General features: G+C 34.5%; 11 protein-coding genes across 15 annotated transcripts in view; 3 read left to right on the top strand and 8 right to left on the bottom strand.

Moving 5' to 3' along the window:
- The window catches only part of LOC131945861 (toll-like receptor 4), a 3,894-nt gene extending 1,946 nt beyond the window's left edge, over positions 1 to 1,948 (top strand). The window contains exons 1-2 of the mRNA XM_059306472.1: positions 1 to 328; positions 1,526 to 1,948. The exon at positions 1 to 328 is cut by the window's left edge and continues 1,946 nt beyond it. Coding sequence (XP_059162455.1) covers positions 1 to 328; positions 1,526 to 1,915 — 718 coding nt within the window. The 3' untranslated portion in view covers positions 1,916 to 1,948. The remainder of the gene's footprint in view (positions 329 to 1,525) is intronic.
- A 6,178-nt stretch (positions 1,949 to 8,126) lies between these two features.
- Positions 8,127 to 12,432, top strand: LOC131945860 (toll-like receptor 4). Its single transcript, XM_059306471.1, has 4 exons — positions 8,127 to 8,748; positions 9,376 to 9,932; positions 10,191 to 10,400; positions 12,043 to 12,432. Exons 1-4 carry the CDS (start codon positions 8,127 to 8,129, stop codon positions 12,430 to 12,432), a joined length of 1,779 nt encoding a protein of 592 aa, XP_059162454.1.
- Positions 12,433 to 18,923: 6,491 nt separating this feature from the next.
- Positions 18,924 to 21,982, top strand: LOC131945859 (toll-like receptor 4). Its single transcript, XM_059306470.1, has 2 exons — positions 18,924 to 21,179; positions 21,593 to 21,982. The coding sequence occupies exons 1-2, from the start codon at positions 18,924 to 18,926 to the stop codon at positions 21,980 to 21,982; spliced, it is 2,646 nt and encodes an 881-aa protein (XP_059162453.1).
- A 793-nt stretch (positions 21,983 to 22,775) lies between these two features.
- On the bottom strand, positions 22,776 to 30,164 carry LOC131945880 (aromatic-L-amino-acid decarboxylase). Its single transcript, XM_059306494.1, has 13 exons — positions 29,953 to 30,164; positions 28,554 to 28,771; positions 27,991 to 28,104; positions 27,309 to 27,428; positions 26,955 to 27,089; positions 26,424 to 26,567; positions 25,894 to 25,960; positions 25,336 to 25,430; positions 24,996 to 25,063; positions 24,565 to 24,658; positions 23,968 to 24,066; positions 23,620 to 23,721; positions 22,776 to 23,024 (listed from the first exon to the last, which is right to left on the bottom strand). Exons 2-13 carry the CDS (start codon positions 28,752 to 28,754, stop codon positions 22,842 to 22,844), a joined length of 1,422 nt encoding a protein of 473 aa, XP_059162477.1. The 5' UTR covers positions 28,755 to 28,771; positions 29,953 to 30,164; the 3' UTR covers positions 22,776 to 22,841.
- A 3,542-nt stretch (positions 30,165 to 33,706) lies between these two features.
- LOC131945856 (leucine-rich repeat-containing protein 15-like) lies at positions 33,707 to 36,749 on the bottom strand. Its single transcript, XM_059306469.1, has 4 exons — positions 35,863 to 36,749; positions 35,051 to 35,511; positions 34,705 to 34,913; positions 33,707 to 34,114 (listed from the first exon to the last, which is right to left on the bottom strand). The coding sequence occupies exons 1-4, from the start codon at positions 36,747 to 36,749 to the stop codon at positions 33,707 to 33,709; spliced, it is 1,965 nt and encodes a 654-aa protein (XP_059162452.1).
- A 16,113-nt stretch (positions 36,750 to 52,862) lies between these two features.
- Positions 52,863 to 58,843, bottom strand: LOC131945855 (slit homolog 1 protein). Its single transcript, XM_059306468.1, has 3 exons — positions 58,729 to 58,843; positions 52,988 to 54,272; positions 52,863 to 52,868 (listed from the first exon to the last, which is right to left on the bottom strand). Coding segments are annotated over exons 1-3 (1,293 nt in total). The 5' UTR covers positions 58,731 to 58,843.
- Positions 58,844 to 64,698: 5,855 nt separating this feature from the next.
- Positions 64,699 to 66,787, bottom strand: LOC131945886 (uncharacterized). Its single transcript, XM_059306503.1, has 2 exons — positions 66,469 to 66,787; positions 64,699 to 65,117 (listed from the first exon to the last, which is right to left on the bottom strand). Exons 1-2 carry the CDS (start codon positions 66,589 to 66,591, stop codon positions 64,716 to 64,718), a joined length of 525 nt encoding a protein of 174 aa, XP_059162486.1. The 5' UTR covers positions 66,592 to 66,787; the 3' UTR covers positions 64,699 to 64,715.
- LOC131945854 (toll-like receptor 4) lies at positions 66,652 to 68,865 on the bottom strand. Its single transcript, XM_059306467.1, has one exon. The coding sequence runs from the start codon at positions 68,863 to 68,865 to the stop codon at positions 66,652 to 66,654; it is 2,214 nt and encodes a 737-aa protein (XP_059162450.1).
- A 2,316-nt stretch (positions 68,866 to 71,181) lies between these two features.
- On the bottom strand, positions 71,182 to 83,331 carry LOC131945889 (interferon-induced, double-stranded RNA-activated protein kinase). Of its 2 annotated transcripts, none has more exons than XM_059306511.1 (10): positions 83,075 to 83,331; positions 82,355 to 82,482; positions 81,603 to 81,658; positions 79,901 to 80,023; positions 79,255 to 79,537; positions 78,936 to 79,094; positions 77,290 to 77,460; positions 76,946 to 77,054; positions 75,815 to 75,949; positions 71,182 to 71,466 (listed from the first exon to the last, which is right to left on the bottom strand). In XM_059306511.1, exons 2-10 carry the CDS (start codon positions 82,436 to 82,438, stop codon positions 71,414 to 71,416), a joined length of 1,173 nt encoding a protein of 390 aa, XP_059162494.1. In that variant the 5' UTR covers positions 82,439 to 82,482; positions 83,075 to 83,331; the 3' UTR covers positions 71,182 to 71,413. The 2 variants fall into 2 exon arrangements, with proteins under 2 accessions (XP_059162494.1, XP_059162493.1); XM_059306510.1 differs by lacking the exon at positions 71,182 to 71,466 and adding an exon at positions 74,936 to 75,245 and having other exon boundaries at positions 83,075 to 83,329.
- Positions 83,332 to 86,114: 2,783 nt separating this feature from the next.
- On the bottom strand, positions 86,115 to 99,769 carry LOC131945887 (nuclear pore complex protein Nup93). 2 transcript variants are annotated; one of them, XM_059306505.1, is made up of 23 exons: positions 99,701 to 99,769; positions 97,730 to 97,969; positions 97,319 to 97,436; positions 97,107 to 97,169; positions 96,768 to 96,896; positions 95,720 to 95,794; positions 95,424 to 95,516; positions 95,146 to 95,291; positions 94,567 to 94,699; positions 94,319 to 94,416; positions 93,685 to 93,822; positions 93,076 to 93,254; positions 91,587 to 91,778; positions 90,990 to 91,116; positions 90,744 to 90,816; positions 90,496 to 90,540; positions 90,285 to 90,401; positions 90,037 to 90,155; positions 89,285 to 89,402; positions 88,828 to 88,911; positions 87,560 to 87,630; positions 86,972 to 87,035; positions 86,115 to 86,310 (listed from the first exon to the last, which is right to left on the bottom strand). In XM_059306505.1, the coding sequence occupies exons 2-23, from the start codon at positions 97,909 to 97,911 to the stop codon at positions 86,191 to 86,193; spliced, it is 2,484 nt and encodes an 827-aa protein (XP_059162488.1). In that variant the 5' UTR covers positions 97,912 to 97,969; positions 99,701 to 99,769; the 3' UTR covers positions 86,115 to 86,190. The 2 variants fall into 2 exon arrangements, with proteins under 2 accessions (XP_059162488.1, XP_059162487.1); XM_059306504.1 differs by having other exon boundaries at positions 99,646 to 99,764.
- A 1,663-nt stretch (positions 99,770 to 101,432) lies between these two features.
- Positions 101,433 to 140,392, bottom strand: LOC131945871 (transmembrane protein 64-like). Of its 3 annotated transcripts, none has more exons than XM_059306480.1 (6): positions 140,281 to 140,392; positions 110,842 to 111,111; positions 109,926 to 110,187; positions 108,596 to 108,830; positions 107,898 to 108,059; positions 101,433 to 106,807 (listed from the first exon to the last, which is right to left on the bottom strand). In XM_059306480.1, the coding sequence occupies exons 2-6, from the start codon at positions 111,074 to 111,076 to the stop codon at positions 106,664 to 106,666; spliced, it is 1,038 nt and encodes a 345-aa protein (XP_059162463.1). In that variant the 5' UTR covers positions 111,077 to 111,111; positions 140,281 to 140,392; the 3' UTR covers positions 101,433 to 106,663. The 3 variants fall into 3 exon arrangements, with proteins under 3 accessions (XP_059162463.1, XP_059162464.1, XP_059162465.1); XM_059306481.1 differs by having other exon boundaries at positions 109,926 to 110,151; XM_059306482.1 differs by lacking the exon at positions 101,433 to 106,807 and adding an exon at positions 107,252 to 107,330.
- Positions 140,393 to 144,179: the final 3,787 nt, after the last annotated feature.

Here is a 144,179-nt window from a genome sequence, read left to right as displayed (position 1 = left end):
GTTTGTCCATCTTCTAATCACCCAGCCAGACATATTCGATAGTGTAGGCTCCATCAACTGTACCACAGCTGACGTCTCCAACTTATCACATGACCAACTGGCCACATTCTACCCACAGTTAATGAAGAGCTGTGTCTCACAGGAAATTTTCATTGGAACTCTCGTTACATTTTTCATCGTTCTCGGCATCGTCTTATTGTCTGCCATGTTTTACTACAACAGATGGAAATTTGCTTATCTCTATTACATTGGATCAAAGAAACTTCACATCGGCAATATATCATTGGCATATAAACCAGTTGCTGGTGTTTTTATAACCTATGAACAGGTAAAGTTTTAAAAACTCTTACAATTTAAAAACACCAATTAAATAAGAGCCATAAAGATCATTGCGCACTAGTTTTAAAAGGCTAATTTAATTTTAATAAATGTTATACAACGTTCGCAGTTCAATGTTAAATGAAAGTGTTTTGCATGTACAAGATTATAAATAAAACTAAATTTAAGCATTATATATGTTCATTTTTACTTTCTCGTATATACGAAGTATAGAGAAAGTCTTGTAATCGTGCACAAAAATGACATTAAATTTTGACAGTTTTCACCGTTTTACCTCTCAGTCCTTCATCACATCCGGAATATAGAGAACTTATTTTAATCAGTCGAAAATTATAAATACAAATATATAAACATTTGGTGTTTTATGCGTTATCGAATCGGAAAAACTGGACTTTGCAATTCTGTCCGTATGTCTGTGTGTGTGTGTGTGTGTGTGTGTCTGTGTGTAAACACGATAACTTAAGTACCGTTACAGCTAGCTTGATGAAATTTCATAAATAAGTATTTTATCAAAATCGTAAATCCGTATCAACTTTTGAGCGATTTCCGATAACCGAAAGTGTTACTTTATCTACTTTGAATTTTTCAAAAGCCTATAACTTGAGTACTATTTCAGATAGATAAATGAAATTTCACACGTAAGTAAAAGATATAATTCTCTACCTACTGTCAAATTTTTATTAATTTCCGTTGACTGGAAGTACTAATTTACGCTATTTCCGATTTCTCGAAAAACGCATGTGAATTAATAAAGTACTAATAAAATTCCGCACTATTATACACATCTTTATTCGGCGTTCGCTTGGTGCGCAATTATTTTTTTTAAAGAGATTCTATTCTATTTTTAAAAGTTTAAGTATTTAAAATGGATTAAAAATCATAACTATATTCCGAGTTCCCCTGTTGTTTTATATAAGAATATTCGAAAAAGTTTAGGGGAGATCACTCCCGGTTTATTAATTACAGAGATTGTTTCACTATTAACTGGCATGTTTGTTTTTTTTTTACATTTTTTCTATTGGTCAGAATCAGCTCAATGAATAGATTGAATAAAGGATAAATATTTTTGATGCCTCTATACATTTATTGAAGTGTTTATTATTGAAGCTAGTATACATAAGTGGTTGTTTAAATAATGAAAAAAAAATATACAACAAGAACTAAAATATTGTCAAAAATATTCCAGGAGCCAGAATTCATTTTTCTGGCGCGAAATGTTTTCATCCCACGTCTGATACAGAACCACGTGACTTACGTTAACGGCGAGGACGACTTCCCAGCAGGCCCACAACAAAACAACATAGCTGGCGCCATTGTTGGTACAAGAAAGACTCTCATCCTACTCTCGCGAGATATTTTTGAAGACAGGAACCGGGAACTCGAGATGAACCTGGCCATCATGCACGAAATGAATTGTTCTGATAGGATCATCGTGCCTGTTTTTGTGGGTCACTTTCCCGTCATCACCTGGCCAGTGGAGATCGTGACCTACATCAGAAACCAGAATCACCGTTGTTTGTTGTATGAGGACACAGAGGAGTTTTGGGAAATGTTGATAAATCAAATACGTCAGTGATATGGGGATCACAGAAGTGCATTTAGCGAGATATGTTTGTACACTTAACCTATCATCAATGAACGATGTAAAATTGATAGCTTTTCTCAGTTGGTAATATTTAACTTTAAAACATGCTTCTTTTGATTATCCTTACATTTTTATTTACATGAAGGTGTGCCCTTACCTATCTCCGATGTAGGGAAGCTACACTTCTTTTAGAAATTATGCATTTTTATATCTATATAAACTCTCCACATAATTCTACATGTAACCCTTTCTCCTTCCCTTAATAATACCTCTCATGTACCTCTCAACTAAAAAAATCAGCTGCTAAAATGATGATGATGATTTAATGTACCTTAATGATTACAATGGTATGAAGATGTTACGTATTACATAAAAGAAAGATTTATAGGAATAACAAGTATCTGTACTCGTGAAATATTCATAGAAAGCTTTTTTTGTGGTAACTGGTTTGCTATATTTTATCACTTGGGAACTACAACATGTAGCCTACAATATATTATCAGCAGTATGTCTTAGGATTGTCACTGACGATTTGTTGCTACAGTATACAAAAACAGTGACTCTGGTAAAACATTTTCAATTAAGAGGCTCAGAGACGTAGCGACCCTTCCCGGCGCCCGGTGACAAACTTTCAATTAGGCGTCCCCCCCCCCCCCCCCGCCCTCAGGAACAGCCTTTCAATTTTCAATTTGCACCCACCCTTTAAACTTTCAATTTGTTTTTCCAAGCCATTTTGGCGCCCCCTAAGTTCGGCGCTTGGGGCATATGTACCCTCTCCCCCCCCCCCCCCCACAGTTACCTCGTAGAGCGTTGTCATACTAAAATTATATCAAAATGTTAATGAGGATATTCCTTGTAAATTTCTAAAACTGATATAAATAAAATATTTCATGAAAACGTTAAACTTCCAAATGATGTGATGTATTTTAGAATTCGTAGCTTTAATTAATAATATTTTTAAACAAAAAATGCTAAAAAATTAAAATAGCTTAATTATATGTATTTTAAAGAAGGTCCTCATCACCACATTAAGGCGACCCTGATGTTTTTAAGGCTACGTCGAATAAAGAATTAGACCTAAGTACGAGAAACTGCGACTGATAAGCCCAGGTTACACATTTGTTGGTGCTGTATAACGAATAAAAGTTATAAAAGTAAATATGAATAAAATACTGAAAAAAGTGCTTGTGAAATTTGAAAATCTATTCAACATTGTTACTTGAAAATATAAATATCTTATTTGATGAAGATACAAAAATGCATTTTAATCTTAAACCTAGAACATTATTTCTATTTTTACTATTTAAACTCAAAAGATTAATAATCGTTTTACTAACGCGTACTTGAGATTTGTATAGGTTTAGGCCAGCTAAACGTCAAAATACAGAAATTACATTCAAATAATCAAATAACATGGCTTTTAAAATAATAAGGATGTTCCCTACAAAAGTGTCATTGTTTTTTAGTATGAAGATGTTTTTTTTAAGGAAATCCCCATGCAACTTTTCAAATAAAACCTCCCTATTCATACGTCTGCAAGCAGTGCTTTATATGCGTGGATTTTAAAGACCGTGTTGTCAATAAAAAGCGGATGGGGAACGGATATGACTAGCTTAACATTGAAATAGAAACATTAAATTTATAGTACACTTGCGGGTGTGTGGAGTCAGGTCCGCCTGTAAAGTACATAGAGCGTGCCATTTAAAACGCACTGGTGTAATGAAGCGTATTATAGTAGGCTTGCGGTTTTTGAATAAACATTGAAGGAGTCTGATCGCAAATAAAATCTGCGTCTACAAACAAACTTTATTAAGAAATGCTATTTGATCAGTGTCATTTGGTCATGCATAGCAGAAGATCATTTTACAGTGATAAGATGTCTAGGGTATTGTGGACATATAAAGCATTACATTAGGCATAAGTTTAAATATCTGATGTTCATTACCGTTCTTCATCGTTCAGTACCCCATGTAGTTTTCAAAACAATAGGAATGGCATGTTTGTTAATTAATTCAGACATCAGAATTGACAGTCTTGTATATTCAAACAGTAGAAATTAGACCTTTGTGATTTCAGACGAAATTTGAATTGTTCCACATCCTTACAAAGATATTAGTAAGCGTCAGTCAATCACTCATCTACCCTAAAGGGAAGCATCGATAACTTCTTCTCAAATGTCTTTGTTTCGTTAGTCGCAGAGGGGGTCGGCGTGGTCGGGCAGAAAAGGCTCTTTAGCTGGGGACAGCTCCAAAATCAAACAACTGCTGCCTTGTAGTTTGTTCTTGGTTAGACAAAAGCTATGGAAGCAAATCCAAAAAGAAAAGCAGGCTGAAATCGGAGTCAATGGCCTAAATGGCGCATAACCAGTTGATACGTATCCTTAATTGTGATGGTAGCATGGTCAAGTCGGCAAAAGCTCATGGTTGATAAATTCGAAAAAGTCTCGAGTTCAAACCCTCTGGCTGATAAGCCTCGACCCCTTCTAACACTAAGAATTAAGAACGAAGAAGTGGCAGTGGGCTTATATTTAAATTTCTCCTTCATTTGATTGCTTTAACAAACGGCTACATGTTTCAATAATCTGTCCAATATGTTTGGAAATTTATGATTATATTTTTACGAAGTGTTGAGTAAAGAGGAAGTATTGTAATCGTGGAAAAAAATCAAAATCGAAATGTCCACAAATCTCGGCGATTTAGGCCTCACTGAGTGGGGCAATCTTAATTTTGAAAATATGTCTGTATGTCCTTCAGCGTGTGTGTGTGTGTGTGTGTGTGTGTGTCTGCGTGTCTGTGTCTGTTTGTCTGTGAACTCGATAACTTAAGTGTCCTTTTAGTTATATTGATGAAATTTAATGTATATGTATTCGTGTCACATTTGTAGTTTTGCATCAAATTTTAAACGATTTCCGGTACAGTGGTAATTGCTGAACTTCCTGTTTCTGAAAAAACTAATAACTTGAGTAACGTTTATGTTGTGAGATATAATTTTTTTCTTTATAATTCACACCTTTCCCGTTCAATTATACGTACTTTGCAGTGTTTTTTTTTAATTAGCGATTCTATTATGTGTAAAAATTGGTAATTTACAAGAAAGCTTAGTGGAGATAACTCCCTCTATTTTTATTTTTTATTATTTTTTGCGTTTCTTCGTTTTCTTTGACCACTTGGCTTCCTTTCTCGACATAGAATGTTTTCAATTCTAATTGAAGCCTTTTTATGACGATAAAGAAAAATGTTCAAACATGTACTGATTTTGTATACCCTACTTTTACTAGCTCTTACTTTGATTTTGCAGTTTTTTCGTGATATCCCCTTTACTTCATACGAAGCATGGAGAAAATAGTATGCCCTTTATTCGGGAAAACCCTTAAAAATACGTTAATCATAATACGTTAATATTTAAATAGTCGGCGAAATAAAATCTTTATAGTGAAATTGTAAAGTTGTCGGGAAAACCGTACAAGTAGGCAGCTTTTGTCTTTTTTTTTATTCATCTTACACAAAACAAAATAGACCAAAGCACAAGATGTTGCCGTGGATAAACCCCACGTCAACCTAATGTTAATGTTCAGTGACTTACATTTCGATTAAGTGGGGTAAGGAGTTGTGTTTGATTTTTATTTTATTTTACAGACAACAACAATAAAGATTATTTTTTATAGCAACACGTAAATTAAGATTATAATATATAAAAAAAAAATATATTTCAAAATGGCAAATTCTAAGACGATCTAAATCACACATAATCTCTATTCACAAAGTATCTGTGTGCTTTTGATTATTATTTATGTTGTTTTTAGAAAACATTTGAAAAAAGTGTCTAATTGTCAGGTAAAGATAAAATATATTTTGCTTTTACAACTCGACACCATTAGATTGTGGGAATATAAATATATGTGAGATGCATTATAGAGACGAGACTATTTCAGAGAGAAATTGTTCTTTAAAGACATATAAATAATAGACATGACATTTTACATGTCAATTAAAAATGTAAATGAATACGATTTTTATACCACATTATGAAATAAAGGTTCAGCATTGTGAAGAATGCATAAACAGCGGATGAAATACAATTTATTTTAAACTTTAACGGGCCTTATCAGGCATTTAACATAGATAAAAAAAACATTGCGAATATAAATACATTTTTATAAATTAATGAAATAAGAAGAAAAATGAAAAACAAAATGTGTTCGTGTTTTAAATCCTTTTAACCTTTGAAATTCTAGCTAAGAATAATTATTTTAATATAACACAAGCTTGTAAATATTTAATTCTCGTCGTTGAATTCTGAAGCAAAACATATTATTTGGACCAAAGTTTTCTTAAAGAATATGGCAGTCCTTTAGAATACAGATGGTGGGAAATTCGATCTTGTATTTTTAAGGAAAGTCAACGAACGGCGTCTTTAGAGTTTTACGTGGATGTAGTTTCTCCTAGCGGATAAAACGTGCTATTTTTTAAATAAAAGAAAAGAAAGAAGAAAAAAAAACCTACCGTTCACCTGACTGGAGGTACCGGACAAACGAGTTCAGAAGCTAATGTAAAAATACGATTACTAATATAACAGATCGGTTTACACAACTAACATTAAAAGGACGCTCTTTATTTGAAGCACGCAGCCGCGAAGACAGGTAAGGCATTTTTAACAATAAAAGAAAAACATTTTACTTTTTTATGCAATTCTACTAAAACAAAACATGAAATACGAGCTTATAAGACTTCAAATTTTTGTCTAATAAAAGCCTTAACCATATGGTCCAATACAGTTAAGACTTGTATTAAGAATTTATAAATTAATCTGTGTTAGTCTGACAGTCTATAAATTAGATAAAGGGTAACTAATCTTAAAATTCAAATGAGGTTTTTTTTTTCTTTTTGAAAAGTTGATTTGAATATTTACAAATTCTAGAAACAGGGAATTTAATAAAAAAAAAAAAACAAGAACATGCAAATGTTATTGTTGTATTACCGTTTAAGTTTTTTATGTGTAATTTTTAAATGTTTTATACGTTGAATTAAAAGCAAATGCTTCAATTTTTCAATAAGTAGCCCCATAAGTTGTATAAGTATCTGCGTGGAAATGCCGTTGTTAGTTTTTGTTACTAAATAATAAAAGGGGAAAAGTAAGAACGTGCATTTGCTTATTTTGAATTTACGTCGCACAATAAATTTTTAAATAACATCAATTCTTTTAAAAGTGTTAAAATATATAATAAAACTAAAGGATTACATTTTAATCAACTAAAACCTAAAATATCCAATTTTAATAATTGTATATGTTAATTGTTAATAACTCATTAAAGGAAAATCTTGTAACATTATCAAGGTGGGCACGCTGGGATAAGAACGATGGGAAAACTGTGTTAACTACAATGTATAAGTGGTCGTCCATAAATGTTATCACACTATTATTGGCGAGGGGGTCCGTAATTTTGCATTATAAAAAAAAGCAATGTTGGAAAACGAGTTTTAGCTGTTATTTCGCGTTTTAGAAAACTGTTTTAATTAATTGTAATAGGAATTGATTAAAATGCTCTACGTTGACAGAGTTCAGGCAAGATTTTGGAAAAAATATCGAAAAAATCAATTGCAAGGTTTAGGGGTATGATCTACGACTATATTGTGTATGAATGTGTAATAACTACGTGTAGATCAAGGCTACCAGATAAAGTATTGTGGCAATGTCTAGATTTAGCGTCTATACACAAGATAGAGTGCCGTCTTTGGGTTTTTTAATTTAAAAAATAGAACCAAGAATCGAATGCCGAAAACAATACCCAATAATAATGACGTGATTGATAATAGAGGCCAAAATAATTAACCGCCTTATTTAATTGTCAAAATTTTAGAAGTTAATGTACATATGCAAAAAAGCAGTATATAGAGTAGACGTTTGTATTAGGATTAAGATTAGGGTTATTAGGTGTTTTATTTCAAGTTCAATTTCCGGAGCCGATTATAAAGCCGATCCTTGATAAACATCTGTTTTCAATTAAATTTTTCGTTTCCGGTTCAATTTGAGGTTTCGGTGGGGTGTTTGCTTTTGGTTTCGGTTTTGATTTAGAAGAAAAAGCCCCCTTTGTGTTTCTCCCCCAACGGTTCATTTATCTAGTGTTAACAAAAATATTTTGAAAGTGGATATCAATAACAGTACGGTATATGCATTTAATCTTAGGTGGTATACAAGAACAGAGATGTCGTCTTTAAAAAGTCGTGTGATCTCGTCCATTGTGGTCTGGTTAATTTGTATCACACCAATACAAACTTTAACTTTAGAGACAACGGAAAATTACAATGAGGCTTTGAGACAAGACAGAAAACAAATAATGTGTCCCACAAAGTGCTATTGTACTGAAGAAAAAACCACGCAGCAGTTTAATGTAGACTGCTCCAACAGACAGCTACAGAATATTCCAGACTTACCTCCACAAACGACGAGGTTGGATTTAAGCCTGAACAACATCAACAATATCCAGTCATTTTTCTTCAGCAACTTTACGCAGCTAAGCTACTTGGACATATCGTTTAATAAACTCTATCACATTTTTAATAACACTTTTTATGGTCTGCATTCGTTAAAATGGCTCTCCTTAATGAGGAACAATTTAATTTATTTAAATTCAACATTTGAATTAGATGCATTTAACGGACTAGATCAACTTGAAGTCTTACATCTAGAATGCAACAGTCCAAGCAAAGATAATATAGTATACCCAGATCAAGCAATTTCTAAATTAAAAAATCTTAGAGAAATAAACATTGACGGTTACCCTGTTCCTTTAGGACCTGGATTTAGAAACTTAGAGAAATTAGAGGGTATATTTATAAGAACATTAATTTATTGTTCATATTGCAATATGGGATCGGCTATGCCTGACAATTTTTTCGAGAACATCGTTTCACTTCGACCTATGACGATAGCGCTATCAGTTTGCTATATGTCGTATTTGCCACCACGACTATTCAGCCCTATCAGAAATCTCCGTAATCTCGACATTTCGAAAAATCGTTTTACGTTGAAAGGTTTTAAAAATGGATCCAAATCACTGAGCGGTTCAAACATAGAGTTTTTAAATTTACATGGCATTGAAAAGGACAGATATGTTTATAACGAGATTACAAGACACATGTTTCATCATTTAAAAAATACTCCTCTCAAATATTTAGATTTGTCTGTGAACAGAATCTATAGTGTAGATGCTTTTGCTTTTAGGGACTTGCCGCAGACTCTCGAATATTTATCATTAAAGCATAATGTAATATCGAAGTTCGATTTTCTTTTGACTATTTTATTTATGCGGAATTTAAAAACTATCGATTTGAGCTTCCAAACTCAATACAGGAGATTTAGAAATGATACTTACTTCGAGAAAGATAAAAATCTTGAATTCGGTTCTACTAATATTGGTAACTATGGAAAAGATTTTTGTGAAAAATATTCAGCGGAGCTTATTACAAATAATAATGTCGTACGAAGCTATAAAAATATGCTTGTGAAAAATATAGGAACTATAATAAGACGCACTCTTTACTTGGCTCTTCCACCAAATCTAGAAGTTTTTATTAGCGGGTCGATGAAAGTCGAGTACTTCATACCTGCCATAACATTTTTAAACAATACAGTACTCAGATACATGGACTACTCAAACAACATGGCCAGGTGCTGGGGAGGGCCCATGAATGGACTACCAGCTCTACAATATCTCGACTTATCCGAGAATTATTGTACCAAAATGAGTTTGACGTTCTTCAAATACCTTACCAACTTAACGACACTTCTTCTACAAGACAACGTTCTTGGTATAAGTTTAGCCATTGACATTTCAGGAATAGCTTTCTCAACACTGACCAGATTGGAGACCTTAAACATCAGTGGCAACACTATAACATCTTTATCTAGAAATGTGTTTGAGAATAACATCAATTTAAAATATTTAAATCTCTCTAGAAACGAACTTACAGATTTCGACATAGATTTAAAAACATTTAACAAAATTGAGGTTATTGATTTAACCACTAATTTAATTTCGGGATTTTCTGATAAAATGTGTCAAGATTTAAAACAACAGAAATCCAAAAACACAAATTTTAAAATTAGAATCCAGTCCAATCGTCTAATGTGTACTTGTGAGTACATGTCGTTTGTCCATCTTCTGATCACCCACCCAGACATATTCGATAGTGTAGACTCCATCAACTGTACCACAGCTGACGGCTCCAACTTATCACATGACCAACTGGCAACATTCTACCCACAGTTAATGAAGAGCTGTGTCTCACAGGAAATTTTCATTGGAACTCTCGTTACATTTTTCATCGTTCTCGGCATCGTCTTATTGTCTGCCATGTTTTACTACAACAGATGGAAATTTGCTTATCTCTATTACATTGGATCAAAGAAACTTCACATCGGCAATATATCATTGGCATATAAACCAGTTGCTGGTGTTTTTATAACCTATGAACAGGTAAAGTTTTAAAAACGCTTACAATTTAAAAACACCAATTAAATAAGAGCCATAAAGATCATTGCGCACTAGTTTTAAAAGGCTAATTTAATTCTAATAAAAGTTATAAAACGTTCGCAGTTCAATGTTAAATGAAAGTGTTTTGCATGTACAAGAGTATAAATAAAACTAAATTTAAGCATTATATCTGTTCATTTTTACTTTCTCGTATATACGAAGTATAGAGAAAGTCTTGTAATCGTGCACAAAAATGACATGAAATTATGACAATTTTCACCGTTTTACACCTCAGTCTTTCATCACATCCGGAATATAGAGAACTTATTTTAATCAGTCGAAAATTATAAATACAAATATATAAACATTTGGTGTTTTATGCGTTATTGAATCGGAAAAACTGGACTTTGCAATTCTGTCGGTATGTCTGTGTGTGTGCGTGTCTGTCTGTGTGTAAACACGATAACTTGAGTACCGTTACAGCTAGCTTGATGAAATTTCATATATAAGTATTTTATCAAAATCGTAAATCCGTATCAACTTTTGAGCGATTTCCGTTAACCGAAAGTGTTACTTTTTCTACTTTGAATTTTTCAAAAGCCTATAACTTGAGTACTATTCCAGATAGATAAATGAAATTTCACACGTAAGTAAAAGATCTAATTCTCTACTTTCTGTCAAATTTTTATTAATTTCCGTTGAACGGAAGTACTAATTTACGCTATTTCCGATTTATCAAAAAACGCATGTGAATTAATAAAGTACTAATAATATTCCGCACTATTATACACATCTTTATTCGGCGTTCGCTTGGTGCGCAATTATTTTTTTAAAAGAGAATCTATTCTATTTTTAAAAGTTTAACTCTGGATTTTAAATGGATTAAAAATCATAACTATATTCCGAGTTCCCCTGTTGTTTTATATAAGAACGAGCCGACCCGCAGCGTATCATACGCCGCTATTTAGTTGTTTTATTTTCTACGTTTCAGTAATTCATAATTTGCGAATTCGACAGTACCAATGCTGCCACTGAAAATATTTGCTTTAAAACACTAACCCCCCCCCCCCTTTCCCCTAACCCCGACCCTACACCCCCCCCCCCCCCCCGTGAAAGCAGCCTCCTCTTAGTTATTTCTTAGTTACCTCCTGTAAGTTTAAAATCGAACTAAATTATCTGCCCCTAGTAGAAACCCGGCTCTACGGCTCTACGATTTGTAAACATTTAGCTTTGTATACATTTAGAGTGAACACTGCTCACCAGACAATTTGGGGGTGGGGTGGGGGTGGTAGTGATAGTGATAGAGAGAAAGAGAGGGGACTGCAAGGAGGCGCTTGCAGCTTGTTTTCTAACGGCTCCCAGAAGAGAATTATATATATAGATATTCGAAAAAGTTTAGGGGAGATCACTCCCGGTTTATTAATTAAAGAGATTGTTTCACTATTAACTGGCATGTTTGTTTTTTTACATTTTTTCTATTGGTCAGAATCAGCTCAATGAATAGATTGAATAAAGGATAAATATTTTTGATGCCTCTATACATTTATTAAAGTGTTTATTATTGAAGCTAGTATACAGAAGTGGTTGTTTAAATAATGTAACAAAATATACAACATGAACTAAAATATTGTCAAAAATATTCCAGGAGCCAGAATACATTTTTCTGGCGAGAAATGTTTTCATCCCACGTCTGATACAGAACCACGTGACTTACGTTAACGGCGAGGACGACTTCCCAGCAGGCCCACAACAAAACAACATCGCTGGCGCCATTGTTGGTACAAGAAAGACTCTCATCCTACTCTCGCGAGATATTTTTGAAGACAGGAACCGGGAACTAGAGATGAACCTGGCCATCATGCACGAAATGAATTGTTCGGATAGGATCATCGTGCCTGTTTTTGTGGGTCACTTTCAGGTCAACACCTGGCCCATAGAGATCGTGACCTACATCAGAAACCAGAATCACCGTTGTTTGTTGTATGAGGACACGGAAGAGTTTTGGGAAATGTTGATAAATCAAATACGTCAGTGAGATATGTTTGTACACTTAACCTATCATCAATGAACGAAGTAAAATTGATAGCTTTTCTCAGTTGGTAATATTTAACTTTAAAACATGCTTCTTTTGATTATCCCTACATTTTTATTTGCATTAAGGTGTGCCCTTACCTATCTCCGATGTAGGGATGCTACACTTCTTTTAGAAATTATACATTTTTATATCTATATAAACTCTCCACATAATTCTACATGCAACCCTTTCTCCTTCCCTTAATAACACCTCTCATGTACCTCTCAACTAAAAAAAAGCAGCTGCTAAAATGATAATGATGTTGATGATTAGATGTACCTTGGTGATTACAATGGGATGAAGATGTTACGTATTACATAAAAGAAAGATTTATAGGAATAACAAGTATCTGTACTAGTCAAATATTCATAGAAAGCTTTTTTTGTGGTTACTGGTTTGCTATATTTTATCACTTGGGAACTAGAACATGTAGCCTAAAATATATTATCAGCAGTATGTCTTATGATTGTCACCGACGATTTATTGCTACAATATATAAAAACAGTGACTCTGGTAAAACATTTTCAATTAAGAGGCTCAGAGACGTACCGACCCTTTCCTGCGCCCGGGGACAAACTTTCAATTTAGCGCCCCCCTAGGGAACAGCCTTTCAATTTTCAATGTGCACCCCCCCCCCATTTCAATTTGTTTTTCCTACCCATTTTTGCGCCCCCTAAGGTCGGCGATTGGGGACATAAGTACTCTCCCCCCCCCCCCCCCCCCCCCCACCCTCAAACAAACTTTCAATTTGCACCCACCCTTTAAACTTTCAATTTGTTTTTCCAACCCATTTTGGCGCCCCCTAAGGTCGGCGCCTGGGGCATATGTACCCTTCCCCCCCCCCCACAGTTACCTCGAAGAGCGTTGTCATACTGGAATTATATCAAAATGTTAATGAGGATTTTCCTTGTAAATTTCTAAAACTGATATAAATAAACTATTTCATGAAAACGTTAAACTTCCAAATGCTGTGAGGTATTTTAGAATTCGTAACTTTAATTAATAATATTTTTAAACAAAAAATGCTTAAAATTAAAATAGCTTAATTATATGTATTTTAAAGAAGATCCTCATCACCACATTAAGGCGACCCTGATGTTTTTAAGGCTACGTCAAATAAAGAATTAGACCTAAGTACGAGAAGTTGCGATAGATAAGCCCAAGTTACATTTTTGATGGTGCTGTATAACGAATAAAAATTAATAAAAGTAAATACGAAAAAGATACCGAAAAAAGTGCTTGTGAAATTTGAAAATCTATTCAACATTATTACTTGAAAATATCTTATTTGAAGAAGATACAAAAATGCATTTTAATCTTAAACTTAGTACATTATTTCTATTTTTACTGCTTAAACTTAAAAGATTAATATTCATTTTACTAACGCGTACTTGAGATTTGCAGGTGTTCATGCCAGCTAAACGTCAAAATACAGAAATTACATTCAAATAATCAAATAACATGGCTTTTAAAATAATAAGGACGTTCCCTACAAAAGTGTCATTGATGTTAAGTATGAAGATGTTGTTTTTTTTAAGGAAATCCCCATGCAACTTTTCAAATAAAACCTCCCCATTCATACGTCTGCAAGCAGTGCTTTATATGCGTGGATTTTAAAGACCGTGTTGGCAATAAAAAGCGGATGGGGAACGGATATGACTAGCTTAACATTGAAATAGGAACATTAATTTTATAGTACACTTGCGGGTGTGTGGAGTCAGGTCCGCCTGTAAAGTACATAGAGCGTGCCATGTAAAACGCACTGGTGTAATGAAGCGTATTATAGTACGCTTGCGGTTTTTGAATAAACATTGGAGGAGTCTGATCGCAAATAAAATCTGCGTCTACAAACAAACTTTATTAAGAAATGCTATTTGGTTAGTGTCATTTGGTCATGCATAGCAGAAGATCATTTTACAGTTATAAGATTTCTAAGTTATTGTGGACAGATAAAGCATTACATTAGGCATAAGTTTAAATATCTGATGTTCATTGTCGTTCTTCATCGTTCAGTACCCCATGTAGTTTTTAAAAACAATAGCAATGGCATGCTTGTTAATTAATTCAGACATCAGAAATGACAGTCTTGTATATTCAAACAGTAAAAATTAGACCTATGTGATTTCAGACGAAATTTGAATTGTTCCACATCCTTACAAAGATAATTTATGATTATATTTTTTACGAAGTGTAGAGTATAGAAGAAGTATTGTAATCGTGGAAAAAATCAAAATCGAAATTTCGATAAATCTCGGCGATTTAGGCTTCAATAAGTGAGACAATCTTAATTTTGAAAATATGTCTGTATGTCCTTCAGCGTGTGTGTATGTGTGTGTGTGTGTGTGTGTCTGCGTGTCTGTGTCAGTGTCTGTGTGACTGTGAACTCGATAACTTAAGTGTCTTTTTAGTTATGTTGATAAAATTTCATGTATAGGTATTCATATCACATTTGTAGTTTTGCATCAACTTTTGAACGATTTCCGGTAAAGGAAGTGGTACTTGCTGAACTTCCGTTTTCTGAAAAACTAATAACTTGAGTAACGTTTATGTTATGAGAATAATTTGGCTGAATTAGATGCTACATCATTTTTTTTTAATTCATCAATTTTTCCTTTATAAAGCACACTTTTCACGTTCACGTACTTTGCTTACGTTCATTGGATGAGCAGTTTTTTTTTTAAATTGGCGATTCTATTCTGTGTAAAATTGGTAATTTACGAGAAAGCGTAGTGGTGATAACTCCCGGTATTTTTTCTTTTTTCTTTTTTGCGTTTCTTCGTTTTCTTTGACCACTTGGCTTCCTTTTTCGATATAGAATGTTTACAATTGTAACACTCATGCTTTTTTTATGACGATAAAGAAAAATGTTCAAACATGCACTGATTATGTAGGCTATACCCTCCTTTTACTAGCTCTTACTTTGATTTTGCAATTTTTAGTAATATCCCCTTGACTTCAAGCGTAGCATGGAGAAAATATAAAACCCATCATTCGGGAAAACCCTTAAAAATAGGTTAATTGGCACAAAGCGACGTTTTAAATAGTCGGCGAATTAAAATCTTTATAGTTAAATTGTAAAGTTGTCGGGAAAACCGTACAAGTAGGCAGCTTTTGTCTTTTTTTTTATTCATCTTACACAAAACAAAATAGACCAAAGCACAAGAAGTTGCTGTGGATAAACCCCACGTCAATCTAATGTTAATGTTCATTGACTCTCATTTTTATTAAGTGGGGTAAGGAGATGTGTTTGATTTTGTTTACTTTATTTAACAGACAACAACAATAAAAATCCTTTTTTATAGCAACACATTAATTAAGATTATAATAAGTAGTAAAAATATTTTTTAATTTTGCAAATTCTAAGACGATCTAAATCTCAAAAAATCTCTCCATTCACAAATTATCTGTGTGTTTTTTTTTTATTATTTATATTTTTTTTAGAAAACATTTGATAAAAGTAGTTAATTTTTAGGTAAAGATAGAATATATTGTTCTTTCACAACTCGACACTATTAGATTGTGAGAATATAAAATTTATGTGACATGCATTATTTACTAGTGACGAGACTATTTTTGAGAGAAATTGTTCTTTAAAGACAAATAAATAATGGACATGGCATTTTACATTTCAATTAAAAATGTAAATAATTACGATTTTTAAACCACATGATGAAATAAATGTTCCGCATTGTATAGAATGCATAGACAGCGTATGAAATACAATTTATTTTAAACTTTGACGAGCCTTACATGGCATTTAACATAGATAAAAAAAACATTGCGAATATAATTGAATTTTTTTAAATATTTAAAGCTCGCCGATGAATATTGAATCAAAACATATTATTTGGGCCAAAGTTTTTTTAAAGAATATGGCAGTCCTTTAGAATACAGATGGTGGGAAATCCGATCTTATATTTTTTAAGGAAAGTCAATGAACAACGTCTTTAGAGTTTTACGTGGATGTAGTTACTCTTAGCGGGTAAAACATGTTATTGGGTTTTTTTTTAAAGAAAAGAAAAAAAGAAAAAACAAATCCTACCGTTCACCTGACACTAAAGAATATGTTAACATTGCTTGAGAGTATTTCTCTACGAAGCATGACGGGAGGTACCGGACAAACGAGTTCAGAAGCTAATGTAAAAATACGATGACTAATATAACACATCGGTAAACAACCAATATTACAAGGACGCCCTTTATTTGAAACACGCAGACGCGAAGACAGGTAAATCATTTTTAACAATAAGAAAAAAACGTTTTACTTTTTAATGCAATTCTACCAAAACAAAAACATGAAATACGAGCTTATAAGACTTCAAATTGTTGTCGAATAAAAGCCTTAAACATATGGTCCAATATAGTTAAGCCTTGTATTAAGAATTTATAAACTAATCTGTGTTAGTATGACAGTCTATAAATTAGATAAATGGTAAATAATCTTAAATTTCAAATGAGGTTTTTTCTTTTTGAAAAGTTGATGTGAATATTTACAAATTCTTGAAACAGGGAATTGAATAACAAAACAAAGAACATGCAAATGTTATTGTTGTATTAATGTTTTTTATGTGTAATTTTTAAATGTTTTAGACGTTGAATTAAAAGCAAATGCTTCAATTTTTTTTATTTTGAATTTACGTCGTACAATAAATTGTAAAATAACATCGTTCTTTTAAAAGTGTTCAGAGACATACTAAACTCTAAAGGATTACATTTTAATCAAAGATATACTAAAATCTAAAAGATCAAATTTTAAGTATTATTGTATATGTTAATTGTTAATAACTCATTAAAGGAAAAAAATAACATTATTAAGGTGGGCAATGTGGGATAATAAGAACGATGGGACAACTGTGTTAACTCCAACGTATCAGTGGTCGTCCATAAAAGTTATCACACTCTTAGAAGGGAGGAGGTCAGTTATTTCTTGTAATGCGTAAGGGGGGGGGGGGGGTTCAGATGGTATGACGTCACACTTTTGCTTTATAAAAAAGCAATGTTATAAAACTATTTTTAGCGGTTATTTCACGTTTTAGAAAACTATTTTAATAAATTGTAATAGGAATTGATTAAAATGCTCTATAATGACAGAGTTCAGACAAGATTTTGGAAAAATATCGATGTTTTAATTAAGAAAAATGCAACTGCAATTTAGAGTGGGGTTGTAGGCTGAGGTGTGACGTCATTTAAAGAAAGAAACACTACCTGCATGGTTGAAGTTTAGGGGTTAAAAATAGGAAACGAGTCTAAATTATAGATGTATGGTTTATTTTTAGTCTGTATAATCAACAAATGCGACCTATGTTTCTTTCAGACTTTTTTGTCTCAGTGGGGGGGGGGGGAACTTGAAATTTTCTGGGGAGGGGGAGAGGGGGCATGTTATGGGTCATTTGTAGGTTACATTAGAATAGGTTAGAATAGTCTAGAACGTACGGGAGAGGCGTGTGTGCGTTGAGTTAAACCCAGTGTATTGTCAACCCAGGTGTGTTGAGGTATTGTTATCCCAAAGGTCGAATGCGACTACGAAAGCTGGAGAGAACGAGTGTAAATGAGCTTTTGTTAGTAGCGACAAGGGGCGAGTGCTTGTGGCGTAATGATAAAGATGACTAGTCAAATAAAGGTATGAACAGTGCCTTGAAAACATGTTTGTTGTACGAAAGTTCGATCGTAACAAACTGTGGCGAGTAGTAAGCAAATAGATGGAGAGACCGTCTCAAACGAAAATTGAATTTAACATGGCGGATACTGGTAAAAGTATATATTTCCTATATAAATCCTATTTCGTTCGAGGGGGCGGTAGACGTTTTTCGACCCCCCCCCCCCTCACCCCAGCGATGCCCGAAAGAAACTTTAAATGCGACTTTTGTCAAGTTTGAGTTTGGGTGCAAGGTTAAGGGGTATGATCTACGACTATATTTTGTATGAATGTGTAATAACTACGTGTAGATCAATGTTACCAGATAAAGTGTTGTGGTAATGTCTAGATTTAGCGTCTGTACACTAATTAAGAATCGAAAGCCGAAAACAATACACAATAATAATGACGTCATTGATAATAGAGGTCTAAATAGTTAACCGCAATATTTAATTGTCGAAATTTTAGAATTAAATGTAGATATTAAAAAAAAATATGAGTAAGCGTTTGTATTAGGATTAAGGTTACGGTTATTATGTGTTTATTTCAAGTGAATTTCCGGAACCGATTAAAATGACGATCCTGGATAAACATCCGTTTTCAATGACATTTTTCTTTTCCGGTTACATTTAAGGTTGCGGAGGGGTGTTTGTTTTTTCATTCGATTTAGAATAAAAGAAAACTCTATCAACTTAGTGCCCTTTGTGTTTCTCCCTCCACGGGCCATTTGTCTAGTGTTAATAGATATATTTTAAAAGTGGATATTAATAACAGTACGATATATGCATTTAATCTTAGGTGGTATACAAGAACAGAGATGTCGTCTTTAAAAAGTTGTGTGAACTCGTCCATTGTGGTCTGGTTAATTTGTATCACACCAATACAAACTTTAACCTCAGAGACAACGGAAAATTTCAATGAGGCTTTGAGACAAGAAAGAAAAGAAATAATGTGTCCCACACAGTGCTATTGTACTGAAGACAAAACCACGCAGCAATTTAATGTAGACTGCTCCAACAGACAGCTACAGAAAATTCCAGACTTACCTCCACAAACGACGAGGTTGGATTTAAGCCTGAACAACATCAACAATATCCAGTCATTTTTCTTCAGCAACCTTACGCAGCTGAGCTACTTGGACTTATCGTTTAATAAACTCTATCACATTTTTAATAACACTTTTTATGGTCTGCATTCGTTAAAATGGCTCTCCTTAATGAGGAACAATTTAAGTTATTTAAATTCAACATTTGAATTAGATGCATTTAACGGACTAGATCAACTTGAAATCTTACATTTAGAATGCAACAGTCAAATTATAGATAATGCGATATACCCAGATCAAGCAATTTCTAAATTAAAAAATCTTAGAGAAATAAACATTGACGGTTACCCTGTTCCTTTAGGACCTGGATTTAGAAACTTAGATAAGTTAGAGGGCATAATTATAAAACTATTGATATGTTCATATTGCAATATGGGATCGACTATGCCTGACAATTTTTTCGAGAACATCGTTTCACTTCGACCTATGACGATAGCGCTATCAGTTTGCTATATGTCGTATTTGCCACCACGACTATTCAGTCCTATCAGAAATCTCCGTAATCTCGACATTTCAAAAAATCGCATTACGTTCAAAGGTTTTAAAAATGGATCCGAATCTCTAAACGGCTCAAACATAGAATCTTTAAATTTACATGGCATTGACAAAGACGGGATCGATTATAATGTGATAACGAGACACATGTTTAGACATTTAAAAAACACTCCTCTCAAATATTTAGATCTGTCGGGTAACAGAATCTATAGTGTACATATTTTTGCTTTTGATGATTTGCCGCCAACTCTCGAATATCTATCACTGAGGAGGAATGTAATATCCAGGGGTTATTTCCTTTTTGCAATTTTATCTTTGCGGCAAGTTAAAACTATTGATACAAGCTTCCAAAATCAATATACTATACTAAAGAATAAGACTGATCCAGAAAGATATACAAATATTGAATCTGTTTCTACTAATATCGCCAGTATTGGAGAAAAATTTTGTGGGAAATATTCATCGGAATTTTTTACAAATTATAAGACTACGCTTGGGATAAATATAACAACAACTAAAATAAGACGCATGATTTACTATGCTCTTCCACCAACTCTAGAAGTTTTAATTAGCGGGTCGATGAAAGTTGAATACTCCATCCCTGCCATAACAATTTTAAACAATACAGTACTCAGATACATGGACTACTCAAACAACATGGCCAGGTGCTGGGGAGGGCCCATGAATGGACTACCAGCTCTAGAGTATTTTGACTTATCCAAAAATTATTGTACAAAAATGAATTTAATATTTTTCAAATATCTTACAAATTTGACGACACTTCTTCTACAAGACAACCTTCTTGGTCCTATTTTGGCCAATGACACTTCAGGAATAGCTTTCTCAACTCTGACCAGATTGGAGACATTGAACATCAGCGGCAACACTATAACATCTTTATCTAGAAATGTCTTTGAGAATAACATCAATTTAAAATATTTAAATCTCTCTAGAAACGAACTAACAGATTTCGACATAGATATAATTACAGTTACCAAAATTGAGGTTATTGATTTAACCGGTAATTTAATTTCAGGATTTTCTGATAAAATGTGTCAAGATTTAAAACAACAGAAAGCCAAAAACACAAATTTTAATATTAGAATCCAGTTTAATCGCTTGATGTGTACTTGCAAGTACCTGTCGTTTGTCCATCTTCTAATCACCGACCCAGACATATTTGATAGTGTAGACTCCATCAACTGTACCACAGCTGACGGCTCCATCTTATCACATGACCAACTGGCAACATTCTATCCTCAGTTAATGAAGAGCTGTGTCTCACAGGAAATTTTCATTGGAACTCTCGTTACGTTTTTCATCGTTCTCGGCACTGTCTTGTTGTCGGCCATGTTTTATTACAACAGATGGAAATTTGCTTATCTCTATTACATTGGATCAAAGAAACTTCACATCGGCAATATCTCATTAGCATATAAACCAGTTGCTGATGTTTTTATAACCTATGAACAGGTAAAGTTTTAAAAACTCATACAATTTGAAAATACCAATTAAATAAGAGCCATAAAGATCATTGCGCACTAGTTGTAAAAGGCTAATTTAATTTTATAAAAGTTATATAACGTTCGCAGTTCAATGTTAAATGAAAGTGTTTTGCCTGTACAAGAGTATAAATAAAACTAAATTTAAGCAATATATCTGTTCATTTTTAATTAAAGAGATTGTTTTGCTATTAACTGGCATGTTTTTTTCTGCTATTGGCCAGAATCAGCTTAATGAATAGATTGAATAAAGGATAAATATTTTTGTTGCCTCAATACATTTATTGAAGTGTTTACAATTAAAGCTAATATACAAAAGTGGTTGTTTAAATAATGTAAAAAAAATATACAACATGAACTAAAATATTGTCAAAAATATTCCAGGAGCCAGAATACATTCGTCTGGCACGAAATGTTTTCATCCCACGTCTGAAACAGAACCATGTGACTTATGTTATCGGCGAGGACGACTTCCCTGCAGGCCCACAACAAAACAACATCGCTGGCGCCATTGCCGGTACAAGAAAGACTCTCATCCTACTCTCGCGAGATATCTTTGAAGACAGGAACCGGGAACTCGAGATGAACCTGGCCATCATGCACGAAATGAATTGTTCTGATAGGATCATCGTGCCTGTTTTTGTGGGTCACTTTCAGGTCAACACCTGGCCCGTAGAGATCGTGACCTACATCAGAAACCAGAATTACCGTTGTTTGTGGTATGAGGACACGGAAGAGTTTTGGGGAAATATGATTAATCAAATAAAGCCGTGATTTTTTTGTACAGTATTTTACTTACAAATATTATTATTCGGTGTCACAAACTGTATTATTGGGTATGTTTATTTTATTGTGTTTTACATGAAGTTGCATGAATGTAGAGTACCTGGCTAACGGAAGGACTGTCAGAGCGACTCGTCATGTATTTTTTCATGCTTTTGTGAGATCGCTCATTGACGTAAGGGGAAAGAAAGTGGTGTATAAAAGGGGGAGCGCAAGGTGAACTAAGTGTGCTTGCCTGTGACTGTGTAGTAAGATGTAAGATGTCACCATGTCAATTTGTTCTAGACTATAATGTAATAGTCATTTCTTCTACTGTGAATTATTGTATTTGTTTCTTATGGATCTATGTAAATAAATTTTGAAGTTACAAAGCACTGTTTTATTATTGTAATACAAACAAGAAATACGTGTTGTTACACTCGGCTATGTATACAATATGTTCATCCAAAAATTTGAGAGTAAATTAAATATTGGATATTAGTTGAGTTTTTTACGTACATAAAGTATCTCATCCAAAACAAATGTGTTTGCCATTTCTTCTGCGTGTGTGATTGTAATGTTAGACGGGATTTCCTTCAAAACAATTCTTCCCAAATAAGCTTTACGTTTCAACTTGTTAGGAGCCTTTAAATTTGTTGACTCAGATTTTAGCCTGTTTTTACTGGATTTGCTTCCAAAGCCTTTGTTCAAGCATTGAATTATTTTCTAATTTAATTAATAAAAGTAATACAATGCAACTTAATTATTCAGATAAACATTTTAATTACAAAAACACAACATTTAGCAATATGCTTACTTTATTTCTTAATTCATAGTGTCTTTATCAACCATAAACATTTGTGTTTTTTATCTACAAATTATCACAAAGTTCTTTAATAACAGCCCAAGCATAATTGACATCTGAAGCCTTGGTGCTACTAGCACAGACAGCAAATCTTAGAAAATATGTCTCTTTAATCTTTGATGGAACAAGGTGGATTCTGCGATCATTATTTATCTTCTTCAACAGTACTTCATTCAGTTCGTTAGAACCCTAGGAAAGATGCATGCATTTATTTAAAAATCTATATTTTCTATATTGTTACAAGCTGTTCATGATCATGCATGAATATCCTAGATGAAATAGCTTTCCCGTATTCTAACAAAGCCAGAGTTTGATAGGTAAAAAAAATTTTGAAACATTAAAATTAGGGGCTTTATACAGATTATTTTCCCCACCCACTGGGGCTTCTGGTCATATACACTAAATAGTAGCCAAGTAAGAGTAGTAATAACAAGCACAACATATATTGTATAGTGAACAAAAGGAACTAGGTAAAAAAAAGCCCAAGGTAAAATCTAGTAGTAAGATTTTTTTAACGAGTGAAGGTGGCATGCTCTGATTACCCACTGAGTATAATAAAGGTACTTTTTGCAGGTACTGCTTTACTTATTGTGATACCAACACACTAACTGGCAAAATAATACCTTGACATAATACAGCCCCCACGTGACACTTAATCATGGTGCTTAGCAACAAAAAAACAACAACTAAGCAGTAGCTATCATTCACATTTTTAACAAGCAAATAAATGTTTTACAAACTTCGTTAAAAAATGAGTAGTGTAAGACCATCACAGAGGACTTACTTTATGCCGAAAGCAAACGAGCCCAAGAGTCACTTTTCTTACTATTTCAAATCTTTGATCACTTTCTACCAGAGCTTTGAACTGATGAGCTAGTGATACATCCTAGAATATTTTTAAAAATGATTACACGTACGAACTAAATTTACAAATTTCAAGATTAATTGAAATAAATATTTAGATATTTTTTAATAGAAGATCTTTTTAAATCAATTTCAACATGACCAAAATACCAATAATGACCTTAGCTAATTTTATTATTTTCTAGATATTTACTTTTAAAGTTTTCTCAAATTATTTTTTATCTGACACAAAATTAAGCACAAAATTAAGTGAGGTAATATTAAATACCTTTCTAATCTGTTCTTGTAATCCTTTAACACCAAACATTCGAAGAACAAACCACAGCTTGAGAGATCTAAATCTTCTACCAAATGGGATCTGCCAGTGCTGAATTTATATTCAATAATTAAACAACCAACTTCAAAGTAAAAGGTGTACATTTTATTTTAAACATGGATACAAATTAGATTCAACAAATATATAAATTGATAAGACATTTAACTCCATCATATCCCCTTTCATACACACAAAATTGGGTAAGACATTACCTCCCCCCACATCCACAATGTTTCTTTCAATGAATAAGCTTATTATACCCTATACAGGCTCCAACTATTGGTATCCAAAAAAACTAAGATAAAAAGTACTAACGATGATTTGTTTTTTTCACTGAATGTTGACTTTGCCAGTAACATACTCTTAATCTCTTAGGGAGATGATTAAAACCAGAAGTTAATGGGCAGGTTTTTTTTATCCAAGACCCATATAAATATTTGTAGTAAAGTGGCATATGACAAAAGTGCTCACAACAAAAATCCCATTCACTTACCATAGACAGCAATGGCTGTTTGCTCAAAGAGAAATTTAATTTAATGTGTAAAATACCCTGTAGTCTGGCATGGAGTTTCCTTGGTTTTCATGCTTTAAGTATAGAGGATTTACTTCAAAGGCTCCACTGACAAGATTTACATCTTTAATCCTATGAATTGTAATAAGCAATATTTACAAATATAATTTAAGCTAAGTTAATGGGCTGTAAATGGTAACTAAATCAGCAAACAGATTTTATATAATTTTTTTAAAAATAAGTTAATTTAATTTAATTTTTTTAATGAAATTAGTTATGTTAATCAAGCTTTTATTTAAGACACTACTGAACTAGAAATTGAAAAATAAAAGTGTTAAAATCTTAAATTATTTAATCAAAATCAACTATTTTTCATAAATATTACATAAATTTCAAGTTTATTATGTCAAACAACAAATAAAGATTAAATTCAATATAAATACGAATTTTTAAAATTCAGGTAACTAACCACATTGCAGCACAATCAAAGTTGACACGCAACCATTTGTGAGGATTGAAGTTAAAAGACGTAGCATACTGTAAACAATTACATAATTATATAGGAAAACTCAGTAATATTCAGAATTGTTTTTAAAAGCTTTTTCACTAGAATTAAGCAAAACTTGTAAATGGTTCAAATGTATTGCTACTGGTGATTTAGCTGCTACTTGCATTCAACAATCAAATGTGTTTTATCAGCAGTATGTCTGATAAATTTTCACTTACAATTTCCATCACCAAAAATAGAAAATGCAAAAATATGTTTATTATAATTTTTTTTAAATGTTTTAAAAAGCACTAAATCTGACCTCAACTCCATTGAGTGGTTGCCTAAACTCTGGACATATAAAAGCACTTCCAGCATAAGCAGCATCCACATGCAGCCATATATCATGCTTATCACCTGTATTTACAAAGTTAGCAGTTTAAGAACTCTAAATTTTATCTTTAATAATATTTAACATTAGTCTATAAACTAACCCTGTTTTCTAATGCAAAATGGCAAACATTTTGATATATATATATATTATTTGAAAAATTTAGGCTGAACTGATGTATATTTTCTAAAGTATAACTGTTCATTACGTCTAACCAAAGTGAAGTTAGTTTAAGTATAATTTAGTTAATATTTTTATTATAAATCTTCATTCTTTGGATTCATTACAAATATACTCCAATGGCAAAAAAAAACCCACTAACAGGCTATGATGTTTATAATCAGATGATTTCATATCTTAAATATGAAAAAATGTAAACAAATAAATGAATGGGGATGGGGTTGTTGTGGGGGTGGGGGGTTGGAGATTTATGTTTTGGGGTTATTGACCAGATACCATATAATAATTTGCCAAAAATGATTTACTCACACAGAGGCCCAAGTTCAGAGAGGTTATCGAATGCACAGGTGGATGTGGTACCCAAAGTTGCGCACAGCTGTAGGTAGAGGACATTCGAACACTATTACTATATTTTAAAGGGCCATACATTTTAGATTAACAGCTTTAAGAACACATTCTGTTGGGATAACTCTAATGTGCAGGATGTTGCTAAAATATATAAAAATAATTAAATGTAAATATAAATAATTAAAAACAGTGACTCTGGTAACATTTTCAATTAAGTGGCTAGTTAGTAAAAATCATTTTGTTATAAGACTAATAAATAAAATCAGCAAAACAAACTCATACAAATGCCATAAATAAGATAGTCACTTTTTGCAGTTACATGTTTTATTGAGCAATTCTCTTTTTCTAAAATATAATTATAAAATGATAAACAGCAAAATATACTTTTATCTAATTTCTAAAATCAAAATGACTACCATGAATAGTAATTATAAATAGCTATGTTTTTCTTAAAACTGAATAAAAAGACTGAGTAATTTAAGAATTCTTACAAAAAAAGGGATTAGCCCCTTTTCTTTGTCTTCTTTAATTGAAGATTCCAGCACTGTACCCCTCAGAGAACCATTTTCATCTGAAGACAAAGCACGTATTTGAACCATGCCAATGAGTCCAGCTCTCTCGACAGATGAATGGGACTAAAAAATTAAGTTGCAAAATACTTTAATAGAATCGAAAAGTAAAAGCGAGTATATTCTTATTGTCTAAAAGTCTTATGTGTAAACAAAATTTTGATGGAGGTAAACATTTATATAGACTACTCCCCCATGATTGTATATCTATATCTATATCTATCTATAATATATATATATATATATATATATATATATATATATATATATATATATATATATATATATATATATATATATATAACCCTTAAAATATATTTGTTTTTGTTGGCCTAATAATATTTATTATAATCTTTATTATAATCTTTCCCAATTTTGTAAAGCTACACTACTTTGTCTAAAAATTATTTCATATAACAGGCATATATTTACTGCCTTTATCTATTAAACTACCTCATCTGATGTATAAGCAATTAGCTTGTCAAGTATTGATCCTTGTGTTAGGTTTGGGTTTTCTTTTTGCAGTTTGTTTATTGTTGTAGTTCTTGCAGACAGAAGAGCAACTAATGTTGCCTCACTTGCTGTACCCTAAATATGGTTTTAAAATTATTTCATTTATATACATGTAAAGTGATTAACGTCAAATAATTTTCATGTTTAATACTATATTAATTGTATTCACCAATTTTTTAAATGTCTTATTTAGATCAAATAAATTGGAAATAAATCTTACTTGAATAATATTTTACACACCAATTATTTTCATATTTACTTATTTTAAGTCAAATGAATTTGGATTTCACTAACCTGAATTACACCACCACCATTTCCTTCTTTACTAAAGAGAAACTGTTTGGGTAGATTGAGCATTTTAGCAAGCCAGTCCAACATAGACACTTCTAACTCAGTGCATGCAGGGCTTGCAGCCTGAACACAGAAAAATATATACATTCATAGTAAAAGTGTGTTTTACATCAAAATTCACCGTTCCAAATCAAGGGCCAGAAATCCTAATGTTCTTATTTTTTTAAAATTTAAATTACTGAGTTGTCCAATAAGCTTAGAGAAAAAAGCATAATAAAATGCTTGCACATTTTTTTTAAATTTCCAAACATTTAAACATATGGAAACATTTAAAAATCTTAAAGGCCTATTTTAAAATCAATTCTAACAGCAATTATTTTTGAAGTAACACTTTCTATAAAATTGTCCCATTGTGGAAAGAAATAGATCACTTTGTGTTGCCGAGCACAGTAAAAGAAAAACTGATCTTCAACATACATGTTACAATAGGAGGTTTTACTTTTATAAACTTTTAATGCTTTAATTAAAAAAAAGGTAGGCTACTCATGCAAAAAAAAAGTTTTTTTATGATTAAAACAATTAGGGCCATATTATTTTAAATAACGAGTTGGTCAGGGGGAAAGTAAATCAATGCACTATCTACTTTAGTAAACCCTTTTCTGATATGTAAAATGAGACAACTAACCCAAGAAAATCCAAGACATCCAATGGCATCTGACAACATATCTCCCAAAATTGCTGGGTATGAGCTACCAGTGGGAAAATAAGCATGAAAGTGTGGGCTCTGCCAGTGGGTTACCTAGATGAAAAACATTGTTATGCATTTATTATAAAGTATAATAATGAATTATTAAAAGTAACAGCAATCATTTGAATATTCACATTTTTATTTTCAATAATTAAAACAATACCAACGTGATATACATATATATATATATATATATATATATATATATATATATATATATATATATATAGTCTATTTAAGATAGTTGAGTACAATATTTTATAGTGCAAATGAAGTAGTGTTCATCTCGTCTTATAATGGTATAGTGTGATCAGTCCTATGCCCAGCCGCCTTACTCTCCCTATCGTCAGGTACTCATCTAAGCTGGGTGGTCACATGAAATGTCCTAGTACAAACTGAGACCCGAGCTAATTACTTTAAGGTTAACAGTCGTATGTTCTAACTTTCGACCACACCGTCCAAAAAATTTTTTTATAATCAGGTTAACAGTAAAAGCTTACACCGGGCATGATGACTCTTTCTATATCGTTTTTAACGGCCTCCCACGACTCCCCATCCGTTGGTGCCTCAGCAGGAAGCATGTCCTTCAGGTAACCAGGTAAAACGTTTGGCATTGGCAGGCGATCACCGATATTTTCCAGGTAGTTCGAGATGAAATCAACCATTTCACGTCCCTCCTGGCGAAATTCTGTGGCATCCATTTTTTTAATATAAAAATCTGAAATAAAAGAATAGTTTTTTTTTTTTTTAAATGTCTACAGTTATTAGAGTCATTTAAAAAAATAATTTTAACTTTTAATATGAAAATGTGGGTAAATTATACAGATTTTTTGCTCATTTTTAAGCTGAGGTTATAGAAACAGGTAAACTCTACTTCAGTTGCCCCATAGACTTTTAGGTTTGAAAAGAGGACTTTATTACAAGAAAATCCTTGAAATGTACGCAGCAACATTTGACATGTATTAAAGCAGAGTTTCAGCAGATTCGTTTTAACCATTACTTATTTTTCATTAGGACTATGGCTTATATGATGTAGGCCTTTTGTCACAATGTAGTGCATGATACAATAAATATATGTAAATACGCACAATGTTCATTAATCAGGATTTCTCTATGGTATTTTAATCACAGGGTGGAGGGGTGCGATTATAAGAATCATTACAATATATATCTTCTAATCACATATTAATTTATTTAATATTTTTACTATTTTATCCGGGAAGGGGCTGTGTTAGTGATCCGCAGTGGGTGGTATGGTTTCTGTCAGACATTTTTATCCCGGAGCGAGCACTTCAAACTTGGAGGGCGGGGGGGGGGGGTTAGAGCTAGTTAAATTAGGCTACGTGAAGGGGGTGATGTGCCCCTTGCCCCTCCCCCTTCCCTCCCAGGTGAAGCATGAAAGAAACTAGGGAACTGTCCCTACCGATAAGTAGTCTTCAAGAAACACAACTGCATTTTACTGCACTACACTGCCACCTTGTTTCTCAGTTCGCCAATATTGAAATTTGCATTAAACATTATTTTTGCCTCAGACATTTAATTTTCTTTGCATGTTTGCTTGTGAGGACTGATACAGTGTAACAAGAGGTAATACTTATTATCCTACATGTAGCCTACTTTCATTCATTTAATATGTTTTACTTATACATAGATCAAATACGACACCTCTCAAAAATTGTAATAAACAAACGAAACAAATTCATTCCTGAATTTTATTGTATGTTTCTATCATCTTTGCTTGTTATTTATTCGACAGACCTTCTTCGCTTAAAGTGTCTTATTTTAAAACTATTTAAGTTATTGTGAAGTATGTAAAACGGATTAATATAATTTTCTATAGCGCTGGATTTAAGCAATAAACAGTAAGTAAGTAACTCATATAATTAAACTTCTACCTACCTGTTTGTAGTCGAGCACTAGATCTAGTTATAATCAGTGTCAGGCCTTAGACTGGTACAATGAAAGACAACTTTAGAAACAATCCGAGTCCAAACTACACAAACAAAATTGTAGATTTTAACCTCAAGCTCCACGCTGACGAGTGCATATTTTTTTTGAAGGCGAGAAAGATAAGGCAGACACGGGGCAAGGGGTGGTGGTGGGAGTGGAGACTTCAGACACGTTGGAGGAGGAGAGTGTAGTTTTCTGTCTACAGGACAAACTTTTCATATCTGTCGCGTACTTTAGCCCGTTCTAAGGTCGGTGTTTTTAATAAAAATGGGTTTTATAGATAAGGACAGAGTTTAGTTGTTGTTTGTTAAACAGCTTAGGTTGTGTGACTATGTTTTGTTGATGTGTTTACATTCATTTACCTCTTTACAGGTTACATATTGAACAGTGTACGTCGAATTATAAACCAAACGTTTTAATACACTAATATAACTTAACCAGCAATAACTAATGCAGGTTGTTGTTTGGTTTTTGTTTAATTTTTCTCACAGTGTGGACGGTAGGAGAGCGATTGATTGCTGACTCCAGACGGTCCGAGCTAGGCAGAAGAGGCTTGTTAGCTGGGGGCAGCGACCCATCTGGGAGAAAAAAATTAAATGGAACAACTGCTATCCAGTGTTTCTTCCAGACTTTTTTTCCGGGGGTGCACTTGAAATTTTCGGGGGGGGGGGGGCGGACAACAATTTTTGGGGGGGGGGGGGCGGACACTGTCAAAAGTATATATTTTCTATGTAAATTCTATTTCGTTCGGGGGGGGGGGCGGTAGATGCCTGGAAGAAACTCTGCTGCTATCTTGCAGATTGTTTATAGGTAGACAGAGGCTATGGGAGAAAATCAAGAGCGAAAAGAAGTCTGAAGTCGGAGTCAACAGGCCATATGAAGCAAAACGTTTTCACATCGTATACTACCTTATGTTGAAGGAAATCCCAATCATTGTATTACAAGTAAAAACAAAGAAGAATGTATGTATACTAGCAACACTATAATCAGGGGACGGCGCGGTCGAATGGTAGAGATTACAGCAGCTAACTTTTATGAGTACTTGACTTACGGTAGGGATACCAAGACAGCTGCGTCTTGTCCTTACAACATTCTACTTCATCAATGATTTTGAAAAACACTGTAAGCATAAGTAAAAATTTTGGTTGTTTTTAGAATTGCATAAACACGGACAACACAACCATTCACAGAAAATCCTATCCATTCATCGTGATAGACAACCCCATCATTTAGCGTTACAGAATATACAACAATTCAGCGTGTTAAACAATCCATTCATTCAACGTGACCGACAAAACAAACACTCCATGTGATAGACAATCAAACCATTCGGCGTGATACAACTCAACCGTTTATATGACAGATAACAGAATAAATCAGCGTGACAGACAGCCTAACGTGGCAGAGAAACCGTTCAAAAATTGCATCAAACACACGAATGAAATTTATTATAGAACGAGCCGACCCGCGGCATATCATACGCCGCTATTTAGTTGTTGTTTTTTCTACTTTTCAGTAACAATTTGTGAATTCGACAGTACCAATGCTGCCACTGAAAATATTTTGCTTTAAAACACTATCAGTGGGTCGTTAAGGACGATAACCCCCCCCCCCTCCTCCCCCCCCCCCCCGTTAAAGTAAACTCCACTTAGTTATCCCCCTCCCCCCTACGTTTAAAATCGTTTCAAACTAAATTATCTGCCCCTAATAGTCGTCACTAAACCCGGCTCTGCTTATAAACATTTAGCGTGAACCACAGCTCACCAGACCATGTAAGGATGGGGGTGGTAGGGAGCGCGCTTACAGCTTGTTTTCTAGCGTCTCCCAGAAAAGAATTATATATATATATATATATATATATATATATATATATATATATATATATATATATATATATATATATATATATATTCTCACTGTGGTGTGTCTTATCATGTTAACTAGCTATATCTTTGATCGAGAGTTCTTTCTTCGCTTTCAGTCATAAAACAAATAGCACACTAAATAATAATCCACTACAGCTATGTAAAAATGCAGAATACAACACTGACATGTTTTATTAATTTAATTGAAGGATGTAACATTTGTATGATCGGCCTACAAACTTTGCTTCTTCAACAAAGACATTGGGTTAAGAAAACAGGGGTCAGCGTGGTCTAGTCTGTAAAGCTAAACCGAAAAGCCTCGAGTTCGAACCCTCGGGCAGATGAGGCTCGACAGCTTGGGACAGCAATTCTTCTAGGGCAGACAACCTAAAATCAAACAACTGCTGCCTTGTAGTTTGTTCTTGGTGGGACAAAGGCTAGTGAAGCAAATCCTATAAGAAAAGCAGTCTGAAATTCGGAAACTCTTCCAATACTAAAATTAAGAACAAAGAAAAAAAAGGAGGAAAAAAGAAGAAATAAGAAGACTGATTTCGAACCTACAAATAACCATTACACTAAGCTTAAACTAAGCTGATCGATTTAAACTAAATAAAAATAATTTCACATCAAATTTTAAAGGTTATGCTGTACTGAGAACGAGAACAGCTCTCTTTACTATTTTCTAAAATAATTTATCGCTTCCCTCCCTTAGAGAAGAACTCTTGTCAAAAAATTTATAAATTAACGAGGGAAAAAATTAATACTCAAATGAATTAATCTTTTTAAAAAAACCTTTTTTTTTCTTTATTTTTTTTAACTAAACATTCTTGGTTTATTTTGCGTTCAGTATTTCTTTGGCTGTTCCCTGTTTCGGACAGACTAATGTCACCTGTTATTATTTAGGAGATGTTACTGTACTTCGAGACAGTGGCGTAGGCAGGGGGGGTTAGGGGGGTAATAACCCCCCCATAGACCCCTCGGTATATATAAAAAGTATGAGGGGGGGGGGTGCAAATCGAAAGTTTGAGGGGGGGGTGCAAATCGAAAGTTTGAGGGGGGGTGCAAATCGAAAGTTTGAGGGGGGGGGGGTGCAAATCGAAAGTTTGAGGGGGGGTGCAAATCGAAAGTTTGAGGGTGGGGGTGCAAATCGAAAGTTTGAGGGGGGGGGGGTGCAAATCGAAAGTTTGTCCCCGGGTAAAAATTGGAACCCCCCCCCCTTGAGACGATCCTGGCTACGCCACTGCTCCGAGAACTACATATTTACAATAAGTGTAGCATTTGTTAAGTATTAGCTTATTACAGAAAAAATAGGTATCAAAAGATGTACATAGATTCTTAATATTATTTTCAAAATGTAATAAGATTTAAGACAAATGTAAAAACAGTCTATAAAAATTGAAAATCAATTGTTTCACTTTACACAAGATGCAAAGCTAAACAAAGCTCTTACAACAACCGCAACAAACTAATTAATTATAAATGTTTCTGCATTTAAGTTCATGGAAAAGTTACAAAATGAACACATCTCATAGTCTTCATTTAAAAACTTGTTATAAAGCAAAACTAAAACAATATAAATTGTATACACACATTTCTTCTTTAAAAAAAACATTGGAATTATAATTTACAAAACATAACAAAGAACTATGTTTTTTTGTTTACAAAAGTGTAAGCTATTTATTACAATATGTCAGGTTGAGCTTATTCATTTTTAAAGTCTTTTGATTGCTGGAAATGAATATTACACCATTGAAAAATACAAAATAAAAATTCAAACTCAGTTCATGAAAATGCAATACATAGTAGTTACATTTTAAAATATTATATGAATATGAACTTCAATTTTTGCATCGTTTACGATTGGTTAAATATGACTTTAAATCATCCCAAAACTCCTCCGTGTCCTCATACAACAAACAACGGTGATTCTGGTTTCTGATGTAGGTCACGATCTCCACTGGCCAGGTGTTGACCTGAAAGTGACCCACAAAAACAGGCACGATGATCCTATCAGAATAATACATCTCATGCATGATGGCCATATTCAGTTCAAATTTCCGGAACTTGTCTTCAAAGATATCTCTCGAGAGTAGGACGAGAGTCTTTCTTGTACCAGCAATGGCTCCAGCGATGTTCTCATATTGTGAACCACCAGGGAAGTCATCTTCGCCGTTTATCAATGTGAACATTTTCTCATTTAGCCAAGGAATAAATTTGTTTCTCGCCAAGCGACTGAACTCTGGCTCCTGAAATAATGTCCATGTTTTAATTATTTGGTTTCAAAACAGTTTCAGTTTTACTAATTTATTTAGTACTCTTTCGAAGATGTACATAGTGTTTAGTATTTCATCATATTTCCAAATAGAACAAAAGAAATTATAAAGGCTATAAACTTTAAACAAAATCTATCCAGTCTATGAATTAAAAACTTGATGTCACAATAAAAACAGAACGAAAAGAACAAACATTGTTTTGCTATTGTTGTTGTTGTTCTTGTTTTGCTGTAGAGGCCTTTTTAAGGCGAACCTATATAATATTCAATTGTGTAACAAAATTATTTGATGTGGCCTCTCCGAAAGATTATAAGAAATTATAGATGTCTATTACTAAGCTACTGGTAGAGTGAGACTAAAAATTATTGTGGTTTATGTGTTATTCACATATCTATATTTGAAGATTATCATGAACTGGATAAATTATACGCAAAGATGAAGGTATATGTAATTTGTTATTATTTAGTTCGGTTGTATGTGTGTGTATGTAGAAAAATTGTTAAATTTGTATTGCTTGCATTACCCTCTGCACTGCACTCTAATAATGCTGAACTCCTATTCACCTGTTCATATGATATATAAATATCAGCAAGTGGTTGATACTTTAATAAAGCATCGCCAATGTGAAGTTTCTTTGATCCAATGTAATAGAGATAAGCAGATTTCCATCTGTTGTAGTAAAACATGGCCGACAACAAGACGATGCCGAGAACGATGCAAACGTAACGAGAGTTCCTATGAAAATTTCCTGTGAGACACAGCTCTTCATTAACTGAGGATAGAATGTGGCCAGTTGTTCATGTGATAAGATGGAACCGTCAGCTGTGGAACAGGTGATGGAGTCTACACTATCGAATATGTCTGGGTCGGTGATTAGAAGAAGAACAAACGACAGGTACTCGCAAGTACATATCAGACGATTGGATTGGATTTTAATTCTAAAATTTGGGTTCTTGGATCTCATTTGTTTGAAATCTTTGGAATTCGGTTCAGAAAATCCGACCAAGAGATTTCCAGTTAAGTCAAGCACTTCGAGTTTTTGTACTTTATTGAAATCGACTTCAAAATGTGTAAGTGAATTTCTTGAGAGATTTAAATATTTTGAATTGATGTTATTCTGAAAGACATTTCTGGATAAAGATGTTATAGTGTTACCACTGATGTTCAAGGCCTCCAATCTAGTCAGTGTTGAGAAATTTATTCCTGAAATGTCATTGGCCAAAGTCGGACCAAGATAGTTGTCTTGTAGAAGAAGTGTCGTCAAATTTGTCAGATATTTTAAGAATATTAAATTCATTTTCGTGCAATAATTTCTAGATAAATCAAGATGTTGAAGCGATGGTAGACCCCTGAGGGGTCCTTGCCAGCATCTTGCCATGTTGTTAGAATAGTCAAAATATCTCAGTATTTTATTCATTTTAATGGTAAATGCCGGTATGGAATATTTTCATGGTGTTAAAAACAAAAACTTCAAGTTTGACGGGAAGTGGAAAGTAAACTTGGTATGGTTGATCTTCTATTGACTTTGAACCAGCCGTTTTATTTTTCAACATGTTTTGTCATCGTTAGAATGTAGTATATTTGCATTCATTAATTCACACTCAGAATTCCAATTATCTATCGCTTTTGCTTTGTCAGGCGTTTCTGTGTACTGAAGTTGTATTAATACATCAATTATTTTAACACGTCTGAGAGTTAAAATAGCAATGCCAACTTCAAACCTGACTAATTTATTATTTCTAAGAGATAAATACTCAAGTGTTTGAGGCAGGCCTACAAACGCCAAAGCGTTTAAAGTATAAATTCCATTGCTGGATATATCTAGAGATTTCAGTGGTATATTCTTTAATTTCCGAAAAGTGTGTCTTGTGAGATAAGAAAAATAAATATCAACTCTATAGTTTATTCTCGAAATGTTAAGCACACTTATTTTCAAGCCAGTTAACCAGAGTGAATTATTTTCAAATTTTTCCAATGAAAGCAATGAATCGTAAATGTCTATTCGTATCAGATTTGAAATAGGCTTGAAAATGTTCGTTGGTATTTTACTTAATCCACAACTGTTGAGCCACACAGAGAAATTTTTCTTTGAAACCATATGCTGAAAAAAATTGTCCTGTAACTCAGCACCTAATTCGCAGAATGTATCAGAGTCTAGTTTTATTGCTTCTAAGTTGTGAAGACTACTAAAGCCAAGCCCAAGCTGAATGGGGTATCCGTCCATGAAAATTTCCCGAAGTGTCGTCAGTTTGGCGAGTGCTAAATCTGGGTAGGTTGGGGAATCGTAGGTAGGGTTGTTACTTTCTAAATGTATAATCTCTAGCTTGTCTAGTCCATTGAATGCGTCTAATTCAAAGGTAGTGTTGGAGTAATATAGTTTGTTTTGTTGGAGAGACAGATATTTTAAGGATCTAAGACCAAAAAATGAATTATTTAAAATCTGTTTCAGGTTGTTATTTGATAAATCTAAATGGTTTAGCTCTAAAAGTTTAGTAAAGATGGAAGGCTTAATTTTAACGACTTCATTATTACTTAGATCCAATTTCTCTAATCTATCTTGATTTGCAAATGCGCACTTTTTTAGTTCTTTTATCTTATTGTTCGACATTGTTAAACTTTTTAAATTTGACAGATCTTTAAAATCATGACACGTGATGTTTTCTAGTTGGTTCGTTTTTAAATTCAGCGTTGTCACCTGTTGAGGTATGTCTGGAATATTTTTTAAACCTCTGTTGGAGCAGTCTACGACAAATTCCATCATGATTTTATCCTCTGTACAACGACAAAGTGAACAACACACTGACTGCTGGGATTTTGTTTGTTTCCAAAATTCCTGATTATACGTTTGTATCTTCTCGTCTTGAAGTCCTTGTACTCTTGGGTTCGTCAATAAAACGATTAAAATAATCCTCCAAGTCTCCCGAAGTAACATTTTTTGCTGGAATAGAAATAGAATATATATATATATATATATATATATATATATATATATATATATATATATATATATATATATATATATATATATATATATATATATATATATAATATTCATAGTAACCAATATTTCATATATTATTTTAAAAATATCTATGGCGTAGCTCATATTTTAATAAAGTATTGAAATTTAGATTCAGCATTATAAACCAAAGAGAGGTTTGAGTGACTATTTAAAAAAAGGTTTCTAGTAATGCGAAAAAGCAAATGTATCTTACATTCAATAAATACAATAAATAAATAAATACATAAAATGCTAAATTTAAGTCCACCATCACCTTCCCAAATGATTCAAGTGCAATATGGGAGAATATGGGAGAAACATATCTGAAAGAAACACTGTTTGTATAATGTTGATCTCTGCCTTAATGGTTATAATTATATCCGTAAATTTTTATAACGCTTTATCGGAAGATTCTAGTCCATAAGTTTTGATCTGATATAAACCATATGAAGTCTCTTAACGAGTCTCACACTGCCCTGATAAGAGGTTTGATATATATATATATATATATATATATATATATATATATATATATATATATATATATATATATATATATATATATATATATATATATATATATATATATAAATAAATAAAATTTTCACCAACATGTCTGCCAGTAGTAAAATACATTGTGTCGTGGTTTTATAATTTGTTCCAAGTAGACCATCAAAATATTAGATCCATGTACCCGATCAGGAAATGAAATACTTCTTTACGTCTCAGAGCACACAAACTATAGCTTTACCGTCTTGAGTTCTTTGAAATCGTGCACAGAATACAGAAGCCTATTATAAGCACGCTACCTCTGTGAATAGTGGCAGTGTTGTTTGGATTGTTATTGTGTAATAATGAACTCGGTGTATTGAGTGTTCCTGTAACGGTAAAACAATTTGAGCGCCCTTCGTGTGTACCTTTCCACACTCTTACAGCGCCCTTACTTCCCACTCCCCCGCAGTGTTTCTTCCAGGTTTTTTTTTCTCCGAGGGGCACTTGATATTTTCGGGGGGGGGGGGGGGGGGGGCGGTCAACATTTTCCGGGGGGGGGGGGCGGACACTAGTAAAAGTATATGTTTACTATATAAATTTCATCTCGTTCGGGGGGGGGGTAGACTTTCTTGAAGAAACTCTGCTCCCCCGTGCAGCTGTATTCCAGAGTTGGCCGCTGCGAAAGCTGACTCGGCCTTTGACTGTTCAGTAGGGTTAGGTGTACGTTTATGACCAATATATTAGTCTGAAAGGCGCATAGGACTAGTCAATCGCGCGCGGAGGACCATATTGAGCCTGTAAAAGGTTATTTTACTCAATTTTTTTCGCGCTGAGCTTCACGCTAATTTGATTTAGACACCACATTGCAGAGCTTATCGGGCTCCATACGCGAGTTCTGGAGGTATTTTTATATAGTTCAGTTTTTATATTATGCATCATTTACATACATATCATACTTTATAATAAATGTTTTAGAACAACAAATTCCTTGCCTACTCTTGATTTCAACCTTGTATCATTTTATTACACGCCGTACACTGCAAGTATATTGAGTTGTCACATAGTCACCGGACCAGATTATTATGTATACTCGCTACTGCTACTGTACTAAGAAGTTTGTGTAGTTTATTATCATTTTAAAACTGTATCCTGTCCATGACTATATTCAATTGGCTATCAATTATTTACCATTATAAAATACATCCAGTCTCTCAATTACTTAAAATTATATAATACATTGTGTCTGTCAATTATTTACCCTTATAAAATACATCCAGTCTATCAATTACCTATAATTATATAACACATCCTGTCTGTCAATGATTTACCATTATAAAATAAATCTTGTCTCTCACTCACTTCACGAGGAAGCAGAGTATACACTCTTCACCATTTTATTATTTCAAAAGACAACAGCTGTAACAAAATATAACCCACAAGGAAGGTAAATGTAAAAATGGAAGTTACTACATTTAGTTCTTGAATTACATGTTTTTTTTTTATCAAGTCAATTTACATCCCGTTGGTTAATTAATTTATAGAATTAATAGATTTGAGTAGAAGACGATATTAATCATCTTTGATCTTGTGACTTCATATTTCAAACAATCCTATTGTTGTAGGAAATTTTGTATAACTATATTCGTTTTACTTTTTGAGAGAATATTTTTTTAGGATCGAATTGGTCGAGTCAGTGAAGCGCATGATTGCTAAACAGAAAAGTCTCGAGTTCGAACCCTCGGATAGATAAGACTCGATAGCTAAGGACAGCCATTCTTCTTGGAGAGAACACTCCAAATTAAAACAACTGCTGCCTTGTAGTTTGTTCTTGGTGGGACAAAGGCTATGGAAGCAAATCCAGAAAGAAAAGCAAGCTGAAATCGGTGTCAACGTATAACAAGTTGACACGTTATACTTAATTGTGTTGGAGGCAATCCCTTCTAACAATAGAATGAATAACAATGCAGCTGAAATTTTGATCTTTACATGCCTGCTATTTTTAAAAAAACACTCATCTTTTTCACAATACTTATTTAACTTACATGTTCTAATATTTAGATTATAAATGTTGTTGATTGCTGATATAAAATATTATTTCAATCAACGGTTTATTTTTAGACACGTGGAAAGAAAATGAACGAATATGTTGTAAAATTTAATTTTAATTTAAAGAATCGTATTACGTCTTAATCGAACCTATATAAAACATATAGTAAAAAACCCACTTAGATTTTAATATATATATTATAGAAACATTACAATTACTATTACAAAATAAACATGGGTTGCGCTTTAAAACACAAGTGCTAAATTAGATCACTTTGGAACAGTTGGCTAACGCAATATCGACAGTAATTATTTAATATGGAAGCAGTCAAATTGGGTCTTCTAATTAATTTATAAAGTATAATAATAAAAACTCTTGGTTTCAACATGCGTTTTTTAAATACACAATAAAATACATAAAATTGAATTGTTTTTTTTTTTTTGTTATTCAACAAGAACAAAATTTAAAATGGGTAAGATTATAATAATTAAAAATGCTTTACCTATGATTATACTATTTTCAAAAATATGATCTATATATTAAAAGTTCAATAATACTATACCGAGAAAACAAATCCAATCTCGCTATTGGTTCAGATTAATCCCAGACATCGTTTACACAAACAAAATACAACCATTGCGCCACAATTTAGCAAACCACTGCAGTTTACAACAAATTGTGTGTGCGAGCTGCGTAGCGTATGTCATGGATGGGTGGTTCTACTAATTAAAACTATGACTCTATAACGTTTAATGGAGGTTTAAAATAAACCTCATGTTGTCAATGCAAATCTGTAAATATTAATCGCGTTCCCTGAATCAGAATTTTCCAACTACAGTTTTTATGTGTTAAACACTGTTTTGAGGTTTTCCTAAACCTTTCAATATTAATCACTTGGTGGGTTTTAACTAAGGTTAAAAATATGGACATAACACTGCTTTGAATTATTTCTCTGTGTATCTATTTATTTATTTTCTTGTTTATTTTTCTTTTTCTCTCGATACATGTTTGTTTGCTGAATGTTGTTTTATCAACAACTCAATATTTCTAATTTAACTTATAGGTGTATCTCAATCCGCTAATGAAAAAGTTAAAGGTTAACATTTATGATGATTAATTTAGTTATGGACTACACTATCTTAATTTAGAATACAGTTACATACCTTTGAAACTATTCTAAACTTGAAACTGACACGTAACAAAAATAACTTCCAGTTATGTTAATAGGGCCTATAGATTTATAAAACAATTTATATCACATTTTTAATATATTCATAAATATTATATAAAAATCAAACAACCTCATCACTTAAATAAACAATATCTTCTATATAATATTTTCACCATTCTGTCTGTGTATCTGTCTGACAAGAACAATCTAGTGAAAAAAATATGAAAAATAAAATAATATTACAGTAAAACAGACTTATGTAACATGAAGCGAATAGGAAAATACTACATTGAAACAAACTTGAAAAGTTTAAACTCTAGCAAAGTACACAAAGAGAATGATGATGTCATTGATTGTAGGAAAAAAACATTCAAAACGAAACGCAATAATAATAAAGACATTGATAATGGGTAATAAACTAAGATTACCGCCTAGTTTATTTGTCTAACATATGTCTAAGTATTCGAACGATAAGTTAAATGTACAAACATATCTCGCTCAATGAAATACTATGGTCCCCATATCACTGACGTATTTGATTTATCAACATTTCCCAAAATTCCTCCGTGTCCTGATACAACAAACAACGGTGATTCTGGTTTCTGATGTAGGTCACGATCTCCACGGGCCAGGTGTTGACCGGAAAGTGACCCACAAAAACAGGCACGATTATTCTATCAGAACAATTCATTTCGTGCATGATGGCCAGGTTCATCTCGAGTTCCCGGTTCCTGTCTTCAAAGATATCTCGCGAGAGTAGGACGAGACTCTTTCTTGTACCGGCAATGGCGCCAGCGATGTTGTTTTGTTGTGGACCTTCAGGGAAGTCGTCCTCGCCGATAACATAAGTCACGTGGTTCTGTATCAGACGTGGGATGAAAACATTTCGCGCCAGTGGAATGTACTCAGGCTCCTGGAATATTGTAAATATTTATTTCAATATTCTAAAATACTGGAGTATTTAATTAAAAATGACAAAAAAAGTTTAGAATTAACCGTTTTTAGTGGTAATTCTAACTCTAAATGTAAACGGAAACTTTTTGCAAATTTATTTTTTAAGTAGCTTGCACATATTATATTCAACAATGTAAGTAAGTGAAATTTTTCTATTAGTATGTTTGTGCTTTATCTATTAACACTGCTTTTTATAATCTTGATTGAATGCAAATATATTACCATATATATATATATATATATATATATATATATATATATATATATATATATATATATATATATATATATATATATATATATATATATATATATATTTGATGAATTGGTTTTCATTTTAACACTCCAAAAAAGATGTACATATTTCTGGGCAAACGGTTTTGTCGGATAGTAAAAAAAAAACCGAAATTCCGTATGACGACTTAGAGTACATCGGGCGCTAAAGAGTAACGTTATCGCGTTTGGGAAAACTAAGACTGTTTTATATGCCGAGGTCATTGAAGTATTTGCTCTTTTACTTTACACTATCAGGAGAAGTGGTGCAATCTGTAATCACCACTAGATTTGTCTATCAGTTAATATTCATGTTTATGAAACAAAGTTGTTGTTAGTAACGTTAATGGGCTATGTATCGTTCATATACTAAGTTTCATGTGTATTGTAAAATTAAAAACTTTTTTTTTCAAATAATATAGTCACTATCTCTTAGAACTTTTAAAATATACGTTAATATTATATATATATATATATATATATATATATATATATATATATATATATATATATATATATATATAAACGCATTTACCTGTTCATATGTTATAAAAACATCCGCAACTGGTTTATATGTCAATGGGATATCGCCAATGTGAAGTTTCTTTGATCCAATGTAGTAAAGATACTTTAATTTCCATCTGTTGTAGTAAAACATGGCCGACAATAAGACGATGCCGAGAACGATGAAAAATGTAACGAGAGTTCCAATGAAAATTTCCTGTGAGACACAGCTCTTCATTAACTGAGGGTAGAATGTGGCCAGTTGGTCATGTGATAAGTTGGAGCCGTCAGCTGTGGTACAGGTGATGGAGTCTACACTATCAAATATATCTGGGTGAGTGATTAGAAGATGGACGAACGACAGGTACTCGCAAGTACACATCAGGGGATTGGATTGGATTTTGATCTTAAATTTAGAGTTCCTGGATTTCAGTTGTATGTAATCTTTGCAATTTTGCTCAGAAAATCCAGCCAAGAGATTTCCAGTTAAATCAAGCACTTCCATTTTTTGTATCCTACTTAAATCAACTTCAAAATGTGTAAATGAATTTCTTGAGAGATTCAAATATTTTAAATTGATGTTATTCTCAAAGACATTTCTAGATAAAGATGTTATAGTGTTACCACTGATGTTCAAGGTCTCCAATCTAGTCAGTGTTGAGAAAGCTTTTCCTGAAATGTCATTGGCCAAACTCTGACCAAGGTAGTTGTCTTGTAGAAGAAGTGTCGTCAAATTTGTCAGATATTTAAAGAATATTAAATTCATTTTGGTGCAATAATTTCTAGATAAATCAAGATGTTGAAGCGATGGTAGACCTCTCAGCGGTCCTTGCCAGCATCTTGCCATGTTATTAGAATAGTCAAAATGTTTAAGTACTTTATTCATTTTGATGGTAATTGCTGGAATGGAATATTCAGTTTTAATGGTATTAACAATTAAAACTTCTAAGTTGAAGGAAAGTGGAAAGTAGATTTCGTTTGGTTGATCTTCTATTGAATTTGAACTAGCAGTTTTATTTTGTAACATATTGTTGCGATGGTTATCATCCAGCACATTTTGTTTAATTAATTCACATTTAAAATCCGAATCATCTAGTGATTTTGCATTATCTGGTGTTTCTGTGTACTGAAGTTGTATTGACGCGTCAATTGTTTTTACGTGTCTAAGGGTCAAAATAGCTATGCCAAAATCAAACCTGGCTAATTTATTATCTCTAAGAGATAAATACTCTAGTGTGGGAGGCAGGTCTACAAAGACCAACGCGTCTAATGTATAAATTCCATTGCTGGATATATCTAGAGATTTCAGTGGTATATTCTTTAAATTCCGAAACGTATGTCGTGTGAGATAAGAAAAATAAGAATCTACTTCTTTGTTTATTTTCGAAATATTAAGCACACTGATGTTTAAGCCAATTAGCCAGAGTGAGTTATTTTCAAATTTTTGCAATGAAATCAATCGCGAATTGAAAATGTCTATTCTTACCAGATTTGAAATAGGCTTGAAAATGTTCGTTGGTATTTTAATTAATCTACAGCTGTTGAACCATACAGAGAAATTTTTCTGTGAAAAAATATGCTCAAAGAAATTGTCCTGTAACTCGGCACCTAATCCGCAGAATTTTTCTGGTGGATTAGAGTCCAATATAATGGCTTCTAAGTTGTGTAGACTTCTAAAGCCACGCCCAAGCTGGATGGGGCATCCGTCCATGAAAACTTCCCGAAGATTCGTCAGTTTTGAGAGTGCTAAATCTGGGTAAGTTGGGAAATTGTACGCAGGGTTGTTACCTTCTAAATGTATAATCTCTAACTTGTCTAGTCCGTTAAATGCGTCTGTTTCAAAGGTAGTGTTGGAGTAAGGTAAATTGTTTTGTTGAAGGGACAGATATTTTAAGGATCTCAGACCAAAAAATGAATTGTTTAAAATCTGACTCAGCTTGTTGTTTGTTAAATCTAAATATTTTAGCTTTGACAGTTCTTTGAAATTATAAAAACTGATGTTTTTGATTTCGTTGTTTTTTAAATCCAACGTGGTCACCTGTTGAGGTATGTCTGGAATATTTTTTAACCCTCTGTTGGAGCAGTCTACGATAAATTCCTGCGTGGTTGTATCCTCTGTACAACGACAAAGTGAAGAACACACTGACGGCTGGGTATTTGTTTGTGTCCTAAGTTCTTGATTATACGTTTGTGTCTTCTCATCTTGAAGTGCTTGTACACTAGTGGTCGTCATTAACACGATAAATATCATCGACCAAGTCTCTTGACGTACCATTTTCTTTCTAAAATAAAGAGATTCTTACGTTACTTCACACTAAATATTTCACCTCATATTAGTTTGTCAATACTTAACATCTGCATCATAAAATGAAAGAGATATTTGATCTGTTAACGCAAGCGTTATATTTCTAGAAATTGACAATATGAGATATCAAAATATCCTTCTAGTAAATAGAATTAGCAAGTGCATCTTACATTCAAAATATTACGCTGTTTGATATATAAAATAGTTATTGTAATGAAAATTACTAATTAAACAGACCAACATAACATTACATAATTAGGGGATTTCCTTTATTACGGGAAATAGTTCAAGGACGTAAGCCAAATATCGTTATTCTTTTGGTTTTTTTAGTAGTAGTTATAATTATTTCCGTAGATTTTTAAAACCTTTCAGCATCAAAAGTATTAATTTTCTATGGTACAGTCTATTTTTAATCTGATTCACACACACTTCTGCCATACAAAGTTTTATCTGTATGAAACTATCTTTCAAAAAAAGCTCAGATATTCTATTAGACCAGGGGTCTCCAAACTGCGGCCCTCGAGGTCATCTCATCCGGCCCGCGGAGATCTTTCTGTCCTCGGAAAAAAATGTTTGTTGTAGTGGCTGTGGAAATTTGCCCAAAAAAAATGAAAACAATTTGAAAATGTAGCTTTGGGCGCATCTATTATTGCCCACCGTGTTGCATACATTGGTGAAAACATTGTGGCTCAAACAGCAAGTTTTGCCATTTTTTAATTGCAATGGATGAGTCGCTGGACAGCTGTTCCACCTCTCAACTGTTGTGTTCATTAGAGGTGTGGTTTAAGACATGGGCTGGCGTTTCTAAATAGCATGTATGGCACTGTTACCGGAGAGGGTATATTTAATGAGTTAAAAAACATTTGCTGATTATAACTGACTGTTGATGGAGGAAAGTACATGAGTGGCATAAAGAATGGCTTGGTTGGACAAGTGAATGAGAAAAACATTCTACAACCGATGTTCCTGCACTGCTTTTTCTATCTGTAAGCTTTATGTGCTAAATAAGTGGATATTAGCAGTGTACTGAATCCTGTGGTGAAGATGGTGAATTTAATAAGGTCACATGGGCTCAACCAAAGATAGTTCAGAGACATGTCGAAAGATGCAAACGCAGAATCGCAAGATTTACCATAGTACACAACAGTAAGATGGCTAAGATGTGGGAAAGTTCTGAGCAGAGTATTTAAAGTTAAGAAAGAAAATAGGTGACATCCTGGAAAGTAAAGGCAAGCCCCAGCCATTAATGTCTGATGAAGAGTGGGTATGGAAATTGACCTCTGCTGCAGACATTACTAGTCATTTAAATTTTCTGAACCTAAAACTACAAGAGAGGGAAATCTAGTTTCTGATCACCTATCAAAAGGCCTTCAGATCCAAACTTGCCATATTTTTGGAACAAGTACATGCCAACAACTTGATGCAATTTCTGCAGTGCACGGTCTATCATGGCTGACGCTACAGCTGAGTTTACCACGGCATTTGCATGCGAGATCACAAAAGACCTCCAGCTGCAGTTTCAGTACCGTTTTTCTGATTTGGATTCAAAGGCAGAACAAGTGAGACTGTTTTAAAACCCATTTGAAGCAAATGTGGCCAGTTGCCCAGATGAACTGATTTGCAAGCAAATTACCTCCTTAGAGACAAGTTCAATGAAGCCTTTCCAAAAATTAAAACGTTTGCATTAAAGTACCTTACACATTTTGAAACAACATGCTTGAGTGAACAAACACTTCCAAGAATGAAATACGTGAAGGACAATTTGAGAACAAACTTGGACCTCGAGTGTGTTGTCGGCTCCAAACAGTGTTTCTTTCAGACTTTTTTCTCCAGGGGACGACGACACTAGAAATGTGTATATATTTCTATATAAATTATATTTCGTTGTGTGTGTGTTGGTGGGGGGGAGACATTCTTCGGAGGGGGTGGGGGGGGCGACCCGAAGAGATGCCTGAAAGAAACTCTGGCCCTCGAACTGATATTTGATAGTTAATGCGGCGCTCAGGCTGAAAAGTTTGGAGACCCCTGTATTAGACTATCTACAAAAGCATGCATTAATCTTAATCTATATTATATATGAATCTAAAAAAAGGCAAAGTTAATTAAATACTTACAATTAGTGTGGCACTGTCCTTTGTACGGTTATGTTGAAGCCTATTGCATACTGAATTTATAATAAAGAAATTGTAAACATTAACGCGCAGATCAATTACAGCCAAAATAGGTTACAATGGCGTCTGTTAAAAGAATGTGTAATTATATCTTATGGTTGGTTGATTCTCAATATAGACTAAGCCAGCGGTGTGACAATAATAGGTGCGTTGACGGATACACAAACAGACATAGACAAACACAGGCACACATATATGTGTGTGTCTGTGTATGTGTATGTTTGTCTGTGTGTGTGTCTGTGTGTGTGTGTATGTATACCTGTGAAACACAGCTTTTTATTAACCGTGGGTAGAATGTGACCTGATGTTTGAGAGATTTTTATATCTTAAATTGATGTCATTTTGAAAAACTTTTCTAGATAAAGCTGATATCGTGTTGCCGATGATGTTCAATATCTCCAATCTAGCTAGTGTTGAGAAAGCTATTTCCTGAATTGTCAAACTCTGACCGAGAAAGTTGTCTACTAAAAAGTCAAATCAAATTTGTGTGGTATTTAAAGAATGTCATTTTTTATATATTAAAATGCTGAAAAGATGTTAGTCAATTACAAGGTCCTTCCCAGGATTATACTATGTTGTTTGAATAGTCCAAACATTGTAGTACTTTATTAGTTTTAATTGTGAAAGCTAGTATTGTGTTCTCTATTTTCATACAACGAATAATACAAATGTCTCGGTTCATTTGTCTCTTATAATAGGACTTGAGCCATCTATATCATTCTTCAACTCTATGGTTTTATAGCTCAAATCTAATTGATTGTAACAGTTTCACAAGTAATCTCAGACAAAGTTGTAAATTAATTTTGAATCATCAGGCGTTTTGTTATACTGTATTTGCTTTTGTACATCAGTAGTTTTAATCTGTTTGATTGTTAAAATAGCTATCCCTATTTCAAATCTAGTGCTAATTTACAAATCTACAAAAACGAATACATAGATGAAGTCCATTTATCAATATATCAAGATATTCCAGCGGTTTACATTTTAAATACCGAAACATGTATCTCGGTAGAGCTGAGAAACAAAGCCCATTCCTGTAAATTTTGTATGTAATGTGCACTTGTATATTACAGCAATACAACGATATCGAATCATTCTCAAAACATGTTAACAAAATATTACTTGTATTATAAAGGTTTGAAATATTAAGATCTCAAAACAATCGTCAGGTAGTGTAGTATAAAGTGAAAAAATGTTTCATAAAGGTCAAGAATCATTAGGATTGCCCCTAACTTTAATGGCACGTGATTTATTTTTAAATAATTTCTAATGGTAAAACGTACTTTACCTTGAGTTTAAATTTGTTCTAAGATATAGAATACTCAAGATTTCAGATCAATGTACCCTACCAGGAAATTCAATACATCAACCTTATAATTTGAGTCTCAATGCAAAATAACTGATGCATATCTGTTTCGAAATTTTAGAAGCATTACACAAAGAGGCTATTAAAACGTTCTACCTGAGTGAATATCGACTGTGTTATGCGTTAGTTAAGTTATTGCGAAATAATAATGTATTGGGAGTATTCAGTGTGGCTTTTACAAGCTTTTATTTAACTTGCTTCCTCTGTCCTAATCATGTCTAGATCGAAAAGGGAGAACGAAATTTCGGGCTTCTCTAACAAATCAATTTCTTTGAAATTCGGCCCGTGGGACAAGACTCAATAACAATGCAATATGACATTATATTTTACTTCATTGGATGCATATTATTTTTTTATGAATTAATTAAAATTTTCTGAAATAAGTAGGTATTTTTATTCAACTATTCCAGACCATTGTTTTTTTTTTTCAGGCATCTCCCCCCCCCCCCCCCCCCCCCCCGCCTTCCGAATGAAATGGATTTTTTTATAGAAAACATATATATTTACCAGTCTCCGATTTTATTTACACTTATTTAAACAGTAGAGTATTATAATATATTTAAAGAAAATCACTTATTTTCTCCTTTTTAGTATATTATTACATAAAAGCTTGTTATTAAAAAGTTTTTAATTATTTTTTTATATGGTTAGTTGTTGAAGTGTTTTATATAGACACACACTCTGTGATATTGTAGTTACGAATTAGTAGCCGGTATAATGAAGTTGATGTGGTGGTTTGTTATTAAAAACTAAATTTGACTAAATTTTGTATTATTTTTATATTTATTTTAAACATTATACACAATACACAAATTATTGAAATTAAAATCTCATAATATTAAATATTTTTTTAAATATAAAATAATATTAAAACGATATAATTATGAAAACTTTACTTGTACCTTATCGTATAAATGTTTTCTGGTGGTTGCAAAAAAAAAAAGAATTACCTCCTTTTGGCTAATGCGCTAAATAGGAACGCTGCGTTTTACTTCAATGTGTGGTTTCTATCGGCGAAGCATATTGTAAGGACAAGTTAATAAAAATTGTGATTTCTTAAAATGTATGCAACACATCAACATAAAATCACAAACGGTTTACAAAACACTAGGCTAAAAAAAACTCAATGGCAGTAATTGCAATAAAATTTTTATACACTATTACACAACCCAGTTGCTCGTTGAAAAAACTGTCGGCTAAATAACATAAAACAAACCAATTTCATACAACACCCACCCTACACTTTGTAAAGCATTTTAAACCCTAATAAATCCGTCTTCAGATATCTGAACTCCCATTAAGCCCCTTTGTGTCATCCGTTTAAATTTTAAAATCAAACTTAAATTAAAAAATAATAATTAAACTAATTAAAAATAAACAAACAAAATATGAACAAAGTAATTAAATTAAAATTAAAAATTAAAATCAAATTAATTAAAATCAAACAAATAATCAAATTACGTAACTAGTTAATAAAAATTAATTTAAAACAAAATAAGTAAAAAATTCAAACTAATTAAAAATTAAACTAAAACAAAATAAATTAAAAAATTTAAATTAAAAACTAATTAAAAACTAACAAACTCATTAAAGACTAATTAAAAACTCATTAAAACAAATTACGTAACTAGGTCACCTGTGATGATTACGTCACAAGGTCACTCCCTTCACCTGACCTACTGACCCACTCCCCCTGCGCCTATATCTCATTGTACCTCCGGCTCCTTCACCCTCCCCACCTGCTCCCAGGTGGGGAGTATTTTACTATATCTCATTGTCCCTCCGGCTCCTCCGCCTCCCCCACCTAACCCAGTTTGGTGAGTATTTTCCTATATATCCTTTGCTCCTGCTCCTGCTCCGCATCCGCATCCTGCTCCCCCATACTACCCAAAAGGGACCTAATATACTACTATTACGGTGAGAACAAAAAATCACAAACATGTTGTGCATTTTAAAAAAACAAGGAATAATTCAGTAATGTTTATGTCTCCGCTATGTTTAGTATCTAGAAGTTTTTACCCGCCTTCGTCTTTCTGATGGCCAGAATTCAGTTTAAGTCAAGAATATAATTATGGTTTTTATTTCCCTTAAATTTAACAGAATAAAAAATATCTAAGGTTTATTAGTAACATATATACAATAAGGCATTAAAAAGGACTAAACAAATGTCCTATTTGTGTATAAAAAGAATCAAAATTTCAAACGCATCGAATATTAAACTTTTCTTCATTTCAGATGAATTTCTTTTAAATTCGACATCAACATTTCCCAAAACTCCTCCGAGTCCTCATACAACAAACAACGGTGATTCTGGTTTCTGATGTAGGTCACGATCTCCACGGGCCAGGTGCTGACCTGAAAGTGACCCACAAAAACAGGCACGATGATCCTATCAGAACAATTCATTTCGTGCATGATGGCCAGGTTCATCTCGAGTTCCCGGCTCCTGTCTTCAAAGATATCTCGCGAGAGTAGGATGAGAGTCTTTCTTGTACCGGCAATGGCTCCAGCTATGTTGTTTTGTTGTGGGCCAGCTGGGAAGTCGTCCTCGCCGTTTATAAATGTGACGTGGTTCTCATTTAGCCGAGGAAAGAAGTTCTTTCTTGCAAGCTGAATGTACTGTGGTTCCTGAAAATGTTTATAAGGTATTTTTAATATCTTTAATTAGATCAGCATATAGATTATTCTTAAAGGACTTTCTTGGTTACACATACCGTAACAATATATATCATTTATCCACACTCAATGTTATTTATTTCTGTATAAACTAAACACGCTTCTCTAAAATTTATTAGCTTTCTCAATTCCACTTACCAATAGAATTTATGATATATACATACACAAAAATATTTTTCATCACGGTAGGCCTACATTTGAATGGATCATAGAACTCTTAGGAGAAAGTTACACCAAGAACTTAAGGTTTTATTTTAAGATAGTGTATACTTATTCAATTTATTTATTTCATAAACTGTTAAAATCATTTAATAATTAAAATGCTTTTAAATGAAAATCATGAAAACTTGTGAGTACATGTGAAAACATATTATGTAGAAGCATGTAGAAGCATTTTAAATAAACTTTAAGTAGTAATTTACGCTATTTCCGATTTCTCAAAAAAACGGATGTGAATTTATAAAGTACTAATAATATCCCGCACTATTATGCACATTTTGTTTGGCGTTCACTTGGCAAACAATTAGGATTTCAAAACATAATCAAAAAAATCACATTTTTGTAAGATCAATTTACCACGTGATTTTTTAATAAATTCTAACGCAATTCCTGTGAGTAATTAACCAAACCAACATTGAATTATTTACTTCATTAGAAATTAAGGGAGTAGACTCCGAAAAAAAAAACGAGGAAACAATCTTTCTAATTAATAAGCCTTCTTTAAGGCTTTTTTTTAAATCGCTACATATACTATAATGTTAACTTACTTGTTCATATATTATAAAAACATCTGCAACTGGCTTATACGTCAAAAGAACATCGCCAATGTGAAGTTTCTTTGATCCAATGTAATAGAGATAAGCAAATTTCCATCTGTTGTAGTAAAACATGGATGACAACAAGACGATGCCGAGAACGATGTAAAACGTAACGAGAGTTCCAATGAAAATTTCCTGTGAGACACAGCTCTTCATTAACTGTGGGTAGAATGTGGCCAGTTGGTCATGTGATAAGTTGGAGCCGTCAGCTGTTGTACAGGTGATGGAGTCTACACTATCGAATATATCTGGGTCGGTGATTAGAAGATGGACAAACGACAGGTACTCACAAGTACACATCAGGGGATTGGATTGGATTTTAATTTTAAAATTTGGGTTTCTGGCTTTCAGTTGTTTGAAATCTTTGCAATTTTGCTCAGAAAATCCAGTCAAAAGATTTCCAGTTAAGTCAAGCACTTCCATTTTCTGAACTCCATTTAAATCGACTTCCAAATGTGTTAGTGAATTTCTTGAGAGATTTAAATATTTTAAATTAATGTTATTCTGAAATATATTTCTAGATAAAGATGTTATAGTGTTGCCACTGATGTTCAAGGTCTCCAATTTGGTCAGTGTTGAGAAAGCTATTCCTGAAATGTCAGTGGCCAATGTCGGACCAAGAACGTTGTCATGTAAAAGAAGTGTCGTCAAATTTGTGAGGTATTTGAAAAATGTTAATCTCATTTTGGTACAATAATTTTTTGATAAATCAACATGTTGAAGAGTTGGTGGTGCTTTTATGGGCCCTTGCCAGCACCGAGCCATGTTGTTTGAGTAGTCAAAATATCTCAGTACTTTATTATTTTTTACAGTAATTGCAGGGAAAGAATATTCTACTTTGATTGTGCTTAATAAGAAAACTTCAAGGCTCGTCGGCAGTGCAAAATACAATATTTCAGTTGATTGATTTATTATTCGTGTATCTGAACTAGCAGTTTTATTTCTATTGCTGTTATGGTTAGAATCCAAATGTTTTGAATTTGTTTTACATTCGAAGTCATATATTATATTTGCATCATCTGGCGTTTGTGTGTACTGAAGTTGTATTGACGCGTCAATAGTTTTTACCTGTCCCAGAGTTAAGCTAGCAATAAAGATATAATACCTGGCCATTTTGTTATCTCTAACAGATAAATACCTAAGTGTGTGAGGCAGGTCTACAAAGGCAAAAGCGTCTGTTGTGTAAATTCCATTGCTGGATATGTCAAGAGATTCCAGTGGTGTATATTTTAAATAACGAAACATTTGTCTTGAAACTGCAGAGAAATAAGGCCCATCGATGTTTATTGCTGATAAATTGAGCACCTTTATATTAGAATCGTTCAATGACATTGAACCATTTTCAAACCCTGTCAGTAAAAGCATTCGAGTGTTATTGAGATTTAAAAAGATCAGATTTGAAATAGGCCTGAAAATATTTGGTGGTAAATATTTTAACTGACAGCCATTAAGATCTAGCGAGAATGGTTTTGGTGACACGATGTTCTCAAAAAAATTGTCAGGTATTGAAGAATTGAAGACACAGAACGTTCCTGGTGGGTAGTTATTCATGTGTATTGTCTCTAAATTCTGCAACTTTCTGAAGCCACGCCCAAGCTGAATAGGGTATCCGTCAAGGAAAATTTCCCGAAGATTCGTCAGCTTGGAGAGAGCTTCGTCTGGGTAGGTAGAAAAATCAAACGTTGGGTTGTTGCCTTCTAAATGTATTATCTCTAACTGGTTAAGTCCGATAAATGCTTCCAGCTCAAATGTATTGTTGTAGTATTTCAAACTGTTGTGTTGGAGGGACAGGAATGTCAAAGAACTGAGACCGAAGAATGAATAGTTTAAAATCTGAATAAGATTGTTGTGTGACAAATCTAAAATTCTCAGCTGTGAAAGATTTGAAAATACAAACGGCTCAATGTATATCAAAGTAGTATGTGTTATTTGCAGTATTTCTAATTTAGCTTGATTTGAAAATATGCAAACATTTTCCAGTGTTTCAATTTTATTATACGACAAACTTAATTTTTTCAAATTCGAGAGCTCTTTGAAATCATTGCAAGTAATGTTTGTGATGCGGTTGTTCTGTAAATCCAATGCGGTAACTTGTGGTGGAATATCTGGAATATTCTGTAACCTTCTGTTTGAACACGTTACACTAAATTCATGTTTGTTTATATCCTCTGAGCAATAGCAAGGTAAAGGACACAATGACGTCATTGGTTTTTTGTCTTCTCTGATAGCCTGATAGGTATTTTCTGTAGTTTCTTTTTGTGACGATTGAATTGGTGAAATAGTTATCAACAAGAGAACAATAGAGCAGATAATACTGTTTAAGGGAGTCAACATCTTTACTTGTAGATTTAACCTATATCAAAAAAATATACCATTAAGATTAAAATTATTTGAATTTTCTAATTATAACAAAACGGGTATTAAGAAAGAAATATAAATTTGTTAAATTTTAAATAAACAATGCGTTTCGTGCCATGTAAAATATATTTTATTAAATAATATCCTTATACCTAATAACAAATGTTCAAATCAGAATAAGTAGGCTTCATGTATAATACCTATGCCTACATAATTTTATGATAAATATTTGAACAAGATTTACTTTGAACAATGTGATATTTTTAAATTACCATACTAGTTTTAACTTATTTAAATGACGTTATTCTCTTTAGTGTCTTTTTGTATCGATTTAATATTTGAAATATGTATAAAAAAGAGAACAATAATGCAGATTGTACAGTTTCCGAAGCCAAATTTTTTACTTATAGATGATTTAATCTTTATCAAATAGGCAGAGGCGTAGCTTGGAGGGCTGGGGCTGGTGCAGGGGGGGGGGAGGCTTTTAGGCCAACTAAAATCGCAAAATAACAATGGATTTTGAGTAAACAACGTTTAGCACTTAGAAAAGAAACTTCTTCGTTCTTAATAATTAGTTTTGAAAGGGATCGAACCTTATCTGCCAGAAGGTTTGAAATCGAGACTTTTTTGCCGACTCGACCACGCCTCTATCACAATTAAGGATACGTGTCAACTGGTTATGCGCCATTGAGGCCATTGACTCCGATTTCAGCCTGCTTTTCTTTTTGGATTTGCTTCCATAGCCTTTGTCCAACCAAGAATAAACTACAAGGCAACAGTTGTTTGATTTTGGTTGTCTCTCCCCAGCTAAAGAGCCTCATCTGCCCGAGGGTTCGAACTCGAGACTTTTCGGGTTTAGCAACCATGAGCTTTACCGACTCGACCCCCTAGAAAAGAAACTAATTCTAAGATTGTATAACTTTTTTATAAAACAGTTGGAAAGTTAGTAACCTTAAAACCCGCTTTATCCAAGATGGTTGGGAGGTGTGCGTGTGTGTGTGTGGAGGGGTGGGGGCGCTTTTTTCGGGAACAAAAATCGCAAGGCATTTGAACTGGATTGGTGAGGAGATAACTCTTTAAACACTTAAAAAAGAAACCAATTGTATTAACGCGTAATGTATAATTTCACTATCCAGTTTTGTTTAGAAATGACGCGACTAGTTCTTTGTAAGATTCTTACGATTCTCTCAACTTCAACGTGAGAGATTAGATACTTATACTTGATTGCATCACATCTTGCCTAGATCACTGTATTAAAGAGAAATAAATATCACGGATTCTTGAATCGCTATCCGATCAGTGAAATAGCATACGGTCGGAGCGAGTGGGCGGAAGTCGATACCCTTGCCGAAATTTTAAGAGCTAAAACATAAGTATATTGTACCGAATAGATTTTTTTTATTGCTTGTTTTATAACAAGTCCTAATACTGCAATTTTCATATAGTTAAGGCCACTAGACCTAGTAAACGATGTAAAAAATGGTACAACACGACAACAGGTGATGCTTTGTCACTTTGTTCAACCTAACTGATAATTTAAAACTATAATACATTATTATCGAAATTGTTCTAAAGACACAACCAAAAGTAGACGAAATAAGCTTGCATCTTATACAAAGTACACACTAATGCAGTAGCTCTTAAACTTTTTGGAGCTACCGAAACTTACCTCTTAGTTTATTCTCCACTGTCTGTAATCTACCTCCGAGCCATACAGTAAAAGAGACTTCACATTTAGCTATAGATCCTGATTGAATCTTTTTGACAATACATTTGAATTCCACATTGGCTTAGAATGTTAAAACGCGTATTGTTGCTGTTGATTCTAATCAGAACGACATGGGCGGTGCTACTGTTATTAAAAGGGTTATTACTACTTCTTCAATCAGTACAATTAGTTCTGCATTTGTTGGTTGATTGTGTTCTAGAAAGCAGAGCACATCTGCGAAATCCAAGACTTCGAGCTGTTAAAATCTGTTAGATTCCAGTTTGTTTCCTCTAGCTTGTTTCGTTATACTATCAATCAGTCAACGAAATACCCATGTCGTATTCCAGGGGTCTCGAAACTTTTCAGCCCGAGGGCCGCATCAACTATCAAATATCAGTTCGGGGGCCGGTTTCTTCCAGACATCTCTTTCAGTGGCGGACCCCCCCCCCCCCACCCCCGCCCCAACGAAATATAATTTATATAGAAATATATACATATTTCTGCTCATAACTTTCTCACAACTTAGCCATTTTACTGCTGTGTAATAGGGTAAGTCTTGCGATTTTGTGTTTGTTTCTTTCGACATTACTGCCTCTGAACTATCGATGGTTGAGCCCATGTGATATAAAATTCACCATCTTCACCACCTGATTCAGTACACTGCTAATGTCCATATATTTAGCACACAAAGCTTTCTGGTGAATAATACAGTGTAGGAACATTGGTTGCAGAATGCTTTTTTCTCATTTGCTTTTCCAATCAAGCCTTTCTTTTTGCCACTCTTGTACCTTTCTCCATCAACAGTCAGATAACAGGTTAGTCCAGTCCAAGTTATAATCAGCGTTTTTTTTAGTCATTGAATATATCCTTTCCGGTATCAGTGTCATGCATGTTATGTAGTGAAGCCAGCTCTTGTGTTATGTTCTTGTCTTTAACTACACCTCTAATGAACACAAGCAGCTGAGAAGTGGAACATCTGTCCAGCGACTCATCCATTGCAATTGAAAAATGGCGAAACTTGCTTGTATTTTTCGCCATTTGAGTCACAATGTTTTCACCAATGTCTGCAACACGGCGGGCAATGGTATTTGCGCCCAAAGCTACATTTTCAAATTGTTTTGAATTTTCTGGGCAAAGTTCCTCAGCCATCTCCAACAAACATTTTTTCCAATGGAAAAAAAATATCTCCGCTGGCCGGACGAATGGACGTCGCGGGCCGCATCCGGCCCGCGGGCCGTAGTTTGGAGACCCCTGTCGTATTCCAATGCGTACTATAAATGTTTCAGATAAGCTGCACTTGTATATCACTTGTATGTCCTTATTCTAACAAACTAATAATCCAACTATATACCATATCACAAGAGAGATCGTTCCAAAAATAGAACATAAAAAGCTGGTCTTAACAAATTAGCGCTTGCTACAAATCACCTTTTAAACTCAGATCAGGCATATTTTTTTCTGACATTACTAATATTTTGTAAAAGGAAACCTCATCTTAATGGGAATTTAATTGGCGTAGAGTAAAGTTTTAAGAAACGAAAATCATACACTGTAATTATCAAACATTTTCCGGACTGTCGCACACACGCTTATACACATAAACCTACACTCTTACACACACACATTCTTATACACATACACGCTACACACACACGCTTACAGACACGATGTATGTGTGCGTATATATATATTTTTTTTTATTTATTTACACGCACACATACATATATATCTATATATCTAAATATATACGCACATAAACATATATATATATATATATATATATATATATATATATATATATATATATATATATATATATATATATATATATATATATATATATATATATGAAGGGCTCAGTAGAAAAAGTACTTAAGTGTATTTTGAGAGTTTTGAGAAAAATGAGTGCAAAGTTTTTAAATTGTTATTGAAATACCAAAACAGCTGATGCAGCGTATTTAAATTAAGCTACTTCGGTACTTTTTCCATCGCCCAAATTTACAGGGATGGTTAAGTGGACGTAGTCAAATAATATACCGGTCTTAACTCATTTTTGACAAAATGTAACTTAAGTACTTTTTCCACTGAGCCCTTCATATATATATATATATATATATATATATATATATATATATATATATAGAGAGAGAGAGAGAGAGAGAGAGAGAGAGAGAGAGAGAGAGAGAGAGAGAGAGAAGCGGGGGGGGGGCGCCAAATCGAAAGTTCGCCCCGGGCGCCGGAAAGGGTCGCTACGCCTCTGAATATAAGCCTATATCTTTAGGATTAAAATGAACGACTGTTGTGAAAGAAAAATAATTTAGTTAAATAAATATATCAATAAAACAAGCAATATGTTTCGCTCAATATTATTTTGAGTCTCCGTATTAGTCATTTTGATTAAATAATATCATTACACCTAACAACAAATTTTCGAATAACGAAACGCAGGCTACATATATAATATAGATATCAATTGTTTTATAATAAAAATATTTGAGCAAGATTTACTTTGAACAATGTGGTATATTTTAGAAAAGAAGCTATTTTAATTATTTAAATGACGTATTTAGACTTATAATTAAAATACAAATAAAAAACTAACAATGCTTTTAAAGATTTTAAGTAGCCTTTGTATTATATTTTGGTTATATCAAATTAAGGAATCGTGTCAACATCACTCATTTGTAAAAGAAATTGTGGTATTATAAACGTATTCCAAAAAATAGGAATTATGTTTACTTACATAAATCTGTGTGTAAAAATAATGTTCTATATTTTAGACCAACTAGATGTACTGAATCTTCAATGCACGTCGTTTGTTTGTATATGACTTCTGTCACATGTATGAGAGAGTTTAGGCAAGAGAATGTTTGTGGCAAGAGATAGCAACGTTCTTAAATTATTTTGATATAATCAGAATATAAATCACTTTTATTATTTGGTTTTAAAAATACATGGTGTATGAACGTGTCTAAAGCCTGAATGGAATTCGTTTCCGTACTTTGGAACACTTTCTTTTATGTTGTTCGATGATTTATTGGCGATCGCTCGATAATGTTAGCATACGCTAAAAAAGAGAAAATAAAGTAATGTCTCTTCTAAATGTTAGTCACCGGTGACAAAAATTAGTCCGATGTTTGTAATTCAGTACAAAATTTAGGCGAGTGACCTCGCATCGAAAAATTGAAGATGTGCATACAATACAGTGTATAATGTAATAGTCGAAAAAAATATATATATGAGATGACACCCAAACTATAAAATGAAACACTTTCAATTGGGTCATAAGACAACTTGAGTTATCGCACGGGATGCTACCTGAGTTAAGTATATCTTTTGGCCGCACCTATTGGTGGTAGTCTAAATCAAAGCTGTAAGAATTTTTAAAATATCTTAAAACTAGAACAGTGTCTCACCAGGGGCGGAACTACGCCATTTAGGGGCCCATAGCCGACCATAAAAAAATATTATAGTTAAAAAAATGTTTTCTTGCATCTTTGACTTGACGGTTAGAGCTTTTGTAAGTAACAAACAGATCTATTACAGTAGTGATGTTATACATCCAATATTTGTATTCTGTGAATTTTTTTGCTGGGTGGCCCTTTTTTTCTAGTTCCGCCACTGGTCTCATCTTTTGATTTGTTCTAAATAAGCAGCCATCTCTCCCCTCTCCAGTGGTAAAAACCTCCCGGCGTTCTGTTTTCTTTCTTCTATTTTTATTGTGTGGTATCGACCTTTGAACTATACTTCTTTTACAAATCGAACCAAGTCCACACTGATTTTTTATGGTTGTAAAACAATCACACTGATGTATGCTGATACCTTTTTTACGTAATAATATTGTCAACAATTTACCTTAATATTAAAGGTATGTTAAGTAGTGCAGCTACAGTATGATTTTTATGCTTCAATGCATCGTGTAGGCGTGTTAGCTTGATGTTTATGATTGCGCACCGAATGCAACAACTCGTGTTATTTCATTTCCTGCGTTAGGTGAATGTCTGTGTGTTACTTGAAAGGATATATAGAGTGTGTAATTCAGGGGTTCTAAACTTTTTTTTATATAATGTACATGTGTAGTTACGTGAAATTTTTCGTAACCCATTTTTGTAATGTATTAATATGTGTTAAAATGAGTGAACAAACCTCAGAGCTAGATTGTGGTTTACTCAAGCAAAAATATAATTCGAAACTGTTGTTATAATGTTTATCCACCGCCAGAGTCGGATGTTTTTTTTTAGCCGCAAACATTTACTTATGACGTTTTTAGTAAGTTAAAAGTAGCACGTGTTACTTGATTAAATTATGTTATAGTATCAATTAGGGGGTGACACCAAGTCACAAAATGGCAAAGTATATACAGAAAAATGATAATTTTACTGAATTAAATTATTAATTACAGTGAACTAAATAGTCTTTAAACTTTAAACAACAAAGTGGACAAATCCAGACACGGGTGGAGGGGGGGGGGGGGTGACACCATGACGTAAACCTGCTAACATGCAACATGCTGCTGAATTCATAACCGGATATAGATACAAATCGTTAGTATTATCTGAGCACAGTTTAAAGCAATCACCGTGGGGTGACAAGTGGTGGGGGAGAGTTACATCAACTCAAAGTTGCAATATATGCGCCTGAGGAAAACGGTTTGGTTGAGAATCGTAATAAGCTATAAGTATGTTAATTCATGTAAGGGGTGGGGTGGTAAAAAAATTAAATACATCCAGCAAAAATAATTGAATACATAAATACATGCATATACACATACTTACAAGTGTATATGGAATATATATATAAATATATGTTTTTTTCTTACGGGGGGGGGGGGGGTTAACACCATTAGGTGCCTCACCAGGTGACACCCGACCTCGCTACGCCACTGCAATGAACAGCTAACCGAGTTCTGACTTAAACCCTGGATCCAGCCAGCTCATACGTCAAGTAAAGACGGTCAAATCCTGAGCTCTCTCTCTCTTTCTCTTTTTCTTTCTTTGTTTCTCTCTCTTTTTTTTTTCTTTCTTTCTTTCTCTCTCTCTCTCTCTCTCTCTCTCTCTCTCTCTCTCTCTCTTTCTCTCTCTCTCAGTCTAATGTTTACGATCATTTTCGGGTTGAATTAATCCAGGGAGATTACAACAGGGTAACGAACTGTGCATTTCTGTCATATAAGTTACCAACCACCACACACATGGCTTTCCGGGGTCTACGACAAATTCCAGAAAGACACTTGCCCAAATGCCGTTTGCCCGAAGGCCGATTTCCAGAATGGACACTTGCCCGAATGCGACCAAATGCCCGAATGGACACTTGCCCGAATGCGACAAATGCCCGAAAGGACACTTGCCCGAATGCGACAAAAGCCCTAAAGCCACTTGCCCGAAAGCCGTTTAATACAATTGTATTCAAACACGTTATAATATAATAATACTATACAACAGATCCAATAATTTGATTGGCACAGATTATCTCACACCCCGTCTTAAAGATCTATCTACATATATAGCCTTTGTGCCACATTATATATATATATATATATATATATATATATATATATATATATATATATATATATATATATATATTTTTTTTTTTTTTTTTAATTTATATATATATATATATATATATATATATATATATATATATATATATATATATATATATATATATCACATTTGCCGGCATTGTATTTCCCCTTAAGTTGTTGCCATTTCATCACTCACCACTTTAGTATTGTTCTGTTATGCAACACTCAGAAAACAGTTACTCTTGTGTTGTGGAAATAATTACAATATATACTTCATGCAAGCGTTTTTTACAATCATTTCTTGATTCTAAATGAATGCTGTTTATTCCGTCACCGCGTCAAATAGCTCGGTGTATACCATCTGTTTACATTGGTTTAACGTTGCAGCTATCATTTTACAAAAACGGAAACTTTGAATAAATATATCTATAACCCCACCAGTTAACCCGCGACGTAGCATACGCCGCTATCTAGTTGTTTTATTTTCTACTTATCAACAATTCATAATTTGTGAATTCGACACTACCCCACCCCCCATAAGCTGCGTGGTGTTTTCTATCTATATAGATAGATTTCTTAAACACACACTCTCCACTCTCTATACACTTCATTTCATTTGGATATCGTACACATTTTCGTGTTTCCACTTGACGAGCTAGGTACGCAATTTGCAGCTGTTCTTTAATTTTACGTGTATTCGCTAACCCCGTTAACATGTGTTGGTTGAGATATTGAGAAGAAAGTTATTTTGTAATGGCGATGGTCCGTGAACTCGGATTACTGGGCTAGTTCCCTAAAAGTCTAAATTAAAACACATTACTAACTTTAGTTAAAACGTTGTGTGATAACATGTTGAGAGCTTGATACCTTTCCTATCCGTGTCGAGTTTGATCTCCAATTTGTTAAATTATGTTATCTCACCCCCACCCCACCACCATTACCACCACCACAACCACCCACTTGCTAGTCCAGGTAGGAAATCCCGCTAAAGATATCCTTAACTAATCAGATTGCTAACCTTGTTCCTTAATATAAACAACTTTTGCATTACTGCAGCTACCATTCATTTTTAATGCCACGATTGGCAATGAAGCGTAACAGCGCAAGTTGCGTAATTGTGTATTCAGAAACTCGTGTGAATTCATTTCCTGCAAGTAGAATGTAGGACGTGAAAGAAGCTATAGAATTGTAACAGATGGTAACCCGAGTTGTATTTTATGTTTTGGGTGACCTTTATGTGACAGTAGAAAGTCTAGTCAAAAGAAGCGAATGCGGAGTGACGAACCAGATGTTTTACATATTGAGTAGAAGTGCGAAACTGAATTGCTTATAAGGTGTGAAATTGGCGTGAAAGTTACCATCTCTGACGTATTGGAGAAAATTTTTTAAACAAACCAGAATTATCTATAGTGTGATTGCGTTTATTTATAAAACAGACAGGACTATGAATACTTATCTACGTGTGTTTTGAACATGCTGACACTCCTCATTTAAGTGCAATCAACCACGTCGCTCAACATATAATCACAAAACTACAAACGAGTTCCTAAGCGAGTTAAATAAAACAAAGCCTCGATACCAGTAGTAATCCATAACAATAGTTTCACTAATCTGTCACACACTTTCAAAACGAAACGAAATATATACAGTTCGAAATCCGGAAAAGTACACACAATAAAATGACGTCAAAGACTCTAGAGTAAACATATAATTAAAAAGTCAATGCAAAAATAATTCCACAATAATAATGATCTCATTGATACTTGATAATAAAGACACTGACATTACGGCCTAATTCGTCTAATCTTTAAAGTGGTTTGTTGAGTTTACTTCAGGCATCTCTTCGGGGAGGGTCGAACCCCCACCCCCACTCCACGTTATAATGTCTAACCCCCCCCCCCCACCCACCCACCCACCCCAGAACGAAATTGAATTTATTTAGAAAATGTATACATTTACCAGTTGCGCCCGCCCACCTGCCCAGATGAATTTTATTCGCCCTCTGCAAAAATTTCAAACGGGATACAGCCCGTTCCATTTCTCCCTCAACGGGTCATTTATATAGTATACTATACACAAACTGAACGAGAATCACAATCAATTCTGGATAGTCAATAGCGACAGACATAAAAACATACAAACAACAGAATACAGTGGTACCATTCTGAACGGAATATATGTACGCTAACGCTGTAGAAAGTAAGTTTTCAAAATGTGGCACAGATTCACGTTTGAATGCAAATTAAAAAGTTGCGAGTTCTGATGCAGGGCCCTGAATCCGTACGACGCCCTTGAGTCCACCTAATTCTGAAGGATACCTGACATGACATGGTATAGACGACTGAGCTAAGTGATTTATATACAATACGAAATATAGAAGTATAGAGGAAGTATTAAAATCGTGCAAAAAACTCGATATTTTACACCTCCCTGAGATAGAAAAACTTAGTTTTGTAATCTCGTCCGTATGTCTGTTTGTGTGTGTCTGTGTGTATGTGTGTTTGTGAAAACGATAACTTGAATCCCGTTATAGCTAGGTCACTGAAATTTCACTTATAAGAATGATATCGAATTTGTGGTTCTGAATAAACTTTTCAGCGATTTCCGGTAACCGGAAATGGAACTTATTCTACTTTTGGTTTTTTTTCAGAAGCCTATAACTTGAGTATTGTTTCAGATAGATAAACGAAAGTTCACATATATGTAAATAATCTAATTTTCTGCCTTCAGTCAAATTTTGAGTAATTTCTGTTGACGGGTAGTAGTACTATCAGCTATCACTAATTTCTCAAAACGCAGAGGAATTTATAAAATACTAATATTCAGAACTATTATGTAAACATTGTTTGCTGTTACTTAGTGTGCAATTTTTTTTCTACGAGATTCTATTCTATTTTTAAAAGTTTAAGTACTTAAAATTGATTAAAATATTGTCTAAATCTTCCGTTGCATTCTCCGCATTATCATTTAAGAATATTCGGGAAAGTTTTGGGGAGATTTATGTTGAATTTTCAGTATATGATAATATTTATAAATATTGATGTCATTGTTTTAAGCATGCCCCAGAGGAAACCCATCCATTCATCGTATGGTCAAGATTTGTACATCAAGGATAGCATTGGGGTTTCAATTTCGCTAATTTTTAGCAGAAGAATAATAATTAATAACTTGGATACATTGGCGACATAAATACAATTATTTTTTCTTTATTTTAATTTACTATCTTTTAAATTTGACATCAACATTTCCCAAAACTCTTCCGTGTCCTCATACAACAAACAACGGTGATTCTGGTTTCTGAAATAGGTCACGATCTCTACGGGCCAGATGTTGACCTGAAATTGACCCACAAAAACAGGCACGATGATCCTATCAGAACAATTCATTTCGTGCATGATGGCCAGGTTCATCTCGAGTTCCCGGTTCCTGTCTTCAAAGATATCTCGCGAGAGTAGGATGAGAGTCTTTCTTGTACCGGCAATGGCGCCAGCTATGTTGTTTTGTTGTGGGCCAGCTGGGAAGTCGTCCTCGCCGTTTATAAATGTGACGTGGTTCTCATTTAGCCGAGGAAAGAAGTTCTTTCTCGCAAGTCGAATGTACTCTGGTTCCTGAAAGATTTTCATGGTATTTTTTTTAAATGTTAAAATTATTTAATAATTAAAATATGTTTAAATGAAATTCATGAATAATTTGAGTATAAGTGAAAACATGTAGAAGCATTTTAAAAAACGTACTTTCGACATCTCTATACAACTATCCTATCATAGAAAAGCCCATGTTCGCACTTCTCTCTCGCTCTCTCTATCTATCTATCTATCCATATATATATATCGTTCGTTCTCTTTCTCTTTCCACCGGCTATGAGAACAGTATATTGGAGAACTTAATGATACGGACTTTTTAACGAAATAATATGTTGGTTGTATTAAATGTATAAACTAAATATAATTTGAAAATGAAAATAAAAACAAATGCATTTTCGAATATTAAAACACATTTTTAATTATGCAACCGAAAAAGTGTTTATTGTTGTGGCAAGGAAGCTAAAAACAGACGTCACATGTCACATATTTAAGCTAGAGAAAGCACACAACATTAAAGGCGTCATCTTCCAGTTTTAGAGTGTAATGAATATTTCATTCACATTTGATTTAGATCTAGATCCATATCTACTTACCAACACGTACTTTATGGAATTTATATAATTTTCTCGGATATAAAAATTACTTTAAAAAACAACATAAATACCATTAAACAGACGGGTTTATAATTAAATCATTTACGTCTCTCAATCGGTGTGTGCATATAAAATTGGTATTAATATTTCTAATAGGTATTAGCAGCCAATGTTATTTGAAAAGTGCAAGGATTTTTAGCTTTTTAGTAATTTCTTTGTTTTGTTACCAATATCATTCAACTTGTAGTTGACCAAATGCGTTTTTACCAATAATTATTTAATAAATTATTTTTCTCAAACAATAACCACAGCTCTCAAACATATGAACCGATAAGCATTTAATTTTTTTATATCGAGTTTCATAACATGAAGTTTAAGGGATAGCTTGCAGTTATCGAAAAGAGTGAAGTATAGTGCAAATATATATAAATATGAATTTTGTTATCTGTTTTATTAAGGTAAATATTTTATTGACTAGGATTTAAAATGAAAATGTAATTCTAACTTTCACTAAATAATTCGATTCCCAGAAAGTATTCAACCATATTTTTATTGGATCCGTTTACCACGTGATTACTTAATCAATCCTAAAGCTATTCCTGTGAGTAATTAACAAAACCAATATTGAAATATTTATTTACTTAGAAATGAAACTGGTTAAAGTAAATATTTTCTATATGAACTACCCTCGAATGGAAAGAGACATTTAATAAAAAGAAATCTCTATAACAGAAAAAAAACATTTTATAAAGATCGCTACATATACGATAAAGTTAACTCACTTGTTCATATACTATAAAAACATCTGCAACTGGTTTATACGTCAGAAGAACATCGCCAATGTGAAGTTTCTTTGAACCAATGTAATAGAGGTAAGCAAGTTTCCATCTGTTATAGTAAAACATAGCCCATAACAAGACAGTGGCGAGAACGACAAAAAACGTAACGAGAGTTCCAATGAAAATTTACTGTGAGACACAGCTCTTCATTAACTGCGGGTAGAATGTGGCCAGTTGGTCATGTGATAAGTTGGAGCCGTCAATTGTGGTACAGGTGATGGAATCTACGCTATCAAATATATCTGACTGGGTGATCAGAAGATGGACGAACGACAGGTATTCGCAAGTACACATCAGGGGATTGGATTGGATTCTGATCTTAAATTTTGAGTTCCTGGATTTCAATTGTTTTAAATCTTCACAATTTTTCTCAGAAAATCCACTCAAAAGATTTTTGTTTAAGTCAAGCTCTTCCAATTTCAGAACTCCATTTAAATCGACTTCAAAATGTGTAAGTGAATTTCTTGAGAGATTTAAATATTTTAAATTAATGCTATTCTGAAAGATATTTCTAGATAAGGTTGTTATAGTGTTGCCGCTGATGTTCAGTGTCTCCAATCTGGTCAGTGTTGAGAAAGCTATTCCTGAAATGTCATTGGCCAAAGTCGGACCAAGAACGTTGTCATGTAAAAGAAGTGTCGTCAAATTTGTAAGGTATTTGAAAAATGTTAAACTCATTTTGGTACAATAATTTTTTGATAAATCAAGATGTTGAAGAGTTGGTGGTGCTTTTATGGGCCCTTGCCAGCACCGAGCCATGTTGTTTGAGTAGTCCAAATATCTCAGTACTTTATTATTTTTTACAGTAATAGCAGGGATAGAATATTCTACCTTAAGAGTGCTGACGGAAAAAATTTCAAGGCTAAACGGCAGTGGAAAATAAAAAGTTTCAGATGATTGATCTATTGTTCTGGTATTTGAACCAGCAGTTTCATTTCTATTTCTTAAAATATTGCTGTTATGGTTAGAATCCATATGTTTTGAATTTATTTCACAATCGAAGTCATATATTACATTTGTATTATCTGGCGTTTCTGTGTATTGGAGTTGTAGTGACGCGTCAATAGTTTTTACGCGTCCCAAAGTTAAAATAGCAATAAAGATTTCAAACCTGGCTATTTTATTATTTCTTAGTGACAGATACTCCAGTGTAGGGGGCAGGTCTACAAAGGCAAAAGCATCTACTGTGTAAATTCTGTTGCTCGATATGTCAAGGGATTCCAGTGGTGTATATTTTAAATAACGAAACAATTGTCTTGAAACTGAAGAGAAATAAGGTCCTTCAATGTTTATTTTTGATAAATTTAGCACTTTTATATTAGAATCGTTCAACGATATTGAACCATTTTCAAACCCTGTCAGTAAAAGCATTCGTGTGTTATAGAGATTTAAAAAGATCAGATTTGAAATATTCCTGAAAATAATTGGTGGTAAATATTTTAACTGACAGCCGTTGAGATCTATCGAGAATGGTTTTAGTGACATGATGTTCTCAAAGAAATTGTTAGGTATTGAATAATTGAAGACACAGAACGTTCCTGGTGGGTAGTTATTCATGTGTATTGTCTCTAAATTATGCAAACTTTTGAAGCCAGGCCCAAGCTGGATGGGGTATCCGTCAAGGAAAATTTCCCGAAGATTCGTCAGCTTGGAGAGAGCTTCGTCTGGGTAGGTAGAAAAATCAAACGTTGGGTTGTTGCCTTCTAAATGTATTATCTCTAACTGGTTAAGTCCGATAAATGCTTCCAGCTCAAATGTATTGTTGTAGTATTTCAAATTGTTGCTTTGGAGGGACAGGAATGTCAAGGAATTCAGACCAAAAAATGAATTGTTTAAAATCTGAATAAGATTGTTACGTGATAAATCTAAAACTTTCAGCTGTGAAAGATTTGAAAATATAAACGGCTCAATGAATGTCAAAGTAGTATATGTTATGTGCAGCATTTCTAATTTTGCTTGATTTGAAAATATGCAAGCATTCTCCAGTGTTTTAATCTTATTATACGACAAACTTAAACTTTTCAAATTCGAGAGCTCTTTGAAATCATAGCATGTAATGTTTGAGATGAGGTTGTTTTGTAAATCCAATGCGGTCACTTGCGGTGGAATGTCTGGAATATTCTGTAACCCTCTGTTGGAACATGTTACACTAAATTCATGTTTGTTGATATCCTCTGCGCAATTGCAAGGAAAAGGACACAATGACATCATTGGTTTTTTGTCTTGTCTGATATTCTTATGGATATTTTCTCTAGTTTCTTTTTCTGACGATTGAATTGGTGAAATAATTATAAACAAGAGAACCATAGAGCAGATAATACTGTTTAAGGGAGCCAACATCTTTACTTGTAGATTTAACCTATATCAAATAAAAATATACCATCAGGATTAAAATGAATGAGTTGTATTTTTCTATTTATAAGAAAAAGACTATTATGTAATCAACATAAATTAGTTAAATTTTAAATAAACAATGCGTTCAATACTATTTTAAGTCGCTATATAAACTTTTTGATTATATAATAACCTTACACTTCATAACAAATGTGTAAATCAGAAAAGTAGGCTACATGTATAATATCTACGCCTATTTTCTTTTATGCCTATTTACTTTAAACAAATTTTTAAATCAGAAAAGTGGGCCAAATTTAAAATATTTATGCATATTTACTTTTATGATAAAATTTTGAACAAGATTTAATTTGAACAATGTGATATTTAAATAACTTTACACTGAATTATTAATAAAATACAAATAAAATTAAAATAATTCCTTTAGAAACATTAAATTAGCGATAAGTTAATATTTTCCTCATTAAATTAAGCTCTTGTGTCAATATCACACATTTATATAATTATTTTTAATATTCGTTATCCAAAAAAAATAGACTTTACATTTACTTACGTAAATCTGTGTGTAAAAATCATGTTCTGTATTTTAGATAAACGAAAGTTCTATGTAAGGCGTTTGTTTATATATGGCTACTGTCATAGGTATAATATAGTTTCGCCAATTTAACGTTTATGGCAAGAGATATTAACATTCTTATATTGATTTTAATAAAATCAGAATATAAAAGACAGATATAAAGCCTGGTTGGAATTCCTTTCCGTATTTAGGAACACTTTCTTTTATATCTTTCATTGATTTTTTCTAATGTTAGTCACCCGTGACAAAAATTAATCTGTTTTTAATGTTTATCGGTTCGTGGTAGTAGCGTCAGAAAGCGGTGGCCGAATGCACATTCAGAAACGTGAGACGTCTTTAAGTTGGGCGACATTACATTGAAATATTTAAAATGTACATAAAATACAGTGAATAAAGTAATAGCAGAAAATTTAAAAATTATATAGCAGGCGACACCCAATCTATAAATTGCAACACTTTCAATTGAGTTGCCGTACTGGTTGATACCTGATATGATGTCTTCTATTAGTGGCTCCTATTTGTTGTTGTTGTCTAAATCAAAGTTGTAAGAGTTTTAAAAAATATCTTTAAACTAGAATTGTGTCTAATATTTTAAATTGTTCTAAAAAAACCAGCCATCTATCCCCTCTCCAGGGGTACAAATGCCCCTGCTTTCTGTTTTCTTTATTTTATTTTTATTTTGTGATATTGACCTTGAACTAGACTTGTTTTACAAGTCGAACCATGTTCACGTTGTTTTTTACGAGTGTACAAAAATCACAAAGATTTATGTCATGGCTCAATGCGTTGTCGGAACGGCCTTTATAATTTTGCGCAGTATGCAAAAACTCTTTGTTATTCCATTTCCTGCGTTAGGTTATTTGGAGCGTGTACTTCGGGGGTTCTAAATTTTTGGTATAATGTACATCTGCTGTTAATTAAAATTATTCTAATTCATGTGTGTAATGTAATAATATGTGTTAAAATAAGTGAACACAATCAGAGCTATTACTTAAGTAAACTAAGCTATAGTATCAATTAGCACATTGAGATAAATTAGCAACGCGTGAATGGATAGTATCCGTGGGACAGCCACCGAAGTTCGGACTTGAATCCCAAATATAAAATGTACCTCTGAGAAACATACAGTGAAAATAACTATGGACTTTCTGAGGCAGAGGTCTTAACCATTTGGCACCACTAGGCACTGGGCTATCATCAAAGTACAATGTCTATATAGTTATAATTGTACATTGTGAGCTTTCGTTAACGAAGTAAGAACATAACCACAGATACGATGTGCATTACAAAAAGCTAAAATTCGCAATTATTTATAAGACTCCGCACGGTAAAATGAGTACTTAGCTTTGTTAGGTTTTACCCGCGCAATCAGTTTGAATATCAAGATTGTGTTAGATCAAGGATAGTAGTTTTATTTAGCTGAATGTTATCACAATTTTAAGTAAAGAGTAACTTGGATTAATTGGCAACATGTATATATTAGGTAGTTTAAAAAGAACTAATCACATTTTCTACGTATTATAATATATCAATTGACTCAACATTTCCAATTACACTAGCAATAAATATTGCTTTTCATTTCAAACTCCACTTACAATAAATATTTTTCTTCATTTCGTTTTATTATCTTTTAAATTTAACATCAACATTTTCCAAAACTCCTCCGTGTCCTCATACAACAAACAACGGTGATTCTGGTTTCTGATGTAGGTCACAATTTCCACGGGCCAGGTGTTGCCCTGAAAGTGACCCACAAAAACAGGCACGATGATCCTATCAAAACAATTCATTTCGTGCATGATGGCCAGGTTCATCTCGAGTTCCCGGTTCCTGTCTTCAAAGATATCTCGCGAGAGTAGGATGAGAGTCTTTCTTGTACCGGCAATGGCGCCAGCGATGTTGTTTTGTTGTGGGCCAGCTGGGAAGTCGTCCTCGCCGTTTATAAATGTGACGTGGTTCTCATTTAGCCGAGGAAAGAAGTTCTTTCTCGCAAGTCGAATGTACTCTGGTTCCTATAAAAATAGTCATGGTATTTTTTTTAAATCTTCAATAACATAAACATTAAGGATTTATTAGAAATTATAATAAAGGACTTTGTTGGTTACACGGGCCGTAACAATATGTTTGTTTTTTATCCACACACTCAATGTTATTAATTTCTATTTAAACTATACACCGGTCTTAGAAAATTGTTTGCTTTTTCAATTCCACTTAAGAATAGAATTTATAATACATATTTACACAAATATATTTTTATTACTGGTACATTTGAACGGATCATAGAACTCTAAGAAGTAAGTTAAACCAATAACTTAAGGTTTTATTTTAAGACAATGTATAGGCCTACTAACAGAATGTATATACTTCAAAAAAAGTTAAAATTATTTAATAATTAAAATGTTTTTAAACTGAAATTGATCAAAATTTGTGTCTACGTGAAATCATATGTAGAAGCATTTTAAATAAACTTACTTTCGACATCTCTAATCAACTATCCCAATATATAAAAGCTCATATGCGCATTTCTCTTTCTTTCTCTCTCTGTCCGCAGTATATAAGCTCAGTGTATTCAGTGATATATAGAAAACTTAATGATTTGGACTTTTGTTGAAAATAATATTTTGGATGTATTAATTGTATAAACTAAATATTATTTAAAGTAAGAAAATAAAAATAAAGGCACATTCAAATGTAGAAACACATTTTTAATTATGAACAATTGTGTAATTTTAAGCAAGTGACGGTCTTTGGCAAGAGATATCAACGTTTTTAAATTGATTTTGATGTACTCAGAATATAAAAGACTTTTAATATTTGTTAAACATACATAATGCATGAACGGGCTAAAGACTGATTGGAATACCTTAATGTATTTTTTTATCACTTTCCTTTTTGTTCTTTATTGATTTTTCGACGATCGTTCGATAATGTTACCGTACGCTAAAATAGAGCACACACAAAAATGTAATGGTGTCTATAAATGCTAGTCGTCGGTTCATTGGTTCGATAAACAAATACTTTCGAATTGTAATAATGAAGCTGCAGTTGTGCTTGCTGTTCTAACGTTAAATGGATAGTTTTTGTTTGCATATTATCCAATCGTAAAAGAGGCCTTGTTCATTTTATTACTATTCTGCATTACTTAGCTTTTGTATTTTAAGCTAAACTGGTTAATCAATATATATATATATATATATATATATATATATATATATATATATATATATATATATATATATATATATATATATATATATATATATATATATATATATATATAAAATTCTCTTCTGGGAGACGCTAGAAAACAAGCTGCAAGCGCATCCTTTCAGTCCCCTCTCTTTCTCCCTATCTCTATCACTGCCACCCCCACCCCCACATGGTCTGGTGAGCTGTGACACGCCAATCGTAGAGCCGGGTTTAGTGACGGCTATTAGGGGCAAATAATTTAGTTTGAAACGATTTTAAACTTACAGGAGGTAACTAAGAGGAGGCTGCTTTCACGGGGGGGGGGGTGTAGGGTCGGGGTTAGGGGAAAGGGGGGGGGGGGGGTTAGTGTTTTAAAGCAAATATTTTCAGTGGCAGCATTGGTACTGTCGAATTCACAAATTATGAATTACTGAAAAGTAGAAAATAAAACAACTAAATAGCGGCGTATGATACGCCGCGGGTCGGCTCGTATATATATATATAATTCTCTACGTGAACACCACCATGACGCAAGCCGACTGTCTAACCCTCCTCCCGCCCCCTCCCACGATCTCCAGACACGCGCAACAGACCATATCGCTATCTCCCTCACCATTCTGGTGATCTGTGGTTTACGCCGAATAGAGCCGGGTCGAATTAGTGACGGCTATTAGGGGCAGATATTTAGTTTTTAAACTATTTGAAACTAAGGGGAGGTAACAAGTTCTGTTTCATCTTTTCATTGTTGTCTGTAAACTGTCGTCACGGACGGCTGCTTTCACGGAGGGGGGGGGGGGGGTAGTGTCGAATTCACAAATTATGAATTTCTGAAAAGTAGAAAAAAAAATTTTTAAATTGCTCGTATGCAACGCCGCGGGTCGGTCGTTATGAAATATTTGTATACCTGCATATTTTTAATTATCGGCCAGAAAATCTTATGAATGTTTTACGTTTTAAAAGTAGTTAAAATATAACAAAGGACTTATTATATTTATTTTTTATTTTAAAAAAAACATTTTTCTCTCTAAATTTTAATGCTCTTTAAAAAATTATTCTAAATTTCGATTTTCGAGTAAACGAAGGGTTGTTTTAAAATGCTCTAAATTAAAATGTAACGTGAATAGTTTTTATGCCATATAGTAGTAAATGTTAAATGTAAAAAGAAATGAGCTTCTGCTTTTATTAAAGGAAGTGGGTCAAACGGGGTCGTATTGTTGCGGCATTGGTTTATATATCAATGGGATATCCCCAATGTGAAGTTTCTTTGATCCAATATAATGAAAATAAGCAAACTTCCATCTGTTGTAGTTAAATATGGCCGACAACAAGACAGTGGATTTCGCTGATGGATGTATATCTATATTAGATTTGCAGTTTAGAGTAGTTACACATATATCAAGTCAAGACCTCACATAGAATTCCCAAGACGAAAAAAAGACAGACCAAGAAAATAGAAATACTTGAAGGCTATAACCTGATTGAGGACCCAGTGCAAGAAAGATGGAGACAGTTATTTTAGCTCACAATTACGATGGCCGGAATACTTGTGTTAAAGGCTTATATCATCGCTTGAGTCGTCTATAATTGTCACTTGACATCGCATTCGTAGGGGAGGGGTGGGGGAGTAGTTTGGAATTTGTTAAGAGTCCAAAAAGTGCTTCGTCATACTTTATGAATTTTAATAATTAGTTTGTCACCAGAGTTTCTTCCAGGCATCTCTTCGGGGGGGCCAAGCCCCCCCCCCCCCCCCGAAAAATTTTTACCGCCCCCCCCCCCCCCCCCCCGAACGAAATGAAATTTATATAATTTATATAGAAAATATATACTTTTAACAGTGTCCGCCCCCCGAAGAAAGTTTACCGCCCCCCCCCCGAAGATTTCAAGTGCCCCCCCCCCCCGGAGAAAAATGTCTGGAAGAAACACTGTTTGTCACTGACGTTTAGTAGTTATTTTGCATCACAAAAGAGGTTTTTGTGCTGTTTTATTTTATTTAACATTTTTCAATATACCTAGTTTAATTTTAGAAATTAATCGCTCTTTGCGAGAATGTTTGCAATTTAGGGAGAGAGGTAGGTTGAAGAGACATGTCATTTCATGGGGGTGTGTGGCTTTTTCCGACAATGGGAAGGAGAATAAAAATAGTCACAAAAAAAAACAAGACGATTTATGAAGTCAAAAATATTGTGTTCCCTTCGGAAAAACCCCGAAAAGCGGTTAAAACTGACCATGGGGACAACTAACTAAAATATTCAGGTTTTTATTGATTTCATAACAAGGAACACAATATTGCAGTTAAGAATTTATTTACAGTGTAACTAGATCTAAATTTAATCTGCTAGAAGATCGGCCAGGTCACCGCGTCTCATCTTCTGATAAAAAATGTCAGCTAGATATTTCTTTGTGTATAAATCAGGACATTTTTCTTTGAATTTTCTTAAAATTTGATAATTGAATTCTGAAAGTTCTCCTGAATCTTCTTTCAACTGTTCCAAGAAAGCGTCATCAAATCCAAGGTATCTGCCCAAATCCATAGAAGAGCTCTTTCTGCCTATTTGATCTTTTATGTTCATTAGCTGATCCTGAGTTGGGGGATCCTGCGACACTGAAAAACCATAATAAGTCCTTTTAAAAATGTTTTGCTACAACTAACATTAACAGTGAGTACAATACCACGTTGTGATTTATTCTTCCCTGTCAAGGTACTTAAAAGATTACCATACTTACAATAGGGTGCTTACGATTTAATTTTAATTTTGGATGTCGGTAATAAACAGAACTAACCTAAAATAATTAAATACTCTAGTAAAATATTAAACCTGTAGATAATAGACACATTTTTAAAACTCACTGTACTTTTATTAACAACCATTGTAAAAATTTAACTCAGCTGAACTTAAGCTGAAGTATAAGACAGAAGCGTAGAAAGTGGGGGGGGGGGGGGGTACATATATCCCTGAATGCCAACCCTAGAGGGCACCAAAATGGGTTGAAAAAAAAATTAAAAGCTTATTTTAGCTGCATTTTTGCATCATAAATTAAAAAAATATATGGGGGGGGGGGGCGCTAAATTGAAAGTTTGTCCCGGGCGCAGATAGGGTCGCTACTGCTCTGGTATAACACATCTGGCAACTTCAAAATCTGAAGTTATGTTATAGATTTAGTTATTTTTACCTGACAGTGGACGTTTGGGTTCTTTTGTTCTACTTGTTTTATTCCAGTCATCAGCGTAATTGTTGACTACCATTGTTGCTCCTGGTCCATTTACAACGTTTGTTGCATGGTTTATAATTGTCCATGATAAACTACCTGGAAAAAGAAAAACACATACCCATCTAATTTTTTTACATAGATTCTAGAGTGCAGGCTCTAAATAAACAGTTTAACAACCAATGGCTAAACTAGAAAAAAAGGGCCACCCCTCAAAACAAAATTGTGGGCCCCTATATATAAATATAAATATATATATATATATATATATATATATATTGAAAATCTGTGTGTCTCATTTTATGTCTGCTCTAATGTTTCCCATCTGCAAGCTGGTTGAAAGTATTTGAAACATGAAATCTTGCTAAGTGTTATGGTTTTTTGTGTTGTTTATTTCTGTTGTTTTTTTTTTTTTTTATTTAAATAAATTCCTTTTTATGCTATGTCATTCTTTAGTATGTATATTATTTTTTAAAAATAGTTATAAGAAGTAATTGCTTTTTGATTTGCTTAGTTCTAAACTATTAAAAGGAGCTTATGGGCACCTCTATTTGACTGTTTAAAAAAGGGAAATGAGTTATGGAAGTGGTTTGAGCATTTGCCTATATTTCATACTACAGCTCATGTGCATGTAGATTTTTTTTTCTTTTATGCAACAGCAATATTGCTTTTTTGGTCCGATTTTTATCCCCTGAACTGCCTTACACCCCCCCTCCCCCTTTGTAATAAACTTGTTTTTAAAAGAAACACACATATTGCTCCTAATACATTATGCTACCATGTGGATAATAATTAAGTTTAAAAGTTATACAATAAAGCTTTTTTTTAATTTTATCAGAATAATTCTGTAATTAACGTGTTTATAAGCTTGACATATTTAAACATATTTATATATATTGACATGGATTTAAATGGATTTGACCTAAACAAAATGTATATGTCCAAAATTTTAACATCATCATTTTGTATATGAGGGGCATAATACCAGAAACCAAATATAACATTTATGGCTGATTATTCAAGTTTTCTGCACATAGAGTTCACCCTATATGTTCATAATAGCTTTTTTATGTGTGTTAAGAGCTGATAACTTACTGTCATTATGTTGTGAATATTTCTTAAAAACCATATCAGTCAGTAACTTTTTAGCTGTGGGCCTTTTAGCAGGATTTTTGTCTGTCATCTGTTGCACAATCGTTGCCATCTGGAGAAAAATAAGTTGCAGCTGACTGCTTTATTTTATAAAGGCTAAAACATATAAATTTAATCAGATAATTAAGTTAATTACTTCTAGTATTTGTTTGGCATTGCAATACTGGCAGACTCAAAACAAATAGGCCTGCTACTGTACTATTCTACAAACAATTTTTTTTACTAAAACCAAGTAACTTCTGCAACTGTTCCTGTTATTGCAACAAATTAAAAAAAAAAAGACTTACCCTTGGTTCAGGAAAGCCAACAAGGTTAACTGCACCTCCATCTCTGACAGAATTAAAGACCCTTTCTTTCAAATTTTCCTCATCAGGGTAAGGAAACGACCTACAGAGCTCTAAAAAGACTAGGCCAGTAGAAAATATATCCACTTTGGTGTCATACTGGCCTTTATTAAGCTGGGGAAAAAAACTCCATCAATCATTACCATGTAGGGCCTATAAAAAGAATAGATAGAATACATATTGGAAATTATTACCAAATAATATTTTCATAGACAAGTATTTTTTTTCAGAAGGGTGATTAATAACCAATTTTAAATTGTTTTAAATTATTAAAATGGCCTTTATTTATTGTAGGTCAGACAAAACTGCTGAATCTCTTTCCAACTACAACAAAGATGACATTTCAAGACACAAACGAGTAGTCTTGAGACTCAGAACAGGCCGCAATAGAATGAGGACATACATGTTCCAGAAAATGAAATCTGATTTCAGAAATATGTGCATTTGTGGTAGAAATCTCTATATTGCCCAACATGTAAACTACTACAAGATTGTATTTCACATTATCAGATTCAGTCTAGACTCTGGCCCCAGAAAACCCCAGTCACAGAAAAGTTGCATGGGGAGAGGGGGCATGCTGAGAGAGACAAGTGTGGAGTTTGTCTTTAATGTCTATAACATGTTTCATAACCTCCAACCTTACATTTAATAGAAAAGAAGAAGAAAATCATCAACATTTCAATTCTCTGTTTTACTTTTAAAAAGTGTACCATTTTAATCTATCCAAATAATAGTTCTCACTAAAAAAAATGCATGGACAAATTTGCAAAAAGAATTGCAAACAGTAAAATTTAGCATTCGCATAATTCCACACACCATAAATTTTAAATGCTGCACACACAAAAATGGACAAACCAAAATTTTCACACACCGGAATTTTTTTATTACCATACTTCTAAAAGATAACAGATTCTTTTCAAGGGCATTAATAGATTATTTAAAGGGCTTCCTTTCTTCAGTTGATTGATTTACTCACTCTATAATATGATAGAGTGGATACATTTGAAATTACAAATGACTTCTTAGATATTAGTTTTATAATTTCTACATTATTTTAGTAGTACAACTTAGTTTAAAAATAAACCTTATACTTAGACATGGAGTACATACTATCCTATTCAATTGTTTAATTTTGTTTAGTGCATTCTTATTTCTTTGGCACTTTAATTAGTCACCCCAAAAAAACACTAAATCTGATACAAAATGATTTAGGAAAATAGCTGAAGCAATTTGTTGTTTTTTTTTAAGTTTTTTCTTTAAGTCCAATTGGTCTGTTATTTTACTATATAAAAAATTCTTAATCGATATAGTGCTATAAAATACACAATCTACAAAAGAATTAATGTTGTTACAAAAAAAGGCACTTTGATCTCCTAGATTAAAATATATCAGTACTAAGAATCAAATGTTTATAAAATATAAACATATAGGCTAATACTAAAATTTATATCAGTACTGGCACTAAAGAGTTTAAATTTCCCCCACCCCCTTTCCCCTGGAGAAAAATGTCTCAAAGAAACCCTTCAGGAAAAGATATCAGTTACTTGTTCTGTGGAGTCTACAGTCTTAAGGAACAAAGATCAGCATACCTGTTCTGGGCTCATGTAAAGCTTAGTGCCCTGCAGAGCTGTATGCTGATTGGCTGCTTGATTTGAATGGCTCTCATGTTCAAACGAATCATCATGGCATGTAGCCAATCCAAAATCTCCAATTTTTAGCTTGCCATTGGCAATCAAGATGTTGCCAGGCTGAATAAAGTGTTTAATTAGCTTTTTAATAAATTTGGTTACTAAATGAAGTGACAGAAAGTTGTAAATAAAATACTATTCTTATAGTTATAAGCCTTTTGTAATATTGTAAAATATTTTAAAGCATGTCATCGTGTTGTCTAGTATTCTTTTAACTTACTTTGACATCTCTGTGAATTATTCCCTGGCCATGGATGTAACTGAGAGCTTCCAAAATCTCTTTACAGAAAGGTAAGACTTTAACTGGAGGGCGTGGTCCAGCATTGTCCGCAAGCCAGGTACTTAATGTTCCTGCTTGGCATAATTCCATTTGTATAAACAAAAATGGCTGCTGGTTTACTACTTCATCCCAAACTGTATGATAGCGTACTATTCCAATGTGTTGCAGTTTTGCCAGACTTTGCACTTCTCTTAAATATTTTCCCTCAGACGGTGCCTTTTCACTGTAAATAAAAACAATTAAAATTAGCTAAGGAGGCATGTGATGTTTATCTTTCTAAGATAAATTTTCTCTTTCTGCTTTGATGAGCTCCAGCTCTTAAATTTATATAGCAAGCTTTAGTGTTTGAAGCAACTTCAATCAGTTTTTTTTTTCATAAAATCTGTGCCCCCTCACCTCAGGATGAAAAAATGTAAAATTTATTCAGCCAGTCTCCTTGTCCTACCCCCCCCCCCCCCCCCACACACACACACACTCACACACCCAGCTGAAGAAAAAAAATGTTGGAAGGAAAAAACTTGCTTCAATTAAGAGCATTATTTGTATTAAAAGAGCTTTAAATACTCAAGGTGCAGTAAGAATTTACCTTTTCGGGAGCTTAATTTTTTTAATGGCATAGAACTGTTTATCTTGTTTATGCCTGGCTCGTACCACTTCTCCACAACTGCCTGAGCCGATTGTGTCGCAATATTCAAATTTCTTTTCAAACCTAAGGTAAACATAATAGCAAAGAAATACAGTTTATTTTTAAGGTGAACATAATAAGTATTAATGAGCCTTAGGTGTTATCATTGATAGATAATAAAACTAAAACTGTATGAAACAGTTAATTTATGAGAAAATATAAGATTTTATACAATATTCAATAAAACCTACAATTTTATTAAATACGAGAAAAATGGCCCGTTGAGGAAGGATACACCGGGCGCTAGGTTGATAGTGCTGTCTCTTTTCTCTAAACTAAAACCAACCCACCCCCCCACAAACACCACCCCCACCCCCACCCCTCCCACCCCCACCCACCCCACACACCACCCCCCAACCCCACCCCCACCCACCCCCCCCCCCCCACCCCCAAAAAAACATGTCTACCGTCCCATTCAACGAAATATAATTATATACTTTTTCCAGTGTCCGTCCCCTCCCCGAAAATTCTACCCCCCGCCCCCGAAAATTTCAAGTACCCCACCCCTCTCCGGGGAGGAAAAAGTCTGAAAGAAACACTGGTGTCGCGCTTAGCCATTACGCGAAGAATTGCATTAAAGAAATTGCGAGAAAACCACTTTTTAGATTAGACACATTAATTAGGCGGTAATTTTATTATAGAGTATCGATGAAGAAATTTCTTTTGAGTTGGGGGGGGGGGGGGGGCTCAGACGTTCTTGCGCGTGGGGTGGGGCTTCGCCCCTACCCGAAGAATTGTATGCAAGAAACTCTTCACGCAAACCATTTAGATTAGACAACATTTCCTTTTTATTCAATGTTTACGCGATAATCAATGACGTCATTATATTACTGTGTGCACTTTCCGCCTTGAGATTATTTTCAACTCTATGCTAAATGTGTCGACGTCATACTTCGTTTTTCGAATTACTATGCAGGTTTTTAATTTGCTTGTGTTTTCTCTAGAGCGTTCTTGTCAGACAGAGCGTTCTTGTCAGATAGATAGACAGACAGCGAAACTATAAGTATTATAATTCAGAGTCACAATTATCTATTATTAATTAATAATATTAATAATTTAAGGCCTCATTGTCAAAAATTTGGGTTGTAACAACATATCTCCATCAGAAATCAGTTAACGGATCAACCTAACATTGTAAAGTATATGCAGAAAAATGTCAATAATGCAAACTTTTGCTTAGGATAAAAATTTTAATATCACAATTACTTCTTAATAATATTATTTAGTTGGATATAAAGTATTATAAAGAATAAGTGATTTTGGAGGTTTTAACCCTCTAAAATGTAACCCACGTTAAAGGAAAACTGTGTTGACTTGCTTTTTTTATTTCAATTTGCATTTTACTACAAAAATCTTAGTGAGACTTACTTTGAAGTATAAATTACTTTTCTACAAATTAAAATTCTAAAATGGATTTTAAAATACTATGTTAAAAAATGAAACATGGTTTTTCCAAATTACACAACTAGACATGTTGGGTATGTTAATTCAAATGTTAAGATTAAAATTTAGATCAATAATATTAGTTAAGGGAATGGGATTTGTGTGAATAATAACAAGAAATAGCTGCCTGGTGCAAATGCAATAAATTGTGTAAGCTCACTCGACTCCCATTTCTGGATTGGTTTCACAAAAGCTGTTTTGTCCAATTCTAGAACCCTGCAGAAAAATTGAATAAGAAAAGTCAATATTATGCAATATGAAAAGTGTGGGATTTAAAACCAAATTTGTACTATTTGTATCCTTACCCATGCCTACAGAACAATCCCCTTACATTGGGGTCAAACAGTAACTATATATTTCATGTTGTTTTTTTTTCAACACAATATTTGCCTTTTTTTTCAATAGAATTTACTGTTCATTTAACTGCATATTTTATAACTTTTTTTTTATTTGAATTACTTATTTTACAATGTCTTCTAATCATGGTATAATAATAATATTTTACAGAAACTCTGTTTATTCTGTTAGTTACATCTTACAAAAACCTACACTGCTTATTTAATGAACTAGATCTATATGAATTCTATAAGTAGAAATATTTTTTTTTATTGAAAATCAAAAGTCTTTATTCTGTTTTAAATTCAATCCATTTTTTAGGCTAAATAAAAAAAAAACGTTTTTGCTTCAGAAAATTATTGTATTTATTGTTTAGACTGTTGGGTTAGGAGACATCAGGGTGATCACTGTATAAAATTGTATTAACAATTTCACTCTTGTCTTGTGTTCACCTGATTGATAACTGATAAACATAAGATGATAAACTGCAAAATATTACAGTTATTTATGCATACAATTTTGTAATTTTTCAAATTCAAATTAATTAGTTGTGCATAACAAAAAACATGTACATACCGATGTATATGAAGATAGTGTAAACTCAGGCAAAGCATCAGCTTGTACACTTTCAGCTTTAGCATCAGTCTCTATGTTTGCCATCTCTGGCTTCTGCTTCACTGTCTGCCAACTTTTAGTGCAATGTGCTGTTAACAATAAAGAAAATGTTAGGGAACAAAAACATTGATAATGATGGTTAATGTTTTATTCCTGTGACTTAAATTATTTCACACAAATTAATGGATATGATTAAAAAAAATTTTATAAAAATCGGTATATATATTATATAGGCTTTATATTAGTTCACACATATATATATATATATATATATATATATATATATATATATATATATATATATATATATATATATATCTAGGCCTAAATACTAAATACAAATAGTACATAATACTAAATATAAACTATATATCATGAGTATTCCTTACTTACTTGATATGATATTGAATATCTAATATTTATTTTAGCCTTTTTTCACTTTCAAAATCAACTAGCTAAAATAGAATCTACTTTAATTTAATTTAGAATATTTTATTCAAGCTTATTTTCTAATTTTAAAATTTTCCAAAGAGCCACTAAACTAAAACTTTTAATTAATTTATTCAATTTTATCGACGGACAGGTCTAAATAATAAATAATTACCCCCAAGTTATAGATCTAGATCTACATCAAGTAAGATCAAAATATTACTTAGATCTATGTTTAAAGTTTTACTTTACCTCAACACACAATTGAAACAAAGAGCACAATGCCTAGATCTAGATCTGAATATATAACGGATTACCACAGCATGACATCACTATTTGTATTTCCTGAAAATATGAACTCACACCTTTAGTTAGTTGTGGGCTATAAATAAAAAATAAAATAAGCAAGGGCTGTTCGACGTTTGATGTCAGCGGGGCTATTTCACGGTTCAAACCACTGTTTAGTTGGGTTTTTGTTTTTTATACAACGCTGTGCCTTCTTAGAACAGAGACTTAGATTAATGTTGCGATTTAGTTTGAGTAATAAGTTGGTCTGTAGGCCTATATAAAATAAAAAAGAATTTCCGTACAACATACGTGAGAATCCCCTATTTGATAACAACCATATCATTCAGGGTATTTCCACAATGTGAACATTATAATTTTCATTATATTGTACGAGCCGGCCCGCACAGCGTAACATGCGCTGCTATTTAGTTGTTTTATTTTCTACTCCACAGTAATTCATAATTTGTGAATTCGACACTACTAATGCAGCGACTGTAAATATTTTGCTTTAAAACATTATTATTGACAATGAAAAGATCAAACAGAACCATTTCAAATCGTTTAAAAACTAAATTATCTACCCCTAATAGCCGTCACTAATTCGAACCGGCTGTACGATTGTAAACATTCGGCGTGAACCACAGCTCACCAGACTGGTGGGGGTCAGTGTTTCTTCCAGACTTTTTTCTCCGGGGGCGGAGGGGGGGGGGGACACTGTTAAAAGTATATATTTTCTATAGAAATTGCATTTCGTTCGGCGTGGGGGGTGGGGGTGGTAGACTTGATGCCTTGAAGAAACTGGTGTGGGTGAGGTGGTAGCGATATGGTCTGTTGGGCATGCCTGGGGAGCGAGGGAGGGGGCGGGAGGAGGGTTAGAGAGTCGGCTTGCGTGGTGGTGGTGTCCAGCATGGTTGGGCGATGTAGAGAAGTGTATATATAGAAGACAAGAGATCGTGCATCTACTATTTAATTAAACAAAAACGGGACGTGCCCCCCCCCCGTCATAACGTTATATATTTCCATAGGCCACCCCACATCATAGCCCTCCCCCCCCCCTTTCATTCCCCCACACCAACAAACATAATGATGCAATTTTAGGCTATTTAAATAGGCTAAAGCCTACTACAATTTTTAAATATAAATCACATCATTTTAGAGAGAGAATGGATTGCTACATACTCGTTAAAATTTGCATCTTTTTTACGCTAATTATCTTACATTCTGTGTCAGAGAAGTGTAAGTTTAGACATTTTTATTCCGGCGAGGGGGGGGGGGGTGAAACTTTCGGGTTGGGGATGGCGGCGCACTAAAATTTTCGAAGGGGGTAGTTGAGGGGAACAATGGTTTAAAAGTATTTATTTTCTCTTTAAATTGTGTTGCTTTTTTTCTATTTCATCTCCCTCTAAAGAGATGCTTGGAAGACATTTGAATTTGGTACAGTCCCATTGGTTGTTGTTCTGGTAGTGATTGTTCACAATACACGATAGACAAACAATAAGCTGTTGTGGTTAAACTTGTGAGTTCCCCATTTATTAACTTAAGGATTTTAAGTGGCCGTGCATACAGTGTTTCTTCCAGACTTTTTTCTCCGGGGCGGGGGCACTAGATATTTTCGGGGGGGGGTGGACACTGGTAAAAGTATATGTTTTCTATATAAATTCCATTTCATTCGGGGGGCGGTAGACTTTCTTCGGGGGGGGGGGGGGGGGGAGGGATGCCTGGAAGAAACTGTGTGTGCATATGCATTTCATGAAATGGGTGGATGACAATTTTGGAGATCCCTAAGTGTTAGCGCCTGGGGCGCCCCCCCCCCCCTCTCCCAAGTTACGCCGCTGATGGGTGTGTTCTATACCGTAACTGTAGCCTACCTATTTGGCCAATTTAAAATATGTGGTTGTTTTTTTCAAGATAACCGTGCACAAACTGTAAAAAGACCTCTTTTAATAATTGTAGGCCTACACATCTTGAGCATGACATTATACAAAAAGTGAAATGTTTAAGCACGTTTTCCAATGGATATCAGTTATATTAGGTGCACATGTATACCTGGCAACTCAAAATTTCAATTTTTTTTACAGAAAAGTCTGTTAACTTTGTTTTTAATTGTAATGTTGAAAGGTATTTCCTTGGGTTCCCAGAAAAATGCGCAATTGGATAACTGCACAACGGAAAACCATGCAAACAGAAAAATAGGCAAAGACTAACTAATTAATTAAACTAATTCACTTTAGTTTTTTCATATTTCGAGGGAATGTACATGTGGTCACTCTTTGTCAGTCTACAAATACTTAATTTAAAAGAACAAACATGCCATTGTGCACATCTTTCTAGTCATCATTTCCTCCAACACAAGTATTACATATAAACTTGTTATGCTCCATATAGTCCAAGACTCCAATTTCAGCCTGCTTTTCTTTCTGGATTTTCTCCCATACCCTTTGTCGACCCAAAAACTAACTACACGGCAGTGTTACGTCCCTTTAAACATGTCCCCTGCTAGTGCGCGTGTTGTGTGCTGGAACGACAGGTACCCTCCCTTTGGTGTATAGTTGTAGCCCTTGGTTGAGTGTGTTTACAATAAAACTTTACATGGAAGTGTTCACGTGAGGTGTGTCAGGTGACGGGTGTCAGAGCGTGTAGCAGTTGGTTGTAGTGTGGCTGTGGAGGTGGTGTTGAGTATTGTTATTTATGTTGTAGACCGCTTTGATCTTTTATTATTTAGTTACTGTATATATATATGTATATATTAAATCTATTATTATAAAGTGTTAGTGTTATCTACTGTTGTATACGTTGTATTTGTCTGTTGCTATTTATATACACACCTAGACAGAAGAACCCAACAGGCAGCCTAAATGGGTTGCTGTCCCCTATCGAGGCTGATCAGCACTTTTTAACTTAGGAATCATGAGCTTTAACCACATGACAGTGCTAACCACTACAAAACTGTCATTACTGAAATAATGACCAAAATCTTAATTTAAAAATTATTCATTTATTTCAATTTAAAAACGTCAATGTTTTGACTCCATTTTATACAGTACGACTCCGCGACAAGGTTTATTAAGACGAGGTAAACATTAGCTCATCAAGACATCAATTTGAACAAGTCTGGCGTTTGTGTCACCAGGCAGTCTATAGGGCAACATGCCAGCAAACATGATCAGTGACCTGGCTTGGCTGCGCAGGTAATTTAAGTACTGAAAACAGAAAAAATGGACATGTTCTCACACATTGGTTTTTGTATATATATAATTCTAGTTAAAACATATCCAAGTTGTTTTTTAAAGTAAACTTAGTACTAACTACATGATTAGATTCTAATTAATACTGGCAGAACAATTCTGCATTGTCCTGCTGGCATTTGTGTAAGAATCTCATCTACAATACTTTTAACAAATTAGCATAAAATATGATGAACTAACTACCATCAAATAATAACGGGTCTAGGACATTACCCCCCCCCCCCCCCCTGTCAAGAGTCCGGACCCTCACCATAAGCAAACCATAACACAACCCGGTCTCTAAGTCTATCTACATCTAACTCTAACTCGATACCTATATTTACCCTTAATCCCAGCCCTAGCCTTAACATAAACCCTAACTTAAGCTATCATATCGCATCTATCTCTTAATGACTGGGGGTGGGTTAATGTCCTACAGGGTGGTGGGTGATTGACTAATTGAAATTCAAACAAATCCTGAGTGACAATATTAACACAGTTTTTCCCACCACTAAAAATCAAACATATCCTGACAATACTTACACTGTCTTTCCCACCATTGAAAATCAAACATATCCTGACAATACTTACAGTTTTTCCCACCACTGAAAATCAAACATATCCTGACAATACTTACACTGTCTTTCCCACCATCCTCTCCATATTTCCTCCGTGACAAGGGGCTTTGTGTGCTGGAGTTCCTGAATGAATAATAGAAAAACTTTTTTCTAATCTGTTATTTATCAACTTATTTGCTTTTCTAGGCAACAATATAAACAATAACATCTAGGTCAAGTTTTCATTTAATACTTATTGCAATAGCCCAGGAGTCGCTCATCGTTTTTGAGAAAACAACCACTATCTGATAATTAGGGGTCGTCCATTTATGACGTCCACACGCGGCGGAAAGGGGGGGGGGGTGTCCCAAAAAAAACAACTGACTTTTGTGGACTTTTATAAGGAAAAAAAGTGGATTTTGGAGGGGGGGGGGGTCCAAAATCCAAAAAAATTGTGGACATCATAAATGGATGACCCCTTATGATTAATATTTTTTAGGGAGCCACTCTTAAAATGTTTTTAAAAATTTGACACTTCTGGACTGATATAAAAAAATATATACAAAATCAGAGTTTAAAGTTTTACCAAGAGAAATAGAGGGAAATAAACTATTGTACTCATTGAGTAGGGTATTAATGATTAAACAATGTATGATGTCTGGACTAACCTGGTAGTGTTGTACTGATTGAGTAGAATATTCATGGTGGCCAACAGGAGGTCAGGTAAACATCTTCTTACCTTTAGAATAAAGTAAAAAACAGTTTCAACAACTGGATAGTTCTTAAATAAAATCTTAAACATCTTCTTACCCTTAGAATAAAGAAAAAAACAGTTTCAACAACTGGATAATTCTCAAATAAAATCTTAAACATCTTCTTACCCTTAGAATAAAGAAAAAAAAACAGTTTCAAGAACTGGATAATTCTCACATAAAATCTTGAATAACAAGACACAATAAATAAATCGGGAGTGATCTCCCCTAAACTTTCTCGAATATTTTTATATAAAACTAACAGGGGATGGGAACTCGGGCTATAGACATGATTTTTAATCCATTTTAAATACTTAAAGTTTTAAAAATAGAATAAAATCTTGTAGACAAAAGAATTGCACACCAAGTGAACGCTAAATAAAAAAGTGCATAATAGTGCACAATATTATTAGTACTTTAAAAATTTACATTAGTTTTTTGAGAAATCGGAAGTAGCGTAAATTACTACTTCCGGTCAACGGAAATGACTCAAAATTTAACAGAAGGTAGAGAATTAGATCTTTTACTTACATGTGAAATTTCATTTATCTATCTGAAATAGTACTCAAGTTATAGGCTTTTGAAAATTTCAAAGTAGGAAAAGTACCACTTCCGGTTATCGGAAATCGCTCAAAAGTTGATAGGGATCTACGATTTTGATAAAATACTTATATATGAAATTTCATTAACCTAGCTGTAACGGTACTCAAGTTATCCTGTTTACACACACACACACAGACAGACAGACACACAGACAGACACACAGACATACGGACAAGATTGCAAAATTATGTTTTTCCGTATCAGTGAGATGTAAAACGTTGAGATTTGTAAAAATCTCGATTTTTTTTTTTTGTGCACGATTACAAAACTTTCTCTATACTTCGTATATACGAGAAAGTAAAAAAGGTTCCATCTAATTAAATCTAAATTATCTGATTTTATCTATTAAAAAACAAAAATATAACCGTATAATACACAATCCCTTTTATACCTAGGTCACATAAACAGGTGAGCTCTACTTCATCTGCCCAGTGGACCGCCATTTTAGCACAAAGTTAAACGGAAGAATGTGTAAACTGCATTTCAACTACAAATTTAATGCCCCAAACCTGACTGAATAGTGATACAATTGTGATGATCTATATAAAAGCCTATATAGTAGCAAAAAACAAATGACCAACCTCATCGGAATAATGTTTGAAGTTGCTGACTCTATGATCAACTTCATCAGTTGAAAATGGTAAAATTTGAATCCCTTGCATCACCTACAGCAAAATAATATAATGTATAGTAAGAACATGTAACTGGCAACACATTAGTTTTAAAATTAAATAACATTTTGTTTATTACACAACACAGCATCAGTTTATATATACAGAAGCGGTGCAAGGTAAGGGGGTGGGAGCCACACCAATTGACACCATTTAGGATGGGGGTCACACAAATAAACACATTTGAGGAGAAGGGTGACACTTAATTTAAGAAATATATATATAATATATATTATTTATATATGCTTAAAAACATCAGAGTGGTAAGTTTGTTTAAATATTTAAGATGTTTTAAACTGATTTTGAGTTTGGACTGTTATACTGTTATAATAAATAAGTAAAGTTTAGCAATTATCAGTCAATTTACCTTCAGAGCATCATTGATGGCTCCAGCATGGCAGTAATCAAAGAAAGTGAGGAGATCGAGCAGGAGGTAGAATGTTTTTGTTGTCATTTGAGTGGCTTCATGGCCCAAAGAGCTATACCTGCATTGGTAGGATATGAGAGAGTGAATAAAGAACCAACTTGCCACTGCTGAAATGTTAATAAGACACTTTGATAATCAACACTCATCATTGCAGTACCCATCTACAGGCACAGTGTGAGTGGGTCACTAAATGTAAAAACCAATAGTTTCAATCTTGTTATCATTTGTTTAAAAACAAAGCAGGCTTTTTTTTAGTGTAAAAATTGACTTTGTAAGTGTAGTTTTCAAAAACAAAACAACTTAAATGATCATAATATGATTCATATAAAACCAAATTAGAAGAGGTGCCTAGATCTAATCTAACATATAAACAATATTGCAGAGTAGCCATATTCTATTTTAAGCTCTGAAGAATTAGCACTATAAAGAGAAGCATGTATTCTACTCTCGACAAGAAGCAAAGATTCTATTGCAAGTAAATGTAATGAGCCACAGATTCTAATGTAAACTATATAAAAAGCAATGATTATATTCTTATCTATATGAGAGAAGCAGAGATTCTACTCTTATCTATAGGAGAGAAGCAGAAATTCTAAAGCAAGTTATAGAAATGAAGCACACATTTTATTGTAAGTTTATTAAGTTACAGAACAACAAGCTAACAAAAGGTTTAAGAACTCGAGCAGTCTCACCTTTCTGCCATATTGACAGCTATGGTCTGCAGTCTCTCCCTTGTGGACAGAGGAGATGGAGCTAGGGCAACCACCTGGCTCAGCAACTTGTTCATCAAGGTCAAGGCTTTCTCATGATCCTGGCAAGGTTTCATGGGGTAAAAAATTCTTTATTGGGATAACAAGTCCCCCATAATTACTCAAAGCTATCATTTTTTTAAAGAATGAAGTTAACAAAGGAATAAAATAAATTTCTTATTAAATACTACCTTGGCTAAATCATAAAGCTGTATGGCATCTTCAAATAGACCTTTGGACTCTGTTTCTTTAGCCACCAGTTCGGTTATTTTCTGTGTGTCTTGGTTAAAACGATCTATAGCACCTGGCTGAAGAAGCATGAACAAATGTAACACAACTCATTATCATGTCCCGTTGATAAAATAATGAACTAAGGTTGTTTTTAATTTTAACTTTAGTTACCTTTCTAGTTCCATCTTTCATTAGTCTTCCAAGGAGCATATCAAACTGAAAATTATATTAACAAAACTTTTATTATAAATATTGCTTACATATTTTAAAAAGGTAGAACTTTAAAGCAAGTTTACACTATTTTAAAAATAATTCTAAAAGGTTTCAAATAAAATTGAGCATAAAGTGAGCATAGATTTATATATTAATATTAGTATAAGATTAACACAAAAGTAATTGTAGAATTACATTTACTTTACCTCTTTAGTTTCAAGTACTAACTCACTAACACAAGACATGAAAAGATCCTCTCCATTCGGTGTTTTTAGATTCCTGAAACACAGCATGGAAAATAAAAATATTAACTAGATTGTTTTTCAAATTTTTATGACTCAAAAATATCCAAAAGCATTGAGGAACAGTACTGTTTAAGTGGGTAGCTTAAATAAACCATAACATACAGAACTCCTGTAAGTAAAAAAAATCCTTTTTGAACATAAAATCACCTCAGAAAGTAAAAATACTGCAACGCCTCCTGTGCATCTGTGGCCTCAAACTTGCGTGTGTACATCATAATCAGACGAGCTAAATTTAGTCTCCTCAGCCCAGATGGATCTGATGCATCTTGACTTACTGAAGAAATATGTATTATACATTTAAAGAATGACATTTTAATGCTAATTTTTGCAATGAATGACCCTAACTTTAAGTTTATATTTACAGGTTCCTGTTCCATAATTGAAAGTTTTCTAATTTGAAAATCAATTTCCTATAAGTAACCGTCCAACAAGTTTAATAATTGTGCACAATTGGTAACAATACTGGCAAGTAGGCAGGATAATGAGAGCAAATCTTAGCCAGATACTTTTAATGTCATAAAAACATAATCCAAAAAATAAATTATTTTTTTCTACTGAGTTAAATCCTTCACATTTGTAATAACTGTAATTATCATAGTAGCATTTTTTATAAATTATAAAAAAGCATTTAAATGAGAAAAAAAAATTCAATAAAAATCTCAAAATCAATATCTTACATTCATTACACATTAAAATCAAAATAACATACAAGAAAATAGGAGTAAACACGACTATTTCACTTACACAGCTGTGCCTGACAGTTAGGAGGGATGACCAACATCTTCATCTCATACAGAACTAAAGCCACATGCACAGCATGGTACCTCAGCCTCTCAATGCGACTCAAGAATTCTATAGCAGCCTCAAACTGGCAGGTGAGGAACAGGACTTGGAAGTACAAGAAAGGCTGCTGGTAACCATTGAAGTGGGACTCACCTGTTTAGAAAAAAAAATGTAATGAAGAAACAAAAATGAAATAACTTACGCTGTAATTTAGAAAAAAAATGAAATACCCGACGCTGTGATTATTATCAGGATGATAATAAGTAAACATCTAACAAAATAACTTGAGTTCGTAAAGGGGAACAGCGAAAGAAATACAGAACAACACAGATCAGGCCACTAAAGTGACAGATGGGAGAAAGGGTAAGAAAATGATTTATTAAGGCTAGGTGCGGTACCAAATTTAGGTGTATCGGATGCCTGATATAGAATTTCAGTTTTGACCTAATTATTAAAATACATTCATTTCTAAACATAAAAACATATTAGTTATTACTAGAAAATAGTGATTTGTATTTTGCATTTATTGGGTAGTTTTTTTTAAATTATTGTTTTTTTACTTCTTTCGCGTTTTTCTCAAAATTACAAATTTGACACTTCAAATTGCTACTCCTCAGTTAGTTCTACTTGTATCTTACTGAAACTTTACCTACAGATACATACACATAACTTCTATGTTCAATTTCTATCAAAACGCTTTATTTTTATTTTAAAGCCAGAAATAAGCTACATTTGTGCACGTTTTAGCGTTTTTTATCAGTTTGATAGAATTTTTTTTAGAAAAAATAGTTAGCTTGGCTTTACTTAAAATTTGAAACATAGAACTTAATAAGCTAAAATCGCCCTATATAATTCATGCATTTTGGTGTGTTTAGCACTTGTGGTTATAGAGCCTTAGCATTTTGAAAATGATAAACAAAAATCCAATATGGCGGCCGTTACCATGGCAACCATATGATAAAATAGATTTTTATACCTTTTTTTAAAATAACTTTCAGTATATATTATATGGGTAAAGTTTTAATGGATTAGCTTGAATAATAACGAAAAAGTGCATTTGGTGGAGCACCTAGCCTTAAGAAATGAATGTGTGGTTTTGTTTTTTTAAAAACTGCTATTTTTTTTTTTTACATAAATGAACTCATGATTGACAACAATGTTAGGTCAAAATGATATAGTAAAAACTGTAAACAGTGCCTGTATTTCACGTAACTTATGATTTTTAAAATTCTAAACAAATTTATTTGCAGAGTATACAGTTCTTTGTAAAACAAATTAACAGAATACTAGTCATGCTAGCATTTTAGAACAGCTACTTAAATCAATTTTAGCTAAACCTTCTCCTAGATCAATCTGTAGGGAAATGTTTTCCTTACAGAACGTTTTGTCTCAAAAATAAACTTTCATCATGTAGTTTGCATAATAAATATGGGAAATTATTAAAACTTACCATACTCTTCATACAATAATTTTTGTAAATGTGGAAGTGAGAGGTGTTCTTGTGTGCCATCAATGACTGAATGCTCCTGGATGTGGGATAACTTCATCCACAGGTAGTCGTCAATTTTGTCTAGAATTTCTGTGTGGTCCTCCACCCAATCACAACGACCTATTACACAGTAGACAGCCCTGGGAGGGATAAGTAATAGACCTAGTTTAAAAATTGGGAATTAACACAGGTAAAAGGATGGACACAAACCATGAACTTTAACCTAAGGGATTATGCATTTAAATAATGGTCTTTAAATAATCCAACTTTCATTTATAGCAAAATGAAGAAAGCAATGTCACTAGTCCCTTCCAAAAAAAACTTTTCTAAGATTAAATAAAATATTTCTTACCTCTAATTGACAGGGGTTGAATTTTTTTATAGTTAATATTATTATACAATGAGTAATTGTAAACTGCATATTTGGCTATTTCAATTAAATTTATTTGAAGTTAATTTTTGTACTTGAACTCAATGAATTCTCTTTTTTGTTTACCAGTATGCTACCGTTATTTTATCAAAATAAAGGTACTAATTCTAGCTTACTAAGCAAAGCTTTGTTTAGCTCACCGTTTGTAAGGGTCTGAGCAGTTCTTAACCACTCGACGATACTGTAGTTTAATCTTTGTGTCATTCCCAGGGCCCAGCCTGTGGTCTGTTGTGCTCAGGTATTCATTAAAATAGGTTGGAAAGTCACCCAACTGGTTCCTGGTGGAAAAGAATGTTGTAAATATCAGCACTGATGCTATTATAAAACTTAACTTTCTTGTACACTTCAGTGTTATATAGGAGGTGATTTCCTCCAATACAATTAAGTCTTATATGTTAACATGTCAACATGGCCTATTGACTCTGACCAGACAGCTTTTTTTCTGGATTTCCATACCCTTTGTCAAACTAAGAACAATATGTAAGACAGCAGTTATCTATGTAAGAGTTTTCTCTAATAGATGGGTTGCTGTCAACAACTAACAAGCCTCATCAGAGGTCCAAGTTCGGGACTTCAGGAGTCAGCAACCAAGAGCTATTCCACCAACCATGCCATCCCCCAAAAATTGAACTGAGTTTATATATTTTTTCCATGATTTGCATCATCCCATGTAGGCGGCCATAACGGAAAAACATATTCAATCAGCCAAAAGTTATGAATAACTTTATTATAACTATATACTTGAGTGACTATGAGACAAAATAAGAGTATTACCCGGCTCTTTCAACAACATGCTTGGCAGCTCTAAGGTCCCCACAACGTAAACAATAAAACAACAAAGCCCACACTGGTTGTTTGTCTAGCTCTCCATCCTGGTGAGATTCATAAGCGTCAGAATTAAATAAAACTTCTTCAGCCTCATTGAGGGAAAAAATGGTTAGACAAAATAATAACAAAGTATTGTTAAATGAGAAATAAAATTTTTGAGAAAGTTGACAAGAAATATAAAGAGAAGTGCTGACCTCAGATGAACGAGCTGTGATAGGAGGCTTTACATTCAAGTAACTAAGAACTAGGTTGTAGGTTCCTGGAATACCCCCAAGCTGTGCTTTTCTTAGATTGCTGCAGATGGTTGTCTCAAGGTAGCGAATGTAGCTGCAATCAAGTAAGATAATATTAGGTCTATAATAATAAATAAAGATAGAGTAAAACCACTTACAAACTAACAATGAAACTAGAAATTAACAAGAAAAGTAATCGTTAGAAATAGACACATAAAAACTAGAAATTCACAAACATACACAAAAAACCCTTTAGAAATAAACCATAAGGGATGCTTTAACCCTAGTTTTTTAAGTACAAGAAAAGTAATAAATAAATAAATGCATAAAATTATCTCAGGTTGTCCTATAGAGAACTATATTTTAATTTAAACATTATTTTATAAAAATTTTTAAAATAGAATGTTATGCAAACAAAGTTTGAGAATTTGCAAAATACTGTTTTTTTTTATTAAACAATTATGTAGACCAGAAGCCTTTGCTAGCATCCAAACCACATATTTACACCTTCATTTCTATACAAAACACAGGGTAACCTACCTTTCCTCTAGATAGTGTTTTGCCCTGGCCACAAAGCTGGACTGTATCTGAGGGTTTTTGCGTATCAAGGCGGGCTGATTGCCAAACATCTGACCCAATGGGATGACTGTCATACACTGGACAAGCTCCCACAAGTCTATGACATTCTGAAACATTTTTTATATTTTAGATAAACAACTAGAAAAACAATATTTTAAATTTTGAATATTTTTCAACATTTAGAAATTACAGTGAAATATTACAAGCAACTAAAAGCAAGTGAGAGAACTCTCTGTTACCTTATCTCCAATGCTGTTTGCTACCTGAAGGAACATGTCAACCAGGCTTGGCAGTATGCCATTTTCTATAACATGCTCATTGTAGATAAAAACCTGCAGATTGACCATGGCAATTAATTTTTATGACATGTTACATTATACAATTAGTTTTTTTAAACCGTAAGCATGATTGAGAAATGCCATAAAAATCTGCTGATTTACAATTGCACATAATATTTATGAAGACGTGTTACATTATACAATTACATATTTAAAAAAAACCCATAAGCATTCATTAGCATTCAAGAGAAACAAACCTGTCTAGCATAAGCCATTTCAACATTATCCAGACTGCTTCTACCTTGGCTAAGTTGTCCATCTGATATAAGCATCTGTGTGATTAAAATTTAAAAACAAACATTGTTTACAATAATGTATTGCATTTGAACTGCATATTTAAACTATACAAACATTACAATTTTTAGCCATCACCTAAAAGAACTTAAGGTACTGACTACTGGAAATCATATTTTTTCTAAATGCATGTGACCTACTTAGGTCTAGTAATGTTTTATTTTTAGTTTGACATTGTTATAATACCATATATGGTTTGTGGTGCAACCACTGGTTTTTTTCCGCTGTCTTACTAAGATGATTGATTGTTTCAGACCAGATGACCACACCAACCAATGGTCTTATGAGTTGAAGGTGACCTTCCATGTTACCTAAGTCTATAAATAGATCGCCCACAGGTATCTCGAGGCAGTCCATTTTGACCAGTTGAATGTGAGAGAGCATAAGTCCTGAGTGTGCTATGTATTATTAAGTTGTTTAAGTATCCTAGTATTATATTACTTGTGGCCAAGTGATTCTTGATGCTATAGCAGTGTTATGTGAACTGTGGCTATTTTTATAAAGTGTTCGAATCTGTGATAGTATTTATTCTTACGCTTTGTAAGTTGGGTTTTGTTATTTCTAAACTAAATATTTTATCTTGTTTAATCTAGTGTTCTGCCGCAACTTTGTTCACTTATTAAAAGTTGTATGCAGATTGAATGAGTTGTTAACTTCAATAGTTTCACTAGTTTTCCCTAGACCTCGAAATCGAGCCCTAGTGAGTTGTTGAGTTAGTTTCCATTCATTTAGGCTTTAGGTCATTTGCATATAACCCCAAGAAAGAATCCGGGAGCGTTCACCATCTATCTAACTGGTAGATAGGTGTCCGTTACATGCATAAGCACCATTTGTGGCTTTTAAGCAATGGCTTCCAATTATTCATGGCCTTTTAAGATTTTTGAGGAAAGATGGTTTGCTCTAGTTCCATACTGCTTTCATCAAACTATGTCAAATAAAAGAAAAACAAACCTCTGGATCCTGCTGAAATTCAAAAGACTCCTGGCCTGAACCAAGTAATGAGTTAAGAATTCTCTGTTTCTCTCTCTCCCACTCATTCTCCATGCACTCCCAGTGTCTTCTGTCAACCTCTTCAAACGTCTGCAAAGAAAAATTTGTAATTAGGTGCTATGGAAAAACAAAGTAGTAAAAAAGCCTAAAACAATTTTCTCTTATGATTTGTCTGAAATAAGATTAAGTTTAATTTTGGGAATATATCTGTGAACACAACAAAACCTCTTAAACTATGGATGGTAATGGTAGATTTTATTATTTGATAATTCAAAGTAAATTAAATTTCAAATTACTTACATTTTTTCTTGTTTGTTCAATAACAGCTAACAAGGCATTTTCTCTTTCATTTCTAAGGAATCCCTGTATATTGAAAAGAGAATTAGGTTAGGTATCAAAGTAAAAACAAAAAAAAACATTTTTAGAGTGCTTACAGACTTTTTTAATCACTTGAATCAACAAAAATGTGTTCATTTATTTATTTTCTATATTGAGTAGGCTACAAGACTTGCCTCAATGTCAGTGTCCCTCACAGGTTCCAGTGGCTCAAAGGTTGTTGCTGCCCTTAGCCCTTCAAGACGTTCTGATATTTTGGGCAGAACAAAACCTTTACTGCCCAACAGTATGGAACTGAGGAAAAAATTACTAAATTTAATCATGTACTTTCAATACAAATAAAAATAAAATCTTTTTATTTTTTATTTTTCAGGAATTATTGAAAACGGGCTACACTAAAAGCTAATTAGAGACAGAATTATTTAGTAGTTGTAATCTTACTGTACAATACTACAAACTAGACCACCAATTTTCAAGTACATATTAATTAAAAGATGGAAAATAAGTTTTATAAACACAATAATATTATTAAACACCTTACTAAAAATAAATTAGGAAGTAGTAAACAAAAGGTAAAATAAACTTACGCCTGAACATCAATATTATCCTGACTGGCAGGAGTCGTTCGTGTAAGTAAACGTTGGCCAGCTTCAAGTATTTGCTGTAGATTTCTCTCCACATGGGGGAGGTCTGTTCCTGAGTCCATGTCTGCAGTCAGCTGCTCAGCCTGCTGCAGCAGGTCGGTGAATCCCTCTGAGTCGTTATTCATTCTGATTATTTAGTATTTCAGTTATTTTGCCGAAATTTTATTAGACGTTGATGTAAACCTGAGAATAAAATGAAAATAATAGTTTTGTAATATTTCAATAATTAGCTGATGTATACTAATACAGTAAATAATTAAATCGTAAACAGCTAGCTCTCCTAAGATTAAATTCTTTCTTTATATGGAGTTTATCCACTTGTTATCCTAATAAAAATTAAAGTAGGACTAATGGGCACTTGTTAAATGGCTTGAAATTTTAATGTTTTATTTTTTTAAATAAAGGATAAGCTAGCCAAGAGTCATTTTCATTCCGCATTCCACTGCTAGATATTCAATACTGACATTAAGTGATATTTCAAGATCAAAGGCGTGTGCAGGTAAAAAAAATTTTAGAATCTAGTCCTTGTAAAGACACTACTATTTATATATGCACTATTAGGTTAGATGATAGATCAATTATTTATGTAAAAAAAATTTCTTTAAACATAAATTCTAACAATTACCCTAAGTAGACCTAAATTTTTCAAATTGCTTCATGTGGGGAAAATTAAAAGTGATGTTAAATAGCAATAGTTCATGGTATGACGCCTGCTAATATCTTAACTAATGTGAGCTTGCAGTGATCCTACAACAATGTCATGATTTTTCCCACTGACAAGATTACATGAGCAGTTGATCAAGCAAGTGACAATGTTTGGAATTTGAATTATATTCATTTAGATCAAGATGAGATTCATTTAAAAAACACTCATATGGAAACAAAAAATAAAACACTGATTATGATTAACTTCGACTTCTGTTTTGAACTTGGAGTTCCTAGGTTAGCTATTGCACTATAGACTCCCCCATGATGTGCTAGAATTGAAATAATAGGTGTTTTCGATCAGCAGACAGATAAAAGAAATAAAGACTGCTTCATTTAATTTCCTTACTACAAGATGAAATACCTTGTGATTCCAAACTTATTGAAAACTAAAAAGTAGTAGGCCTAATAAATTGAATTAGGGCCTATAACTAGTTATTTTTGGCTGTTTATGATTTTTTAAATATTTTAATTTTATGGGCCTATCAAAAACCTTTCTCGCTCTATTAGTAAACAAACTAGTGTTATGGAGGGGAAAATTAAGGGTGTGGGTGGGGACATCCGTAGTCGAAAGGTAAAGCGTAGGATAAACCGAAAGTCTCTAGTAAACATCCCTGAGTTCACCCACCTCTGATGGGTACCTGACTCACATTAGACTTGACATTAGGGAAAGTAAAGGAGGCTGGGCATAGTCAAGTGCTGACCGCATTATCCCTTCATATGCCGAAGTCACAGAAACAGGTGAACTCTACACTACTACTCTACAGTACACTAGTCTACACTCTCTAAAAAGTTAAAACTAAAACACTTCACTTGCCCCAGCCAGAAACTGTCAGGTTTGAAAGGGAACTAAGTTTACGACTATTTATTAGATCTAGATTCTACTAACTAGAAATCTAGGTAAAATAAATTACATCTAGAGTCTAGATTTTATAAATTAGAATGAGGGATCTAGTCTAGATCTAGAAAACAAAAAGGCAAAAGCTCAAAAGCTAAGTTTCAGTTTCTCAACTTTCACTTTCTCTCGTCTCTTCACTTTTGTTACTTTTGTACTTGTTCATGTCTTGTTTGACAACCAAACATTTTTTCTTAACTGGTCGTTTTCTACTGCTAAAATAAACCAGCCTACTTCTTTAATAATTGCTTATGCCAACCTCTAAATATAAACTTGATTATAAAAAAATCCAATGTATTTTTGAAAATACTAACAGACTGATGGCTTCGATTCTTCGTTCATTGAAAGCACCGCCAGTCGGAGGCGGACATTTTGAACGGTGCTAGGTGAAATTATATGCCGTTAATAAAAGTTCGACTTACTTTTTGTTTATATTTTTTTGAGCTCATATGTTTTTCAAGATTGCATTTACTATTACCGTTACCAACTTTTATAAGAAATCCAAGAATTATTAGTTCGTCTTTTAAAAATATAAGAAGGCTATAAACTTTATTTTTCGTAGAGGGAGCCTATCTCTCTAAACACCGTTTTTTGGCCATTGATGATATTCGTTCTCAAATTTTTAAATAGCCCATAATTTTACGTTCTTAAACTTAGAGCCTAAAGTATGGCTATATGATTTATACCATTATATGGCACATGGGGGTCGTCCATCGTTTTCTATTACATTTTATTGAAAAAAAATTTTAAACGCGTAATTTTAAAATGCAAAAGTGCACCCTCCCTCCCCCCATCACTCATCCGGACGCCCCCTCCCCCTATGGTTATTTATGAACAACCCCTTATGTGACAATGGGTTAAAAGTGTAACAACATGAGTTCCATAATTTTTAAAAAAAAATGAATTTTAGCTGTTATTTCGCTTTTTTTTTTAACTTTTTTTTTTTAAACTTTTTTTTTTTTTTTTTTGCAAATTGTAAAAATAAATTTATATAATATATAAATAAATAAATCTCTTAACCCTTGGGGGTCGTTTGAGAATTACAGATAAGTGTAGTGTGTCTGGGAATTATATTGCATGGCTGGATGCCTCCATCAAGGTGGCCTGCCTTGGTTACAAACACATGGCTGTTAAAGTTCTTTTAGGAACTCTTGCACCTGGCCAGTGATCTTTACTGGAAGGCCATACGCCCTGTGATGCCATGTTAACATCAGTTGTTTGATTTTGGAGTTATCTCTCCAAGATGTGCTGCTGTCCCCAGCTATCACACTATCAGGCCTCATTAGCTCGGGACTTTTGGGTTTAGCATCCTTGAGTTTTCCCAACCCAACCACTCAATGTTAGTATGATCTTGGTGGATATTTTAGAAAGAAACCAAAACTTTCATCTGTTGGTGTCAAGGGAGTCACACTTTTTCCTTTAATTAATTGTCTTTATCAGGTTCTTCTTCTTCATCCATAATTAAGTATTGCACATTAAATCTGTTATGCCCAGTTGACTCAGACAGTGTGTCCAAAAGGTACAGCAGTTGATTACTAATAGTAACAGAAAAATCTCAAGTTTGGATTCCAGAGCTCTGTTGGGTACCTTACTTATGTTAGGGAAAGTAAAGGAGGCTGGGAATAGTGCTGACCACACTATCCCATAATATGCCAAGGTCACTAAAAGCATAAAAACTCTACTTCACCAGCCGCATGGACCGTAAGCTTCAAAAGGGTACTTTATTTCTTTTTTACAAACATACTATGCAATTGTTTAATGTAGGTCTGTTTGCAGATAATGTCTTGGAGTAATGATCTTCAGGATGCTATTTTCCATGCACATGAGTGTTTGCCTTTTTAAAACAAGACTCTATGTGGGAACCATGATGCTATTAATACTGTTTCTAATGTTTATAAAATAATCATGAATGAGCCCCTGTCTATGCTAAGAGGCCTGTGGTAAGTTTCCCAGAATAAAGCATTAAGAGAGGGCAAGTTAGTGAAGGAGAAACATGGAGACATAGTATAAATAAAAACAAATTACAAAACCATCTAGAAAATGGATTTTACTTCATGAAAGAATCAGGCACTACAGCAAATAACACATCTGTCAAAAAAATGATGATTCTGAATAATGGGGGCTGGGATTTTAAACTACAAGGAACAATATAAATGGAAAACAAAATGTTATTTATTACAGTGTATAGGTACCATTTTTTTTTGTTTTAAAATATTAAAATGAGATCAGCCAATTTTAAAAACTCTTTTGTGCTAGAAATACAAAATGTAAAATGCTAAAAACCCTGTGTGTTAGAAATACTATCAAGATATATTTGTATCAGTGTTGTTGTTTTTTTTAAATTTCTGAACATATCTTTTAATAGACTTTTTAAAAAAAACTAACGGGACAAAGGAATTAGGTTGCTAGTAGTAAACTTTTTATCAATATTACACTATTATTATCCTAGTCTACTTAATAGGTCTAATAACAAAACTAAATCTATTCTTATCCTACACACTCAATTGATATTATATTACTAATATCAAATTAACACCATTTAATTTAAAATGAACCATATAAACACATTGGTGTATATATTTAGTGTGTTTATAATTGTATAGTTTATGAGAGTTCAATAATAAAAAATTACACTACAAAGAAACAAAAGTTAGTGAAATCTAAAAATTAAATTAAAAAACCAAAACAATACCTTATTATTAAACATTAAATCAATGCACTGTTTTCACGAAAAGTCTACATTACAAATTTAAACAAAAAAATTATGTTAAAGATAAGAAAAAGCTAACCAAGTGTTTAATTGTAATAAAAATAATATTCTAGAAATAACTGTATACAACAAAAGCAGTTAACTGTTAGCATTTCCCCCTATAGTTAACAGTGAAGATTCTATATCAGTTTACATGTGAAATTATTTAAGTTTGATATATAAAACTTTAGTACTCTTTCAAATAATTTTACCAGTAATAAATAAATAACCCTGGATATATATATACAAGAGTGAATATTTTTAGTTTAAAATCCCACAGATATGTATAATAGTACAAAAGCTATCTTTTCATGTTTGACGTTTTAAGTTAGAAACCAATAGATCAGCTACAGAATGCACAAAGATACACTCAAAACAATGATAAGCTTGAAAACTTGTTCACTTAAAACACCAAATTCGTAACCATGGGTCATGAACAAAATACTGAGAAAAGAACAATTTAATCCTGTGGTAGTTACATGAACACCTTTTGTTAAATCGTCAACACTTTTTGAAATAACTGAGTTAAATTTAAAAAAAAAAGGATAAATTAGCTAACAGTTAAATGAAATAACTTATAGGCCTACATTAAATGCTTATCTAGTCCACCAAGGTCTTATGGGTAACTAACCACACAACCCATTTAAACAGAGTTCACAGAAACAATGGAACAGTTTGGTCAAATTGTAGAGCATATGACTGCTAACCTGAAAGTTTTGAGTTTGAATATGAGTTCAAGTCCATAGTACGTCCCTGAGTACACACAGCTCTGAAAGGTACCTGACTCATGTTAGGGAAAGTAAATACGGCTGGGCATAGTGCTGACCACACTTTCCCTTCAAATGCCGAGGTAAAAAAAAAACAACAGGTGAACTCTACTTCATTTGCCCCATGGACCACCAGGGGAACTACTCACATGTGGAGCTAAAACTAGATGTGGACAAAATGAACGAATCACAGGTAGTAATGTGAACACTTTAGTTGAAACAACAAATGGTTTACAAATGAAAGTAGATACACAGAGAAAAATTCTTGTGTTACAAGGCACACGCTAGACTGCCACAACAGGCAGATAACATAGTATGATGGTGAGGAGAAATCTAGTTAACAACTGAACTAGTAGACTAGACATAAACGAGAAGGAGACATAGAGTTGATCAGTTGTTTTTTAACAATGATAAATAGTAAAAATTGTAGAAACTTCATGGTTGTATTTTTAGAATCTTTGTTGTCCATTAAAGAGATAGACAGCAAGAACACTATTTAGTATGTGAAAAACTGGAATAAAAATGCCTTTAAAATGCAGTCTACTTGATAGCCAACCAGAATACTGTTGTTTAAGGTCTATTTGGCATGTTTTGTAAAAAAATACTTTCTTTTCAAGAAATATTGTCTAATTGACAGTCAGAGAAGAAATACTTGTGAATCAACAATTTATACCTACAGCTTAAACAGAATAAAATCTATGTCATTTTTATAGAAATCTAGCTACTTATCACATGAATTGAATTTCAAACATTTTCTGGCAATCCAAAATAAAGATCAGTGATACTCTTGAGAATGCTGTTTTTGGTGGGAAAATATCAGTTGAAAATTTAAAAAATGCAAACAATAATTAAATGAATAAATTTACATTGTTTAATGAAGACTATTGCACAATTCTTCAAACAATCATTAATCAATCACAGTATTGTACATATAGTTTAATTAAGATTTACAAGATCTATGCACTAGATTAATGAAGAATTTTTCCTTCACAAGACAACATGGGACATAACTCATGATGAAGAGTAAAAGTGAGGTAATTTCTGGACAATGGAACTAAAAGCTATTTTAATTCTATGCTTGACAAACAAGCCCTCATACCTCATAAAAAAAGGTTACTATTTAAGTTGTAAAACAAATTGTAATTTTAAAAATGAAACAAAGTAGAGAAAAAAATATAACTGAAATAAAAACATGTTATGGGCATTCATTAAGTGATTTATTTGAGATTAGACTAGAATAATTTTTTTAAAAATTTCAAAATAAAGTAATTTAAAACTAAACACTCTAATCCCAGTCAATCTCTTTATTCCCACAAAAATAAATAGAAATGGTTTAAAATGTCAAGTATCTTGAGACACAAGCATTTCTCAGTATTCTATTAAAGAGCGGACGAAAAGATAAGCCCTCATTTAAAAAATATTGCATCAATTATTACATTTGTAGGCTATAACTTGGTTTAGCCAATTTAATAAATATTCGTCAATGGGATTTCACTAATCCATTACCCTGGAGACAACACATTAACTGGAGATCAAGAACAAGAAGTAAAAAATATTTTAGTTTATGATCAAATTAGCTAAAAACTACATGGAAGAACTGTTAGATTTTTAAAATGCTTTATTTTTTGTTTATCATCCTAATAACACTAGGTAAAAATGTCAGAACATTTTTTTTAAACTTGTAGGCCTATTTTTTCTTATAATTTTATTGCCTGAATTTGACCACAGGTAATGTTTTTATTACTTGGAGAACAAGTTCAATAAACAATTACTAGCTAACTCCAACTGCTTCAATATTATAAAACATGCTTTTATTATTATTTACATACATTTTTTTTAAACCCAATGGTACTTCTGAAGGTACATTGCCCATCGTACAACTTTATAATTTTATTTTATTATTATAATTAGTTCTTAGTTCAAATTATTCCCACAAGATGCTTCAAAAACCAAAAAATTCTTTAAACTACCATGAATTGTATCCTACAAGATTCTCGTCCACACATATGGAACATAGGGCAAGTATACCAAACAAAAAATTATAATACTGTAAACCCAATTTTTTAAATAAGTCATTTCACAAATTTTATAACAAAATTATACCTACTATATTACAAAACCAAATGCTACATAGTATCAATCAAGAAAAATTGAAAACTACAAAATTTGCTACCCTTAAACCTTGAGAGAACCGTCAAAATGTAAATCACATTACAAGCTAGAGGGGGGAAGGATTGATGTTTATATCAGCACAACAGCTGAGTCAGGTTATATAAAATAAAAATTTTTATATAACTGAGACACTGATGTTTGTAAACATAACCTTTGTTTATTCTACATTTCTATTAAAATCAATCAACACAGATGTTTCACTCAGAATCAACAACATTGGTAGAACAGGGGGGAGGGGGAGGGTGTACCTTAAGTGATACTTTGTTTTTGTTTTACAATAAAAAATGTTGAGGGGTGTATAAATCAAAAGCTGACTTTAGAGGCAGTTCTATATAAAATGCACATGTAGATAATGTGCAGTTAATCCCCGTCCCCCAATTAGGATCAGCTGGCAGTCAGTATGGGGTACACACTAAATTATTGCCAGTAGAGGGTTAGGTTGGTTTATAGACTATTCCTATTATTTTCTACAATGTTCATAAATAATTTCTAAAGGGGTGTATTCTGAGACATGCCTCTAAAAATCATTTTGATGGGGTGCTAAAATTTAATATAAAGCGGAACTTATGCATCAATACCATAAAAGTAAAGTTCCCTTTCAAACCTGCCGGTCATATGTGACCTCTGCATATGAAGGGATAGTGTGGTCAGCACTATGCCCAGCATCAATACCATATACTACAAAAATAGGTATCAATATCATACAACAACTGCAGCCTATTTGTGTTGGTATGTTACAACACAACATAAGCCCTTATGTGTCAGCATTGAAGACAGTCTGCTTATAGCATGTAAATAAAAAGTAAATCAAGATGGTTTTTTGCACCATGACCCAAGAAATCAGAACTGATCCATGTATGTAAACTACACATATAGCAGTATACCAGTGCAAATTATATGGTAAAATAATGTCTTCTTCCTCATGACTGAGTATCAGTGACAATGCAACACAATCAGAAAAAATAAAAAATAATTGTAAAGACTTTTTAGATATAGTCATGGAACACAATTTATACAACAATGCCTTCTGTTTAATAAAATAACAGACATATCTATTCTTGATGTGTTATAACAATATTAAAATTAAATAACAGAAAATACTGAATTCTTATTTGTTGTGCACTATTTTAATCAACAAATATATTGAGGAAATAGGAAATAACATTTGGCCATTGACACAACCTTGGTATACCCTCTTTAACTGTATATTGTACAATATATAGGTATATATTTACACGATGTTGAAAGATGTATATAAAAATGTATACTGGTATTTCTTTTTATCTGTACCTCATAGAGGCCAAATTATAATGGTATGTGTCGGTAAAATATATTCCAGATTTCTTATGTTAAAATACAATTTTAGAATATCTTTTGTACGGTGCCGTCATAAGTAACCACAGAAAGAAGTTACGTCGTTTCTGGTCAGTATCTGGCACCGCTGAGATCACGAGGCTTCGAACAGCAGCAGCTTCAGCCCACAGCATCATTAATCAACAACATCCACCTACAGCAGCTTTATGACAGCAGTGTATAAGGAGTGGGTTGCACTTCAGCCGAGTAGTTTTGTACCCAGGAGGGGGGATAACTCAGTCTGGGTTGAGAAAAACTGTCTTGCTGCAGTCACCGTTTGGGAGGGAGTAGTTGGTTCTTTCCGAGTCATCCATGGCCTTCTTCAGCTCACCCCTGGCCTTACGGATCACAAACCAAAGCAGTACCACAGTTATCAGGAGCTGGAACAGTAAAACACCTTTGTTACCATTTTTCAACTAATCTGGTATAGATTTAAATTATCTGGTACATGCCACAAACCAAAGCAGTACCACAGTTATCAGGAGCTGGAACAGTAAAACACCTTTGTTACCATTTTTCAACTAGTCTGGTATAGATTTAAATTATCTGGTACATGCCACAAACCAAAGCAGTACCACTGTTATCAGGAGCTGGAACAGTAAAACACCTTTGTTACCATTTTTCAACTAGTCTGGTATAGATTTAAATTATCTGGTATATGCCACAAACCAAAGCAGTACCACTGTTATCAGGAGCTGGAACAGTAAAACACCTTTGTTACCATTTTTCAACTAGTCTGGTATAGATATAAATTATCTGGTATATGCCACAAACCAAAGCAGTACCACAGTTATCAGGAGCTGGAACAGTAAAACACCTTTGTTACCATTTCAACTAGTCTGGTATAGATTTAAATTATCTGATACATGCCACAAACCAAAGCAGTACCACTGTTATCAGGAGCTGGAACAGTAAAACACCTTTGTTACCATTTTTCAACTAGTCTGGTATAGATATAAATTATCTGGTATATGCCACAAACCAAAGCAGTACCACAGTTATCAGGGGCTGGAACAGTAAAACACCTTTGTTACCATTTCAACTAGTCTGGTATAGATTTAAATTATCTGGTACATACAAGTTCAAACAACACTTAACTGTTACAGCCTTAACTAAAATATACAACTAAACTTAACAACAAATACTTTTAAGTCTTTGTAATACAACTGAGTTTTAATATTTGTATTGAGCAAACTATTGAAGTCGCAATCAATTAGTCTTTGTAACTTAGTTTGAGTATTACCATTTTTAATATGCAAAAACTTGTTTTTAATCACCATTTTTCTCTATACACATTTTTACCATTGACATTAGTATAAAACTGATTTAAGTCTAACTAGTGAACTAAAAATGATCAATGTTAGCATTCAGACTTTAGCTTTAGTCAACTGACACTACTTATTTCCATGTATGTACATTTTCCCACAAAAGTGTTGCTCAACATAGTAAGTTGTGTAAAAAATCCCATACCTGTCCACCAAATATGAAGAATCCAGTGAACCTGTTTGAGTCATCAGACATGAGATCCTGCATCGTCCTCAGGGTGGAGCCCAGGTAGCAGTTGAGGACTGTCATAGGCACCAGGCCACCCACGCTGGACACCAGGTAACGCAGCAAGGAAATACTGGACAGCTACGAGAATTGGGTGAGGAAATTTATTTTGGACAGTTAAAAGAAAATAAAGAAATGAAAGCTTTTTTTTTAATTAATCAATGAGGGGGCTAGGTGGTGGCATGGTTGGATGGTAGAGCTGATGACCGGTAACATGGATCACGGGTTCGAGTCTGTAGGACACCCTGAGTACACCCAGCCTTGATGGTTACGTGGCTCAGATCAGGGAAACAAAGACAACTGGCATAGCGCCAGTGTTCCTTCCAGACATTTTTTCTCCCGGGGGGGGGGGGGGGGGGGTCACTTGAAATTTTCGGGGGAGGCGGTACTCTGCCCCCCCTCCCCCCCCCCCCCCCCCCCCAAAGAGATGCCTGGAAGAATCTCTGCATAGTGCTGACCACACTATCTCAATTGAACAACATCCTCTTATAATACTTGTCCTTAGCACTAACATTGATAGATAGCACTCAAAACCAACAATGTGATTGCTAATCAGCTATAGATGATCACAAAGTGGTACCCTTTAAAAAAAAAGTAAAAAAAATATTTAAACTTACAGAGAACAAAGCATTCTGTAGACCAAATGGTATTGGCGTCAACCTGGTCAAGGCTATGACCTTCATGCCATGTGACCCACTGACCACGTTAAGTATGGCCTCCACCTTCCTGGAGTAGAAGCGCGACCTCAGGTAGTCTGAGCACAGCAGACGCATCACAGGAGTTGATATAGAGAGACCTATTGTAACACTGAATGTGACTACTAGAGGCCCATACAGCAAACCATACAAATAGCTGTGGACACACAAAAAATCTGTCATTTTTAAAACCCTTTTTTTGTTTAGTTTTCTTTGTGAGAAGTATTAAATAACAGGTAATAAATAAACTATGAGGTGACAAAATACAGCAAACCATACAAGTAGCTGTGGACACACAAAAAATCTGTCATTTTTAAAACCCTTTTTTTGTTTACTTTTCTTTGTGAGAAGTATTAAATAACAGGTAATAAATAAACTATGAGGTGACAAAATAACGAGCATATTAACCATTTCAGTCTTCATGTGATAGAAAGTAATGCTAAATCTGACCTTTTATAAAAAATTAAGATGCTTTGTATAAACTGTGTTTTTAAAATATTGATAGCCTTATAATGTGACTTATAATACACAAAACCAATAATTCTTACAATAGTTTTGTGCATATAAAATTATTAATTATATTATACCATATAAACAATACATTTTCTAAAGATGACAGCTGCAGTAAAAAAATAACATTAAATTACAAACTTTATAATACGTCTAGAATCTATATATCTGTTTACAATGTTTTGAACTTAGACAATTAGTGTTTTCTCTATGTTACAGCTCAGTGTTTACACTTCTTTAACTTCAAACTATTTTCTATAACATTTCAATATGTATTAATTCAATACACTGTTTACTATTCAATATTTTAAACTTCAGATAGTTAACATTCTCTATAATTTTTCTATTAATTATGTGCTTTTTAAATGGTGTTTACAATTAAATATTTTCAGCTGCAGATAGTTAACATTCTCTATAATTTTTCTATTATATTATGTGTTTTTAAAACAGTGTTTAACAATTCAATATTTTTAACTTCAGATAGTTAACATTCTTTATAATTTTTCTATTTATTATGTGTTGTTTAAACGTTGTTTCCAATTCAATATTTTAAACTTCAGATAGTTAACATTCTCTATAATTTTTATATTATTTGTTTTTTAAATGATGTTTACAATTAAATATTTTAAAATTCAGACAGTTAACATTCATTAATTCATTAACATTCTCTTTAATTTTTCTATATATGTTAAAATGTATTTATTATAATGTACCATAACATCAAAACATTTTATAAACATACCCAGACGTGACCATGAGTAAAGACAGCCCCCAGGCTATTGGAAAGCTGATGACCACAAACAAGGCTGCGATGATTGACACGCTGGTGGTCGGCTCGACCTGCTCCAGCCACATGAGCCCAGAGCGGATGTGCCGGTGGCCAAACACCAGGAAGGTCACAATCAGGATGATGACAGCGATGGAGGTCAAGGACGTTCTGTAGCAGAGGTCGTTCGAGTCGGGTGTGTCTGTTGTGATGGCGTTAATGAGAACACTGCTAGGGCCTGCTCAGTTAGGTAATTTTTTTTTTTTAAATTACTAGAATGTTTCACTTTGGTCAATGGTAACCAATTTACACAGAAAACAAAAAAATATAGCGTATATTACAAAGATTTTATGAAAATGCTACTGTGACCGACTCTTTAAAAAAAAGAGTGTGATGGTGTCCATTGTCAGAAATTGGTAGGAAAAATTATGACCAAATTATCTTCAGTGACTTTATTTTAGTTTTTATGGTAAAACATACACGAACTAATCAGATGTTGCACCAATGTCAGGGTATTTTAGACTTGGGTTGTGCTAAAACGTGCAAGAGATGTTCCACTAGCCTACATAAATTTGTTTGATGTTATAATCAACATTTGTTAAAATTAAAGTGTTTTAATGAATAAAATGACATTGTATTAACATTTTACTCAATAGTCTGAATAGTCTCAATACTCAATTTCTGAACATATTTAATTGATGGGGATATAATTAGGAGACTGCTGGGTACTATCATTTCAAAGGCTAAGTTCACAGAACTAAATTAACTCAATCATGGACCACCAGGTTCGAAAGGGTAACTTTTCGTAACTTTTCGTTTTATTTTGTTGGAGATATTCTACCTAAATTATGTATCTAAAAACTTTTTTAGAGAATACGATGTAAAAACTCACCTCCATTGTCCTTGTTGCCTGTCATGTCTTTTCTGTCCTCCACACCTGCCTCTAGGTCCCTGGCCTTCGGATGCACCTGGTGGGGGTCACGTTGATTCAAGTTGGTGTCCAGCCCACCCCAGGACGCGGCTGGCTCCCCTTCACTGTGGTGGCCGTCACCCACGGGCAGGAACACAGCATCAAGCTCCGAGGACTCGCCTATGAACAGCTCAGGGTTTAACTTGAATTTACTCATTGTAGTTGTCCAGTTGGTGCAAGGTTCTTAATATCCTACAAATACAGGAGAAAAGAAACTATTAGGAATAATGGTATTAACAGACTTAAGTGATCATACAACCACAAACTGTACATGATCATACCCCACAAATTGTGAGTGACCATACCACCACAAATTGTGAGTGATCATACAACCACAAACTGTGAGTGATCATACCACCACAAATTGTGAGTGGCCATACGACCACAAATTGTGAGTGGCCATACGACCACAAATTGTGAGTGGCCATACGACCACAAATTGTGAGTGACCTAAACGACCACAAATTGTGAGTGACGATATGACAAAAAAATTAAAGTGATCAAATGACCACATACTTTTAATACACATATAACAGCAAACTAATTGATCAATTGACTAAAAACTAATAGCAAGTGAACAAATGACCACAGAATGTACATGGCCATATTACTCAAACTAAAAGTGAATGACCACATGATCACAAACTGAAAATGACCACTTGACTACAAAATAAAAGCAAGTGACAACATGCCCACAAACTGTCAGCAATTACATGTCCACAACTTATTGAATGTCCACAACACCACAAACCAAATAACCATATGACCACGAACTTTTAGCTACCACAAACTAACAGTTTGTGTAAACAAAGAAAAAATCATTAAACCCCAACAGTTTAAAAACTGTAACTACACACCACCATGTGCCATGTCTACATCTGCCAGGTAACTCAATCAAGCTAACAAGTCACTGAAAACCCAAGCAAATTATGAATTATTTCAACTGTATATCAACATGAGAGGGTTGGAGTAACCTGAACCGGTTCATTAACCACCAATGATGGCTGCAAATGTTAATGTAAAGCCCACCAGTACTTCATTAAAAATGCCATTACTGATGAGCCGGATGGGGTGTGCCATGACTGTTCCACTTATAATGCTAAATATAATTTTTTTAAAAATATTTGTAGGTGCTAAATTTAAATTGAACTTTGAAAGCTGTGGAACAAATTTCCTAACTTTTTTTTACCGGACCTCCCCAATAAACGTAAAATATATTAGTGCCTTGCACATACATCCTCACTTGTCAACATACACATAGACATTGAGTGTATGTAAAAAAAAAAAAAAAAAGACTCAAAAAATTGTTAAAAAGGTGTAGATCTACATTTCATTTTTAATGGGCTTGAAAAGTGGTTCAAAACTGTAGTTGCCAGAAAGCTTATTTTTTTTACCAAAAATTGAATATTTTATAAAAATGTGGTAAGCCTACACAATGGCTTACGGTTTTTTTAAGGCTAGAAATATTTAAACAAGTAATTATTAATAATTTAACATCTAAACATAACACTCTTAAAATAGTGAGACGATTACAATAATAAGATATGCAAATGCATTTATAACATCTTGAATCGAGCTAAAAAAAAGTCCACCATATTCAATTTGTTTTATCTTAAATTGCTCACTCTGTACTTTATATTTACTGTGACTTTCATTGTTTTACTTTCCCTGGCCACTCTGGTTTACTCATAGATAAGCACAGGATGATTTATAATATTATTTGAATTGGAAAAATAGACTCCTCATTTTTTTTTTTGTTGAAGCAGTTATTAGGAAAATTTGTGGACCGAAGGCCAAATGATCGTCCAAATGACTTAAATAAAATTTATTGTTATTCTGACATCTAAAAATATAGTACTGTACTGAATAAAGCTACGGTTTTCTATTTAAATTAGACTCAAATGATAAATTTAAAATCTATGCATTTCATTATAAACGTTGGACACCATATCACATAAGGATAATCAGAGATGTTTGATAAAATAATAAACTACGACCCAGTTTCATTTTTATTAAAACTGACTTTTTCGTACATATAACCACTTTTGGAGGGGAAAGTGATAGTTGCCTCCCTTATTTATTTTCAATTTATAAATGGGAAGTAACGAACAAATTAATAACCATTTTATATTCAAAGAGTTTGGGCGTTAATGTCCTCTCCTTGACTTTCTTATCAGTGGACACTTGTATGGTTTAGGCACCAATTTATTTATTTTCCAAGGGAAAAAAATATGTTCCAAAAGAAATAGTTTTAACGACAGTTTTACTTTTAAATGGGATAGCGTGGTAGGATGATAAAGCATACGACTGCTAACCCGAAAGTCTCAAGTTCGAATTCGGGTTAGTGTCAGCAGAACGCCACCCCAACTCTGATTGGTACCTGAGGCGGCTGGGCCTAGTGCTGACTACACTATACCTACATATGCCGAGGTTACTGAAACAGGTGAACTCTACTTCACTGCCCCGTAGAACGTCAGATTCAAAAGAGTAGTTTTATATGTTTGTAAGGAAAATTAAGTTTTTCACTACAATTCAAAACAAAACTTTCACATCTATGTATTACACTAGCATTATATGACAGACGTTTAGCTTTAATAAATTCAAATCACTTTGCTGATAAAATGTTGGCTTAAAAGCTTGGTTATAATTTGAATCTTTTGTTGTTGGGGAAAAAATAATGAATATGTGCTCACTCGTAAATTTTTTTTTACTAATTTATAGCATACGAGCCGACCCGCGGCGTATATAGTTGTTTTATTTTCTACTTTTCAGTATTTCATCATTTGTGAATTCGATACCCTGTCTCAGAGGCGTAGCGAGGTCGGGTGTCACCCGGTGCGGCACTTAATGGTGTCTCACCCCAGAGGCGTAGCGACCCTACCCGGGGACAAACTTTCAATTTTCGATTTGCACACCCCCCCCCTCCCTTCAAACTTTTGATTTGCACCTTTTAAAAGACTATTTAACACTCGAATTAATCACTTAATTAAGTGGAATTATCATTTTTCTCTATATATTTTGCTCTTTTTTGCATTGGTGTCACCCCCTAAATGGTGTCACCCCCTAAATGGTGTCACCCGGTGCGGTCCGCACCCCCCTGCCCTATCTACATCATATTCAAACTTCCACAGGGTGATGGGCGTCTTTAGTTACACCAGCTGCACGATCTATGCCGCAATGTTAGAAGCAGGAAGACAAAAGGTTGCCGCAAAGATCTTGTGACTTCATCAATTTCTTTCGGCAAACATCATTCATCATTTCTATGGAACCCTCTGTGGAGTCTTGGGACAATACCACAGCTCTCCATCGTACTGGGCGATTCCTGTCCAGTTTTGCTCTACAGTTCGGCATTGGCAATATTTTTTAGGCGACTTGATGTATATTTACGGCGCAGGGATCCCTTAATGTAGTTTATTCAACAAGCATGTTTCACAAAAAAAAAAACCTAGATGCCTCTGCCCACAGACTGTTCAGCCACGTTAACATATAAAGGATCGTATCTTCAAGGGTATGAACTTCCCAAATCAGCTCGGGAAAAGAAAATGGTAACAAACGACTATGACATAGTCGATCTATCGCAAACATTTTAAACTTAGTATCCAATAATGAGATGCGAAATCACATGATTTGAAAATGTACTATTGTCTATTTTTTTTTTAAAATTGTACTTGCATTTTTCACACCTCACCTTGCACGTGTAGCCGCACCTTCCATTTTAAGCCTTTAACTTAGATTTTAAAAACTGAACTTTATTTATATCAGTTGTGCGATCTTTCAACTGCGACACAAGAGAAAAGGTGCACGGATGAACAAAAAAGTCGTGTGACCCGTTCCTATATACCAGATGGAGACGCTGGGGCGAAACATCTTTTTCTGAGTAGTCACTTCGTTTTATTTAGCCAGTCAGTCGTGTTTATGTTGTAAAAGAGGGGGTGGGGTGAGGGGGGGGATTCAAACAAGTTTGAGCAAAGTTCCGAATCAATTAGACTATCATTTCCAAATTTCTTTTGTCGTTTACAACAGAAATAACGTGTTGCGACAGATGCTATGGTGCATCCAAAAAAAAAGGTCGAGGAATCCATGATATTCGATTACACTCGTTTTAACGCGCTGCAGGTGGCTTTCAGTTGGTGGAGTCAAAGGATAAGTGGAGTTTCGGTATGGGTGGAGGGGGGATAGGAGAAGTTTGGGGATGGGGATGGGATGAGTCAGGGATGGGGTGAGTCAGGAGGTGGGTGGTCAGGGGAGAGTCAGAGATTAGGGTGTCAGGGGATGGGGTGAGTTCGGGGACGGGGTGAGTTCGGGGATGGAGTGAGTTCGGGGACGGGGTGAGTTCGGAGATGGAGTGAGTTCGGGGATGGGGTGAGTCAGGGGATGGAGTAAGTTCGGGGATGAAGTAAGTTCGGGGATGGGGTGAGTTCGGGGATGGGGTGAGCGGTGATGGAATGAGTTCGGGGATGGGGTGAGTGCGGGGATGGAGTGAGTTCGGGGATGGGGTGAGTTCGGGGATGGAGTGAGTTCGGGGATGGGGTGAGTTCGGAGATGGGGTGAGTAAGATGATGGAGTGAGTTCGGGGATGGGGTGAGTTCGGGGATGGAGTGAGTTCGGGGATGGGGTGAGTTCGGAGATGGGGTGAGTAAGATGATGGAGTGAGTTCGGGGATGGGGTGAGTTCGGGGATGGAGTGAGTTCGGGGATGGGGTGAGTTCGGGGATGGGGTGAGTTCGGGGATGGGGTGAGTCAGGGGATTGTTGGAGTCGAGGGGTAGGTGGTCGGGTGTTAGGTGGTCAGAAAAAGGGTGGTGTTTGAGAATAGGTCGGAAGAAGAGGGTGAGTACACTAAATTAATATTTAAAAAGTAGGTTAAGGTGTACACGAGATGTACATGTATTTATTGTACCTTCTACAGCTTGGCGAGAGAGGAAAAAATCCAGCGACACTCCCTAAATAGATGTTCGTAGAATTTTAAAAGGAGACTCAAAATATCAGTTACCACTGTTAGGATTATGGGAAGTCGTAGCCTAAGTGGTAGAGCGCTAGCCTGCTAACCTGAAAGTCTTGAGTTCAAATCCGAGTCCATGTCAGTAGACCGAACCTGAGTCCACACAGCTCTGATAGGGAAAGAAAAGACGGTTGTGCTGACCAAAAAACATATTAACTCAATGTCATCTTCCCAAATGGACCGCTAGGTCTAAAAAGGATTCTTTACTTTACTTTTTAGATGCTAAGGTTAGGACTTCGTTGACGGGTTTGTTTTCTACAATGATACAAATAAACCACTAGCTATTGCATTACAACAGTGTGGACTTCGCCAGGACCCCCCCCCTCCCTTCCCTACACACCAACACGATAGAAACCTGGACTACACTCGGCAAAGACTGACACGAAATCTTAACTAATCTACAGTCGGTAACCTTTCGGTGGCCAACGTCCTGATCAGCTGTTTAGTGGGATATCAGATCTAGACACGGACCAAACGTCTCCATCCAATCAGTTCGATCGCCGGGGTCAATCGTTACGTTCATCGACACGTTACGACGTCAGAGTTCAAGGTCAGGCAAGTGATAGTGACTTTGGGCTTCACGTCTTTGTATTGACTAACCAGAATGTACCCGCTACTATCTGACACAGTCAAACACTGAATGATTCGAGTCCATAGAGTTTACAAATACAACGTTAAACCCTTACACTTGCATTCATCGGGTAGCATTTAAACTCGTACATATACAGACAGGGTTTCTTTCAGATATTTTTCTTTTGAAACTTCTCCAAAGTATTTTGAAGATTACAAGGGATTAAACACAGCTTTCTACTTTTGAGAAAAATGAGATTTTGTGTTTGAGATCATTTGCTGTTCCATTGTGGCATGATTTTGAAACCCTAAATATTGAGGGGATCGGGGTGGTTTTACGCTTTCATATTGTTATACGTGGGAGATATAAACTAGTCCTACATGAATATGGCACTAAATAAAAAATTTCAAAACGTGGTGTTCTTCATATTTATTCTATATAATTATATATTTTATTCTATTTCGCCCAACGGTTAGGGGGAGCGGGGGGGGGGGGGGGGGGAAGGGGGTGCCGATGGAAATACACTGCCCTCGAATACCGTCTCAAGAGAGATGCCTGAAAGAAACACTGGATACAGCCAAACAAGAAGGTTAAAGTATGACCGGCAGGAGATCACGGACAAGCCGGCAGTAGATCACGTACAAACCAGCAGTTCAACGGTTTCTCTATGACGTCTATCTTACTGACTGTTATTGTTTTTTTACAGTTAGAAGTAATACACTTAATTTAATAGAGAGCTTTAAGTTAATCGATTTAGATTCGACCTAGTGAAACGTAACACAAACATGGTCGGCGACACAACATAACAAGTGGAGTGTAGAGATTAGCTCTAATATAAAATTAACACAATAGCTAGTTAACCTTCAAATACTATATCTTATTTTAGATCTTTGTACTAGATCTTTAAAACATCTTTTTTAAAATACAATCTGGGACGCCAATACTACAAATGAAGTATCTTAGATCTTTTTAACACAATCATGGACGCCGACCTTATTTATCAAGTGAATATGTGCGTTAAGTAAAATAATATCAACGCAGCGGATACACTACATCTTATTTTAGAGCTTTTTAACAAACTGAAGCACGTCGTTTTTACAATCTTGATTATTTAACCAAATATCCGCTGATAGTTAGCAACACGTATGCTTCACATTGGGAAAAGTGAGAAGACCTGGGCAAGATACGCTGACAGGGGCCCAACTGAAGGGAGCCGTCAAAAAGGGAGTACGCTGTAGAAGTATAAATAAGGCTCTACGTTCCTCCGGGGTGGGGGAGGGGGGGGGGGCACAGAAGTAACTTTAATGGGGGGGGGGTCACAGAAGTAAATTAAATCATTTATCCTATATAATGAAGGATTACAGCCAGAGCTTATACTAAATTAGATTTACACTCTGAGATCGCATACCGATCTTCGAAGGAAAACATACGCTTTTTACGTAGGTATATATAATGAGTGGCAAAATAAATCCTAACTTTTTTACAATGAGGTTTCTTTCGTTTCAAGTATTGGGAATAAATATAGTTAAATGCGTCTCCAAACAAGTGTTTTGAATTGTTTTAAATAATGGTTTGTTTCTAACAAAATGCTGCTGATATCTAGATTAGATCTTGATTTTGCCCCAATAATAAAAAAAAATATCTTAAGAACAAAACCTATTTTAGTAACGTATTAGTAAGTAAGTGAAAGACCTTTACGAACCTGACAGTCTACGGGGTAGGTGAAGTAGAGTTCACCTGTTTCTGTGACCTCGACATATGAAGGTATAGTGTGGTCAGCACTATGCCCAGCAGCCTTTACTTACCCTAACGTGATTCAGGTACCCATGAGAGTTGGATGGACTCTGGGACGTTCTACTGACACGAACCCGGATTTGAACTCGAGACCCTCTGGTTAGCTCTACCACCCGACCACAGCGTCCCACTTAGTAACTCAATAAGTTTATTGGAATTTGAAAAAAATAATATAAATCATCGGGTTAGGTTTAGCGTTAATCTCGTGAGCCATGCACAACACACGCACTAACAACCCTTCACCACGGCGACCCTTGAGGTTAAAAAGTGACCAATCAGAAGTTCCGTCACACGAATAAGATTTGTTTACAGTGCCATCTAAGTGTAGTAAAACAAAAATTAAGTGTTGGCGGAAAACGTGGAAGTACGTTTCCTTGGTTACTAAACGAAGGGTAAACACCGCGATTCAATGTAAATAAGCCGCCATGATGCCAAGTTCCCATGCGAAAAGTGGGAAGTCTAAAGCTGGGTTCTAGGCAGTTTCACAATTGCAGCTGTCAGTAGCGCCTAGGCAGTAGCGTAGCGAAGAGGGGGGGGGGGGGGGGGTGTGTGGACGGGACATAAGTCCCCGGGCGCCGACCTAAGGGGGCGCCTAAATGGGTTGAAAAAATAAATTGAAAGGTTGAGGGGGTGGGTGCAAATCGAAATCTTGAGGGGAGGGGGTGCAAATCGAATAGTTTGTCCCCGGGCGCCGGGAAGGGTCGCTACGCCTCTGCGCCTAGGAAAATCGTATAAATGTAACGACCTGATAAGCCATGTAAATGCTGTAGCGCTCTAGTCGCATTTTATATACAAAGTAACAAGTCATATTAAATAACGTCACATTATTTTCGTCGCCCCCCCCCCCCCCTTACTACAAGATTTTTAAAAAAAAGCTACGTCACACACTAAAATGACGATACATTCCCCCTCCCCCATTCTCATTGATTTAGCTAATTTTTAACTTAAGCTAGCATACTTTTTATATATATTTATAGGCAAAAAAACGTGATCTACGTCACATTTTTTAACACCCAGCGTTCTTCTTGTCACGTGGTCACAAAAGTAGCCGAGATGCCGTTTGATCGCATTAGCCACAACTCCAACAGCTTGACTTGTATAAACTGTACGTACTGTATAGCGCCAAAACTAACAAACACCATTAGATAACATCTATAGACACAGGCATTCTACAGCTAATGGAACTTAATGCACGCGGCTAGTAAGCTGCCATTGGTCGAACCACGGTCACGTGTTCTTAATAACTCTTGAAAAGAGTTTCTTAAATTAAATTGTATTTGTTTTTCACATTGTAAACGCTAGTACTTCTAAAAGTTTATGTTTGGAGTGAACTTTGTGTGACAGTAAAATATCTGGCCAACGGAAACGCATGTAGCCCGATTAATCATGTATTTGTCAAGCTTTTCATGATTTCGCTCACAGACTGTGGTGAGAGCTTGTGAGCGATATTAAAGGTGTATCAATAGGTAGTCCAAACTGAAATTAACTATTGATTGCAGACTTCTGGAGTGAGTATGTCATGAAAGAACTTTTAATTGTAAGCTCTATGCCACAAATTTTATAAAAATATCTTAATAAATAAAAAAGTTATGCGATTTTTAAAAAAGCAAAATTTGGTAAAAAACTGATTTTTAAAAAGTGCCATTTTTGAGAACCCATATTTTCTAAACTAAATAACATAGAAGTGTAGAAATTGGTAAAGTTACTGCAAAGTTTGTAATATATATGCCCAATTTTTTTCAGTTATCTAAAATGAGTCTTTCTAAGGTAAAAAAATAATTGAAAATGACAAAAATGCGTTTTGGTCACTTTTATTTTTATAATTTTTTTTTTTTTTTGCTTTGGACATAGAATAACTCTAAAACTATTTTGTTGGTAACATTAACAGGAATAATGTGTTCATTATTTTCAAAAATCACATGAGTTAAAATATTATTTTAAAAAAATGCCACAGTTATCTATAGCAGGAGAAACAGAATCAAAATTTAGTGGAGTAATGTAATGTAATCTAATAAAGACGTGATGCCTACAAGTAATGCAGCAGTTGCTGCTACATTCAAACCTATTGGGTTGATAACTGCTTTGGGGGAACAGTTTTTAAAACGACAACTCCACATCTTTGTATGTCTTGTTTCCCCCAACCTTGATCTTGTGGAGCATCAAGAGTAAGTGATATGTTTTGGGAACTGTAGTTGGGGGGGGGGGGGGGCTTGGCCTTCTTCCCTTCCCTTGTAAGGAAAGTTCTGGATAGGCCACCATAAATGTCTCCAGCTATGGAATAAATAATTGATTTAGTGATTAAATAAAATATAATTAGATTTACTACTAGCCTATTGTTTAGGCCTACTATTTATCTTGTGACTGTAGCTGGAAACATGAAAAAGCCTGAAAACACCTTTTTGATTAAAGAAATTTATACTTGATAGTATATTTTGAACATTAATTCTATTGAATGAGATATTCGTTGTTTGTGCCACAATGGTTGAGATATCCAATGATGAAGATGCCATACTGTGGTTCTCAACATCATATAGGACAACTTAACTGTCCTTCAGTGTTACTATATACATATAAAATAAATAAATAATGAGAAATACTACTAGTACTACTTACACTTACAACTAATATAACATTTAAAACTAAGTCACAACATGTACAATCTTGTTAAATTGCACCACCATCTAAAAATTGATCTGGTACATTTTATCAAGGAGACTGGCGCAGACCATTTCACATTATTCAGCAGGGGAATCAGAATCAAAGTGCACAACAGAAAATTAAAAATTAATCACATTAGTCCTTAAAATTTAGTGTCTTTTGTTTTAAATAAATTGATAAAAATTTATAGTTATTACAATTATAAGTTTCTTTTGTGTTTCAATAATATTTTATAAGTATTTAACCTTCGTTCCCTGTAAATAATTGAGTTCGTCCACATAGTAACCAAAAATGTCTGGTGGCCATTTTGAATTTGTCGATTCATAATTTTGACGCGATAGTCCAGATAAACTGTAGTAATACAACCCTATCATTAATCCCATTCGATAGATTTTAAAGAATTAGTAAACACTAGCATCTAATAGTTAAGTGCATCCATATTTTAAGTCCCTAGAATGTCCTGAATTAAATAGCTTCACGTTTAAACACACCATGTGTACAAGCGTAGTTCACGCGCTAAAACCGTGGACTAGTAGGGTTCAAATTTACATTAATAACGTGTGCTAATTAAACCAAACTGACATTCAAACTTAAAATGCATTTATTAAAATGGAAATGAAACTTTAAAAATGATACTTACAACTTGTTTGAAGGCTCTAGCAAGGGTAAAATCCGTTTAGCATCATCGGTCGTCAACCTTTAAAACCGTTCGGCGAGCAACTGACTCGGGGCTGAAAGTTGACTCGAGGGTTATATGCTTATTGAGGGTACGGCTTCGCGACCGTAAATCAGAAAGACTTGAATTTACAAAGTAGTTATAAAAGTGAACTTTACATCGGTGTAAAGATTGAAACAGAATTAGTTTGTTTTCGTGTATATATCGTCATTTAAAGTTTAAAAACTGATTTTTTAAAATGAAATAAGCAAGTTATTTTTTCAATTTATACATAAACGATAGACTAGAATTCGCTCTTTAAAATGACATTAAGATTATGCTTCTACGATGCTTCGTCGCGAAGCCGCAACCAAATGAAACAGTGTGGGGTCGATCGGTACACGCAAAACGGTGAAATTTGTTGACGTAACTGATACTTTTCAAACAAATATAAAACACATTCAAACATGTGTTACAGATATAAAAATACCAGATTACGACAGATAAAGGCTTAAACTTTATTGACATATAATTTTTATTCTTATAGGACAACTAGAAGTAGTGAAATTTTATTTTTGAAAACCGCAAAAACTGACCCTAAAACGCGCTTTTTCGCCAGTTTGGACTACCTAGTATCAAACATTAACATTTACAAATAAAATCATCAATAACTCGAATGGGTTGCGTTAGAAAGAAAAATAAAACGTTTCAACTGATGGTTGTCGACAGTGAAACAGCAACAGTAAATGCGTTCACCTTTTCGATCCCAAACGAACGCATTATTTTTCCCCTGGGGTCTTGTGAGTTACTGACGAAGACTTGATACGACACACCTGCAGCTTTAGATGGTTACCGATATGCGGTAGTTTCTCTGTTACTTAAGAGCAGGTAGGTATTATTTTGAAGGAGTTGATACAAACTCGATACCTAATCAGTGGCTAGGTAAGCTATGTCATTTTGGAGTAGAATTAATACCTATACTTCAGCGAAATCAGTGGCTAAGGTGTGGCTTCACCACTGGGTAGACGCTAAAATTTAGTGTGATAACATCAATGGCTAGACGCTAAAGTTAAGGTAAGGCTTCATTACTGGCTAGACGCTAAAATTTGCGAGCCAACATTATTGTACATCATCAGTGGCTAGAGGTTTAAATGTAAGGTTTTGTTATTTTACTGGTTCGACGCTAAAAGCTGAGGCGAAACTGCACTGCTATCTAGACGCTAAAATTAGCTTGTTAACATCAGCAGTTTCTTTCAGGCACTCAGGAGCGCGTCCATCGCAATCCCCCCCCCCCCCTCCGGTCACCCTCGTACAAAATGGAAAAAAATATATAATTTATATGAAAAATATATACTTTAACCGGTATCCGCCCCGCCCGTAAAATTTTAAGTGCCGGAGAAAAAATGCCAGTAAGAAAACCCATAACATCAGCGGTGTTTCTTCCAGACTTTTTCACCGGGGGGGGGGGGGGGGGGCGAACTAAAATTTCCGGGAGGGAAGGGGGGGGGCGGACACTGTTAAAAGTATATATTTTCTCTATAAATTCCAGAGTCTCTACAAGAGATGCCTGAAAGAAATACATAACATCAGAGTAGGCTGTGGTTGTGTTGCTGGCTAGACGGACGCAAGAAGCTACTGTGAAGCAGGGGCGTAGCGAGGGGGGGGGGGGCGGACCGCACCGGGTGACACCATTTAGGAGGGTGACACCAAGGCAAAAAAATAGCAAAATATATATAGAAAAACCTGAGGGGGGGGGTGCAAATCGAAAGTTTGAGGGGGGGGGTGCAAATCGAAAACTTGAGGAGGGGGGGGGGTGCAAATCGAAAATTAAGTGCCGCACCGGGTGACACCCGACCTCGCTACGCCACTGCTGTGAGGCAACAATGAACCGGCTAAAATTGCTGTCTAGACGCTACAACAAGCCCTGCTGCCGCCGGGTCTAGAGAGTAAAGATCTGAAAGCCGTGGATTCCAGCCACGATAAGACGCAGTAGACTTGACATTGTATTTTAAAATTCTATTAATAAAAACTCACGGGATTCAAAAATAATAAAATCTGACAAAAGCCATTTGCATCCTACAAACATCCCCCCACCCCCCTCTCCATTATTAAAGGAGCTGGCACTCAACATGTCAGATGCATTGGCCTGTCTGTAATATTCTAGATAAGAAGACTTTTATGTTGCTATGCAGACATTTATGTTGTTATGAAGACATTTATGTTGTTATGCAGACATTTATGTAGTTATGAAGACATTTATGTTGTTATGCAGACATTTATGTAGTTATGAAGACATTTATGTTGTTATGCAGACATTTATGTAGTTATGAAGACATTTATGTTGTTATGTAAACATTTATGTTTATCCATAAAAATAAAGAAACAAAACAATGCAGTAAAAAAGTGTTTGATTAAAAAAAAAAACTACAAATATAACGTATGATATCATTTATTGGACATCATTTCAAAGTTAGTTGCGCATTTTCTTACGTTTCTTAAAATACGACATTTTTCCAAAATCTTGTCTGAACTCTGTCAACAATGAGTATTTTAATCAATTCATATTTCAATTTATTAAAACAGTTTTCTAAAGCGCGAAGTAACGGCTAAAATTCGTTTTCTAACATTGCTTTTTTTATAATGCAAAAGTGTGACGTCACACCATCTGTCGCCTCCTCCCCCTCATCACACACCATCACAACATTACGCCCCCCCCCCCCCTCCCTCCTACGAGTGTGACGTCATTTATGGACGACCCATTGGGGAGAATTAAATATAGTTTCATCCTACTGAAGATCGTGTTTTGTTGAAAAAGCACAGGAACCGATTCAACTGTATGTGTTTGTTTGCATGTTTTTGAAAAACAATGAATACCTGACATCGCCCACATCTCCACGACACAATTTATATATTATATCGCCCGGGTTAAAAGAATAAATAACGTGGTTTTTTTTAATAAACACAAAAATAGCATAGCGTTGTATTTTTTTACAACCCCCGTTTTAAAAATACCCGTGTTCCGTTTACCCCGCCGGCAAATGAATGAATGTTTTTGTTTTTGCAACTGAGCATGCGCAGAAAGCGGAGAGTTGTTTTTATTATTATTATTATTATTATTACATTTAGCGTTTATTTTTGTCTTGCGGCCGAATTATGTGTGGAATTACGTAATGAGACAATTTTTTTTGTGTAGAAAATTACAAGAACATAAAACGTGTATCAGTGGATTAGACCCCTCCCACAAATTACGCCCGACATGGTGCTTGATATAGGGTTAATAGACGGCATTAAGTATAGTCAGGTGCCCTTTGGTACCGGTGATTATTAAGGGAGATGATGAGCACTGGTCACGCAATTACTTATCTGCCATGGCGACAGGGGATAAAACAGTTTAGGCAATAAACAATGATATATTTTCTAAGCATGCACGGGGCGTGGACTTGAAATGTTTCAGGCAAACTGTCAAACGTGTTACAATAACAATGTGGGCGAAAGTGATAGGGACAGGGGCAGATGGAGATAAACTGGAGCTGGGTTACTGGGTGTGGACCATATGTCAGTACGGCTCAGACCCATACATCAGTACGGCTCTGGCCAATATATCAGTAAGGGTGTGCCCCAGATGTCAAAACAGCTCTGTTCCTTACGTCAATACGGTTCTGGCCCATATGTCAGTATGACCCTGGCCCTCAAGTCTATAGGGCTCTGGCCCATTTGTCAATACGATTCTGGCTCATATGTCAGTACGACTCTGGCCCATATGTCAAAACGCCTATGGCCCAAATGTCAATACGCCTATGGCCCATATGTCAATACGCCTATGGCCCATATGTCAATACGCCTAGGGCCCATATATCAGTAAGGGTGTGCCCTAGATGTCAAAACAGCTCTGTTCCTTATGTCAATACGGCTATGGCAATGTCAGTACGACCCTGGCCCTCAAGTCTCTGGGGTTCTGGCCAATATGTCAGTACGGCTCTGGGCCATATGTCAGTACGGCTCTGGCCCATATGTCAGTACGGCTCTGGTCCATATGTCAGTACGGCTCTGGCCCATATGTCAGTACGGCTCTGGCCCATATGTCAGTACGGCTCTGGCCCATATGTCAGTACGGCTGTGGTCCATATGTCAGTACGGCTCTGGTCCATATGTCAGTGCGGCTCTGGTCCATATTTCAGTACGGCTCTGGCCCATATGTTAATACGGCTCTGGCCCATATGTCAGTACGGCTCTGGCCCATATGTCAGTACGGCTCTGGGCCATTTGTTAGTACGGCTCTGGCACATATGTCAGTACGGCTCTGGTCCATATGTCAGTACGGCTCTGGCCCATATGTCAGTACGGCTCTGGTCCATATGTCAGTACGGCTCTGGCCCATATGTCAGTACGGCTCTGGTCCATATGTCAGTACGGCTCTGGTCCATATGTCAGTACGGCTCTGGTCCATATGTCAGTACGGCTCTGGTCCATATGTCAGTACGGATCTATTCTAAATATTACAACCACTCTCTCCCCATCAAACAACCCCTAGCCCTCACTTACCCCGTGAACATTTCATCTTATAATTCAATTCGCACGTAACAAAAATTCCAAACATTCTTTAAACACACACACACACACACAAACAATCTACCGCTACGCCTAATGGGTTTGAAACGACAAGATGCGCTCTCATTGAAGTGTAAAATACGCGCCGTAGATCGCTGGCAAGCTAATGATGCGTGTCGACAGAGTAGTACAAGGATGGGAGGCCATGCTTCACGCGTTCAAAAATACAGAGATTAAGTAACGGGGTTAATCTTTAGCTAGAGAAGTAGAACGATGTGCTACAGATTTGGTAAACAGATTGTAAACTATATCGATGATATTTGGCTCACCATGACCTATATCTTTATTTGTGTCTATATAAGTACAGCGACACGATTTATTTATTTTTTAACCAAAATAAGAAACAGATCATAAAGCTAGGGAAGAACCTTTGAAAAGAGCTTGTAAAATAACTGCTAATAACTACTACACCACATGATTACAAAGACATCTTACCACGTTTACTGTACTATTAGAATACAAAAACATTTGGCCGCAATGATGTACTTGATTCTACCAAAGTCTTACAATACAGCGAGCACTTTCGCTAACTCCCCAGAGAACACAATAAAAATGTCTGCCAATCCGTTTAGCCCAGATAAGCTCGACAGTTGAGTCAACATCGGCCTTGTATACGAGCTCATGGATCACCAACCCTCAGTGGTAAACTAAAGTCAATGTCCTGGTCTTGTAGCTCAACAATTTTTGGGATTGTCCTACCCAGGTATATGCCTAACTTTGGCTATTTAATGCCATATAATTGTCATACATTTGAGGGTGTCATACTCATATCATTGCTAAACTCCTGTCTTTGTCCTACCCGTAAAACAGAACATTATTTGCGTTTGTCCTACCCATAAAATAGCTCACCATTTGTGTTTGTCCTGCCCATAAAACAGCTCACCATTTGTGTTTGTCCTACCCATAAAACAGGTCACCATTTGTGTTTGTCCTACCCCTAAAACAAATCACCATTTGTGTTTGTCCTACCCATAAAACAGCTCACCATTTGTGTTTGTCCTACCCATAAAACAGCTCACCATTTGTGTTTGTCCTACCCATAAAACAGTTCACAATTTGTTTGTCCTACCCCTAAAACAGTTCACAATTTGTGTTTGTCCTACCCATAAAACAGTTCACCATTTGTGTTTGTCCTACCCATAAAACAGTTCACAATTTGTGTTTGTCCTACCCATAAAACAGTTCACAATTTGTGTTTGTCCTACCCATAAAACAGTTCACAATTTGTGTTTGTCCTACCCATAAAACAGTTCACAATTTGTGTTTGTCCTACCCATAAAACAGTTCACAATTTGTGTTTGTCCTACCCATAAAACAGTTCACAATTTGTGTTTGTCCTACCCATAAAACAGTTCACAATTTGTGTTTGTCCTACCCATAAAACAGTTCACAATTTGTGTTTGTCCTACCCATTAAACAGCTCACCATTTTTGTGTGTGCTATTCAAGGAACTGAACAACTAATATTTCACTCTTTTAGACAATTCGCGCGGCCAAAACACACAAAAAACACCTAATGATGTAACGATATACCAATGGTTAGGGGGTAGGGAAGTGGATGTCTGCTTAAAGATAACATGCGCATCAAGACCAATGACACGCTGAAGAAGGTTTAAAGAGATAGTGTTGCCTTAGAATTTTTCTTTACAATTTTTTTTACATCTACAAAAGTTCTCTAAATAACCGAAGTACTTACCACAAAAATATCTTATATCTATACTTATTACACACATATATTTTATTTTTAGTATAGTTATCACACTCAGTCCTTTTTAAAATTATTGCTGTACTTAACTTGTCACATAAAATATGTCCGAATAGTTTAATAACATGAACAAATATTTTTTTTATTGTATTTACCACCTAGCTGAGTACTGGTTATGAGCAGCTAAGCGGAAAATGCGCGAGAAACGGGACTCACTCGGGGTAGGCAAACAAGGATGTAAATGTGACCGGGAAGACCTTCTTTCACCCCCCCCCCCCCCGCTTCTTCCCCAAGTTGCTACATTTTTAACCTTTAAAAAATAATAGTAAGATGAGTGTTTTTGCACAAGTTTAAACAGAAAATGTTTTGGATTGACGAGTGGGACTTTGGTGAACGCTATGAGCAAGAAAGTTAATGGAAAAATACAAAATTAACATGGGATATACGGTACACCTATTCGATTAGTCAAATTTTTTAAGTCAACAGTCCGTCCTGGAAAATTGTGTTCAGTACTTAACTTATGCCCTTCGGATCGACCATGAGACAGTTGAAATAGTGGATTTAATAATTTATCTAACTTCGGCTTCTGAAGTAATACTGTGGTTAGTACTAAGACCAGCCGCTGTTACTTTCCCCGACGTAAGACAGGTACCCATAAGATCTGGGTGGACTCAAACACATACCATGTACATGAGATCGTGAACCGAACTCGTGAAGTTAGCGTTATTAATCTTATTTATGCCAAATTTTTAACACACACACACAAACACCCTACCCCCAACTCTAACCACAATGCGAAAATCAAGTGATTTGGTACTACTTCTATCCAATGTTCGCATAGTGTCAAAGTATTTATTACAAAATTAACTTACACACTGATTAGGCTACATGAATATGTGCGTTAAATATTTATTGAATCAAAATCGAATCCCAAATTGAACTTCTAAACCAAGGGATATGGTAATATTTCATTCCGATATCAAAAACATTCGCGTATGTGCATTAAATATTTGTTGAAATACAATCTAATCACAAAGTCGAACGTCTAAACCAAGTGATGTAGAACCATATCTATTCAGTGTTGATTAGGCTACATGAATATGTGCGTTAAATATTTATTGAAACAAAATCTAGTCCCAATTTAAATGTCTAAACCAAGTGATATGGTACCATTCAAATTCGATACCGAAAACATTCGCGTATGTCAAAGTATGTATTACAAACTTAGAGAAACTACAAGAATATGTGCGTTAAATATTTCTTAAAATATTTTTTTATCTTCCCTGTGTAGAATAACTAGCACTAGATGTAGCCTATGTGCAGAACAACCGAACCACACATTGGAGCCCCTTCTGTTTTTAACCCGACAAATTATATCATTCTACAGAAGGGAGTGGGTGGGGGGGGGGGGTTGTGCCGTCAGAGAATATACCCCTTACCTTACGTTTTTAATACGGAAATAATGCACTCCTATTTACTAGCACTTAACCCTTTTCTTCTAATGATTCCGACCTCTTGCACTAGACTTCAAGCACCCCGTTAGCTTTGCTATTATGGAATGTAATCTTTTAATACATTTTATCAATGCAAACGCCTTTGTACAAGTTAACTTATTCAACCTTCAGCGGTACAGAAAAAAATGAGTCAACATAATCTTTTGCACTTACGTAATGCTTTCGTTTTACTGACGACGGCCTTCGTTTGAAACATGGCTTGTGTTTTTTTTATTTAATTAATGACACTTTACGTGCTATTTTTACCCTCCCCGTCCGTTATCAACTGAATCATTGACAACGTGAGTATATAATTGAGTATAGCAATCTACGTTTACTACAGAAAGGGAGTTTCTTCTTTTTTTTTTCTTTAATAAATACAACTTAACAAACAAGCACGTTTTTAAACATAGGTATATAGCTGTAAAAATACTGCATGAGAGGTGGGCAGAGTTTCTTCCAGGCATCTCTTGGGGGGGGGGGGGCCTGAACGAAATGGAATTTATATAGAAAATAAAATGTATACTTTAAACAGTGTCCGCCGACACCCCCCCCCCCGGAATTTTAGTCTCCCCCCCCCCCCCACCCCCCCGAAAACTTTAAGTGCCACCCCCTCCCCCCTCCGCGGAGAAAAAAGTCTTGAAGAAACACTGGAGGTGGGAGGGGGGTAGGGGATGTGATGACACAAGATCGTTAGCTAAACGTAAAACAGATGAGGAGCATGAACTCTGATGAGTTTTACAAGGGTTATGTTAACTTCGAGGTTAAGGTTAAAGTTCATAGGTTTCAGGAGGACTACCTAATTAACATTAACATTTTTTTTATGTTTTAAGGTTTCAGAGAGATTAGTCAGAATATAGTTTACAGTTAAAAGTTTTCCAGATGGGGTTTTCTAGGTAATAAGTATTGAAGTGTAGGTTTCCTAAGAAAAGTTACTCTTTAAGGTTGAATATTAAGCTAATAGGTTTAGAACAAGGGTTCAGGGGTTCGATGAGTCCGTCTAAGGGGTTCGACGATGGTCTAAACACACTCTTGACTCATATAATTCAATGAATACGCATAAAAAATGGTGGGGTTCGGTACCTCAAAGAAGGTTAAGAACCAAACTGGTTTAGTGAGAGAAGTTGATATAGTCAGACGTTCAGAATAAAGATTCGGTTTACTGAAAGTGATGCAATTTTTTAGGGTTTAATAATATAAAGGTGTTTAATTTGATTCACTGACGCTAGAAACAACGATCTGTTTACTAACCCCAAAAAAATTGTCCTATTAAATCAGTTAATGTAATAAAGTCTGCTGATCTTCTTTTTTAATTGTAACTTGGGACGGGCTTTTCCCCAACACTATAAGTATTATACTACATATAGGCCGTTGACTCTTTTTGGATTTGCTCCCATAACCTTTTCCATCCACGAACAAAATACAAGGCAGCAGTTTTTACTTTTATTTTGGGAGTTTTCTCTCCCCAGCTATCGAGCCTCATCTTCTCGGGGGTTCGAACTCAGGACCTTTTCAGTTCAGCAATTATGAGCTTTACCGACCCTACAACGCCGACCGCCAATCTGCTGATACATCTAGACTCTCGCTGTTGTATACGGTTTATAGCCGGCTCAAGCATTTGCTCACTAGCCAGGCAGGATGGAGCAGGTTGGGAATCGAGCATTTCTGACACCCATGGTACCAGCTGTTAGACTAGTGGGTTTCCGTCAGGCCGGAATCCGAACTCGTGACTTTCGGGTGAGATAGCGTGCTAGCTACTAATCCAAAAATAAAACTTAGCTACCTCGTTAAGGATAAACGTTAGTTACTGAGGGTGAGTGAGGAGATTAGTCGAGAGACAGAGCTTGATTACCTAGTTATGGTTAGAGTTTTGTGACTGCGAGAGAGTGAGAGTGAGTGCGTGAATGAGGGGGTGAGTAATTGAGTGAGGGAAAGAGGAAATGAATGAGTGAGTGAGGAGGTGAGTGAGGGAGTAAATGAGGGAGAGAGTAAATGATTGAGAGAGGGAGTAACTGAGTGAGGGAATCAATGAGTATGTAAGTGAGTGAGCGAGGGAGGGAGTAAGTGAAGGAGTAAATGAGTGAGTAAATGAGAAACTGAGTGAGAGAGTGAACGAGTGAGTGAGTGAGTGAGTGAGTGAATGAGTGAGTGAGTGAGGAAATTAGCTAGTACATAGAGCTTTATGTCAACGTTAACGCTTTGCTCACGTTTAATAATAATAAAAAAACTAGTAAAATGAACAGCTCTAAAAATAAATCTGTTGTAATTATAATAACACCAGGATTTAAAAAAAAAATAGAATATTGCAGTTATATGTTGCGCAAGGTTTTTAAATAAAAATAATACAAAATTCAACTAAATTTCTAATTTTAAAAACCTTAAACCAATTAACACCTAACGATAACTAACAAAAAACAATACACACCTTTTTTGGCTTAATCATCACATTTTTATCTGGCCATCCCAACCATTCCAGCAAACAGGATACAACAAATTGTCTGGAGGCTACGTAACATAAACACAGACAGACCTGCCGCGTCGGATTTCAGATAACAATTTACTTGCAGAACGTTGTATCTAACATCGTCAACAAGTCTCTCATTCTTCCGGTTATTTTAACTCACTCTCGCCTAGATATTTGTTAGTGTGTATTTATAGATGTGTATGCATATGTGAAAGAATACATTTAATTATTCTTTTTGTTCATCATTATGCAGATAAGTTCAAACACAACATATACACACACACACACACACACACATATATATATATATATATATATATATATATATATATATATATATATATATATATATATATATATATATATATATATATATATACGTGTGTATGATAGATGCACGGAAAGACAGGCAGACTGACAATACACAATTATGTAGAGAAAAGTCAACAAACGTATATGAATAAATTAGTCACATTAATAAAGTAAAACTATTAGAGATATTGCTCTAATTAACCGCAAAGTTCAATTTTACTAACACTCAAAAGGTAATCAGCCCTATGATAAGTGTGTGAACATGCTTCAAGATAAAAGATAAAACCTACACTACAGTGTTAAATCTTGTAGTACGCACCTAAAAGTGTGCAAATGTATTCCAGAAAGACTTGCTGAATTGAATTCGCACATTTACGAAAGATTAATTTTAATTCCAACAACGCAACAAGTCTGTCGCATAAAGTAAATATAACGTTGAGTTACATAAAAGGTTCAACTAAAACCTCGCGAATAAGTGCCCGGGGACTGAATTATCTCCCACACAGGTATTTGATCCTCGGGGAGCCGTTCACACATCAGATTAACGAATCGATCACCGGTTGTTCCGTGTTTGTTATGATCCAACCCACTCCAGTTAAATTGCAATAGGTAGCCAGGCTTTTGTTATCTGCTACACACCGGTACCCTAGTTAGGTATGACACAACTAGAGCCGGGCAAATAGGATGGGCAAAGTTCTCTGCTAAGTCCATTCAAGTCAAGCTAACGACAATTCAGTGTGTTTAACATACATATATACACACATAGAGATGACATATATATATATATATAATATATATATATATATATATATATATATATATATATATATATATATATATATATATATATATATATATATAATATATATAATATATGTCTATCTAAACATATACATGGGCACAGATTAGAGGAGCAGCCCAAAACCGAGTCCGCTGGAGATGTGTGGTTGCAGCCCTTTGCTCCCCAGGGGCCACAAAGGAGTGATGATTATGATGATGATTATATATAATTCGTATGTCTATATACACATATATATTATATATAATATGTATGTCTATATACACATGCATACATATTTACATATATATAGAAATACGTAGGTCTATATACACATACATACATATCTACATATACACATATATATGTATATAATTATATATATATATATATATATATATATATATATATATATATATATATATATATATATATATATATATATATATATATACATACATATATATACACATATATATGTATATAAGTATATAAGTATATAAGTATATAAGTATATAAGTATATATATATATATATATATATATATATATATATATATATATATATATATATATATATATATATATATATAACTTACATAACATTCTTGGTGATTCAACATTTGATCAATTAATGCTGTGCTGCAACCTTTCAAACTTAACATCACAACTAGTCCAGGTTTTCTTCATGCATCACCATAGCCTATAGATTTTACCTAGTGCTGAGCCGGATTAAGTTGTAAAAATGTTTAATAACATTTCACATTTGAACAATGTTATTTTCTGGTTCCCGCTGCTTGAAAACATACTACAATGAGCAGCTGCGATAAAACTATCGGGTAGAATGGCGGTAATGACTTAAATGTATAGGAACCAGTGTGGCGTAGGTAACGTAGAACACATATGCACGAGGTAAAGCTAGGCAATGTCAATTTAAAAACTTTATAGGGATATGGAAAATTTATTATGTACAGATTTTTCAACAAGCAACAGCAGCTGTCTAATTCAATGTATATATATATATATATATATATATATATATATATATATATATATATATATATATATATATATATATATATATATATATATATATATATATATATGCTATACATAATAGCGTTCGATTTTCAGTTAAGAGTACATTTCCTTAACACGCTTTCTTTTAAAACTAGGCATGCTGCCCAGCTTCGCTAAGGCTTTCGAAAACATTAAGAATTTGAATGCTTAATTAATTCGCCCATATAAGGCGCCAGTCAGTCGAGGTCAGTTTTGACTCGTAGACTTTTCGGCCAACCGGCCCCCGTGTTCTGTCGCCCCAAGGCAAGATCCTGCCAAATTTGAAGCGCCTGCGGCGCCGGGAAGTGCCCTATCGTGCACCCGACAACTTAACTTTATAGATCATCTAGATCTAGATCTAGAATCTCTAGATCTAGATGATCTAGAATATCTAGATCGAGATCAATATCTAGATCTAGAATCTCTAGATCTAGAATCCAAATGAAGGGTTCAGTGGAAAAAGTACTTAAGTTACATTTTTTCAAAAATGAGTTAAGACCAGTATATTATTTGATTACCTACCCTTAACCATCCCTGTAAATTTGAGCCATGGAAAAAGTACCGAAGTAGCTTAATTCAAATACTTTGCATCAGCTGTTTTGGTATTTCAGCTTCAATTTAAAAACTTTGCACTCATTTTTCTCAAAACTCTCAAAATACACTTAAGTACTTTTTCCACTGAGCCCTTCAAATAGATAAAAGATTTTTTTTAAGTTTAGGCCGAGAAAATCGTATTGTATACATTTCATAGCGTACATAGCTCTAAATCATATTTGAATGAAATAGTTCATTTCTTTTTATTCTAAACTCGGAAGATGACGTCATCAGTTTCGTGCTCTTTTTGCAGTGTAAACAATAAGCGACGTCATTGTTAAATGCGTTCTTGTCTCAAGTTTATACACTTTTCCGGTTGCATAAATAATACTGTTTCTCTACATTCGAATACGCCTTTATTTTTTATTTTTCTTCTTTAAATAAAATTGTGGTTATACATTTAAAACATCTAACATATTTTTTTCAACAAAAGTCCGTATAAAGGTATCCATATATCGCTGCCGATTCTGACGTGATGTCCGGCGAAAATATTTTGCGGACAGAGAGAGAGAAGAGCGCACATGGCCTTTTATATATTAGGATTGTGAATGCCAATAATATTTTTTTTAAAAATGCAACAGTTTGCCGTAGGTATGCCGTTCTTAGAGCGATTGACCGGCAACACCAATCGTCATGCTGAATACACAGGTCATTACATGTGTACAACGGGAGTTTCGTCATTTATCGACACATTGTACTTTAAAGTAGGTTATCACACACTTTTTTAATGTAGGCAAGTAGGTCATCATTGGTTGTAGCATATGGACAAGTAGGTCATCACACACTTTTTAAAAGGACAAGTAGGTTATCACACACTTTTTTTAAAGTAGTAAAGTAGGTCATCACTTATGGTAGAATATAGACAAGTAGGTCATCACTTATGGTAGAATAGGGACAAGTAGGTTATCACACACTTTTTAAATTTGGACAATTAGGTCAGCCCACACAGTTTATAAATATGGACTATTTGATCATCACACACTTTTAATATAAGCAAAAAAATCATCACGCACTTTTTACTATGGGCAAGTAGGCCTAGGTCCTGATACACTTAATATGGACAAGTAGGTAATTATATACTTGTGATGTAAGCAAGTAGATCACCACACACATACCAAATGCGCGAAGAAAGACAAAGTGTGTTTAATACCTGCAGGGCACCTGATTGAGAGGATTGATAGGAGCACAAGTACAGCTTGAATATGTGCAGAAACTTAATTGGATGAAATCAATAGGCTGCGACACAGTCAATGTGTGGTCAAATCAATGTTGGCTTAGGTCATACACACACTCAAGTTGTGATAAATTCAATGCCAACTTAGGTGATACACACACTCAATTTGTGGTCAAATGAATGCTGACTTAGGTCATACATACACTTAATCTGTGGTCAAATCAATGTTGGCTTAGGTCATACACACACTCAATTTGAGGTCAAATCAATGCTGACAGGTCACACACACACACTCAAGTTATGGTCAAATAAATGTTGGCTTAGGTCATACATACACTTAATCTGTGGTCAAATAAATGTTGACTTAGGTCATACATACACTTAATCTGTGGTCAAATCAATGTTGGCTTAGGTCATACACACACTTAATCTGAGGTCAAATCAATGCTGACTTAGGTCATACATACACTTAATCTGTGGTCAAATCAATGTTGGCTTAGGTCATACACACACTTAATCTGTGGTCAAATCAATGTTGGCTTAGGTCATACACACACTCAATTTGAGGTCAAATCAATGCTGACAGGTCACACACACACACCAGTTATGGTCAAATAAATGTTGGCTTAGGTCATACACACACTCAATTTGAGGTCAAATAAATGTTGGCTTAGGTCATACACACACTCAAAGTTAGCTCAAATCAATGTTGACTTAGGTCATACATTTATTTATAAAGTTGACGGCATTAACTTGCCAGGGTCGTTTTACTAACACGGGGAAAGAGAGCATCAAAAGATCTATGTGCGGAAGAAAAAACAAAGGGACTAAAATTGTATCTAGCAAGAAAAATTATATGTGTAGCATGAGAAACCCCATAAAAGAATGTTGTCATGATAAAGTCCTATATACTTTTTGCTAATAGAAGTAAAAGACGTGCAGGATGCTTTTTTTTCCCGGCCTGTGTGTTGTTAGAGTTATGGTCAGCGTGAAAGGCAGTGTTAAGATACCGATGACAGAAACTGTTTCCAAATAAACCTGATGTGGTAGAGAAGTAAAAAAAAAACTAATAACTCACAACTCTTTGTGGTGTATGTCCAGTTGATACTGAAGAAACACTCGTCGGTTATCCACTACCAGCGTGTTGAGTTAAAAGCCAACTGCTAGGCTATATTAAGGATAAAATCGGGAATTTCCAGAGCTGATCAAATTCGAGCAATTACCGGCACATTGTGTTATGCGATGTTTTAGTTTTGATGTCAGCTGACGTTTCTTCAGTACACTACACCACACGCCACTGTCAGATGGTGATGATGTTTTATCCATGCACTACACGACACGACACGCCCATACATCGAGGTGGTGATGTTTCAATTAGCAAACACTAACACGGCATAGTAGAGTATAGATAAACAAGCAAATCCACCACTTGTTAGATATAAGAAGAAGAAAAAAAAAACACCTTCAAAGTTCCATTGACAGATGATACTATATTTCTAACCCTTGATTTTCTTATCTTTATCGATAAACCGTTTCTTATAGGTCAGCTTGTTATTGTAGAACAAAAAAAAAAATCTCGCAGTTTTATGCTCATACGTCTATTAACTACACAGCATGCTCAACGTTGTGAAAAAGCAGGGCGGTCGTGTTTACGAGTTCTGTTGAACGTGAATTAGAGGTCTTGTTTTTATAGCAGGCGAGTCGAGAGAGCTTGACTGACACAAAGAGCTTGATAAGCTAATTCTGGGTGGGGGTGGGGGAGAGAAGGGGGGGGGAGTAAGACAAAATAACTAAATTGTTATAAATTTTTGCTTATTTTGAAAGGTTGAATTATTTTGTTGTTATAAAATCAACCAGAAGACGAAATTAGGACGCCTTTTTATTTCCAGCCAATTACTGCTGGGTATCCATTAGGGCTGGGCGGGCTCACGAGAATCTGTGCATCTAGATACCAAGTCCAGACCCTGATGAATCTACATATTCGGTGATCACGTGTTCTACCACTAGCGTACTAGACTTTACCATCTTATTAAACTAGATCTAAAGGTAAACATAAGATAACCGTGGTGTCCAATAACCACACAAAACTCAAAGGTTCGCAGAGATCTCGTTGAATTCTCGCCACTAAACGCGAGCACCGTATAGCACAACTTACTCAATGGCAACACACACAAGTCTGCTGTCACAAGCTAAAACTCACAACAGTAAAAAGCCTTAACTCACAATAAGTTATTGTCCTGGCCATCACAGGAGAACGAGGCTGATACACGTACGGCAAGAGATCCCATCTGTTTTTCTGATTGACGGTTCTCACAGTACAGTCCGCGCAGTCTAAAATACAATGGACGGCAACAGTACACGAAGGCGATTAGACAAAAGATCTACTCTTGCAGTGGTATTGATTAATCCGAGGGTTCCCAAACTGTGTTCTACAATACCGAAACGTGGAGGGGACGATTTATTAGAGATACATTGTATGTAGATAACTAAGTATTGATCTAAAATTTAAACTGAACGATGAACTTCCCGGTTTATATATATATATATATATATATATATATATATATATATATATATATATATATATATATATATATATATATATATATATATATATATATATATATATATATATATATATATATATATATATATATATAATATTGGGTGAATATGTGCTCTTGTTTTTTTTTTCCTTTCCATTTAGAGTCTAACACACTTTCTATTGTTTAATACAACATATCTAAAATTAAGAAAATAAGCGATATATTTGAGAACCAATGTAATATTATAATGCAACATCAATTTATGCCTTCATTAAACGCATCCATTTGATGCTATTTACATAGAGAGTGCAATCAAACAGTCCTTGGTGGTAATTTACTTTATTGCCGCACCGTTCGTATGGGGGAAAGAGCATATGTATAGGGGACAGACAGTACGTCTGAGGGTGGGGGACAGAGCGTATGTATGGGGACAGACCGTAAGTATGGGGGACAGACCGTATGTATGGGGGACAGACCGTAAGTATGGGGGACAGACCGTGGGGGGGGGGGGGCGGGGGGGGGGGGAGAGAGCGTGTGTATGAGGACAGACCGTAAGTATGGGGGACAGACCGTATGTATGGAGGACAGAACGTATGTATGGGGGACAGACCGTATGTATGGGGGACAGACCGTGTGGGGGGGGGGGGGGAGAGAGCGTGTGTATGGGGAGAGGCCGTAAGTATACGGGACAGAACGTATGTATGGGGGACAGATCCTATGTATACGGGACATATCGTATGTATGGCGACAGACGTTTAAATATAACTACAAGACCAAAGCACACATAAAAATAAGCTATGCTAATTGACTATTATATTAGCATAGACTCAATGCTTATCGGGGGGGGGGGGGTATTGCGTTTTAAATAGTGTTACCCGTTTTGGAGCTGGCGGTCATAAGTACAGTTAGAGTTTAGGTCACGTTTCTGTAAATATTACGAGATAGTGTGGTCAGTGCTACTGCCCATCCGATTTTACTTTCTAAAAAAAGTGCACACGCGAACAACATAAAGAAACCATATCAATTTAACTAGTAGTTTGTACTTTGGTTTATTAAGAAGGGAGCTAAGACACGACCTCGCTAAAATCGACCAAAAAGGGAGGTAATCTCTGCCCAGGTGTCACAGATGTAGAAGATGTATATGGGCGAAAAACGGGGGTTGAGGGATAGATCAATATGTATTATATACGTTCGGTGAGGGGAGGGGGAGACACGAGCCATAAAAATAATACTCAAAGTTTCAATGAAAATTTATACTCGGTATATAATTAGGTTAATGTTTAATAGTCTGTTCGGTAATAAATTTTTCAGTTCCATTATTATTTACAGGTTTGTGTTTAAATAAACTACTGTGCATTTTATTATAAGAAAATGTTTTTTTTTTTACTTGGTAGTTTTCATTTGATTGAGGTCCGATGAAGTTACGTGAAAACAATGCAAGGAAACGTGTATTAAAAACAAGAGTAGAAATGCTATAAGTGCACACATAAATAAATGAAAAAAAAAACATCTATCTATCTATCTATCTATCTATCTATCTATCTATCTATCTATCTATCTATCTATCTATCTATCTATCTATCTATCTATCTATCTATCTATCTATCTATCTATCTATCTATCTATCTATCTTATCTATCTATCTATCTATCTATCTATCTATCTATCTATCTATCTATCTATATATATATATATATATATATATATATATATATATATATATATATATATATATGATAATACTTAATTAGTTTCATAGGATGGTGCATAGAGTATCAATTAAAAACTAACAGCAACTGTAAATGTAAAGCTAACAACCAACTGTGAGTCATGCCCTAATTAAAAACCACCCAACCGTTTATCCCGCCATTACCGTAACCCGACAACGCTGCCACAGGTAAGTGTTCAGGATCAACGCTATCCATGTTAAACACACACAACCACGCCCTTACCTGGACACTGTCATCGGATCACACGCCATCCTGGTCAGGCTACATCCACTGTGGTGCCATCGTTGGTCTGAGGCCGGGAATTTTTCCTATACATCTGCAGCATGCGATGGACGGTCAAAAGCTGTGATGTTAACGATGGCCGAGGTTCGTGTTAATTTGGACGGCCGGGGTTCGTGTTGCGTTTGACGGCCAAAATTGTTGCAATGGCTGGCTGAAGTTTGCGTTACACTGGACGGCCGAGATTGCTTTTGAAATGGACGGCCAAAATTTCGTGTTGTAATGGACGGCCAGAGTTCGTATTACGATGTACGGCCAGAGCTTACGTCGACGGCTAGTAATGGTTACAACTGATGATGGGTGATGGGTGTAGTAGACGGCCGGATCCAACAAAAAAAAAAAAGGTGGTCCTGACCTCAATCGTGCGGTTACCCGTTCACGCGTGGTCACAAATGCACGTGCGCTTGTCCTGGACGCCGTGAGCGATGCATGATTTCCTGTTTCTGTCGGTCAACTGGCTACTGGGAATGATAAAAAGCACGTCATGTCCAGGTCAGGAAAAAAAATACGTACATCAAAGATCAGACATGAATAATATCAACATATTTATTTGTGTTGTATGGAAAGACCATATAAAACATATTGCACATCAAAGATAAGGTATTAACAATATCAACACATTAACCTTTGTTGGTGAGTAAGGGAGGGGTAGCGAACCGCAATGAAATCGATTATATTTGTTTAGTCCACACAGCTTAGTCTTTGATTTGGGTACTTTGAACTTCACGCCGCGCCATATTGCTGTATTGCGTAGAATGGCAGTATAACTCACTCATAACTGTGGTATTTTGTTGTTGGGTTTTTTCGTATACTCGGGTAAACATTTTAAAAAATTAATTTTCCGATACAGTGGTTCATGGCAGAATATAGTTTTTCTTTCAGATATTTTTATTTGGAAGGATATAGGGCGGACGCCAGTGGCGGAACTAAAAAAAAAAGGGCCACCACGCAAAATAAATGTTTGCACACCCCCCCCCCCCCATATATATAATAAAGATAATCCAACCGCAGCTACAGTATTCTTTTTACAAAACAACCATCGAGTCAGAAATTAAAGAAAATTCATTTTTTTAACTAAAAAAAAATTGATTATGGTCGACTGTGGGCCCCTAAACGGCCCCATTGCGGGGTCTGGCGGCACTGTAGTTCCGCCCCTGGCGGACACATTACCGGGGGAGAGGTTTAACCTTACTGACAAACGTATCTATTTTCTATATAACTTTTTCTTCTAATTCATTCGAAGGGATGCCTGAAAATGAGGTAGAATACGAGGTAAAGTTAATCAGTTTTTATAACCTCGACATTTCTTATAAAAACAACGGTGGAACAATTCAGCGACGTGTCTCTGATAAGGTAAGGATAAGGGTGGCCATACTAGCAACATCATGGCTTCGATTCTACGAAGTCGCCTATATAAGAGCCTGCGCGTGTCCGGCTGCCTTTACTGTCCCCGGCAGGTAAACATCAGAACTAGAGACTGTTGAAGTAAGAAACCGCTACCTTCTCGGCCATCTGCGTCCCATCGATACGTACACATATGTGTGGGGGGGGGGGCTCTATTGGAAAACACCACAAGGCTGAACCGCCATTGACTAAGCGTGAAGGATAGTATCAGACTTGGGTTTTGTTTTGATGGTTTACCGCGAGGGAGGGGGTGAGAAAGATATTAGGTGAGGGCGTGGGTTCCCAGAAAAAAAATGACATATTTCGTGAAAAAAAAAAGGTTTTATTACGCTACAATGAACATGTGGTCATTTCTTCTCTACCGTCTGTAAGTGCTTAACTTTTAAAATACAAATTCCCTTGCGCACATTTTTGTGCGGTTTTCCGTTGCTCGGTTTTCCTTTGACCATGTTTCCCGTCACCGTAGATGAGATATATGTAGATTTGATTTTCATGTAGCTAAATATTTTGGAATAAGTACTAAACCAATAAACTGTATTAACAAGATTAACACAATCTGACATTACAGTATGCAGATCTATGGACATAGTTTTCTTTAGTTTTCTATTACACTTCTACGGCAAAAATCGACCCAAACTGCAACGTGCAATTTATGAGCACCTCCTCCCATCCATACTGTGATTGTTATTGTATTTCTTTTTTTTTAAAAAAAAGGTTATGTGGCTTATGTGCACCTGGTAAACAAAATGCTACGAATCAATGATAGTTAATCATCTAATCTAATTGTGTCGTCTTAATTATATCAGTAAAAAAAAAATAGTTTACTCCCTTAGTCACACTACTTAAGTCCCCTGTTCCTATTTATAGAGCTGTTATCAAAACGAAAATGAGAGTTATTAATATTATCACTCAGTTATGTGACCGAGTTCAGGCAGATGAGTTGGCGAACACGTGACACGGTCACACAATACGTCTACTATCTGGCTGGTGGGAAGGGAAGATCAGCCTTGAACACGAAAACTTAGACCTAAGTGTTAGATATTTTTTTTTTTTTGATTGACACACCTTAGGTCTACAACTTAAACCCCCTCCGCCCTCTTTACACACACGTATTTAACAAAAATCTATACACTCCATCATCGATCAAGTTATTTTAGCTGTAGCATGTGTTCATCAGTTACAATGCAGTAAGGAAAATTTATAACGAGAACAGGATATTCAAGACGTATAGTAGGGACAAAAACAGCAGCTACACTCTATTTTTGACAAAATAAGCTGCTAACTGCTAGTCTTAGTCATTGAAAACTGTCTCTAAAAAGGTGCACAGGTTGTATAGTTCACTGGATGTGTGTGCAGTACATCCTACTGGCTACAAAAGCAAGAATAGTACATGAGAATGTACAGCCAGTTCCCATGAGTGGGATAGTGACTGGGCCTTAATAATCAACAGTGTAAGCCACTGTCATTATGAAAGTGACTGGACCATAAAAATTTGCTGTGTACAGCTATGTCCACGTGAAAGTGACTGGACCATAAAAATTTATGTGTAAAGCAATGTCATTATGAAAGCGACTGGACCATAAAAATTTGCTGTGTATGGCAATGTCCATATGAAATTGACTGGACCATAAAAACTTGCTGTGTATAGCAATGTCCATTACTGGACAATAAAAACTTGCGGTGTACAGCAATGTCCATATAAAAGTGACTGGACCATAAAAACTTGCTGTGTATAGCAATGTCCATTACTGGACAATAAAAACTTGCTGTGTACAGCAATGTCCATATGAAAGTGACTGGACCATAAAAACTTGCTGTGTATAGCAATGTCCATATGCAAATGACTAGACATATAAACTTTTAAATCTATACAGCCTTAAGAAATTTGGTAATTGCAGCAAAATGGTTTAAACTTAGTTTACACAAAAGATTGCAAATGGTAATTTGGCTTTGAAAACTGTTGATTGTCTATTAAAGTGAGTTCAGGCATGCCATGATGGGTCAGCAGGGGTGGGGGTACTTAAAACTTTCCGGGGTGGGGATGAGGGGGGGGGTGGAGGAGGAAAGCTACAATAACTTAATCTCTTGTGGGCAGACACTGGTAAAAGTATATATTTTCTATATAAATGTTTCATTCTTTTCAACTTCTGTTGTGTGTGTGGGGGGGACTAAGAAAGGGTGGGAACAAGGGGGACTACCACAGACATGCTGGCATGGTTAGAAGATCCATAATAGTTTCTTTATCACTGCCACCAATCAGATTAATACTGTCTAGTATCTAGTGTGTGGTGGTTATTCCACACCACAAAGTAGTGAAATAGGTCTACAAAGTAATAGGCCTTCTAATCCTAATTTTACTATGAGTGGGAAAAGTGACATATCACCTGAAACTTTGTTCATATTTTATTGCTGTATTACTGATTACTGAGCTAGAAAGC

The sequence above is a fragment of the Physella acuta genome, unplaced genomic scaffold (genome assembly GCF_028476545.2).
Source record: "Physella acuta isolate Inbredline_101_S28 unplaced genomic scaffold, ASM2847654v3 ptg000538l, whole genome shotgun sequence".
Lineage (NCBI taxonomy): Eukaryota > Metazoa > Mollusca > Gastropoda > Physidae > Physella > Physella acuta.
Note: the sequence above shows the minus strand (reverse complement) of the source record. Positions and strands in the feature narration are given on the sequence as shown.

What these genes read in the sequence shown, in the direction of transcription:
- LOC131945854 (XM_059306467.1), bottom strand. Translation starts at nt 68,865, where the DNA reads ATGTTGGCTCCCTTAAACAGTATTATCTGCTCTATGGTTCTCTTGTTT.
- LOC131945871 (XM_059306480.1), bottom strand. Translation starts at nt 111,076, where the DNA reads ATGAGTAAATTCAAGTTAAACCCTGAGCTGTTCATAGGCGAGTCCTCG. An exon ending in TTACTCATGGTCACGTCTGG is followed by an intron (nt 108,831 to 109,925) that starts GTATGTTTATAA and finishes GTGTGTCCACAG; the next exon opens with CTATTTGTATGGTTTGCTGT. An exon ending in TACAGAATGCTTTGTTCTCT is followed by an intron (nt 108,060 to 108,595) that starts GTAAGTTTAAAT and finishes CAATTCTCGTAG; the next exon opens with CTGTCCAGTATTTCCTTGCT.
- LOC131945880 (XM_059306494.1), bottom strand. Translation starts at nt 28,754, where the DNA reads ATGGATGCCACAGAATTTCGCCAGGAGGGACGTGAAATGGTTGATTTC. An exon ending in ATGGTGGTGGTGTAATTCAG is followed by an intron (nt 27,090 to 27,308) that starts GTTAGTGAAATC and finishes AACCATATTTAG; the next exon opens with GGTACAGCAAGTGAGGCAAC. An exon ending in TACAAGAACAGATTAGAAAG is followed by an intron (nt 23,722 to 23,967) that starts GTATTTAATATT and finishes AAAATATTCTAG; the next exon opens with GATGTATCACTAGCTCATCA.
- LOC131945860 (XM_059306471.1), top strand. Translation starts at nt 8,127, where the DNA reads ATGTCGTCTTTAAAAAGTCGTGTGATCTCGTCCATTGTGGTCTGGTTA. An exon ending in AAACATTTAACAAAATTGAG is followed by an intron (nt 9,933 to 10,190) that starts GTTATTGATTTA and finishes TTCTACCCACAG; the next exon opens with TTAATGAAGAGCTGTGTCTC. An exon ending in TTTTTATAACCTATGAACAG is followed by an intron (nt 10,401 to 12,042) that starts GTAAAGTTTTAA and finishes AAAATATTCCAG; the next exon opens with GAGCCAGAATACATTTTTCT.
- LOC131945887 (XM_059306505.1), bottom strand. Translation starts at nt 97,911, where the DNA reads ATGAATAACGACTCAGAGGGATTCACCGACCTGCTGCAGCAGGCTGAG. An exon ending in AAATGGCTTATGCTAGACAG is followed by an intron (nt 95,517 to 95,719) that starts GTTTGTTTCTCT and finishes GTCAATCTGCAG; the next exon opens with GTTTTTATCTACAATGAGCA. An exon ending in CATGTTGTTGAAAGAGCCGG is followed by an intron (nt 93,823 to 94,318) that starts GTAATACTCTTA and finishes CTTTTCCACCAG; the next exon opens with GAACCAGTTGGGTGACTTTC.
- LOC131945886 (XM_059306503.1), bottom strand. Translation starts at nt 66,591, where the DNA reads ATGTTTTACTATAACAGATGGAAACTTGCTTACCTCTATTACATTGGT. An exon ending in TTTTTATAGTATATGAACAA is followed by an intron (nt 65,118 to 66,468) that starts GTGAGTTAACTT and finishes AAAATCTTTCAG; the next exon opens with GAACCAGAGTACATTCGACT.
- LOC131945856 (XM_059306469.1), bottom strand. Translation starts at nt 36,749, where the DNA reads ATGTCGAACAATAAGATAAAAGAACTAAAAAAGTGCGCATTTGCAAAT. An exon ending in AGAAATAATAAATTAGTCAG is followed by an intron (nt 35,512 to 35,862) that starts GTTTGAAGTTGG and finishes CAACATGGCAAG; the next exon opens with ATGCTGGCAAGGACCCCTCA. An exon ending in TTTATATATCATATGAACAG is followed by an intron (nt 34,115 to 34,704) that starts GTGAATAGGAGT and finishes ACATTATTTCAG; the next exon opens with GAGCCAGAGTTCAGTCGCTT.
- LOC131945859 (XM_059306470.1), top strand. Translation starts at nt 18,924, where the DNA reads ATGTCGTCTTTAAAAAGTTGTGTGAACTCGTCCATTGTGGTCTGGTTA. An exon ending in TTTTTATAACCTATGAACAG is followed by an intron (nt 21,180 to 21,592) that starts GTAAAGTTTTAA and finishes AAAATATTCCAG; the next exon opens with GAGCCAGAATACATTCGTCT.
- LOC131945889 (XM_059306510.1), bottom strand. Translation starts at nt 82,438, where the DNA reads ATGGCAAACATAGAGACTGATGCTAAAGCTGAAAGTGTACAAGCTGAT. An exon ending in AATCCAGAAATGGGAGTCGA is followed by an intron (nt 80,024 to 81,602) that starts GTGAGCTTACAC and finishes TGTTTACCTTAG; the next exon opens with GTTTGAAAAGAAATTTGAAT. An exon ending in ACCCAAACGTCCACTGTCAG is followed by an intron (nt 75,246 to 75,814) that starts GTAAAAATAACT and finishes ATGGTTTTTCAG; the next exon opens with TGTCGCAGGATCCCCCAACT.